Genomic DNA, 144,179 nt, shown 5'->3' on the forward strand with positions numbered 1-144,179 from the left:
AGGGGACGCTGTCTGCCGTAATGTGTAAAAAGGGGAACTGGCTGCTGTAATGTGTAAAAGCGGCTCTAAATGGCGAAGTGGCGCTACTGTGTGGCGTAATTTGAATAATGGAGACTACTGTGCACCATAATATGAATTGGTACTATGGAAAGAAAGGGGAACTGTCTGCTGTAATGTGGAAAATAGGGGACGCTGTCTGCCGTAATGTGTAAAAGGGACGCTGTCTGCCGTTATGTGTAAAAAGGGGGACGCTGTCTGCCGTAATGTGTAAAAAGGGGGACTGGCTGCTGTAATGTGTAAAAGCGGCTCTAAATGGCGAAGTGGCGCTACTGTGCGGCGTAATTTGAATAATGGAGACTACTGTGCACCATAATATGAATTGGTACTATGGAAAGAAAGGGGGACTGTCTGCTGTAATGTGGAAAAAAGGGGACGCTGTCTGCCGTAATGTGTAAAAGGGACGCTGTCTGCCGTTATGTGTAAAAAAGGGGTGAGCTGTCTGCCATAATGTGTAAAAAGGGGACGCTGTCTGTCGTAATGTGTAAAAAGGGGAATCTGTCAGAAACTGCACCGAGGAGCCTGACTGCCTGAGCCAGCGGAGATAGTATCATCTATTCTTTCTATGTATCTATGTATCTATCTATCTATCTATCTATCTATCTATCTATCTATCTATCTATCTATTCTGTCTGCCTGCCGTAATGTGTAAAAAGGGGATGCTGTCTGCCGTTATGTGTAAAAAAGGGGACGCTGTCTGCCGTAATGTGTAAAAAGGGGGACTGGCTGCTGTAATGTGTAAAAGCGGCTCTAAATGGCGAAGTGGCGCTACTGTGCGGCATAATTTGAATAATGGAGACTACTGTGCACTATAATATGAATTGGTACTATGGAAAGAAAGGAGGACTGTCTGCTGTAATGTGGAAAAAAGGGGACGCTGTCTGCCGTAATGTGTAAAAGGGACGCTGTCTGCCATTATGTGTAAAAAGGGGGACGCTGTCTGCCGTTATGTGTAAAAAAGGGGTGAGCTGTCTGCCGTAATGTGTAAAAAGGGGACGCTGTCTGTCGTAATGTGTAAAAAGGGGAATCTGTCAGAAACTACACCGAGGAGCCTGACTGCCTAAGCCAGCGGAGATAGTATCATCTATTCTTTCTATCTATCTATCTATCTATCTATCTATCTATCTATCTATCTATCTATCTATCTATTCTGTCTGCCTGCCGTAATGTGTAAAAAGGGGATGCTGTCTGCCGTTATGTGTAAAAAAGGGGACGCTGTCTGCCGTTATGTGTAAAAAAGGGGACGCTGTCTGCCGTTATGTGTAAAAAAAGGGGGATGCTGTCTGCCGTAATGTGTAAAAAAGGGGGACGCTGTCTGCCGTAATGTGTAAAAAGGGGACGCTGTCTGCCGTAAAGTGTAAAAAGGGGAATCTGTCCGCCGTAATGTGTAAAAGGGGCTCTACCTGGTGTAGTGCTGCTACTGTGCAGCGTAATTTGAATAATGGAGACTACTGTGCACCGTTATATGAATTGTTATTATTTTGTGTCCAGGTCCCTATATTTTTGCGGGCGCCTACGGCGCGCACTGCCCCTGTTTTGCATAGAGGAAGGGGGGGGGCTCCAATGCAGTTTCTTGCACACAGCACTAAAATGTCAGAGCAGGTCCCCCTTACCAGATCCTCTCCATGGGTGAGGGGGTGGACTTGGATGGGATGGGGGGCCCAAAGCATTTTGTCGCACCTGGGCCCACCGCTCGATAGTTCCGCCACTGTGGGGACTATATGGTCTCCCTGGACATACAGGATGCCTACCTGCATATTCCTAATGCAGTGTCTCATCAGCAGTATCTGAGGTTTGCGGTGGGCAACCTTCATTACCAATTTCGGGCGTTTCTTTTTTGGTTTGACAACGGCTCCGCGAGTTTTCACCAAAGTCATGGCGGTAATGGTGGCTGTACTCCACAGTCAAGGGGTCAGAATCCTACCGCACTTGGACGATTTGTTGATCCTGGCAAATTCCCCAGAACTTCTGTGTCAACTAGATCTGACGGTCCAGTTCATGAACAATCAACTGGTTCCTGCTCGGAGCATGGTACACCTGGGAGCATTATTGGACACTTACAACCAGCGGTTGTTCTTGTCTCAGAAGAAAGTTCTGAAGCTTCAGGACAGGATTTGCTGCTTCCTATCTCGTCCGCAAGTGTCGATACATTCGGCAATGCAAGGGCTAGGTCTCATGGTGTCGGCTTTCGACATGGTGGAGTATGCTCAGTTCCATTCTCGCCCTCTACAGAAGTTAATTCTGACCAAGTGGGATGGCCTGCCTCACCAGATCAGATCTCACATGATCTCCTTGTCTCCGGAGGTCCGCTTGTCACTGAGCTGGTGGCTACAGGACCATCGATTGAGCAGGGGCCGTCCCTTCTGGATATCCAACTGGGTCCTGCTGACGACGGATGCCAGTCTGAGAGGTTGGGGCGCGGTGTTGGAACAACACTCCCTTCAGGGTTGGTGGACCGATGAGGAGTCTCTTCTCCCGATAAACATTCTGCAACTGCGGCCAGTGTTCAATGCACTACACATGGCCCAGCATTTGATACAGAACAGACCTGTTCAAGTACAATTGGACAACGCCACCGTGGCGTACATCAATCATCAAGGCGGCACTCGAAGTCACATGGCAATGAGGGAAGTAACACGGATTCTTCAGTGGGCAGAACGCCATCTGCCGGCCATATCTGCAGTGTTCATTCTGGGGGTTCTAAACTGGGAAGCGGACTTTCTCAGTTGTCAGGACGTACACGCCGGATAATGGAGCCTTCATCCAGAGGTGTTTCATCTTCTCGTGGACATGTGGGGCCTTCCAGATGTGGACCTGATGGCGTCTCGACACAATCACAAGGTTCCAGTCTTCGGAGCAAGGACAAGGGATCCTCAAGCAGCGTTCGTGGATGCTCTGTCAATCCCGTGGAACTTTCGGCTGCCGTATGTGTTCCCTCTGGTGTCACTCCTGCCCAGAGTAATATGGAAGTTCAAGGAAGAAGAAGGAAACCTACTTCTAATTGCTCCAGCGTGGCCCAGACGGCACTGGTTCTTCGACCTACAGGGCCTCTCGCTAGATCATCCCCTTCTACTTCCACAATGACCAGACCTCCTCGTTCAGGGCCCTTGTGTTTACCAGGATTTGGCCCGTCTGGCTGTGACGGCATGGCTCTTGAAGCTTCCGTCCTGAGGGCCCAGGGTTTTTCTGAGGCGGTCGTTCAAACTATGTTGAAGGCCTGTAAGCCGGCTTCTGCTCGGATTTACCATAGGGTCTGGAATGCTTACTTTACTTGGTGTGTCTCACAATCATGACGTTTTCAAGTTTAGCACGGCCAAACTGTTGGCCTTCCTACAATAGGGCCTGGACTTAAGCCGTCATCTGGCCTCCCTCAAGGTTCACATTTCTGCCTTGTCGGTTTGGTTTCAGAGAAAGATTGCTGCCCTACCTGATGTTCATACATTCACTCAGGGCGCCTTGCGGATTCAGCCTTCTTATGTACCTCCGGTGGCCCCTTGGGATCTGTCGGTGGTTCTGGAGGCCTTGCAAGAGTTTCTGTTTGAGCCTCTTTCCTCTGCTGACCTTAAGTGGCTTTCCCTTAATGTGCTATTTTTGCTGGCTATTGCTTCAGCTAGAAGGGTCTCGGACTTGGGTGCCTTATCCTGTAAGTCTCCCCATTTGATTTTTCCCCCGTGACCGGGCGGTTCTTAGAACGCGACCGGGTTATTTACCCAAGGTGGTGTCTTCCTTCCACCTTAATCAGGAGATTGTGGTTCCGGCCTTTAATTCTCTTGAGTTGTCTTCCAAAGAGCGGTCTTTGGATGTGGTACGGGCTCTCCGTATCTATGTGAAGAGAACATCCTCCATTAGGAAATCTGATTCTCTTTTTGTACTGTTTGGTTTTCACAAACGAGGCTGACCTGCTTCCAAGCAGACCCTGGCCAGATGGATTAGAATTGTGATTGCACATGCTTATGTACAGGCTGGTCGTCCAGCTCCTGCTACCATCAAAGCCCATTCTACTCGGTCGGTTGGACCTTCTTAGGCGGCCCACCGTGGTCCGACCCTTGAACAATTGTGCAAGGCGGCTACGTGGTCCTCAGTGAACACGTTCATAAGGTTCTATGCCTTCGATACTTCCACCTCCCAGGATGCTTCATTTGGACGCCGGGTTCTTGTGCCTGCTAAAGTGCATCCCCTCCCATAAGGAACTGCTTTAGGACATCCCCGATGTTATTCCTTGTGGAGCCCAGTGTACCCCGCAGCAGAAAACAAGATTTATGGAAAGTACTTACCGTTGTTAAATCTCTTTCTGCGAGGTACACTGGGCTTCACAAGGCGCCCACCCTGACACACTTAGCTTCTTTGGGTTGGTGTAGCATTAGCCGCTGACACCATCTCCTGTGGTGAGTGTGTGGTGTAATTGGCTTCGAGCGATTGTCGTCTCTAGTACCTGCTACTGCATTGGGCTGGTTAACGAAACTGAGCTCCTGTGCATGGAGGCGGGGTTATAGAGGAGGCGGCGCTGTGCATCTTGGGAACAGTCAAAGCTTTGAGCCTGTTAGTGCTTCGGATCAAGATCCTACTCTACACCCCGATGTTATTCCTTGTGGAGCCCAGTGTACCTCGCAGAAAGAGATTTAACAACGGTAAGTTCTTACCATAAATCTCGTTTTTATACCAATGCGGTTAACCCCTGCATTACCACTGTGTTCCTGCATTAACCCTGTACCTGCTGTTCACCTAGATCCAGCATCCTGGACTCTGTCTGACCTGACAGTCCCTTTCTCATACGATCTGCACCTAGTATGACCACCATCCCAAAAGGCTATATCAATAGTTGTGCTATATAAATAAACAGTAATAATGTTTTTGTACATGGTGTGGATTGCCAGCTGTGCTTAGATAAGTCCAGTAAATGCTCTAAGATTCCACAGCTAAACTTATTCAGTACACTCATATTTATACATACAGTACAAAGGGTACAAATGATAAAAGGCTGTCAATTTGTCAATAGTTTCCTTCCACTCTTTTCCAGGATGTTTGGCCGGACTGGGTTTTGTATACACAATGCTTCACCACAGAGGAAACAATTGAAGTAACTGGCGACAGAAAGGCAAGCCACAAACCCTTTGTTGGGCTGAAAGCGAGTGAGAGGAGGTGTGCCCCAAGGAATATAAGGGGGGGGCTCATACAGCTTCCGTATCTAGCTGAACACTCACACACTGTCCAAGAGTGTCATGGCCCTTCAAACATGGCCTCCACCATCGTGAGAGACATTTTCCTTCTCATTTTCTTAACACGCACAGGTTCTGTCTGTAATTACAGGACTAAGTAGAGATGAGCGCCTGAAATTTTTCGGGTTTTGTGTTTGGGTTTTGGGTTCGGTTCCGCGGCCGTGTTTTGGGTTCGAACGCGTTTTGGCAAAACCTCACCGAATTTTTTTTGTCGGATTCGGGTGTGTTTTGGATTCGGGTGTTTTTTTCAAAAAACACTAAAAAACAGCTTAAATCATAGAATTTGGGGGTCATTTTGATCCCAAAGTATTATTAACCTCAAAAACCATAATTTACACTCATTTTCAGTCTATTCTGAATACCTCACACCTCACAATATTATTTTTAGTCCTAAAATTTGCACCGAGGTCGCTGTGTGAGTAAGATAAGCGACCCTAGTGGCCGACACAAACACCGGGCCCATCTAGGAGTGGCACTGCAGTGTCACGCAGGATGTCCCTTCCAAAAAACCCTCCCCAAACAGCACATGACGCAAAGAAAAAAAGAGGCGCAATGAGGTAGCTGTGTGAGTAAGATTAGCGACCCTAGTGGCCGACACAAACACCGGGCCCATCTAGGAGTGGCACTGCAGTGTCACGCAGGATGGCCCTTCCAAAAAACCCTCCCCAAACAGCACATGACGCAAAGAAAAAAAGAGGCGCAATGAGGTAGCTGTGTGAGTAAGATTAGCGACCCTAGTGGCCGACACAAACACCGGGCCCATCTAGGAGTGGCACTGCAGTGTCACGCAGGATGTCCCTTCCAAAAAACCCTCCCCAAACAGCACATGACGCAAAGAAAAAAAGAGGCGCAATGAGGTAGCTGTGTGAGTAAGATTAGCGACCCTAGTGGCCGACACAAACACCGGGCCCATCTAGGAGTGGCACTGCAGTGTCACGCAGGATGTCCCTTCCAAAAAACCCTCCCCAAACAGCACATGACGCAAAGAAAAAAAGAGGCGCAATGAGGTAGCTGTGTGAGTAAGATTAGCGACCCTAGTGGCCGACACAAACACCGGGCCCATCTAGGAGTGGCACTGCAGTGTCACGCAGGATGTCCCTTCCAAAAAACCCTCCCCAAACAGCACATGACGCAAAGAAAAAAAGAGGCGCAATGAGGTAGCTGACTGTGTGAGTAAGATTAGCGACCCTAGTGGCCGACACAAACACCGGGCCCATTTAGGAGTGGCACTGCAGTGTCACGCAGGATGTCCCTTCCAAAAAACCCTCCCCAATCAGCACATGATGCAAAGAAAAAGAAAAGAAAAAAGAGGTGCAAGATGGAATTGTCCTTGGGCCCTCCCACCCACCCTTATGTTGTATAAACAAAACAGGACATGCACACTTTAACCAACCCATCATTTCAGTGACAGGGTCTGCCACACGACTGTGACTGATATGACGGGTTGGTTTGGACCCCCCCCCAAAAAGAAGCAATTACCGTAATCTCTCCTTGCACAAACTGGCTCTACAGAGGCAAGATGTCCACCTCATCATCACCCTCCGATATATCACCGTGTACATCCCCCTCCTCACAGATTATCAATTCGTCCCCACTGGAATCCACCATCTCAGCTCCCTGTGTACTTTGTGGAGGCAATTGCTGCTGGTCAATGTCTCCGCGGAGGAATTGATTATAATTCATTTTAATGAACATCATCTTCTCCACATTTTCTGGATGTAACCTCGTACGCCGATTGCTGACAAGGTGAGCGGCGGCACTAAACACTCTTTCGGAGTACACACTTGTGGGAGGGCAACTTAGGTAGAATAAAGCCAGTTTGTGCAAGGGCCTCCAAATTGCCTCTTTTTCCTGCCAGTATAAGTACGGACTGTGTGACGTGCCTACTTGGATGCGGTCACTCATATAATCCTCCACCATTCTATCAATGTTGAGAGAATCATATGCAGTGACAGTAGACGACATGTCCGTAATCGTTGTCAGGTCCTTCAGTCCGGACCAGATGTCAGCATCAGCAGTCGCTCCAGACTGCCCTGCATCACCGCCAGCGGGTGGGCTCGGAATTCTGAGCCTTTTCCTCGCACCCCCAGTTGCGGGAGAATGTGAAGGAGGAGATGTTGACAGGTCGCGTTCCGCTTGACTTGACAATTTTGTCACCAGCAGGTCTTTCAACCCCAGCAGACTTGTGTCTGCCGGAAAGAGAGATCCAAGGTAGGCTTTAAATCTAGGATCGAGCACGGTGGCCAAAATGTAGTGCTCTGATTTCAACAGATTGACCACCCGTGAATCCTTGTTAAGCAAATTAAGGGCTCCATCCACAAGTCCCACATGCCTAGCGGAATCGCTCCGTGTTAGCTCCTCCTTCAATGTCTCCAGCTTCTTCTGCAAAAGCCTGATGAGGGGAATGACCTGACTCAGGCTGGCAGTGTCTGAACTGACTTCACGTGTGGCAAGTTCAAAGGGCATCAGAACCTTGCACAACGTTGAAATCATTCTCCACTGCGCTTGAGACAGGTGCATTCCACCTACTATATCGTGCTCAATTGTATAGGCTTGAATGGCCTTTTGCTGCTCCTCCAACCTCTGAAGCATATAGAGGGTTGAATTCCACCTCGTTACCACTTCTTGCTTCAGATGATGGCAGGGCAGGTTCAGTAGTTTTTGGTGGTGCTCCAGTCTTCTGTACGTGGTGCCTGTACGCCGAAAGTGTCCCGCAATTCTTCTGGCCACCGACAGCATCTCTTGCACGCCCCTGTCGTTTTTTAAAAAATTCTGCACCACCAAATTCAAGGTATGTGCAAAACATGGGACGTGCTGGAATTTGCCCATATTTAATGCACACACAATATTGCTGGCGTTGTCCGATGCCACAAATCCACAGGAGAGTCCAATTGGGGTAAGCCATTCCGCGATGATCTTCCTCAGTTGCCGTAAGAGGTTTTCAGCTGTGTGCGTATTCTGGAAAGCGGTGATACAAAGCATAGCCTGCCTAGGAAAGAGTTGGCGTTTGCGAGATGCTGCTACTGGTGCCGCCGCTGCTGTTCTTGCGGCGGGAGTCCATACATCTACCCAGTGGGCTGTCACAGTCATATAGTCCTGACCCTGCCCTGCTCCACTTGTCCACATGTCCGTGGTTAAGTGGACATTGGGTACAACTGCATTTTTTAGGACACTGGTGAGTCTTTTTCTGACGTCCGTGTACATTCTCGGTATCGCCTGCCTAGAGAAGTGGAACCTAGATGGTATTTGGTAACGGGGGCACACTGCCTCAATAAATTGTCTAGTTCCCTGTGAACTAACGGCGGATACCGGACGCACGTCTAACACCAACATAGTTGTCAAGGACTCAGTTATCCGCTTTGCAGTAGGATGACTGCTGTGATATTTCATCTTCCTCGCAAAGGACTGTTGAACAGTCAATTGCTTACTGGAAGTAGTACAAGTGGGCTTACGACTTCCCCTCTGGGATGACCATCGACTCCCAGCAGCAACAACAGCAGCGCCAGCAGCAGTAGGCGTTACACGCAAGGATGCATCGGAGGAATCCCAGGCAGGAGAGGACTCGTCAGAATTGCCAGTGACATGGCCTGCAGGACTATTGGCATTCCTGGGGAAGGAGGAAATTGACACTGAGGGAGTTGGTGGGGTGGTTTGCGTGAGCTTGGTTACAAGAGGAAGGGATTTACTGGTCAGTGGACTGCTTCCGCTGTCACCCAAAGTTTTTGAACTTGTCACTGACTTATTATGAATGCGCTGCAGGTGACGTATAAGGGAGGATGTTCCGAGGTGGTTAACGTCCTTACCCCTACTTATTACAGCTTGACAAAGGGAACACATGGCTTGACACCTGTTGTCCGCATTTCTGGTGAAATACCTCCACACCGAAGAGCTGATTTTTTTGGTATTTTCACCTGGCATGTCAACGGCCATATTCCTCCCACGGACAACAGGTGTCTCCCCGGGTGCCTGACTTAAACAAACCACCTCACCATCAGAATCCTCCTGGTCAATTTCCTCCCCAGCGCCAGCAACACCCATATCCTCCTCATCCTGGTGTACTTCAACACTGACATCTTCAATCTGACTATCAGGAACTGGACTGCGGGTGCTCCTTCCAGCACTTGCAGGGGGCGTGCAAATGGTGGAAGGCGCATGCTCTTCACGTCCAGTGTTGGGAAGGTCAGGCATCGCAACCGACACAATTGGACTCTCCTTGTGGATTTGGGATTTCGAAGAATGCACAGTTCTTTGCTGTGCTGCTTTTGCCAGCTTGAGTCTTTTCATTTTTCTAGCGAGAGGCTGAGTGCTTCCATCCTCATGTGAAGCTGAACCACTAGCCATGAACATAGGCCAGGGCCTCAGCCGTTCCTTGCCACTCCGTGTCGTAAATGGCATATTGGCAAGTTTACGCTTCTCCTCCGACAATTTTATTTTAGGTTTTGGAGTCCTTTTTTTTCTGATATTTGGTGTTTTGGATTTGACATGCTCTGTACTATGACATTGGGCATCGGCCTTGGCAGACGACGTTGCTGGCATTTCATCGTCTCGGCCATGACTAGTGGCAGCAGCTTCAGCACGAGGTGGAAGTGGATCTTGATCTTTCCCTAATTTTGGAACCTCAACATTTTTGTTCTCCATATTTTAATAGGCACAACTAAAAGGCACCTCAGGTAAACAATGGAGATGGATACTAGTATACAATTATGGACTGCCTGCCGAGTGCAGACACAGAGGTAGCCACAGCCGTGAACTACCGTACTGTACTGTGTCTGCTGCTAATATAGACTGGTTGATAAAGAGATGTCTATGTAACTATGTATGTATAAAGAAGAAAGAAAAAAAAACCACGGTTAGGTGGTATACAATTATGGACGGACTGCCTGCCGAGTGCAGACACAGAGGTAGCCACAGCCGTGAACTACCGTACTGTACTGTGTCTGCTGCTAATATAGACTGGTTGATAAAGAGATGTCTATGTAACTATGTATGTATAAAGAAGAAAGAAAAAAAAACCACGGTTAGGTGGTATACAATTATGGACGGACTGCCTGCCGAGTGCAGACACAGAGGTAGCCACAGCCGTGAACTACCGTACTGTACTGTGTCTGCTGCTAATATAGACTGGTTGATAAAGAGATGTCTATGTAACTATGTATGTATAAAGAAGAAAGAAAAAAAAACCACGGTTAGGTGGTATACAATTATGGACGGACTGCCTGCCGAGTGCAGACACAGAGGTAGCCACAGCCGTGAACTACCGTACTGTACTGTGTCTGCTGCTAATATAGACTGGTTGATAAAGAGATGTCTATGTAACTATGTATGTATAAAGAAGAAAGAAAAAAAAACCACGGTTAGGTGGTATACAATTATGGACGGACTGCCTGCCGAGTGCAGACACAGAGGTAGCCACAGCCGTGAACTACCGTACTGTACTGTGTCTGCTGCTAATATAGACTGGTTGATAAAGAGATGTCTATGTAACTATGTATGTATAAAGAAGAAAGAAAAAAAAACCACGGTTAGGTGGTATACAATTATGGACGGACTGCCTGCCGAGTGCAGACACAGAGGTAGCCACAGCCGTGAACTACCGTACTGTGTCTGCTGCGACTGGATGATAAATGATATAAAAAATATATATATATCACTACTGCAGCCGGACAGGTATATATTATATATTATATAATGACGGACCTGCTGGACACTGTCTGTCAGCAGAATGAGTTTTATTTTTATAGAATAAAAAAAAAAACAACACACAAGTGAAGTCACACGACGAGTGTTTAACTTTTTCAGGCAATCACAATATAAGTATACTACTAACTATACTGGTGGTCAGTGTGGTCAGGTCACTGGTCAGTCACACTGGCAGTGGCACTCCTGCAGCAAAAGTGTGCACTGTTTAATTTTAATATAATATTATGTACTCCTGGCTCCTGCTATAACCTATAACTGGCACTGCAGTGCTCCCCAGTCTCCCCCACAATTATAAGCTGTGTGAGCTGAGCAGTCAGACAGATATATAATATATATAGATGATGCAGCACACTGGGCTGAGCCTGAGCAGTGCACACAGATATGGTATGTGACTGAGTCACTGTGTGTATCGCTTTTTTCAGGCAGAGAACGGATATATTAAATAAACTGCACTGTCTGGTGGTCACTCACTATATAATATTATGTACTCCTGGCTCCTGCTATAACCTATAACTGGCACTGCAGTGCTCCCCAGTCTCCCCCACAATTATAAGCTGTGTGAGCTGAGCAGTCAGACAGATATATAATATATATAGATGATGCAGCACACTGGGCTGAGCCTGAGCAGTGCACACAGATATGGTATGTGACTGAGTCACTGTGTGTATCGCTTTTTTCAGGCAGAGAACGGATATATTAAATAAACTGCACTGTCTGGTGGTCACTCACTAGTAAACTCTCTGCACTCTCTACACTTCTACAGTACTCCTCCTAGTCCTAAGCTCCAGTAAATCTCTCTCTTTTATAATCTAAATGGAGAGGACGCCAGCCACGTCCTCTCCCTATCAATCTCAATGCACGTGTGAAAATGGCGGCGACGCGCGGCTCCTTATATAGAATCCGAGTCTCGCGATAGAATCCGAGCCTCGCGAGAATCCGACAGCGTCATGATGACGTTCGGGCGCGCTCGGGTTAACCGAGCAAGGCGGGAAGATCCGAGTCGCTCGGACCCGTGAAAAAAAACATGAAGTTCGGGCGGGTTCGGATTCAGAGAAACCGAACCCGCTCATCTCTAGGATTAAGGAGGAAGAAGTATTCATTCCTATCTGTCAGCACAGGAAGATGTTCTCACTATCACTGACTCCTTTACAATCCTTTATGTCAGTGATTTTCAACCTTTTTTCAATTCGTGGTACACTGAACAAGATTTAAATATTGCCAAGGCACACCATAATTTTTTTTACTTAAATATAATGATTATGCGTGGCGCAGCTACGTGCAATAGGATGTCATGTTGCAGCTTCTCCATAGGTCACAGCTTGAGCCACGTCTGAGAAAGCCAGAAGAGCCCAGCACTGCCCGGGTCCAAAATTAGAACTGGCTCTGCAACTGCTAGACCCACCAGTATTGATTGTTCAAGGGTCTCAGTAGCGGCAGCACACTGGCGAGCCTGGCTCTGCTTCTAAGGCGGCACACCTGGAGTTTTCTGGTCATATAAATATAGATTATATTATTGCTCTAGTACCTGGATTTAGGCTCTACTACAGGGCCGGATTAAGCCCTCGGGGGGCCCGTGGCACCAAAGACAGCAGGGCCCCCCAGTGGACCACCAGCCCCCACAGTCGTCCCCCCCCCTCCACCCCGCTGCTCACCTCCCGCGGTCACAGGCAACGGGAGCCGCGCTGCAGCAGGGGGAGAAGAGAAGACACCAGGCTGCCGGGGTATGAGGGATCCACACTGCCGGGGGAGGAGTGCGGCTGTGCATGCGGCTTCCTCCCCCCTGCTCTCGGGCAGCACGGTCGGGGACTGAGTCAAGCAATCTCCAGCGTCTGCCGCCAGCAGCATCTCTCCTGGCAGCAGCGAAGGCTGGAGATTGCTTGACTCAGTCCCCGACCGTGCTGCCCGAGAGGAGGGGGGAGGAAGCCGCATGCACAGCGTGGATCCCTCCTGCCCCGGCAACCTGTAGATCGGTGCAGAGCTTCGGCCGGGGGGCCCCTTAAAACAGGGGGGCCCGGGGTACTGACCCCCGGGGCACCCCCCTTAATCCGGCTCTGCTCTACTATTAGCTGTGCTATTATCTGTACTTTATCATTTTTTTTTATATTAAACACATAGGGCTTAATTCAGAGATGCAGAGAAGTCTACGGCCTGGAAGTGAATGTTGATCTTCGTCTGCATGCAGCCGCACCGCCACTATCCATACGCTTGTGGAAGTAGCCGTCACCAATATTAGCACATATATGCACCAGTCATAGACCTGGTACAAAATAACCATCTGCAGTCAGGAGGATCTCTACATACTCTGAACTCTGAAAAGCCTGTAATTCCGTCTACATGCCCACAACTCACCCTCGGAACCCTTAGCCTATGTACAAATGCCCTGTTGCTGTGCAGTTACATCCATTCAGTAGGGATGTAACCAGGGGCGTTTCTAGACAGGAGGAGGCCCATGTGCAGGCTTCATCTGGGCCCCCTCCTCTCTAGCTGGCAGTGCTGTATTTCTGGGCACTAGGGTCAAGAGGGGACCCTAGCGCTGTCCCAGAGTCTCGCAGATTGCAGAAAAAATGGCGCCGCAGCCATTTTCCCAGTGATTTTCCTACTGAACATGCGCGAAACACTGGGAAAATGGCGTCGCACCATTTTCCCAGTGATTTCTACAGTGCTGCTGCTGCGCCACAGGACTCCGGAGGGAATTAAAAAGACTGTGTGCGGTGTGGGCCCCCCTGGACCCTGGGGGCCCGTGTGCACCGCACACACTGCACCCATTATAAATATGCCAGTGGAACAACTGAAAGGCATACAAGTCTGGATTGCCCATAGTTGCTCAAAGTTGTGTATTCCCAGCTCAGGCGCATTCACAGTGCAAAAGATCACGTTCCATTTGCAAAACAGATTTACGTGCAACTCTGGATCGGGTGGTATTCAGTATACCGGTTGTTGGGATCCCAGCGTAGAGTATACCAGCGCCGGAATCCCCTCAACAGGCATATCGACACCCTTTCTCCCTCTTAGGGGTCCACATCCCCCTGAAGGGAGAATAGATAGCGTGGCACGTGTAGCGCGCTGCCGTGCCTGCAAGGGGCTCATTAGCGCTTGCCCAGCTGCCGGTATGCCGGCGATTGGGATCTCAGCGCCGGTATGCTGGCCGCAGGGGACCCGGCCGCCGGCAACTCATACTATACCTCTCTGAATCAGGCCCATAATGTACATAATTCAAGCAGGGAGGCGTATTATCTGAATGGATCCCACTTCGCAAACTGTACTTCTTCCCATAGGAAGGAGAAGACCTCCAGGAACTAACGCCATATGTGTCAGTTTCTGCTATCCAATTCAGAAAACTTTCACTTTAGATAAATGTAGGTCCTTATACTATTGTATGGGAATGGCGGGTCACATCAAGACTGTTCTGAATACAAAATATATCAGTATTATCTCTTGTGTTGCAGCAATGCCAAATCGGTCCGTTATTAAAAACATGTGGAAAGAAACTACTGTTTTTCTTATGTATAACAGACCTACTATATTTAGCTTCATGAATAGGTCCCTTGGTGATTGTTATTTATTAAAAGTCTAGTGATGTGCACGGGAAATTTTTCGCGTTTTGGTTTTGGGTTCGGTTTCGCGACCGTGTTTTGGATTCGGACGCGTTTTGGCAAAACCTCACCGAAATTTTTTTGTCGGATTCGGGTGTGTTTTGGATTTGGGTGTTTTTTTCAAAAAACCCTAAAAAACAGCTTAAATCATAGAATTTGGGGGTCATTTTGATCCTAAAGTATTATTAACCTCAATAACCATAATTTCCACTCATTTCCAGTCTATTCTGAACACCTCACACCTCACAATATTATTTTTAGTCCTAAAATTTGCACCGAGGTTGCTGGATGGCTAAGCTAAGCGACACAAGTGGCCGACACAAACACCTGGCCCATCTAGGAGTGGCACTGCAGTGTCAGGCAGGATGGCCCTTCCAAAAAATTGTCCCCAAACAGCACATGATGCAAAGAAAAAAAGAGGCGCACCAAGGTGGCTGTGTGACTAAGCTAAGCGACACAAGTGGCCGACACAAACACCTGGCCCATCTAGGAGTGGCACTGCAGTGTCAGGCAGGATGGCCCTTCCAAAAAATTGTCCCCAAACAGCACATGATGCAAAGAAAAAAAGAGGCGCACCAAGGTGGCTGTGTGACTAAGCTAAGCGACACAAGTGGCCGACACAAACACCTGGCCCATCTAGGAGTGGCACTGCAGTGTCAATCAAGACAGGATGGCCCTTCCAAAAAATTGTCCCCAAACAGCACATGATGCAAAGAAAAAAAGAGGCGCACCAAGGTGGCTGTGTGACTAAGCTAAGCGACACAAGTGGCCGACACAAACACCTGGCCCATCTAGGAGTGGCACTGCAGTGTCAATCAAGACAGGATGGCCCTTCCAAAAAATTGTCCCCAAACAGCACATGATGCAAAGAAAAAAAGAGGCGCACCAAGGTGGCTGTGTGACTAAGCTAAGCGACACAAGTGGCCGAAACAAACACCTGGCCCATCTAGGAGTGGCACTGCAGTGTCAATCAAGACAGGATGGCCCTTCCAAAAAATTGTCCCCAAAGAGCACATGATGCAAAAAAAAAAAGAGGCGCACCAAGGTGGCTGTGTGACTAAGCTAAGCGACTGTTAGGGTCTCCTGCTCTGTGCTGCCACGTCGTCATGGCAACCGGGAGACAAGTGCTAGCGGAGTAACCTGAGCGTAGCTGATACTCCGGTTCGGGTCTTTTGCTGTGCAGTGGTTACAGGCTCTGTGCACGGCAGGGGATCCGGTGCTGGTTTTTGTGCTCACAGTCTGTGAGATCTGAGTGGGGCGTGGACAGCACCTGCTATATAAACCCTCTTCTCAGGTTAGGCAGATGCTGCTGAATCTTTGTTGGTTAGTCAGTTCCTGAAAGCTAGCTAGTATTGTGTAAACTTTGTATTTGTTTGTTGCTTACTGCAAATAGGCCTTGGGATTTGGTATTACACTCTGCCAATCCAGACCTAGCAGTAAGACTGGAGTCAGTCGTTTAACCTGCTGGGGTTCTTTTGCTACTCTGTGAACCTAGCAAGTTTGCGGCTGTATTCTCAGACTTGCCTGCCAAAATCCTTTCTCACTGTGCAAGGTGTTCAGGTGTCAGTTTAGTGGCAGTAAGCTGAACCAGTGCACTGCAAGTGAGGACTAGGATTGTGGAGACTCTCCTTGTGTCTATTATTCCATCTCTGACCAAGGAGTTTACTGCCACACCCGCTGGTAACCCTTTAGGGTTTTGCTGTTGCCCTTAGCAACAGCATTTCGGGTTCTCTACGTATTAAATCACTACATCTCGCTTCTTTCCATCTGAGCATTCCTAATACTAGGGAGACACCCAGTTTCTTAGCCTTTGGGCTTCTCTGTGTTAGGCGCCGGGGTCCGCATGTCCGCGCTGCTCGGCGCCTAGCAACTAGGGACGCCGTGCGCGTTCAGCCGCCGGCTCCCTAGCAACGCTAGACGCCGGGCGCGCTGAGCCGCACGGACCCTAGCAACGGGGACGCCACGGGCGGACCGCGTTCCCCGTTGCAGGGCCTAATTAACAAGCACACACACTTGTCCTCTGGCCGTGCAGCAAGGCAGCTGCATGGCATTTATTCCCAATCAGGTTTTAAGCAGCTGATTGGAGGACTCCCTGTTAAATACCTTCCCAGTACTTCTCACAGACGCCGGTAATAGCTTCCTGCATGCTGCTTTGGTTTGCTGAGAGTCTGTTCCAGTCCTGCTGTATCCGGTCATTCCTGTCCTCAGAAGTCCTGTATCCGGGAGTTGTCATCTCATCCCAGGAAGTCGTTTGGTCCCCAGTTGTCCTGACTGATCACCTTTGTATATCGAGTGGTGTTCCGTGAGTTGCGGCTCTGCCGTGTGTTGCGTCTCAGCCGCTTTATCTTTATATATTCTGTTTTTGGAGCATTTGCGGAGGGTTCCGCTTCCACAAGTCCTCTCTGGAACTCGGCGGTGCTGGGTAGGAGAAGTGGACAAGTGGATATTTTGGTTGTCCTTTTCCCTGGCGGTGTTTCCGCACATATTCTAGTTTTAAGTTAGCTTGTAGCCCCTGGCCTGGTTGTTTAGTCAGAGGGCCCCTTGTTATCACCCTGTCTCGGATTTCCCTTTGTCTCTCATTAAGACCTGGGGGGGCATCGGAGTTGGGCAGACATAATCCGCCCTTCAAACGCGGCTGCCATGGGCTCAAGCAACCATAGTCTCGCAGGGGATTTCCGACAGCACGGGTGAGACAACGGAGTTAGGGCGCCAGGGGCTATTTTCCATTCCCGCTCCCTTCCCCAGCATATCGTTCCAGTGCTCCGGTCCTCGCAAAAAGATCTCCTCAGACCAGAGTGCTGGAATCATAACATTATTACCGGCCATACCAAAAAATTAAAATTAAACAGGGCTTTAATTTTTTCCTATCATTCAGTTTTTGTTAAAATTTTTTGGCCTCATGAATCCGACAGGTTTAGTGCCAAACCCTGGCCAGCTCTTAGTCAATCAGATTCAAGAACTTACTCAGATGGTTCAGGATCTTTCTCTTCGGGTGAGGTCGCAGGAAGATCTTTTGCGAGCCTCCCCAAAGGTAGTCCCTGAACCAAAGATGCATTTGCCTGACCGTTTTTCTGGCGATAGAAAAGAATTTTTTAGTTTTAAAGAATCCTGTAAACTTTATTTCCGTTTAAGACCTACTTCCTCTGGTTCTGAATCTCAGCGGGTTGGGATTATTATTTCTTTACTCCAGGGGGATCCTCAGACCTGGGCGTTCGGTTTAAGGGCAGAGGATCCTGCGTTGTTGTCAGTAGACGCTTTCTTTAAGTCTTTAGGGCTTTTGTATGATGACCCAGATAGAGAGGCGTCCGCTGAAAGTCAGCTGCGCGCTCTCAAACAAGGAAGAAATCCTGCAGAGGTTTATTGTACTGAGTTTCGCCGTTGGTCGAACGACTGTGGCTGGAATGACCCAGCCCTGCGCAGTCAGTTTCGCCTCGGCTTATCAGAGTCTATTAAAGACAGTCTCCTCCAGTACCCCGCTCCTGAGACTCTCGATAAACTCATGGAGCTTTCTATTAAGATTGATCGTCGTCTCAGAGAGCGGAGGGCTGAAAGAGGAACACCAGTAAGGTCAAGTCCTTGTGTTTATTCCATTCCAGAAGACGTAGAGGAGCCCATGCAGATGGGTCTCTCCCGGCTGTCTCCTGAGGAAAGGGCCAGAAGGCAAAATTCCGGTCTTTGTTTGTACTGTGGTGGTAAGGGACATTTTGCTCATAACTGTCCGAACAAGTCGGGAAACGCTTTGACCAGGTGAATTGTGAGGGGGTTCACCTAGGTCTGCAGCTTATCTCCTCGAATAACTCTCTTTTAGTCCCAGTTAAGGTTTCCTTTGGCAGCCTCAGTTCTTTGGTGTCGGCTTTTGTTGACAGTGGAGCTGCAGGAAACTTTATGGATTTAACTTGGGCTAAGGCCTTAGGCGTTCCTCAGTTACCATTGGGTAGGTGTGTCACCATGCATGGCTTAGATGGGAGTCCGCTTTCCAACAGGGTTATTACTCACCGTACACCTCCCGTAATACTTACAGTAGGAGCTTTACATTCCGAAAAGATCGAGTTCTATCTAACACATTGCCCAGCAGTTCCAGTTGTTCTGGGTCACCCTTGGCTGGCCTTTCATAATCCCACCATTGATTGGCGGTCCGGGGAGATTTCACAATGGGGTACTTTTTGTGCTAAGGAATGTATTTCGTTTCCAGTTAGAGTAGCAGCTATCATTCCAGAACTCATTCCTGTGGAATACCAGGAGTTTGCTGATGTATTCTCCAAAGGCAATGCGGACATTCTGCCTCCCCATCGGCCTAATGATTGTGCTATTGAGCTAATCCCTGGTGCCGCATTGCCAAAGGGGAGATTATATGCATTGTCCGGGCCAGAAACTTCGGCTATGAATGACTATGTTCAGGAGAGCTTACAGAAAGGTTTTATTAGACCATCAAAATCCCCTTTAAGTGATGTTTTTTTCTTTGTGGAGAAAAAGGATGGCTCGCTTAGACCATGCATAGATTTTAGAGCCTTGAATAAAATCTCAGTCAAAAACACCTATCCTTTGCCGTTGATTTCTGTACTCTTTGATCAGTTACGTTCTGCTGTGATTTTTTCTAAAATTTACCTGAGAGGAGCTTACAACCTCATCCGAATTAAATCTGGAGATGAGTGGAAGACAGCTTTCAGTACTCAGTCGGGCCACTACGAATACCTGGTGATGCCGTTCGGCCTGTCTAATGCTCCAGCAGTTTTTCAAGACCTCATTAACGATGTGCTCCGTGACTTCCTAGGGAAATTCGTGGTTGTTTATTTAGACGACATCTTGATTTTTTCCGAATCGATGGAACAACATATCACCCAGGTGCGTCTGGTTCTTCAAAAGTTACGTGAGAATCATTTATATGCCAAGCTGGAGAAGTGTGAATTTCACGTCACGAAAGTATCTTTTTTAGGGTACATAATTTCCCCTCAGGGATTTTCCATGGAACCTAAGAAGCTTCAGGCCATCCTTAATTGGGCGCAACCCACCAATTTAAAAGCAATTCAGCGCTTTTTAGGGTTTGCGAATTATTATAGGAGGTTCATTCATTCTTTTTCTGACCTGGTTGCTCCCATTGTGGCTCTGACAAAGAAAGGAGCGGATCCTACAAACTGGTCGCATGAAGCTGAGTTGTCCTTCCGGGCCCTGAAACAAGCCTTTGTCTCAGCTCCAGTCCTCAGACATCCTAATCCGGAATTGCCCTTTGTTGTGGAGGTTGATGCCTCAGAGGTTGGAGTGGGGGCTGTCCTTTCTCAAAAGGATCCGATGTCTTTGGACTTACATCCTTGTGCCTTTATGTCCAGGAAGTTCTCCTCCGCTGAATCCAATTATGACGTTGGTAATCGGGAGTTACTGGCGGTAAAGTGGGCTTTTGAGGAGTGGAGGCATTGGCTGGAAGGAGCAAAGCATACTATTTCGGTATTGACTGACCATAAGAACCTGCAATACATTGAATCAGCTAAACGGCTTAATGCCCGGCAGGCACGTTGGGCATTATTTTTTACTCGTTTCAAATTTATAATCCCTTTCAGGCCTGGTTCCAAGAATACTAAAGCTGATGCCCTGTCACGTAGTTTTCTTCCGGTTCACAATAACAATCCTGTTGTTACCCCAATACTTCCATCTTCGGTCATCCGGGCAGGCCTCACACAGGATTTATTTACCCAGTTAAACCAGCTTCAACACCAAGCTCCTAGATTTACTCCTGCTGGTCGTCTTTACGTTCCTGAATTTTTGAGAGCTACTGTTTTAACTGAATTCCATGACAACAAGGTTTCAGGGCATCCGGGAATCACTAAGACATTGGAGTTAGTCTCTCGCTCAGTATGGTGGCCTAGTATGTCTAAAGACGTTAGGGAATTTGTTTTTTCATGTCAGGTTTGTGCACAGCATAAGGTTCCCCGTTCCTTGCCTATCGGGCAACTTATGCCCTTAAGTGTCTCTCTCAGGCCATGGTCTCATATTTCCATGGATTTTGTGGTTGACCTTCCCCTTTCAGCCGGATTCCGAGTCATATGGATGGTAGTGGACCGTTTTAGTAAAATGGCTCATTTTATTGCTCTTCCCCGATTGCCTTCTGCTCAAGGGTTGGCAGTTTTGTTCCTCCGCCATGTGTTTAGGCTTCATGGGTTACCCACTGATATTGTTTCTGATCGGGGTCCACAATTCATCGCACAATTCTGGAGATGTTTTTGTGCTTCATTAAAGATGAAACTGTCATTAACATCCGGTTATCACCCACAATCCAACGGGCAAACCGAACGAGTTAACCAGTCATTAAAACAATATCTGCGCTTGTATTCAGCCAAACTCCAGAATGATTGGTCCGAGTTTCTTCCTTTGGCTGAATTTGCTTACAATAATTCCTGTCATTCCTCCACTAAAGAGTCTCCATTCTTTTCAGTTTTTGGTTTTCACCCCAGAGCTAATTCTTTTTTTCATCATTCTCCAGTCTCCTCGCTGGCATTGACCTCCCATCTCAGAGCAATTTGGAAAAAAGTGCACCTTGCTCTCAGAAAAGCGGCCTTTCGAGAAAAGAAATTTTCTGACAGGCTCCGACGTCCTTGCACTTTTAAGGTGGGAGACAAGGTGTGGTTGTCAACTCGCAACATCAGGCTTCGACAATCCTCGGCTAGACTGGGACCCAAATTTATTGGACCATTTCTTATTATTAAAAGAGTCAACCCAGTTGCCTTTCGGCTACGTTTACCAAGATCTCTCAAGATTGGAAATACGTTTCATTGTTCCCTGTTGAAACAATACGTTTCTTCCAGTAGATTTCCTCGAAGGATCTTTCAGGGCAGATCTCCAGTGGATGTACAGGGACAACAGGAGTTCTTGGTAGAGAAAGTTCTTAATTCCAAATTGTCCCGGGGTCGGCTTTATTTTTTAGTTCACTGGAAAGGCTATGGTCCGGAGGAAAGGTCTTGGGTCCTAGATAAGGATCTTCATGCCCCTAGGCTCAAGAGGGCATTTTTTTGGGAATTTCCTCAGAAGCCTGGCTTTAGGGGTTCCTTGACCCCTCCTCAAGGGGGGGGTACTGTTAGGCGCCGGGGTCCGCATGTCCGCGCGGCTCGGCGCCTAGCAACTAGGGACGCCGTGCGCGTTCAGCCGCCGGCTCCCTAGCAACGCTAGACGCCGGGCGCGCTGAGCCGCACGGACCCTAGCAACGGGGACGCCACGGGCGGACCGCGTTCCCCGTTGCAGGGCCTAATTAACAAGCACACACACTTGTCCTCTGGCCGTGCAGCAAGGCAGCTGCACGGCATTTATTCCCAATCAGGCTCTAAGCAGCTGATTGGAGGACTCCCTGTTAAATACCTTCCCAGTACTTCTCACAGACGCCGGTAATAGCTTCCTGCATGCTGCTTTGGTTTGCTGAGAGTCTGTTCCAGTCCTGCTGTATCCGGTCATTCCTGTCCTCAGAAGTCCTGTATTCGGGAGTTGTCATCTCATCCCAGGAAGTCGTTTGGTCCCCAGTTGTCCTGACTGATCACCTTTGTATATCGAGTGGTGTTCCGTGAGTTGCGGCTCTGCCGTGTGTTGCGGCTCAGCCACTTTATCTTTATATATTCTGTTTTTGGAGCATTTGCGGAGGGTCCCGCTTCCACAAGTCCTCTCTGGAACTCGGCGGTGCTGGGTAGGAGAAGTGGACAAGTGGATATTTTGGTTGTCCTTTTCCCTGGCGGTGTTTCCGCACATATTCTAGTTTTAAGTTAGCTTGTAGCCCCTGGCCTAGTTGTTTAGTCAGAGGGCCCCTTGTTATCACCCTGTCTCGGATTTCCCTTTGTCTCTCATTAAGACCTGGGGGGGCATCGGAGTTGGGCAGACATAATCCGCCCTTCAAACGCGGCTGCCATGGGCTCAAGCAACCATAGTCTCGCAGGGGATTTCCGACAGCACGGGTGAGACAACGGAGTTAGGGCGCCAGGGGCTATTTTCCATTCCCGCTCCCTTCCCCAGCATATCGTTCCAGTGCTCCGGTCCTCGCAAAAAGATCTCCTCAGACCAGAGTGCTGGAATCATAACACTCTGTTCACTTTGTGTTTATTTTGTTACCCTATCACCTTCTGTGTATGTAATGTCATATTCCCCAGTCTGTCTGTGAGTTCATTTGTTTTGCATCCCTCACCGTTCAGACACCAGTACATTCCTGCTGGCACTGGTGTGCATAACATATTCAGCAGCCTAATACTCCTGTTGAAATTTTGTGGGAATATGGAACATACCCCTCAAAATACTTTGCAACAGGTGGTCGATCAGGTGCAGGTCCTGACTCGACAATTTAATGATTTGTCCATTAAAATGCACACCTCGCAGGCCGCTGGCGGAGCTCCCGCAGCAGCAGTACCTTCAGGGGTTAAGGAGCCGAAAGTAAATCTCCCGGATCGTTTTTCTGGAGATCACTCGCAGTTCTTTTGTTTCAAGGAGAGCTGCAAGCTATATTTCCAGCTTAGGCCTCAGTCTTCTGGGTCGGAGATTCAGCGGGTGGGCATAGTGATTTCCTTGCTACAAGGAGACCCACAGGTCTGGGCATATGGGTTGCAGCCTGACTGTCCGTCGCTTAAAAGTGTTGATGCTTTTTTTACGGCACTGGGCATGTTATATGATGACCCTGACAAGACGGCCTCAGCCGAGGCTCAGATTTCGATCCTTAAGCAAGGGCGAAGGCCAGTTGAGGTTTATTGTACGGAGTTTCGGAGGTTGGCCCATGATACCCAGTGGAATGACCCAGCCCTGAGACACCAGTACCGAAGAGGTCTTTCTAACCAGTTAAAAGACCAACTGGTACAATATCCCTTGCCTGATAGCTTGGATCAGCTCATGCAGTTATCCATTCGGGTGGATAGACGGCTGAGAGAGCGCAGGCTTGAAAGGGAGACCGAGGTTTCCTTCTTTCCCAAGGGAACCTCAGACTCTGAGGAATTTTCCGAGGAGCCTATGCAGATTGGGGCTACCCGCCTCTCCTCGCGTGAGAAGATGCGGAGGAGACAGCAGGGGTTATGTTTGTACTGTGGGAATAAAGGTCATGTGGTAGTATCATGCCCAGAAAAGCCGGAAAACTTCAGGGCCTGAGGGTGATGGGAAATATCCTGTCAGGTCAGAAGTCGGAATTTCCCAAGAAGACTTTTATCATTCCGGTGACCTTGAAGATCCTCGGTCAAACTGTCAAGACTGAGGCCTTTGTGGACAGTGGGGCCGACTGGGTTTTTATGGACCGCCAATTCGCCCTGAAACACTCTGTTCCCTTAGTACCCTTGGCATCGGAAATTGAGATTTGTGGGTTAAACAGGGAACCATTATCCCAGGGTAAAATTACCTCTTGCACTAGCCAGATTTCTTTGTTTATTGGAGCCACACACTCTGAAAAATTGTCCTTTTATGTGACTGTCTGTACTTTTGCCCCATTGGTGTTGGGGTTACCCTGGTTAAGGGCCCACAATCCTCAATTTGACTGGGTCTCTGGGGAGATTCTTAGTTGGGGTACTGATTGTTTCAGGAGTTGCTTGAGCCTTCCAGTCAGGCTTTCGCAGCTAAGTTTGCCAGGATTGCCAGGATGTTATGCAGATTTTGCGGACGTGTTCTCCAAAAGAGTTGCAGAGGTACTACCTCCCCATCGCCCCTATGACTGTGCCATTGATTTGTTGCCAAATGCTAAGCTTCCCAAGAGCAGGTTGTACTCCCTGTCACGTCCTGAGACTCAGGCTATGGCAGAGTACATTCAGGAGAACTTGGCTAAGGGATTTATCAGACCTTCACAGTCTCCAGTTGGGTCGGGGTTCTTCTTCGTGGGTAAAAAGGACGGTTCGTTGCGACCCTGCATCGACTTCAGGGAATTGACCGTATCACGATTAAAAACTCATACCCACTGCCTCTCATTTCGGTCTTGTTTGACCAGTTTCGTACTGCCACCATTTTTTCTAAGATTGACCTACGCGGTGCGTACAATCTAATCCGAATAAGAGAGGGGGATGAATGGAAGACTGCCTTTAATACCTACTCAGGGCATTATGAATATTTGGTGATGCCTTTTGGGCTCTGTAATGCCCCGGCAGTCTTCCAGGACTTCATGAACGATGTGCTCAGGGAATATTTGGATAGATTCTTAGTTGTATACTTAGATGACATCCTAATCTTCTCCCATTCCCTGGAGGAACATCGGAAGCATGTACGCTTAGTCCTCCAGAAACTCAGAGACCACCGGCTTGGGGCGAAGCTGGAGAAGTGCGAATTTGAAGTTCAGCAAATCGCATTTCTAGGATATATTATCTCCCCAGAAGGTTTCCAAATGGAGGGTTCCAAGGTACAGGCAGTCCTGGATTGGGTGCAGCCCACTAGTTTGAAGGCGCTTCAGCGTTTTCTGGGCTTTGCGAATTTTTATAGACGATTTATCGCTGGATTTTCGTCTATAGTGGCGCCCTTGGTGGCACTCACTAAGAAAGGGGCGGATGTTGCTCACTGGTCTTGTGAGGCCAAAGCGGCTTTTGCCCGTCTCAAAAGGGCATTTGTCTCAGCCAAGGTGCTGCGACACCCAGATCCAGAGCGTCCTTTTGTGGTGGAGGTGGATGCCTCTGAGATGGGTATTGGGGCAGTGCTCTCTCAGATGGGGGTGTCTGATAATCGCCTTCATCCCTGTGCTTACTTTTCCCGTAAATTTTCGCCTGCCGAGATGAATTATGACGTGGGTAACCGGGAATTGTTGGCTATTAAGGATGCACTCGAGGAGTGGAGACACTGGCTTGAGGGGGCCAAGTTTGTGGTCTCAATTCTCACCGACCATAAGAATTTGGCATATTTAGAGTCAGCGAAGCGCCTCAATGCCAGGCAGGCACGATGGGCTTTGTTTTTTGCTTACTTTAATTTTTTGATAACATATCGCCCTGGGTCAAAAAACATCAAGGCTGATGCGCTCTCGCAGAGTTTTGCTCCAATCCAGGAGACCACCGAGGAGCCATTGCCCATTGTGTCCCCATCATGTATTAAAGTGGGCATTACCCAGGACCTCTTGTCATTAGTCCTTAGAGCACAGGAGCAGGCTCCTCCAGACCTTCCGGTAGGTCTTTTGTTTGTGCCTCCTAGGTTAAGACAGCGAGTGTTCCTGGAATTCCATGCCAAGAAGTCGGCAGGTCACCCGGGTATTGCCAGAACTCGGGAGTTGCTATCTAGGGCGGTGTGGTGGCCCTCGGTGGCTAGGGATGTGGATCAGTGGGTTCGGGCATGTGACATCTGTGCCCGAAATAAGACTCCTAGAGGGGTTCCTGTTGGCCCATTACATCCACTCTCTATTCCATCTAAGCCATGGACCCACATTTCAATGGATTTTGTGGTGGACTTGCCCAAATCCTCGGGGATGACAGCCATCTGGGTTGTCGTTGACAGGTTTTCGAAGATGGCGCACTTCGTTCCATTGGTTGGGCTGCCATCGGCCAGACGCCTGTCTGAATTATTTATGCTGCATGTTGTGCGCCTCCACGTTTTGCCACTTGATGTGGTCTCTGACCGCGGATCCCAGTTTGTGGCCAAATTCTGGAGGGCATTTTGTTCCGATCTCCAGATTTCTGTCAGCTTGTCGTCAGGCTACCATCCGCAGTCTAATGGGCAGACTGAAAGGGTGAACCAGTCCTTTGAGCAGTTCCTCAGGTGTTATGTCTCCAAGTGTCAGACTGACTGGGTGGCTCATCTGTCCATGGCGGAGTTTGCCTATAACAACGCGGCTCACTCTGCTACAGGGATCTCTCCCTTCCTTTGTGTGTATGGGCATCATCCTAAGGCCAATTCTTTTGACCCCCTGGATTCCACGCCTGGTGGTTCCTCTGTGGTTTCGGTCCTTAGAGGTATTTGGAGGAAAGTGAAGAAAGCCCTTGTGTCTGTGTCATTAGTGACCAAAAGGGTTTTTGATAAGCGGAAAAGACCCTGCAGCTTCAAATTAGGAGACTTCGTCTGGTTGTCTACCAAGAATTTGAAGTTGAGACAGCCATCTCATAAGTTAGGCCCCCGGTTCATCGGTCCTTATAAGATCACTAGGGTTATCAATCCGGTTGCATTTCAGTTAGATCTACCCCGTTCTTTGGGTATCAATAAAACATTTAATTGTTCCCTTTTAAAACGGGTGATTAGTAATCCTTCTTCCAGTGGAAGACCTTCCCCTCTTCTGATATGTGGCCAGAGGGAGTTTGTTGTTGAAAGGATTCTTGACTCCAAGATGGTTCGGGGTCGGCTGTCATTTTTGGTGCACTGGAAGGGGTATGGCCCGGAGGAGCGGTCGTGGGTGCGCAGTTGTGATCTTCATGCCCCCAGACTGTTACGCTCTTTCTTCTCGCAGTTCCCCGATAAACCCGGTGGTAGGGGTTCTTTGACCCCTCGTCAGAGGGGGGGTACTGTTAGGGTCTCCTGCTCTGTGCTGCCACGTCGTCATGGCAACCGGGAGACAAGTGCTAGCGGAGTAACCTGAGCGTAGCTGATACTCCGGTTCGGGTCTTTTGCTGTGCAGTGGTTACAGGCTCTGTGCACGGCAGGGGATCCGGTGCTGGTTTTTGTGCTCACAGTCTGTGAGGTCTGAGTGGGGCGTGGACAGCACCTGCTATATAAACCCTCTTCTCAGGTTAGGCAGATGCTGCTGAATCTTTGTTGGTTAGTCAGTTCCTGAAAGCTAGCTAGTATTGTGTAAACTTTGTATTTGTTTGTTGCTTACTGCAAATAGGCCTTGGGATTTGGTATTACACTCTGCCAATCCAGACCTAGCAGTAAGACTGGAGTCAGTCGTTTAACCTGCTGGGGTTCTTTTGCTACTCTGTGAACCTAGCAAGTTTGCGGCTGTATTCTCAGACTTGCCTGCCAAAATCCTTTCTCACTGTGCAAGGTGTTCAGGTGTCAGTTTAGTGGCAGTAAGCTGAACCAGTGCACTGCAAGTGAGGACTAGGATTGTGGAGACTCTCCTTGTGTCTATTATTCCATCTCTGACCAAGGAGTTTACTGCCACACCCGTTGGTAACCCTTTAGGGTTTTGCTGTTGCCCTTAGCAACAGCATTTCGGGTTCTCTACGTATTAAATCACTACATCTCGCTTCTTTCCATCTGAGCATTCCTAATACTAGGGAGACACCCAGTTTCTTAGCCTTTGGGCTTCTCTGTTCACTTTGTGTTTATTTTGTTACCCTATCACCTTCTGTGTATGTAATGTCATATTCCCCAGTCTGTCTGTGAGTTCATTTGTTTTGCATCCCTCACCGTTCAGACACCAGTACATTCCTGCTGGCACTGGTGTGCATAACAGCGACACAAGTGGCCAACACAAACACCTGGCCCATCTAGGAGTGGCACTGCAGTGTCAATCAAGACAGGATGACCCTTGAAAAAATTGTCCCCAAACAGCACATGATGCAAAGAAAAAAAGAGGTGCACCAAGGTGGCTGTGTGACTAAGCTAAGCGACACAAGTGGCCGACACAAACACCTGGCCCATCTAGGAGTGGCACTGCAGTGTCAATCAAGACAGGATGGCCCTTCCAAAAAATTGTCCCCAAACAGCACATGATGCAAAGAAAAAAAGAGGCGCACCAAGGTGGCTGTGTGACTAAGCTAAGCGACACAAGTGGCCGACACAAACACCTGGCCCATCTAGGAGTGGCACTGCAGTGTCAATCAAGACAGGATGGCCCTTCCAAAAAATTGTCCCCAAACAGCACATGATGCAAAGAAAAAAAGAGGCGCACCAAGGTGGCTGTGTGACTAAGCTAAGCGACACAAGTGGCCGACACAAACATCTGGCCCATCTAGGAGTGGCACTGCAGTGTCAATCAAGACAGGATGGCCCTTCCAAAAAATTGTCCCCAAACAGCACATGATGCAAAGAAAAAAAGAGGTGCACCAAGTTGGCTGTGTGACTAAGCTAAGCGACACAAGTGGCCGACACAAACACCTGGCCCATCTAGGAGTGGCACTGCAGTGTCAATCAAGACAGGATGGCCCTTGCAAAAAATTGTCCCCAAACAGCACATGATGCAAAGAAAAAAAGAGGCGCACCAAGGTGGCTGTGTGACTAAGCTAAGCGACACAAGTGGCCGACACAAACACCTGGCCCATTTAGGAGTGGCACTGCAGTGTCAATCAAGACAGGATGGCCCTTCCAAAAAATTGTCCTCAAACAGCACATGATGCAAAGAAAAAAAGAGGCGCACCAAGGTGGCTGTGTGACTAAGCTAAGCGACACAAGTGGCCGACACAAACACCTGGCCCATCTAGGAGTGGCACTGCAGTGTCAATCAAGACAGGATGGCCCTTCCAAAAAATTGTCCCCAAACAGCACATGATGCAAAGAAAAAAAGAGGCGCACCAAGGTGGCTGTGTGACTAAGCTAAGCGACACAAGTGGCCGACACAAACACCTGGCCCATCTAGGAGTGGCACTGCAGTGTCAATCAAGACAGGATGGCCCTTCCAAAAAATTGTCCCCAAACAGCACATGATGCAAAGAAAAAAAGAGGCGCACCAAGGTGGCTGTGTGACTAAGCTAAGCGACACCAGTGGCCGACACAAACACCTGGCCCATCTAGGAGTGGCACTGCAGTGTCAATCAAGACAGGATGGCCCTTCCAAAAAATTGTCCCCAAACAGCACATGATGCAAAGAAAAAAAGAGGCGCACCAAGGTGGCTGTGTAACTAAGCTAAGCGACACAAGTGGCCGACACAAACACCTGGCCCATCTAGGAGTGGCACTGCAGTGTCAATCAAGACAGGATGGCACTTCCAAAAAATTGTCCCCAAACAGCACATGATGCAAAGAAAAATGAAAGAAAAAAGAGGTGCAAGATGGAATTGTCCTTGGGCCCTCCCACCCACCCTTATGTTGTATAAACAGGACATGCACACTTTAACGAACCCATCATTTCAGCGACAGGGTCTGCCACACGACTGTGACTGAAATTACTGGTTGGTTTGTGCCCCCACCAAAAAAGAAGCAATCAATCTCTCCTTGCACAAACTGGCTCTACAGAGGCAAGATGTCCACCTCATCATCATCCTCCGATTCCTCACCCCTTTCACTGTGTACATCCCCCTCCTCACAGATTATTAATTCGTCCCCACTGGAATCCACCATCTCAGGTCCCCGTGTACTTTCTGGAGGCAGTTGCTGCTGGTGAATGTCTCCACGGAGGAATTGATTATAATTCATTTTGATGAACATCATCTTCTCCACATTTTCTGGAAGTAACCTCGTACGCCGATTGCTGACAAGGTGAGCGGCTGCACTAAACACTCTTTCGGAGTACACACTGGAGGGAGGGCAACTTAGGTAGAATAAAGCCAGTTTGTGCAAGGGCCTCCAAATTGCCTCTTTTTCCTGCCAGTATACGTACGGACTGTCTGACGTGCCTACTTGGATGCGGTCACTCATATAATCCTCCACCATTCTTTCCATGGTGAGAGAATCATATGCAGTGACAGTAGACGACATGTCAGTAATCATTGGCAGGTCCTTCAGTCCGGACCAGATGTCAGCACTCGCTCCAGACTGCCCTGCATCACCGCCAGCGGGTGGGCTAGGAATTCTTAGCCTTTTCCTCGCACCCCCAGTTGCGGGAGAATGTGAAGGAGGAGATGTTGACGGGTCACGTTCCGCTTGACTTGACAATTTTCTCACCAGCAGGTCTTTGAACCTCTGCAGACTTGTGTCTGCCGGAAAGAGAGATACAACGTAGGTTTTAAATCTTGGATCGAGCACGGTGGCCAAAATGTAGTGCTCTGATTTCAACAGATTGACCACCCGTGAATCCTGGTTAAGCGAATTAAGGGCTCCATCCACAAGTCCCACATGCCTAGCGGAATCGCTCTGTTTTAGCTCCTCCTTCAATGTCTCCAGCTTTTTCTGCATAAGCCTGATGAGGGGAATGACCTGACTCAGGCTGGCAGTGTCTGAACTGACTTCACGTGTGGCAAGTTCAAAGGGTTGCAGAACCTTGCACAACGTTGAAATCATTCTCCACTGCGCTTGAGTCAGGTGCATTCCCCCTCCTTTGCCTATATCGTGGGCAGATGTATAGGCTTGAATGGCCTTTTGCTGCTCCTCCATCCTCTGAAGCATATAGAGGGTTGAATTCCACCTCGTTACCACCTCTTGCTTCAGATGATGGCAGGGCAGGTTCAGGAATGTTTGGTGGTGCTCCAGTCTACTGTACGCGGTGCCTGAATGCCGAAAGTGGCTCGCAATTCTTCGGGCCACCGACAGCATCTCTTGCACGCCCGTCGTTTTTTAAATAATTCTGCACCACCAAATTCAATGTATGTGCAAAACATGGGACGTGCTGGAATTTGCCCAGATGTAATGCACGCACAATATTGATGGCGTTGTCCGATGTCACAAATCCCCAGGAGAGTCCAATTGGGGTAAGCCAAGATCTTCCTCAGTTGCCGTAAGAGGTTGTCAGCTGTGTGCCTATTCTGGAAAGCGGTGATACAAAGCGTAGGCTGCCTAGGAACGAGTTGGCATTTGCGAGATGCTGCCACTGGTGCCGCCGCTGCTGTTCTTGCTGCGGGAGGCAATACATCTACCCAGTGGGCTGTCACAGTCATATAGTCCTGAGTCTGCCCTGCTCCACTTGTCCACATGTCCGTGGTTAAGTGGACATTGGGTACAACTGCATTTTTTAGGACACTGGTGAGTCTTTTTCTGAGGTCTGTGTACATTTTCGGTATCGCCTGCCTAGAGAAATGGAACCTAAATGGTATTTGGTACCGGGGACACAGTATCTCAATCAAGTCTATAGTTGCCTCTGAATTAACGATGGAGACCGGAACCACGTTTCTCACCGCCCAGGCTGCCAAGGCCTGAGTTATCTGCTTTGCAGCAGGATGACTGCTGTGATATTTCATCTTCCTCGCAAAGGACTGTTGGACAGTCAATTGCTTACTGGAAGTAGTACAAGTGGTCTTCCGACTTCCCCTCTTGGATGACGATCGACTCCCAGCAGCAACAACAGCAGCGCCAGCAGCAGTAGGCGTTACACTCAAGGATGCATCGGAGGAATCCCAGGCAGGAGAGGACTCGTCAGACTTGACAGTGACATGGCCTGCAGGACTATTGGCTTTCCTGGGTAAGGAGGAAATTGACACTGAGGGAGTTGGTGGTGTGGTTTGCAGGAGCTTGGTTACAAGAGGAAGGGATTTAGTGGTCAGTGGACTGCTTCCGCTGTCACCCAAAGTTTTTGAACTTGTCACTGACTTCTGATGAATGCGCTGCAGGTGACGTATAAGGGAGGATGTTCCGAGGTGGTTAACGTCCTTACCCCTACTTATTACAGCTTGACAAAGGCAACACACGGCTTGACACCTGTTGTCCGCATTTGTGTTGAAATAATTCCACACCGAAGAGCTGATTTTTTTTTGTATTTTGACTAGGCATGTCAATGGCCATATTCCTCCCACGGACAACAGGTGTCTCCCTGGCTGCCTGACTTAAACAAACCACCTCACCATCAGAATCCTCCTTGTCAATTTCCTCCCCAGTGCCAGCAACACCCATATCCTCATCCTGGTGTACTTCAACAGTGACATCTTCAATTTGACTATCAGGAACTGGACTGCGGGTGCTCCTTCCAGCACTTGCAGGGGGCGTGCAAATGGTGGAAGGCGCAAGCTCTTCCCGTCCAGTGTTGGGAAGGTCAGGCATCGCAACCGACACAATTGGACTCTCCTTGGGGATTTGTGAATTTGAAGAACGCACAGTTCTTTGCTGTGCTTTTGCCAGCTTAAGTCTTTTCTTTTTTTCTAGCGAGAGGATGAGTGCTTCCATCCTCATGTGAATCTGAACCACTAGCCATGAACATAGGCCAGGGCCTCAGCCGTTCCTTGCCACTCCGTGTCGTAAATGGCATATTGGCAAGTTTACGCTTCTCCTCAGACGCTTTTAATTTTGATTTTTGGGTCATTTTACTGAAGTTTTGTGTTTTGGATTTTACATGCTCTCTACTATGACATTGGGCATCGGCCTTGGCAGACGACGTTGATGGCATTTCATCGTCTCGGCCATGACTAGTGGCAGCAGCTTCAGCACGAGGTGGAAGTGGATCTTGATCTTTCCCTTTAACCTCCACATTTTTGTTCTCCATTTTTTAATGTGTGGAATTATATGCCAGTATCAATAGCAATGGCCTACTACTATATTTACTGCGCAAAACTAAAATGCACCACAGGTATAGAATGTAGATGGATAGTATACTTAATGGATGACGAGTGACGACACAGAGGTAGGTACAGCAGTGGCCTACCGTACTGCTATAAGTGTATATATAATAAATAGGTGGACACTGTCAGCAAACTGCAAAACTGTCTAAAATGCACCACAGGTATAGAATGTAGATGGATAGTATACTTAATGGATGACGAGTGACAACACAGAGGTAGGTACAGCAGTGGCCTACCGTACTGCTATAAGTATATATATAGTATACTGGTGGACACTGTCAGCAAACTGCAAAACTGTCTAAAATGCACCACAGGTATAAAATGTAGATGGATAGTATACTTAATGGATGACGAGTGACAACACAGAGGTAGGTACAGCAGTGGCCTACCGTACTGCTATAAGTATATATATAGTATACTGGTGGACACTGTCAGCAAACTGCAAAACTGTCTAAAATGCACCACAGGTATAGAATGTAGATGGATAGTATAGTTAATGGATGACGAGTGACAACACAGAGGTAGGTACAGCAGTGGCCTACCGTACTGCTATAAGTATATATATAATAACCTGGTGGACACTGTCAGCAAACTGCAAAACTGTCTAAAATGCACCACAGGTATAGAATGTAGATGGATAGTATACTTAATGGATGACGAGTGACGACACAGAGGTAGGTACAGCAGTGGCCTACCGTACTGCTATAAGTATATATATAGTATACTGGTGGACACTGTCAGCAAACTGCAAAACTGTCTAAAATGCACCACAGGTATAGAATGTAGATGGATAGTATACTTAATGGATGACGAGTGACGACACAGAGGTAGGTACAGCAGTGGCCTACCGTACTGCTATAAGTATATATATAATAAACTGGTGGACACTGTCAGCAAACTGCAAAACTGTCTAAAATGCACCACAGGTATAGAATGTAGATGGATAGTATACTTAATGGATGACAAGTGACGACACAGAGGTAGCTACAGCAGTGGCCTACCGTACTGCTATAAGTATATATATAGTATACTGGTGGACACTGTCAGCAAACTGCAAAACTGTCTAAAATGCACCACAGGTATAGAATGTAGATGGATAGTATACTTAATGGATGACGAGTGACGACACAGAGGTAGGTACAGCAGTGGCCTACCGTACTGCTATAAGTATATATATAGTATACTGGTGGACACTGTCAGCAAACTGCAAAACTGTCTAAAATGCACCACAGGTATAGAATGTAGATGGATAGTATACTTAATGGATGACGAGTGACGACACAGAGGTAGGTACAGCAGTGGCCTACCGTACTGCTATAAGTATATATATAATAAACTGGTGGACACTGTCAGCAAACTGCAAAACTGTCTAAAATGCACCACAGGTATAGAATGTAGATGGATAGTATACTTAATGGATGACGAGTGACGACACAGAGGTAGGTACAGCAGTGGCCTACCGTACTGCTATAAGTATATATATAGCATACTGGTGGACACTGTCAGCAAACTGTAAAACTGTCTACAATGAACCACAGGTATAGAATGTAGATGGATAGTATACTTAATGGATGACGAGTGACGACACAGAGGTAGGTACAGCAGTGGCCTACCGTACTGCTATAAGTATATATATAATAAACTGGTGGACACTGTCAGCAAACTGCAAAACTGTCTAAAATGCACCACAGGTATAGAATGTAGATGGATAGTATACTTAATGGATGATGAGTGACGACACAGAGGTAGGTACAGCAGTGGCCTACCGTACTGCTATAAGTATATATATAGTATACTGGTGGACACTGTCAGCAAACTGTAAAACTGTCTACAATGCACCACAGGTATAGAATGTAGATGGATAGTATACTTAATGGATGACGAGTGACGACACAGAGGTAGGTACAGCAGTGGCCTACAGTACTGCTATAAGTATATATATAGTATACTGGTGGACACTGTCAGCAAACTGCAAAACTGTCTAAAATGCACCACAGGTATAGAATGTAGATGGATAGTATACTTAATGGATGACGAGTGACGACACAGAGGTAGGTACAGCAGTGGCCTACCGTACTGCTATAAGTATATATATAATAAACTGGTGGACACTGTCAGCAAACTGCAAAACTGTCTAAAATGCACCACAGGTATAGAATGTAGATGGATAGTATACTTAATGGATGACGAGTGACGACACAGAGGTAGGTACAGCAGTGGCCTACCGTACTGCTATAAGTATATATATATAGTATACTGGTGGATACTGTCAGCAAACTGCAAAACTGTCTAAAATGCACCACAGGTATAGCATGTCGATGGATAGTATACTTAATGGATGACGAGTGACGACACAGAGGTAGGTACAGCAGTGGCCTACCGTACTGCTATAAGTATATATATAATAAACTGGTGGACACTGTCAGCAAACTGCAAAACTGTCTAAAATGCACCTCAGGTATAGAATGTAGATGGATAGTATACTTAATGGATGACGAGTGACGACACAGAGGTAGGTACAGAAGTGGCCTACCATACTGCTATAAGTATATATATAATAAACTGGTGGACACTGTCAGCAAACTGCAAAACTGTCTAAAATGCACCACAGGTATAGAATGTAGATGGATAGTATACTTAATGGATGACGAGTGACGACACAGAAGTAGGTACAGCAGTGGCCTACCGTACTGCTATAAGTATATATATAATAAACTGGTGGACACTATCAGCAAACTGCAAAACTGTCTAAAATGCACCACAGGTATAGAATGTAGATGGATAGTATACTTAATGGATGACGAGTGACGACACAGAGGTAGGTACAGAAGTGGCCTACCATACTGCTATAAGTATATATATAATAAACTGGTGGACACTGTCAGCAAACTGCAAAACTGTCTAAAATGCACCACAGGTATAGAATGTAGATGGATAGTATACTTAATGGATGACGAGTGACGACACAGAAGTAGGTACAGCAGTGGCCTACCGTACTGCTATAAGTATATATATAATAAACTGGTGGACACTGTCAGCAAACTGCAAAACTGTCTAAAATGCACCACAGGTATAGAATGTAGATGGATAGTATACTTAATGGATGATGAGTGACGACACAGAGGTAGGTACAGCAGTGGCCTACCGTACTGCTATAAGTATATATATATAGTATACTGGTGGACACTGTCAGCAAACTGTAAAACTGTCTACAATGCACCACAGGTATAGAATGTAGATGGATAGTATACTTAATGGATGACGAGTGACGACACAGAGGTACGTACAGCAGTGGCCTACCGTACTGCTATAAGTATATATATAGTATACTGGTGGACACTGTCAGCAAACTGCAAAACTGTCTAAAATGCACCACAGGTATAGAATGTAGATGGATAGTATACTTAATGGATGACGAGTGACGACACAGAGGTAGGTACAGCAGTGGCCTACCGTACTGCTATAAGTATATATATAATAAACTGGTGGACACTGTCAGCAAACGGCAAAACTGTCTAAAATGCACCACAGGTATAGAATGTAGATGGATAGTATACTTAATGGATGACGAGTGACGACACAGAGGTAGGTACAGCAGTGGCCTACCGTACTGCTATAAGTATATATATAATAAACTGGTGGACACTGTCAGCAAACTGCAAAACTGTCTAAAATGCACCACAGGTATAGAATGTAGATGGATAGTATACTTAATGGATGACGAGTGATGACACAGAGGTAGGTACAGCAGTGGCCTACCATACTGCTATAAGTATATATATAATAAACTGGTGGACACTGTCAGCAAACTGCAAAACTGTCTAAAATGCACCACAGGTATAGAATGTAGATGGATAGTATACTTAATGGATGACGAGTGACGACACAGAGGTAGGTACAGCAGTGGCCTTCCGTACTGCTATAAGTATATATATAATAAACTGGTGGACACTGTCAGCAAACTGCAAAACTCTAAAATGCACCACAGGTATAGAATGTAGATGGATAGTATACTTAATGGATGACGAGTGACGACACAGAGGTAGGTACAGCAGTGGGCTACCGTACTGCTATAAGTATATATATAGTATACTGGTGGACACTGTCAGCAAACTGCAAAACTGTCTAAAATGCACCACAGGTATAGAATGTAGATGGATAGTATACTTAATGGATGATGAGTGACGACACAGAGGTAGGTACAGCAGTGGCCTACCGTACTGCTATAAGTATATATATAGTTTACTGGTGGACACTGTCAGCAAACTGTAAAACTGTCTACAATGCACCACAGGTATAGAATGTAGATGGATAGTATACTTAATGGATGACGAGTGACGACACAGAGGTAGGTACAGCAGTGGCCTACAGTACTGCTATAAGTATATATATAGTATACTGGTGGACACTGTCAGCAAACTGCAAAACTGTCTAAAATGCACCACAGGTATAGAATGTAGATGGATAGTATACTTAATGGATGACGAGTGACGACACAGAGGTAGGTACAGCAGTGGCCTACCGTACTGCTATAAGTATATATATAATAAACTGGTGGACACTGTCAGCAAACTGCAAAACTGTCTAAAATGCACCACAGGTATAGAATGTAGATGGATAGTATACTTAATGGATGACGAGTGACGATACAGAGGTAGGTACAGCAGTGGCCTACCGTACTGCTATAAGTATATATATATAATAAACTGGTGGACACTGTCAGCAAACTGCAAAACTGTCTAAAATGCACCACAGGTATAGAATGTAGATGGATAGTATACTTAATGGATGACGAGTGACGACACAGAGGTAGGTACAGCAGTGGCCTACCGTACTGCTATAAGTATATATATAATAAACTGGTGGACACTGTCAGCAAACTGCAAAACTGTCTAAAATGCACCACAGGTATAGAATGTAGATGGATAGTATACTTAATGGATGACGAGTGATGACACAGAGGTAGGTACAGCAGTGGCCTACCATACTGCTATAAGTATATATATAATAAACTGGTGGACACTGTCAGCAAACTGCAAAACTCTAAAATGCACCACAGGTATAGAATGTAGATGGATAGTATACTTAATGGATGACGAGTGACGACACAGAGGTAGGTACAGCAGTGGCCTACCGTACTGCTATAAGTATATATATAGTATACTGGTGGACACTGTCAGCAAACTGCAAAACTGTCTAAAATGCACCACAGGTATAGAATGTAGATGGATAGTATACTTAATGGATGATGAGTGACGACACAGAGGTAGGTACAGCAGTGGCCTACCGTACTGCTATAAGTATATATATAGTATACTGGTGGACACTGTCAGCAAACTGCAAAACTGTCTAAAATGCACCACAGGTATAGCATGTAGATGGATAGTATACTTAATGGATGACGAGTGACGACACAGAGGTAGGTACAGCAGTGGCCTACCGTACTGCTATAAGTATATATATAATAAACTGGTGGACACTGTCAGCAAACTGCAAAACTGTCTAAAATGCACCACAGGTATAGAATGTAGATGGATAGTATACTTAATGGATGACGAGTGACGACACAGAGGTAGGTACAGAAGTGGCCTACCATACTGCTATAAGTATATATATAATAAACTGGTGGACACTGTCAGCAAACTGCAAAACTGTCTAAAATGCACCACAGGTATAGAATGTAGATGGATAGTATACTTAATGGATGACGAGTGACGCCACAGAAGTAGGTACAGCAGTGGCCTACCGTACTGCTATAAGTATATATATAATAAACTGGTGGACACTGTCAGCAAACTGCAAAACTGTCTAAAATGCACCACAGGTATAGAATGTAGATGGATAGTATACTTAATGGATGACGAGTGACGACACAGAGGTAGGTACAGAAGTGGCCTACCATACTGCTATAAGTATATATATAATAAACTGGTGGACACTGTCAGCAAACTGCAAAACTGTCTAAAATGCACCACAGGTATAGAATGTAGATGGATAGTATACTTAATGGATGACGAGTGACGACACAGAAGTAGGTACAGCAGTGGCCTACCGTACTGCTATAAGTATATATATAATAAACTGGTGGACACTGTCAGCAAACTGCAAAACTGTCTAAAATGCACCACAGGTATAGAATGTAGATGGATAGTATACTTAATGGATGACGAGTGACGACACAGAAGTAGGTACAGCAGTGGCCTACCGTACTGCTATAAGTATATATATAATAAACTGGTGGACACTGTCAGCAAACTGCAAAACTGTCTAAAATGCACCACAGGTATAGAATGTAGATGGATAGTATACTTAATGGATGATGAGTGACGACACAGAGGTAGGTACAGCAGTGGCCTACCGTACTGCTATAAGTATATATATAGTATACTGGTGGACACTGTCAGCAAACTGTAAAACTGTCTACAATGCACCACAGGTATAGAATGTAGATGGATAGTATACTTAATGGATGACGAGTGACGACACAGAGGTAGGTACAGCAGTGGCCTACCGTACTGCTATAAGTATATATATAGTATACTGGTGGACACTGTCAGCAAACTGCAAAACTGTCTAAAATGCACCACAGGTATAGAATGTAGATGGATAGTATACTTAATGGATGACGAGTGACGACACAGAGGTAGGTACAGCAGTGGCCTACCGTACTGCTATAAGTATATATATAATAAACTGGTGGACACTGTCAGCAAACTGCAAAACTGTCTAAAATGCACCACAGGTATAGAATGTAGATGGATAGTATACTTAATGGATGACGAGTGACGACACAGAGGTAGGTACAGCAGTGGCCTACCGTACTGCTATAAGTATATATATAATAAACTGGTGGACACTGTCAGCAAACTGCAAAACTGTCTAAAATGCACAACAGGTATAGAATGTAGATGGATAGTATACTTAATGGATGACGAGTGATGACACAGAGGTAGGTACAGCAGTGGCCTACCATACTGCTATAAGTATATATATAATAAACTGGTGGACACTGTCAGCAAACTGCAAAACTGTCTAAAATGCACCACAGGTATAGAATGTAGATGGATAGTATACTTAATGGATGACGAGTGATGACACAGAGGTAGGTACAGCAGTGGCCTACCGTACTGCTATAAGTATATATATAATAAACTGGTGGACACTGTCAGCAAACTGCAAAACTGTCTAAAATGCACCACAGGTATAGAATGTAGATGGATAGTATACTTAATGGATGACGAGTGACGACACAGAGGTAGGTACAGCAGTGGCCTACCGTACTGCTATAAGTATATATATAGTATACTGGTGGACACTGTCAGCAAACTGCAAAACTGTCTAAAATGCACCACAGGTATAGAATGTAGATGGATAGTATACTTAATGGATGACGAGTGACGACACAGAGGTAGGTACAGCAGTGGCCTCCCGTATTGCTATAAGTATATATATAGTATACTGGTGGACACTGTCAGCAAACTGCAAAACTGTCTAAAATGCACCACAGGTATAGAATGTAGATGGATAGTATACTTAATGGATGACGAGTGACGACACAGAGGTAGGTACAGCAGTGGCCTACCGTATTGCTATAAGTATATATATAGTATACTGGTGGACACTGTCAGCAAACTGCAAAACTGTCTAAAATGCACCACAGGTATAGAATGTAGATGGATAGTATACTTAATGGATGACGAGTGACGACACAGAGGTAGGTACAGCAGTGGCCTACCGTACTGCTATATATAGTATACTGGTGGACACTGTCAGCAAACTGCAAAACTAAAATGCACCACAGGTATAGAATGTAGATGGATAGTATACTTAATGGATGACGACACAGAGGTAGGTACAGCAGTGCACTCTGCACTGTACTCCTCCTATATAATATTAATTATACTGGTGGTCCCCAGTCCCCACAATAAAGCAGCACACTGAGCACAGATATGGAGTGTTTTTCTTCAGGCAGACAACGTATACTGGCGGTAAGCCTAACCGCTCTGAACACAATAAGTGATTAAGGTAGAGAGCGGCAGACGGAGACGCTCTAGAGAGGCTGCAATATGAGATAAAGCCTGCTTTACAAACTGACTTTTAGCTACCTGAAGCATCAGTATATTTGCCACATTAACTGTTTCAATTCTTTCTTAAAAGAAACAATAACCATGATTATGGTATAAATACATGTATTATCACACAGGACGTGACTGGTGGATATAAATAAGGGTCTTTCACCATTCTTGGACTCTTTCTACATTGATTTCACTAAAGGACACCTGTGAAAATTATCTGGTAATCAGTAGGGTATTACTTGAGTGGAACCATAAGGATATTCGAGTGTTAGGGATCCTATGCTTGCTATGAAATATATTTTTAAAGTACTAAGTTGTTTTAAATCCAGTTGCCAATTGGTATAGTTTAAACTAATTTTGGTGTATGTGCAATTTTAGATATAATAAATATGGAATAATTCAAGTCTATTTGCGCTCTCTTTCCTTTTTTGCTTGTATACTGGTGGTCACTGTCAGCAAAACTCTGCACTGTACTCCTGCTATAGCTGCTCCCCAGTCCCCACAATTAAGCAGTGTGAGCACTCAGCACAGATATATTATGCAGCACACTAAGCACAGATATGGTATGGAGCGTTTTTTTTCAGGCAGAGAACGGATAAAAACTGGTGGTCACTTATCAGCAAAACTCTGCACTGTACTCCTCCTAACAGCTGCTCCCCAATCCTCCCCACAATTAAGCAAAAGCAATAAACCAATCAACTTCTAGTTCTACAATAAACGGAGAGGACGCCAGCCACGTCCTCTCCCTATCATCTCCAATGCACGAGTGAGAAAATGGCGATGACGCACGGCTGCTTATATAGAATCCGAATCTCGCGAGAATCCGACAGCAGGATGATGACGTTCGGGCGCGCTCGGGTTAGCCGAGCAAGGCGGGAAGGTTCTAACCTGCCTCGGACCCGTGTAAACAAGGTGAAGTTCGGGGGGGTTCGGTTTCAGAGAAACCGAACCCGCTCATCACTAATTAAAACTGAAGTTCTATGCAAATTTGCATCAAACCATAGCAATAAATCAGACATTTGGACCAGGATGTAATGATGGCTGAGTTTGGCGGTTGCACAGGATGCTCAGATGTTTTTTTAAAGGGGCAAACATTTACAAGGCATGGTTGCGCCCTGTAAATGATTGCCCCTTTAAAAAAAATCCGAGTTCGGCCAGCATCCCACATGGCCACCAAACTCGGACTTCATTACATACCGCCCTTGCTGTCATTGCTTATCTTGTAGACAGATAAAACAAATTGCTTTATGGTTGCTAAGGTATAGTACAGTGATTCACAAACTTTTTTGAGTCATGTCGCCCTAAAGTATCAGAATATTGTTCATGGCACCTCTAGGTCAAAAGTTTATTTTTTATAAATTCAGAAAAAAAGATTAAATTAAGTAAATTGTCTTTACTGTATATGTCATCCTTAGGTTCAGTTACGTGATGCGGGACAGAATTTGCTTCTGTTTATCCACATATTTTATGATTAGAAGCCACAAGCACTAGTTTTGCCTATTACATTGATAATAAAGAATTTGAATTGGTCCTGGACCACCAATCCAAGTTTGAGAACCACTGGTATAATATAAACTTGGAACTAGATGCAGTGCTAGTAAGTATCCCATAATAATGCCACTAGTGATTGGTGCATTGATAGATTGCATTTTATAAATGTTCATACAGCACATAACATGTACGCAGAATATTATATGCTTATAATATAATTGATTTAGAGTAAAGAAAACTTCCAAGCAACATTACTTTGCTGTAGTGATACAAGTTTTATTTTTCAAAAAAACCTTTGCATATGTTACTATAAAACAGCTGAGCGTTTAGCCTATTTTAAAGCCCTTCAGTCTAGTGGTTCTTGTCCAACATATAATTCCAATGAGTTGCATAAAAGTGAGCCATCCCTAGGCGCCACTGTTCTGGAATATCCAATTAGTACATATTAGTACATATTGCTTTATTTATTATGTAATATAGACACAATATTCCACCTGTCATAACAGTGAAATAAAAAATTCCTCTAAACATATGTGAAGTTTCGATTCACACTATCTATGCAACATCACACAATGGGGAAGTCTGCTATACACAACATATGTGGTAACTGAGGTAAACAGATAACGGTAGACCTTATAGAAAAAATGTACTCTTTACTGTTTACGATGTTAATATAGACCACACATGTTCTTCCAGAACATCTTGTTGTATCACATTTTCTTTATCACTCACACTTCAAGCTCTTATCAACATATTCATTGTTTACAGTAGTATCTATAGCACTCGGGGGAATGTACAAACAGTTGGCGGAGCCTCGGGCAAAATGTTTGAGCGTCGTTTTTGTTTTCAGAATTCCTTTTGGGTGGATGTTGCATGTGGTTCAGCAAGCTGAATGCATGAACTTTGTTTTCTAAAAAGATGTTTTACACATATGCACCTCTATAAAATACAGTTCATATACCGAGTAAAGAGCATTTACAGAATTTCCATTCAGTTATTATTATCCTTTAGTTCAATGAAAGGAGTCCTCAGGGCATGTAATGTTAGTCCGCATGGGGAAACCTATATATCAAGGAAGAGTACTGCGGATGTTACTATCACTATCGCCATCCCAGGATGGTGATAGAGGAGGCTCCAGCACTTTTACGTTATCAACTATATTGAAAACCTTTTTTTTTTTTCCTTCCGTATAAGTGCACCTGGAAGCCTAAGCCCAGTCTTTCTGCTTGTCTGAGCCAGCAAAGCCAGGTTGCATATGCACAGAGGAGATCACGGAGGAGATGGATCAAACATTCTAAAGCAGACAGGTGGCGAAGTTGCCCATAGCAACCCTTCAGCTTCTACCATTCATAGTATAGAATGTTCTTGATAAAGCAGGGCCGGTTCTGGGGTTTAGGAGCTCAGGGTGAAAGTTTCCTGTGGCGCCCTGAGCTTGGGGGTTGGAGTTTGTAGCATGTCCTGATTGGGGGATTGTGTCTATAGCTGCAGCGCCTCATAACACTCTGAACTGCTGCATTTTGTAAATGGCGGTGAGCAGTGAGAGCGAGCAGGCACTGGCAGGGTGACCTACGGCTGCGCCATCAGGCCACAGCAGCCCGGGCGATAGCACTGCTTGACTACCCCTTGAAATGCCACTGTGATAAATGATAGTTAGAAGCTGATTGGTTGCTATGGGCAACTCATCCTCTTTAGAAAGTTTCATACATCTCTCCCAACACTGGCCAGTGAAATGGTAAGATCCCTTTTACGAACGGGAGATCTTGCGATAGTAGTGAGATCTCGCTCATGCGCACTAGAGCCAGCGGAGTGGGGATGAGATTCAGCGCATAAACACTAGGCTGATGCGCTGTGGAGGCTGACAGGGATCACCAGAGGGGGGAGTTTTCACTTCAAACTAGATGATAGATGATCGTACATCTTGTCACTATTGCTTCCTGAAATATAGATGTGAAGCAGTAAGAGAAATGCTGTCATGATCAGTGCCTGGTAATACATTTATCCCAGACACTGGCACATACTGCATACTGCCATATTGCTGTGGCAGAAACTGGCAGATACTGCAGAGATAAGGCAGAGGGCAGATATACTAAGCCTTGGAAAGAGATATAAAGGGATCTATGAACTTAGCCTTGGAGAAAGATAAAGTGGAGGGAGGAAAAGTACTAGTCAGTCAGCTCCTAACTAGAGATGAGCGGGTTTGGTTCGTCGAGATCCGAACCCCCCTGAACTTCACCTATTTTACACGGGTCCGAGGCAGCCTTGATTCTTCCCGCCTTGCTCGGTTAACCCGAACGCGGCCGAATGTCATCATACCGCTGTCGGATTCTCGCGAGATTCGTATTCTATATAAAGAGCCGCGCGTCGCCGCCATTTTCACTCGTGCATTGGAGATTGAACGGAGAGGACGTGGCTACGTTCTCTGCCTGAAAAGCTCCATATCTGTGCTCAGTGTGCTGCAAATATCTGTGCTTAGTGTGCTGCATTTTGGTGACCAACAGTATATAGTTGTACAGTACAGTAGGCCATTGCTGTATCTTGCAGCTCCGTGTCACTGCAAGTATCCATTCCATATCTGTGCTGCATTTTTGTGAGCAGTATATATAGTAGTACAGTGCAGCATTTTGGTGACCAACAGTATATAGTTGTACAGTACAGTAGGCCATTGCTGTATCTTGCAGCTCTGTGTCACTGCAAGTATCCATTCCATATCTGTGCTGCATTTTTGTAAATAATATATATAGTAGTACAGTGCAGCATTTTGGTGACCAACAGTATATAGTTGTACAGTACAGTAGGCCATTGCTGTATCTTGCAGCTCCGTGTCACTGCAAGTATCCATTCCATATCTGTGCTGCATTTTTGTGAGCAGTATATATAGTAGTACAGTGCAGCATTTTGGTGACCAACAGTATATAGTTGTACAGTACAGTAGGCCATTGCTGTATCTTGCAGCTCCGTGTCACTGCAAGTATCCATTCCATATCTGTGCTACATTTTTGTGAGCAGTATATATAGTAGTACAGTGCAGCATTTTGGTGACCAACAGTATATAGTTGCACAGTACAGTAGGCCATTGCTATTGATATAATAATATTACTGGCATATAATTCCACACATTAAAAAATGGAGAACAAAATTGTGGAGGGTGAAATTGGGAAAGATCAAGATCCACTTCCACCTAGTGCTGAAGCTGCTGCCACTAGTCATGGCAGAGATGATTCAATGCCATCAACGTCACCTGCCAAGGCCGATGCCCAATGTCATAGTAGAGAGCACGTAAAATCCAAAAAACTAAAGTTCAGTAAAATGACCCAAAAATCTAAATTAAAAGAGTCTGAGTAGAAGCGTAAACTTGCCAATATGCCATTTACGACACGGAGTGGCATGGAACAGCTGAGGCCCTGGCCTATGTTCATGGCTAGTGGTTCAGCTTCACATGAGGATGGAAGCACTCATCCTCCCGCTAGAAAACTGAAAAGAGTTAAGATGGCAAAAGCACAGCAAAGAACTGTGCGTTCTTCTAAATCACAAATCCGCAAGGAGAGTCCAATTGTGTCGGTTGCGATGCCTGACCTTCCCAACACTGGACGGGAAGAGGTGGCTCCTTCCACCATTTGCACGCCCCATGGAAGTGCTGGAAGGAGCACCCACAGTCCAGTTCCTGATAGTCAAATTGAAGATTTCACTGTTGAAGTACACCAGGATGAGGATATGGGTGTTGCTGGCACTGAGCAGGAAATTGACAAGGAGGATTTGGATGGTGAGGTGGTTTGTTTAAGTCAGGCACCCGGGAGACACCTGTTGTCCGTGGGATGAATAAGGCCATTGACATGCCTTGTCAAAATACCAAAAAAATCATCTCTTCGGTGTGGAATTATTTCAACAGAAATGCGGACAACTGGTGTCAAGCCGTGTGTTGCCTTTGTCAAGCTGTCATAAGTAGGGGTAAGGACGTTAACCACCTAGGAACATCCTCACTTATACGTCACCTGGAGCGCATTCATCAGAAGTCATTGACAAGTTAAAAAACTTTGGGTGACAGTGGAAGCAGTCCACTGACAACTAAATCCCTTCTTCCTCTTGTACCCAAGCTCCCAGTGCAAACCACACCACCAACTCCCTCAGTGTCAATTTCCTCCTTAGACAGGAACGAGAGCAGATTAATACAATATCAGGATTTGCGCAGTGAAACAGAAAAAGCTGCCCAGACACACTGTTCAGGGGGGGGGGGGGGGGAGAAACACCAATTCCCAATGGTACAAAGGAGAGAAAAAATGGTGAACCGAGTGTCACTGGCGCTAAATCCGTACGGATGTATAAAGGACCCCAAAACGGGATCCTAACACCCCTGGAATGGGTCAATGCCCTAAGGGGTGGTGTACAAACTGGCTGAATAGCAATAGGTATAAAATCACAAATACATATTTATTAATAAAACATACAATACATGATGACTGCAAGTGCAATGTGAACTTATGAATTCCAAAGGTGACTTGTGCTTTTTTAAAACCGGCAAAGAAGCTCTCACCCTCTCTCTGTGTTGCGGTGGGCTAGCTTATAAATAAGCTGGTGTGGTCCTGGGCTGAAGTAGCCAAGCACCACCGCAGAAGGATTATCAGCATAAATTCACCTCCAGTTCACATGTGTTTGTCCTCAGTCCAAAGCAACGCGTTTCGGTTCCACAGAACCTTTCTCAAGAATTCTTGAGAAAGGTTCTGTGGAACCGAAACGCGTTGCTTTGGACTGAGGACAAACACATGTGAACTGGAGGTGAATTTATGCTGATAATCCTTCTGCGGTGGTGCTTGGCTACTTCAGCCCAGGACCACACCAGCTTATTTATAAGCTAGCTCACCGAAACACAGAGAGAGGGTGAGAGCTTCTTTGCCGGTTTTAAAAAAGCACAAGTCACCTTTGGAATTCATAAGTTCACATTGCACTTGCAGTCATCATGTATTGTATGTTTTATTAATAAATATGTATTTGTGATTTTATACCTATTGCTATTCAGCCAATTTGTACACCACCCCTTAGGGCATTGCCCCATTCCAGGGGTGTTAGGATCCCGTTTTTGGGTCCTTTACACATCCGTACGGATTTAGCACCAGTGACACTCGGTTCACCATTTTTTCTTTCCTTAGACAGGAACGCCAATAGTCCTGCAGGCCATATCACTGGCAAGTCTGACGAGTCCTCTCCTGACTGGGATTCCTCCGATGGATCCTTCAGTGTAACGCCTACTGCTGCTGGCGCTGCTGTTGTTGCTGCTGGGAGTTGATCATCATCCCAGAGGGGAAGTCGGTAGGCCACTTGTACTACTTCCAGTAAGCAACTGACTGTCCAACAGTCCTTTGCGAGGAAGATGAAATATCACAGCAGTCATCCTGTTGCAAAGCGGATAACTCAGGCCTTGGCAGCTGTGTTGGTGTTAGACGTGCGTCCGGTATCCAGCGTTAGTTCACAGGGACTTACAGAATTTCTTGAGGTAGTGTGTCCCCGGTACCAAATACCATCTAGGTTCCATTTCTCTAGGCAGGCGATACCGAGAATGTACACAGACCTCAGAAAAAACTCACCAGTGTCCTAAAAAATGCAGTTGTACCCAATGTCCACTTAACCACGGACATGTGGACAAGTGGAGCAGGGCAGACTCAGGACTATATGATTGTGACAGCCCACTGGGTAGATATATTGCCTCCCGCAGCAAGAACAGCAGCGGCGGCACCAGTAGCAGCATCTCGCAAACGCCAAATCGTTCCTAGGCAGACTACGCTTTGTATCACCGCTTTCCATAAGAGGCACACAGCTGACAACCTCTTACGGAAACTGAGGAACATCATCGCAGATTGGCTTACCCCAATTGGACTCTCCTGGGGATTTGTGGCATCGGACAACGCCACCAATATTGTGCGTGCATTACATGTGGGAAAATTCCAGCACGTCCCATGTTTTGCACATACATTGAATTTGGTGGTGCAGAATTTTTTTAAAAACGACAGGGGCGTGCAAGAGATGCTGTCGGTGGCCCAAAGAATTGCGGGCCACTTTCGGCATTCAGCCACCGCGTGCCGAAGACTGGAGCACCAGCAAACACTCCTGAACCTGCCCCGCCATCATCTGAAGCAAGAGGTGGTAACGAGGTGGAATTCAACCCTCTATATGCTTCAGAGGATGGAGGAGGAGCAAAAGGCCATTCAAGCCTATACATCTGCCTACGATATAGGCAAAGGAGGGGGAATGCACCTGACTCAAGCGCAGTGGGGAATGATTTCAACGTTGTGCAAGGTTCTGCAACCCTTTGAACTTGCCACACGTGAAGTCAGTTGAGGCACTGCCAGCCTGAGTCAGGTCATTCCCCTCATCAGGCTTTTGCAGAAGCAGCTGGAGAGATTGAAGGAGGAGCTAAAACGGAGCGATTCCGCTAGGCATGTGGGACTTGTGGATGGAGCCCTTAATTCGCTTAACCAGGATTCACGGGTGGTCAATCTGTTGAAATCAGAGCACTACATTTTGGCCACCGTGCTCGATCGTAGGTTTAAAGCCTACGTTGTATCTCTCTTTCCGGCAGACACAAGTCTGCAGAGGTTCAAAGACCTGCTGGTGAGACACTTGTCAACTCAAGCGGAACGTGACCCGTCAACAGCTCCTCCTTCACATTCTCCCGCAACTGGGTCTGCGAGGAAAAGGCTAAGAATTCCGAGCCCACCCGCTGGCGGTGATGCAGGGCAGTCTGGAGCGAGTGCTGACATCTGGTATGGACTGAAGGACCTGCCAACGATTACTGACATGTCGTCTACTGTCACTGCATATGATTCTGTCACCATTGAAAGAATGGTGGAGGATTATATGAGTGACCGCATCCAAGTAGGCATGTCAGACAGTCCGTACGTATACTGGCAGGAAAAAGAGGCAATTTGGAGGCCCTTGCACAAACTGGCTTTATTCTACCTAAGTTGCCCCCCCTCCAGTAGGTACTCCGAAAGAGTGTTTAGTGCAGCCGGTCACCTTGTCAGCGATCGGCGTACGAGGTTACTTCCACAAAATGTGGAGAAGATCAATTCCTCCGTGGAGACATTTACCAGCAATTGCCTCCAGAAAGTACACAGGGACCTGTGATGGTGGATTCCAGTGGGGACGAATTAATACTCTGTGAGGAGGGGGATGTACACAGTGAAAGGGGTGAGGAATTGGAGGATGATGATGAGGTGGACATCTTGCCTCTGTAGAGCCAGTTTGTGCAAGGAGAGATTGATTGCTTCTTTTTTGGTGGGGGCCCAAACCAACCAGTCATTTCAGCCACAGTCGTGTGGCAGACCCTGTCGCTGAAATTATGGGGTTGTTAAAGTGTGCATGTCCTGTTTATACAACATAAGGGTGGGTGGGAGGGCCCAAGGACAATTCCATCTTGCACCTCTTTTTTTTTATTATTTATCTTTGCATCATGTGCTGTTTGGGGCTAATTTTTTTAAGTGCCATCCTGTCTGACACTGCAGTGCCACTCCTAGATGGGCCAGGTGTTTGTGCCGCCCACTTGGGTCGCTTAGCTTAGTCATCCAGCGACCTTGGTGCAAATTTTAGGACTAAAAATAATATTGTGAGGTGTGAGGTGTTCAGAATAGACTGGAAATGAGTGGAAATTATGGTTATTGAGGTTAGTAATACTTTAGGATCAAAATGACCCCCAAATTCTATGATTTAAGCTGTTTTTGAGGTGTTTTTGGAAAAAACAACACCCGAATCCAAAACACACCCGAATCCGGAAAAAAAATTCAGGGAGGTTTTGTCAAAACGCGTCCGAATCCAAAACATGGCCGCGAAACCGAATCCAAAACACAAAACCCGAAAAATTTCCAGTGCACATCTCTACTCCTAACTGCCAAATTACAGGCTGTGGTTTAAAAGTAATAGGAGTTGGTTGGTTGGTAGTTTATTCTCTCTACTTTATCACTATCCAGGGCTTAGTACATCTGTCCCAGAGACTGAAAGATACTCCAGATATGTGGTAGAGACTGGCAGATGCTGCAGAGATTAGGCAGAGACTGGAAGAAGTGGCAGAGACAGAGAGTTACTGCAGAAATATGCCAGATATGTGGCAGAGACTGGCAAATACTGAAGAAATATGGCAGAGACTAGCAGGTATTGCCAAGATGTGGCAGACTACCTTGATGTGGTAGAGACTGGCAGATATTGCAGAGAGATCTGAAAAGACTACATTGGATCTTTCTGACATGCATGCAAAGATGTATGTGTGGCACAAACATGAGCCAGGTAACACCATCCCTCCTATGATTTTACACCAACGGGCGTACGGACGAGGGCAAAAAATGAAAACGCATCAGGTCGCACAACAGACGAGGCCAAAACGCAAGACAAGTGAAAAAAAGTTTCAAACAAGAAGACGTAGTGTTCAATCTATCATCTAGAGCTCTCACCACGGATGAAGTGAGAGTGCTTAACAAAGGACTATCCTTTGTACCCACCAATTTACCGGATACATTCAATAACAGTGTGGACTTGGTTAAATTTGATGGGAGAATTAAACTACGTGAATTTTTTAAAGATCCTGCTCCATCTCAGGACCCAATGCCAGTGTATAAGAAGTTCAAGTTTGACCCAGTTACAACCAATAAAAGCATTAAATCATTTGCTGGATGTGTGGAAACGTTCATTGAGGTTAAAGCCTTTAATACATTTAAGGGACAATTCAACTTAACTCAAGGGGAATTGAAAGCACTTAAATACCTTGGCTCCTATCAGGACATCACCATTAGACCAGCGGACAAGGGGGGAGGAGTCGTTGTACAGGACCTTCTGCAGTACAAAGCAGAAGCTTACAGACAACTTGAAAATATCAACACATATGAACAACTTCTTTCTGATCCTACAAAGAAATACAAAGATGAAGTTGATACATTATTACAAGCAATAGAGAATAATATCATCTCTTCCAAGATCAAGGATGCCCTCACGCAAGAATGGCCTGTTACACCAGTATTTTATACTATTCCCAAGCTCCACAAGGATCCAAGATCACCACCTGGACATCCTATTATAGCAGCTAGGGATTCCCTATTTTATGGGATCTCTAAATTTCTGGATCATTATCTGCAATCTATTATCCAGAAACAGCCAAGGTTTCTAAAAAATACCACTATGTTTATCAAGAGCCTCCAAGAACTTTCACCATTGCCACAAAGATATCTGTTATGCACAGTAGATGTATTAAATCTCTACATGAGCATCCCTCACCAGCAGGGCTTAGATGCCATGAAACAATTCCTCAGTGCAGAACCAGAATATGCGGGTCCAGACATAGATTTCTTCATTTCTTTGCTTCAACTTACACTGTCTAGAAATTATTTCTTGTTTGACAGAAAGATCTACCAGCAACGAACTGGTTGTGTGATGGGGTCATGTGTCGCACCCAGTTTCGCCAATATTTTTATGATGAAGGTGGAACAGGATCTTTTCACAAATCCGGCTATTGGCGATTGTATCAAATTATTTTTCCACTACATCGATGACATTTTCATCTTGTGGAGTGGAACAAAGGATTCCTTCTTAACAGCCATAGATTGGATTAATGATCAAGAGGAAGCAATCAAGTTCATACTTGAATGGGACATAGAAAAGATACACTACTTGGATGTGATGGTATCCATAGATGACAATCTGAAAGTGATTACTTCAATATATCATAAACCCACGGACAGAAACACCCTGCTTCAAGCTTCTAGTTTTCACCCTATGTCCACCAAATGGGACCTTCCCTACTCTCAGTTCACCAGAGTAGTATGAATTAGTAGTGAACCAGAGGATATGAAAGTTCAAATGGATGCAATGTTTTACAAGTTCTTGCAGGGGGGATATCAACCCAAATTATTGAGAGAGGCAAGACAAAAAGCCTTATCACTCACCCAGCAACAAGCATTGATGAGCTCATTGAAGAAACCTATACGAGATGCCATAATTTGGTCTCAAGAATATAATACGGCAAGTGTACAACTCAAAAAGCAAGCAAAACAGATTTGGCCCATAATTACGAGGGACAAGGAGTTGCCTACCATGGAATCTGTTTCTTTTCTAAACTCTTATAAAAGGGGAAGGAACATTAAGGACAGAGTGGTTCATAATGACATCTCAAATTTTTCAGCAAAAAAAGTTCAGCAGTTTCTTACAAGAAAACCTGGCAATTATCGATGCGTTGGCTGCACAACCTGTAGTTATTTGGAACGGTGATAAATTCTTTCATCCCAGATCAGGTAAATCGTATTCAATCAAATATCCGGTTACATGTACCACTACCCATATAGTTTACTACATCAAGTGCCCGTGTGGACTTCTATATGTAGGTAAAAGTATTAGACAGTTGAAGGAACGAATTGCTCTACATCGTTCCAGCATGCAGGATGCTCTGAAAGGAAGAGGATCGGAGCAACCGGTAGCAAGTCACTTTAGAGAAAATAATCATAGCCTTGCATCAATTCGATACAAGATCATCGACTGGATTCCGCCTAACACCAGAGGAGGAGACAGAAACAAAATACTCTTACAAAAAGAAGCTAGGTGGATACATAACTTACAAACAGTTCATCTCCATGGACGCAATGAAACTTTGAGTTTTAATTGTTTTCTATGATTAGAACATCCATTTATTCTTGCTTAATTATTGCCCTCTACCTTTTTTCGACATGGTCCGTAGATGATTTCCAATGTTCCTATATATAGCGATCCATAGTGTCTATCTCTATTATTGGTTTTACCTATAATTTCTTTATTAGTATGCTTATAGGCCGCCACAGTTGCTAGTGTATATTATGTGGCGTTATGCTAGAGTATAGTATATATGCTGGTGGACATTACATATAATACACAAGTTTCTTTTAGGAATATCTTTTATAGGTATCCTATTGAGTATACAAAAAAAAATTGTTGACACCTCAGCAGCAATTACTTTTAATTGTTTACTACGTATATATGCTTGTTCATATTATACATGGACTAGTTGGGGTCCGTCTAGACAATTATAGATCTGCCACATATATAAATATTGTGTATTTAGTAGCTCCATACAGATCTGTTTGTGTCAGTCTATGGCAGCTATGTCCGATTTCATATATACAACTGACAGTATGGTATTAATGATAGTTTTGATCCTAAGGGGATACCTGTATAATTCTTACTATTACATATATTGTCTTTCCTCTATAAGTTTGCTTGGTACTCAGGATCACTATTGTTTATTTTTTGTTGTTGATATCGTTGCTAGGTTACGGTGTACACAGCAGCTAGCCGTGCCTATCCAGTGGAGCGCGCCGCCGGTGACGTCATTGGACCCAGACGGGATCGAGCTGGTGGCAACAGCACGGGGTGGTGAGTCTATAAATGTCTGTATTTCTAAATTGTATGTTATGTCTTGAGAAAAGGGAGCACGGTCCCTGAAACGTCGGCTTAAACCTATACTGCTATTGCTGTTTGTTTACTACCCGGAGTGCCAACCACGTTTGTGTATATATATATATATATATTAGTGATGTACACCGGACATTTTTTGTGTTTTGGTTTTGGATTCGGTTCCGTGACCGTGTTTTGGATTCGGACGCGTTTTGGCAAAACCTCCCTGAAAATTTTTTGTCGGATTCGGGTGTGTTTTGGATTCGGGTGTTTTTTACAAAAACTCCTCAAAAACAACTTAAATCATAGAATTTGGGGGTCATTTTGATCCCATAGTATTATTAACCTCAATAACCATAATTTCCACTCATTTTCAGTCTATTCTGAACACCTCACAATATTATGTTTAATCCTACAATTTGCACCGAGGTCGCTGGATGACTAAGCTAAGCGACCCAAGTGGCCGACACAAACACCTGGCCCATCTAGGAGTGGCACTGCAGTGTCAGGCAGGATGGCACTTCAAAAAAAATAGTCCCCAAACAGCACATGATGCAAAGAAAAAAAGAGGTGCACCAAGGTCGCTGGATGGCTAAGCTAAGCGACACAAGTGGCCGACACAAACACCTGGCCCATCTAGGAGTGGCACTGCAGTGTCAGGCAGGATGGCACTTCAAAAAAATAGTCCCCAAACAGCACATGATGCAAAGAAAAATAAAAGAAAAAAGAGGTGCAAGATGGACTTGTCCTTGGGCTCTCCCACCCACCCTTATGTTGTATAAACAGGACATGCACACTTTAACAAACCCATCATTTCAGCGACAGGGTCTGCCACACAACTATGACTGAAATGACTGGTTGGTTTGGGCCCCCACCAAAAAAGAAGCAATCAATCTCTCCTTGCACAAACTGGCTCTGCAGAGGCAAGATGTCCACCTCCTCCTCATCATCCGATTCCTCACCCCTTTCACTGTGTACATCCCCCTCCTCACAGATTATTAATTCGTCCCCACTGGAATCCACCATCTCAGGTCCCTGAGATACTTTCTGGAGGCAATTGCTGGTGAATGTCTCCCGGAAGAATTGATTATAATTCATTTTGATGAACATCATCTTCTCCACATTTTCTGGAAGTAACCTCGTACGCCGATTGCTGACAAGGTGAGCGGCTGCACTAAACACTCTTTCGGAGTACACACTGGAGGGTGGGCAACTTAGGTAAAATAAAGCCAGTTTCTGCAAGGGCCTCCAAATTGCCTCTTTTTCCTGCCAGTATACGTACGGACTGTCTGACGTGCCTACTTGGATGCGGTCACTCATATAATCCCCCACCATTCTTTCAATGGTGAGAGAATCATATGCAGTGACAGTAGACGACATGTCAGTAATCGTTGGCAGGTCCTTCAGTCCGGACCAGATGTCAGCACTCGCTCCAGACTGCCCTGCATCACCGCCAGCGGGTGGGCTCGGAATTCTTAGCCTTTTCCTCGCAGACCCAGTTGCGGGAGAATGTGAAGGAGGAGCTGTTGACGGGTCACGTTCCACTTGACTTGACAATTTTCTCACCAGCAGGTCTTTGAACCTCTGCAGACTTGTGTCTGCCGGAAAGAGAGATACAACGTAGGTTTTAAATCTAGGATCGAGCACAGTGGCCAAAATGTAGTGCTCTGATTTTAACAGATTGACCACCCGTGAATCCTGGTTAAGCGAATTAAGGGCTCCATCCACAAGTCCCACATGCCTAGCGGAATCGCTCCGTTTTAGCTCCTCCTTCAATGTCTCCAGCTTCTTCTGCAAAAGCCTGATGAGGGGAATGACCTGACTCAGGCTGGCAGTGTCTGAACTGACTTCACGTGTGGCAAGTTCAAAGGGTTGCAGAACCTTGCACAACGTTGAAATCATTCTCCACTGCGCTTAAGTCAGGTGCATTCCCCCTCCTTTGCCTATATCGTAGGCAGATGTATAGGCTTGAATGGCCTTTTGCTGCTCCTCCATCCTCTGAAGCATATAGAGGGTTGAATTCCACCTCGTTACCACCTCTTGCTTCAGATGATGGCAGGGCAGGTTCAGGAGTGTTTGCTGGTGCTCCAGTCTTTGGCACGCGGTGGCTGAATGCCGAAAGTGGCCCGCAATTCTTCGGGCCACCGACAGCATCTCTTGCATGCCCCTGTCGTTTTTTAAATAATTCTGCACCACCAAATTCAATGTATGTGCAAAACATGGGACGTGCTGGAATTTGCCCAGATGTAATGCACGCACAATATTGCTGGCGTCCGATGTCACAAATCCCCAGGAGAGTCCATTTGGGGTAAGCCATTCTGCGATGATGTTCCTCAGTTTCCGTAAGAGGTTGTCAGCTGTGTGCTTCTTCTGGAAAGCGGTGATACAAAGCGTAGCCTGCCTAGGAACGAATTGGCGTTTGCGAGATGCTGCTACTGGTGCCGCCGCTGCTGTTCTTGCTGCGGGAGGCAATACATCTACCCAGTGGGCTGTCACAGTCATATAGTTCTGAGTCTGCCCTGCTCCACTTGTCCACATGTCCGTGGTTAAGTGGACATTGGGTACAACTGCATTTTTTAGGACACTGGTGACTCTTTTTCTGAGGTCTGTGTACATTTTTGGTATCGCCTGCCTAGAGAAATGGAACCTAGATGGTATTTGGTACCGGGGACACAGTATCTCAATCAAGTCTGTAGTTGCCTGTGAATTAACGGTGGATACCTGAAACACGTTTCTCACCTCCCAGGCTGCCAAGGCCTGAGTTATCCGCTTTGCAGCAGGATGACTGCTGTGATATTTCATCTTCCTCGCAAAAGACTGTTGGACAGTCAATTGCTTACTGGAAGTAGTACAAGTGGTCTTCCGACTTCCCCTCTGGGATGACGATCGACTCCCAGCAGCAACAACAGCAGCGCCAGCAGCAGTAGGGGTTACACTCAAGGATGCATCGGAGGAATCCTAGTCAGGAGAGGACTCGTCAGACTTGCCAGTGACATGGCCTGCAGGACAATTGGCTTTCCTGTGTAAGGAGGAAATTGACACTGAGGGAGTTGGTGGTGTGGTTTGCAGGAGCTTGGTTACAAGGGGAAGGGATTTAGTGGTCAGTGGACTGCTTCCTCTGTCACCCAAAGTTTTTGAACTTGTCACTGACTTCTGATGAATGCGCTGCAGGTGACGTATAAGGGAGGATGTTCCGAGGTGGTTAACGTCCTTATCCCTACTTATTACAGCTTGACAAAGGCAACACACGGCTTGACACCTGTTGTCCGCATTTGTGTTAAAATAATTCCACACCGAAGAGGTGATTTTTTTTGTAATTTGACCAGGCATGTCAATGGCCATATTCGTCCCACCGACAACAGGTGTCTCCCCGGGTGCCTGACTTAAACAAACCACCTCACCATCAGAATCCTCCTTGTCAATTTCCTCCTCAGCGCCAGCAACACCCATATCCTCATCCTGGTGTACTTCAACAGTGACATCTTCAATTTGACTATCAGGAACTGGACTGCGGGTGCTCCTTCCAGCACTTGCAGGGGGCGTGCAAATGGTGGAAGGCGCCACCTCTTCCCGTCCAGTGTTGGGAAGGTCAGGCATCGCAGCCGACACAATTGGACTCTCCTTGGGGATTTGTGATTTAGAAGAACGCACAGTTCTTTGCTGTGCTTTTGCCAACTTAAGTCTTTTCATTTTTCTAGCGCGGGGATGAGTGCTTCCATCCTCATGTGAAGCTGAACCACTAGCCAAGAACATAGGCCAGGGCCTCAGCCGTTCCTTGCCACTCCGTGTCGTAAATGGCATATTGGCAAGTTTACGCTTCTCCTCAGACGCTTTTATTTTGATTTTTGGGTCATTTTACTGAACTTTTGTGTTTTGGATTTTACATGCTCTCTACTATGACATTGGGCATCGGCCTTGGCAGACGACGTTGATGGCATTTCATCGTCTCGGCCATGACTAGTGGCAGCAGCTTCAGCACGAGATGGAAGTGGATCTTGGTCTTTCCCTATTTTACCCTCCACATTTTTGTTCTCCATTTTTTAATGTGTGGAATTATATGCCAGTATCAATAGCATGAGAAAATAATTCCTCTCTGGGCGCCGCAAATGAGCTGCAAAGGAAAGTACTAAATAGACCACCAATCTATACAAACTTGCAAAAAAGAAAAAAGTACGATCTCACTTTTGCGCTCAATGTCCAAGAAATCCGGTTTTGTCACAATAGACAGATGTAGTCCGTTCAATATGAAAAGGAAAAAAAAATGCAACATAGTGTAATACTGTAATGAGAACGGGTCTTTCACCACTGTGTGATGCAGGGAATGGAAGTGTAGGTATAGTCCCAAAAATGGAAAGTTCAAGCTTCCACCTCCTTTTCAAAGGCACCCAACGTGATATGCAGGATTTATGGTGACAAACGCTTACATGTGTGCATACTTCTGTAAGGCGTGATGAAAACTCATAAAGGTTTCTTTTGTAGGCCTTGAACTCTCCTCATATGGGTGGATGGACCCCAATATCCCATATGGGAAAAAGGCAGGATGATGTTATAGCCGATAGCAATGGATCCGGATACCAATAGCTATTTATTCCCCACTATGGATATGCAGATCTGTCACCCACAACAAAACACTGTGTCGACGCGTTTCGACGCTATGCAGCGTCTTTTTCAAGATTCACAGTGTATGATCACCCTGGAATGCAGCGTGTCTTGCCTGTTCAGGTAGAAAGCAGTGGCCTACTACTATATATACTGCGCACAACTGAAATGCACCACAGGTATGGATGGATAGTATACTTGACGACACAGAGGTACGTAGAGCAGTGGCCTACTGTACCGTACTGCTATATATTATATACTGGTGGTCAGCAAACTGTGCAAAACTGAAATGCACCACAGGTATGGATGGATAGTATACTTGACGACACAGAGGTAGGTAGAGCAGTGGCCTACTGTACCGTAATGCTATATATTATATACTGGTGGTCAGCAAACTGTGCAAAACTTAAATGCACCACAGGTATGGATGGATAGTATACTTGACGACACAGAGGTAGGTAGAGCAGTGGCCTACTGTACCGTACTGCTATATATTATATACTGGTGGTCAGCAAACTGTGCAAAACTGAAATGCACCACAGGTATGGATGGATAGTATACTTGACGACACAGAGGTAGGTAGAGCAGTGGCCTTCTGTACCGTACTCCTATATATTATATACTGGTGGTCAGCAAAATTATGCACTGTACTCCTACTATATACTACAATGCAGCACAGATATGGAGCGTTTTTCAGGCAGATAACGTATAATACTGGTGGTCACTGGTCAGCAAAACTCTGCACTGTACTCCTCCTATATAATACTGCTGGTCCCCAGTCCCCACAATAAAGCAGTGTGAGCACAGATATATGCAGCACACTGAGCACAGATATGGAGCGTTTTTCAGGCAGAGAACATATAATACTGGTGGTCACTGGTCAGCAAAACTCTGCACTGTACTCCTCCTATATAATACTGCTGGTCCCCAGTCCCCACAATAAAGCAGTGTGAGCACAGATATATGCAGCACACTGAGCACAGATATGGAGCGTTTTTCAGGCAGACAACGTATACTGGTGGTCACTGGTCAGCAAAACTCTGCACTGTACTCCTCCTATATAATACTGCTGGTTCTCAGTCCCCACAATAAAGCAGTGTGAGCACAGATATATGCAGCACACTGAGCACAGATATGGAGCGTTTTTCAGGCAGACAACGTATACTGGTGGTCACTATTCAGCAACACTCTGCACTGTACTCCTCCTATATAATACTGCTGGTCCCCAGTCCCCACAATAAAGCAGTGTGAGCACAGATATATGCAGCACACTGAGCACAGATATGGAGCGTTTTTCAAGCAGACAACGTATAATACTGGTGGTCACTGGTCAGCAAAACTCTGCACTGTACTCCTCCTATAATACTGCTGGTCCCCACAATAAAGATATGCAGCCCCCTGAAACAAAGTGAGAGGACCCCAGCCACGTCCTCTCACTATCATTTCCAATGCACGAGTGAAAAATGGCGGCGACGCGCGGCTCCTTATATAGAATCCGAATCTCGCGAGAATCCGACAGCGGGATGATGACGTTCGGGCGCGCTCGGGTTAACCGAGCCATACGGGAGAATCCAAGTATGCCTCGGACCCGTGTAAAATGGGTGAAGTTCGGGGGGGGTACGGATTCCGAGGAACCGAACCCGCTCATCTCTAATTTATATATATATATATATATATATATATAATATATATATATATATATGAAAAAACTATTTCCCAAGTGCGCTAAAATAGAATGTATTTACAACAATTCTTCCATCGTTATTTTCATAGGTGTGGGCTGTGTACTGGAGAATGTTTGAATCTGGGGACCTGTAACAGACACCCCTCACCAAATAGTCACCCAAACAAGAGGCCAAAGGCCAGTTAGTAAAAAATTATTTTATTAGCATACATTTGGACACATGAATCTTTACACATAATTTGTCATGTAGTGTTCACAGAAAATGTGTCTAAAATAATGTAAATAAAAATGTCAATAAAATACAACCAATACGTTTGTTATATTAACTCTAGATCAAGACTTTCAGATTCGGATGTTAGCTCATATAAAATATAACTCAAAGAATATATAGCTGGTTTGACAATCAAAAAGATGCAAATAATGTGACTTCCTCAATAAATCTCACAGAGTAGATCCTGAAGGATTTTTGGCTGTGTGTGATTGTCAAACCAGCTATATATTCTTTGAGTTATATTTTATATGAGCTAACATCCGAATCTGAAAGTCTTGATCACAAGATTTGGATATCATATTCAGGCAGTTTGCCAAGACATCAATATATGACTGCAAGTACTCCTAAGAGGATCAGTATATGACTGCCAGTGCTCCTAAGAGGATCTATAATCAATTACCCCCACTAGGGGCCCTGTAAGGGATTAATTAGAATTATTATTTAAGGTAGTTTGTAAGAACATCAATATATGACTGCCAGTATTCCTAAGAGGAACCATCAATAAAGCTTCTATCAGGAGCTTGATAAAGAAATCTAATTATTCTTATATCTACGATTCTCCATATATAAATCTACCGAAGGCAAATAAGTTTGTTCTTCATATTCGTTACCCCTGATGAAGTCGATAAGACGAAACGCGTTGGTTCTGTCAGTCAGAAGTTTATCAACCTAGTGTTAGGCGCCGTGGTCCGCGACGTCCTTGCGGCCCGGCGCCTAGCAACTAGTGACGCTAGGCGTGTGAGCCGCCGGGTCCCTAGCAACGCTGGGATGCCGTGCGCGCTTAGCCGCCGGCTCCCTAGTAACACTGAGCCGCCTGGACCCTAGCAACGGGGACGCCACGGGCGGACCGCGCTCCCCGTTGCAGGGTCAATCTAATCAGTTAAAACATTCACACATTTGTCTTCTGCTCGTGCAGCAAGCCAGCTGCACGGCATCTTGTTAATCAGGCTCCAAGCATCTGATTGGAGGACTCCCTGCTAAATACCTGCTCAGTGCTGCACACAGACGCCGGTAATAGCTTCCTGCATGCTGCTTTGGTTTGCTGAACGTCTGTTCCTGTCCTGCTGTATCCGGTCATTCCTGTCCTCAGAAGTTCTGTATCTTGGAGTTGTCATCTCATCCCAAGAAGTCGTTTGGTCCCCTGTTGTCCTCAACGATCACCAGAGAATATCGAGTGGTGTTCGTGAGTTGCGGCTCTGCCGTGTGTTGCGGCTCAGCTGCTTTATCTTTATATTCTGTTTCGGAGCATTTGCGGAGGGTTCCGCTTCCACAAGTCCTCTCCGGAACTCGGCGGTGCCGGGTAGGAGAGTGGACAAGTGGATATTTTGGTTGTCCTTTTCCCTGGCGGTTTTTCCGCACATATTCTAGTTTTTCGTTTCTTGTAACCCCTGGCCTGGTTGTTTAGTCAGAGGGCCCCTTGTTATCACCCTGTCTCGGATTTCCCTTTGTCTCCCATTAAGACCTGAGGGGGCATCGGAGTTTGGCAGACATAATCCGCCCTTCAAACGCGGCTGCCATGGGCTCAAGCAACCATAGTCTCGCAGGGGATTTCTGACAGCACGGGCGAGACAACGGAGTTAGGGCGCAAGGGGCTATTTTCCATTCCCGCTCCCTTCCCTAGCATTACGTTCCAGTGCTCCGGTCCTCGCAATAAGATCTCCTCAGACCAGAGTGCTGGAATCATAACATTATTACCGGCCATACCAAAAACTAAAATTAAACAGGGTTTAATTTTTTCTCATTCAGTTTTTGTTAAAGTTCTTTGGCCTCATGAATCCGACAGGTTTAGGGCCAAATCCTGGCCAGCTCTTAGTCAATCAGATTCAAGAACTTACTCAGATGGTTCAGGATCTTTCTCTTCGGGTGAGGTCGCAGGAAGATCTTTTGCGAGCCTCCCCAAAGGTAGTCCCTGAACCAAAGATGCATTTGCCCGACCGTTTTTCTGGTGATAGAAAACAATTTTTTAATTTTAAAGAGTCCTGTAAACTTTATTTTCGTTTAAGACCTACTTCCTCTGGTACTGAATCTCAGCGGGTTGGGATTATTATTTCTTTACTCCAGGGGGATCCTCAGACCTGGGCATTTGGTTTAAGAGCAGAGGATCCTGCGTTGTTGTCAGTAGACGCTTTCTTTAAGTCTTTAGGGCTCTTGTATGATGACCCAGATAGAGAGGCGTCCGCTGAAAGTCAGCTGCGTGCTCTCAAACAAGGTAGAAATCCTGCAGAGGTTTATTGTACCGAGTTTCGCCGTTGGTCGAACGACTGTGGCTGGAATGACCCAGCCCTGCGCAGTCAGTTTCGCCTCGGTTTATCAGAGTTTATTAAAGACAGTCTCCTCCAGTACCCCGCTCCTGAGACTCTCGATAAACTCATGGAGCTTTCTATTAAGATTGATCGTCGTCTCAGAGAGCGGAGGGCTGAAAGAGGAACAACTGTAAGGTCTAGTCCTTGTGTTTATTCCATTCCTGAGGACGTTGAAGAGCCCATGCAGATGGGTCTCTCCCGGCTGTCTCCTGAGGAAAAAACCAGAAGGCAAAATTCCGGTCTTTATTTGTACTGTGGTGGTAAGGGACATTTTGCTCGTAATTGTCCGAACAAGTCGGGAAACGCCTTGACCAGGTGAATTGTGAGGGGGTTCACCTAGGTCTGCAGCTTATCTCCTCGAATAACTCTCTTTTAGTTCCAGTTAAGGTTTCCTTTGGCAGCCTCAGTTCTTTTGTGTCGGCTTTTGTTGACAGTGGAGCTGCAGGAAACTTTATGGATTTAACTTGGGCTAAGCTAAGGCCTTAGGCATTCCACAGTTACCATTGGATAGGTGTATCACCATGCACGGCTTAGATGGGAGTCCGCTTTCCAATGGGGTTATTACTCACCGTACACCTCCCGTAGTACTTACAGTAGGAGCCTTACATTCCGAAAATATTGAATTCTACCTAACACATTGCCCAGCAGTTCCAGTTGTTCTGGGTCACCCTTGGCTGGCCTTTCATAATCCCACCATTGATTGGCGGTCCGGGGAGATTTCCCAATGGGGTACATTTTGTGCTAAGGAATGTATTTCGTATCCAGTCAGAGTAGCAGCTATCATTCCAGAGCTCATTCCTGTGGAATACCAGGAGTTTGCCGATGTATTCTCCAAAGGCAATGCGGACATTCTGCCTCCCCATCGGCCTTATGATTGTGCTATTGAGCTAGTTCCAGGTGCCGCATTGCCAAAGGGGAGATTATATGCATTGTCCGGGCCAGAAACATCGGCCATGAATGATTATGTTCAGGAGAGCTTAGAGAAAGGATTTATTAGACCATCAAAATCTCCTTTAAGTGCAGGTTTTTTCTTTGTGGAGAAAAAGGATGGCTCGCTTAGACCATGCATTGATTTTAGAGCCCTGAATAAGATCTCAGTAAAAAACACCTATCCTTTGCCGTTAATTTCTGTACTTTTTGATCAGTTACGTTCTGCTGTGATTTTTTCTAAAATTGACCTTAGAGGAGCTTACAACCTCATCCGAATTAAATCTGGAGATGAGTGGAAGACGGCTTTCAGCACTCAGTCGGGTCACTACGAATACCTGGTGATGCCGTTCGGCCTGTCTAATGCTCCAGCAGTTTTTCAAGACCTCATTAACGATGTGCTCCGTGACTTCCTAGGGAAATTCGTGGTCGTTTATTTAGACGACATCTTGATTTATTCTGAATCGATGGAACAACATGTTACCCAGGTTCGTCTGGTTCTTCAAAAGTTACGTGAGAATCATTTATATGCCAAGCTGGAGAAGTGTGATTTTCACGTCACAGAAGTATCTTTTTTAGGGTACATAATTTCCCCTCAGGGATTTTCCATGGAACCAAAGAAGCTCCAGGCCATCCTTAATTGGGCGCAACCCACCAATTTAAAAGCAATTCAGCGCTTTTTAGGGTTTGCGAATTATTATAGGAGGTTCATTCATTCTTTTTCTGACCTGGTTGCTCCTATAGTAGCTCTGACAAAGAAAGGAGCGGATCCTACCAACTGGTCGCATGAAGCTGAGTTGTCCTTCCGGGCCTTGAAACAAGCCTTTGTCTCGGCTCCAGTCCTCAGACATCCTAATCCGGAGTTGCCCTTTGTTGTGGAGGTTGATGCCTCAGAGGTTGGAGTGGGGGCTGTCCTTTCTCAAAAGGATCCGGAGTCTCTGGAGTTACATCCTTGTGCCTTTATGTCCAGGAAATTCTCCTCCGCTGAATCCAACTATGACGTTGGTAATCGGGAGTTACTGGCGGTAAAGTGGGCTTTCGAGGAGTGGAGGCATTGGCTGGAGGGAGCAAAACATACTATTTCGGTTTTGACTGACCATAAGAACCTGCAATACATTGAATCAGCTAAACGGCTTAATGCCCGGCAGGCACGTTGGGCATTATTTTTTACTCGTTTCAAATTTATAATCACTTTCAGGCCTGGTTCCAAGAATACTAAAGCTGATGCCCTGTCACGTAGTTTTCTTCCGGTTCACAATAACAATCCTGTTGTTACCCCCATACTTCCATCTTTGGTCATCCGGGCAGGCCTCACACAGGATTTCAAAAAACAGGGAAACGGTTGCGCAGTGTATCAGGGAAAAAATGAAAAGAGCCGACGTTTTGTTTAAAAATTAACACAATTTATTAACCATGAATACTGAATAAAAATATGCTTTTCATAAAACTAGTAATTTAAAAGTTAGTAGTATGTATAACTGTATAATGAAACACACCTTGATGAATATAGGTATCGTAGGAAATTTAGGAGAAGCTTATATAAGGAGACTTGTTGAAGATCCGTAATTACTCACAAGATTTTCACTTGTGGATTCATTTGTATAGATGATAAATGAAAAACGGTCCCAAATAGTGCACAGTGTGCCCTTCACAAAGCTGTGTTGCTGTAATGTATACCTCTTCTGTGGGCTGGTCCGAGACCGGGCGTCCCCGGTTCTTGATCCTGCGTTGCCCACTCGTGCTATGCAGCAAGGAGATGGTAAAAGCCGCCGGGCTGATGTAGTACGTGAGACGGATGTAGCTGATAGGAGCCGCGTGCTGGTATGTGACGAAACGCGTTAGGACCCGCCTCATCATCCACCTTGATCCAGGTATCTACAACTAGCAGCTCTCTGCCAAGATCCAACGGACTTTCATACCGGCACTTCGGTTCCCGCAAGCCGCACATACCAGCACGCGGCTCCTATCAGCTACATCCGTCTCACGTACTACATCAGCCCGGCGGCTTTTACCATCTCCTTGCTGCATAGCACGAGTGGGCAACGCAGGATCAAGAACCGGGGACGCCCGGTCTCGGACCAGCCCACAGGAGAGGTATACATTACAGCAACACAGCTTTGTGACGGGCACACTGTGCACTATTTGGGACCGTTTTTCATTTATCATCTATACAAATGAATCCACAAGTGAAAATCTTGTGAGTAATTACGGATCTTCAACAAGTCTCCTTATATAAGCTTCTCCTAAATTTCCTACGATACCTATATTCATCAAGGTGTGTTTCATTATACAGTTATACATACTACTAACTTTTAAATTACTAGTTTTATGAAAAGCATATTTTTATTCAGTATTCATGGTTAATAAATTGTGTTAATTTTTAAACAAAACGTCGGCTCTTTTCATTTTTTCCCTGATACACTGCGCAGCCGTTTCCCTGTTTTTTGCAATCTCTATATAACACACACCTAGTGTTGTCGGCTGCGCGCCATATCAGGGAAATTTTGGTATTTTATAGTCTATTACTTGGGCGCTTTCAAGCAGTTATTTAGTTTTTTTGTTTCTCACACAGGATTTATTTACCCAGTTAAACCAGCTTCAACACCAAGCTCCTAGATTTACTCCTGCTGGTCGTCTTTACGTCCCTGAATTTTTGAGAGCCACTGTTTTAACTGAATTTCATGACAACAAAGTTTCAGGGCATCCGGGAATCACTAAGACATTGGAGTTAGTATCTCGCTCAGTATGGTGGCCTAGTCTTTCTAAAGACGTTAAGGAATTTGTTTATTCATGTCAGGTTTGTGCACAGCATAAGGTTCCCAGTTCCTTGCCTATCGGGCAACTTATGCCGTTAACTGTTCCTCTCTGTTAGGGTCTCCTGCCCTGTGCTGCCACGTCGTCATGGCAACCGGGAGACAAGTGCTAGTGGTGTAACCTGAGCGCAGCTGATACTCCGGTTCGGGTCTTTTGCTGTGCAGTGGTTATAGGCTCTGTGCACGGCAGGGGATCCGGTGCTGGTTTTTGTGCTCACAGTCTGTGAGGTCTGAGTGGGGCGTGGACAGCACCTGCTTTATAAGGCCTCTTTTCAGGGTAAGCAGATGCTGCTGAATCTTTGTTGGTTAGTCAGTTCATGAAAGTTAGCCAGTACTGTGTAGCTTTGTATTTGTTTGTTGCTTACTGCAAATAGGCCTGGGGATTTGGTATTACACTCTGCCAATCCAGACCTAGCAGTAAGACTGGAGTCAGTCGTTTAGCTTGCTGGGGTTCTGTTACTACTCTGTGAACTTAGCAAGTTTGCGGCTGTATTCTAAGACTTGCCTGTCTAATCCTGTCTCACTGTGCTAGGTGTCAGGGGTCAGTTTAGTGGCAGTAAGCTAAAACCTGTGCACTGCAAGTGAGAATTAGGATTGTGGAGATTCTCCTTGTGTCTATCATTCCATCTCTGACCAAGGAGTTTACTGCCACACCCGTTGGTAACCCTTTAGGGTTTTGCTGTTGCCCTTAGCAACAGCATTTCGGGTTCTCTACGTATTAAAACACAACATCTTGCTTTTCCATCTGAGCAGTTCTAATACAAGGGAGATACCCAGTTCCTTAGCCTCTGGGCTTCTCTGTTCACTTTGTGTGTATTTTGTTACCCTATCACCTTCTGTGTACATTATGTCATATCCCCCAGTTTGTCTGTGAGTCCATCTGTTTTGCATAACAGTTCAAACACCAGTACATTCCTGCAGACACTGGAGTGCATAACAGTTCTGACACCAGTACTTTCCTGCAGGCACTGGTGTGCATAACATATTCAGCAGCCTAATACTCCTGTTGAAATTTTGTGGGAATATGGAGCATACCCCTCAAAATACGTTGCAACAGGTGGTCGATCAGGTGCAGGTCCTGACTCGACAATTTAATGATTTGTCCATTAAAATGCACACCTCCCAGGCTGCTGGCGGAGCTCCCGCAGCAGCAGCACCTGCAGGGGTTAAGGAGCCGAAAGTAAATCTCCCGGATCGTTTTTCTGGAGATCGCTCGCAGTTCTTTTGTTTCAAGGAGAGCTGCAAGCTATACTTCCGGCTTAGGCCTCAGTCTTCTGGGTCGGAGATTCAGCGGGTGGGCATAGTGATTTCCTTGCTACAAGGAGACCCACAGGTCTGGGCATATGGGTTGCAGCCTGACTGTCCGTCGCTTAAAAGTGTTGATGTTTTTTTTACGGCACTGGGCATGTTGTATGATGACCCTGACAAGACGGCCTCAGCCGAGGCTCAGATTTCGATCCTTAAGCAAGGGCGAAGGCCAGTTGAGGTTTACTGTACGGAGTTTCGGAGGTTGGCCCATGATACCCAGTGGAATGACCCAGCCCTGAGACACCAGTACCGAAGAGGTCTTTCTAACCAGATAAAGGACCAACTGGTACAATATCCCTTGCCTGATAGCTTGGATCAGCTCATGCAGTTATCCATCCGGGTGGATAGACGGCTGAGAGAGCGTAGGCTTGAAAGGGAGACTGAGATTTCCTTCCTTCCCAAGGGAACCTCAGACTCTGAGGAATTTTCTGAGGAGCCTATGCAGATTGGGGCTACCCGCCTCTCCTCGCGTGAGAAGACGCGGAGGAGACAGCAGGGGTTGTGTTTGTACTGTGGGAATAAAGGTCATGTGGTAGTATCATGCCCAGAAAAGCCGGAAAACTTCAGGGCCTGAGGGTGATGGGAAATATCCTGTCAGGCCAGAAGTCAGAATTTCCCAAGAAGACTTTTATCATTCCGGTGACCTTGAAGATCCTCGGTCAAACTGTCAAGACTGAGGCCTTTGTGGACAGTGGGGCCGACGGGGTTTTTATGGACCGCCAATTCGCCCTGAAACACTCTGTTCCCTTAGTACCCTTGGCATCGGAAATTGAGATTTGTGGGTTAAACGGGGAACCATTATCCCAAGGTAAAATTACCTCTTGCACTAGCCAGATTTCTTTGTTTATTGGAGCCACACACTCTGAAAAATTGTCCTTTTATGTGACTGTCTGTACTTTTGCCCCATTGGTGTTGGGGTTATCCTGGTTAAGGGCCCACAATCCTCAATTTGACTGGGAATTTTCTGAGGAGCCTATGCAGATTGGGGCTACCCGCCTCTCCTCGCGTGAGAAGACGCGGAGGAGACAGCAGGGGTTGTGTTTGTACTGTGGGAATAAAGGTCATGTGGTAGTATCATGCCCAGAAAAGCCGGAAAACTTCAGGGCCTGAGGGTGATGGGAAATATCCTGTCAGGCCAGAAGTCAGAATTTCCCAAGAAGACTTTTATCATTCCGGTGACCTTGAAGATCCTCGGTCAAACTGTCAAGACTGAGGCCTTTGTGGACAGTGGGGCCGACGGGGTTTTTATGGACCGCCAATTCGCCCTGAAACACTCTGTTCCCTTAGTACCCTTGGCATCGGAAATTGAGATTTGTGGGTTAAACGGGGAACCATTATCCCAAGGTAAAATTACCTCTTGCACTAGCCAGATTTCTTTGTTTATTGGAGCCACACACTCTGAAAAATTGTCCTTTTATGTGACTGTCTGTACTTTTGCCCCATTGGTGTTGGGGTTATCCTGGTTAAGGGCCCACAATCCTCAATTTGACTGGGTCTCTGGGGAGATTCTTAATTGGGGTACTGATTGTTTCAGGAGTTGCTTGAGCCTTCCAGTCAGGCTCTCGCAGCTAAGTTTGCCAGGATTGCCAGGGTGTTATGTAGATTTTGCGGACGTGTTCTCCAAAAAAGTTGCAGAGGTACTACCTCCCCATCGCCCCTATGACTGTGCCATTGATTTGTTGCCAAATGCTAAGCTTCCCAAGAGCAGGTTGTACTCCCTGTCACGTCCTGAGACTCAGGCTATGGCAGAGTACATTCAGGAGAACTTGGCTAAGGGATTTATCAGACCTTCACAGTCTCCAGTTGGGTCGGGGTTCTTCTTCGTGGGTAAAAAGGACGGTTCGTTGCGACCCTGCATCGACTTCAGGGAATTGAACCGTATCACGATTAAAAACTCATACCCACTGCCTCTCATTTCGGTCTTGTTTGACCAGCTTCGTACTGCCACCATTTTTTCTAAGATTGACCTACGCGGTGCGTACAATCTAATCCGAATAAGAGAGGGGGATGAATGGAAGACTGCCTTTAATACCCACTCAGGGCATTATGAATATTTGGTGATGCCTTTTGGGCTCTGTAATGCCCCGGCAGTCTTCCAGGATTTCATGAATGATGTGCTCAGGGAATATTTGGATAGATTCTTAGTTGTATACTTAGATGACATCCTAATCTTCTCCCATTCCCTGGAGGAACATCGGAAGCATGTACGCTTAGTCCTCCAGAAACTCAGAGACCACCGGCTTGGGGCGAAGCTGGAGAAGTGCGAATTTGAAGTTCAGCAAATCGCATTTCTAGGATATATTATCTCCCCAGAAGGTTTCCAAATGGAGGGTTCCAAGGTACAGGCAGTCCTGGATTGGGTGCAGCCCACTAGTTTGAAGGCGCTTCAGCGTTTCCTGGGCTTTGCGAATTTTTATAGACGATTTATCGCTGGATTTTCGTCTATAGTGGCGCCCTTGGTGGCACTCACTAAGAAAGGGGCGGATGTTGCTCACTGGTCTTGTGAGGCTAAAGCGGCTTTTGCCCGTCTCAAAAGGGCATTTGTTTCGGCCAAGGTGCTGCGACACCCAGATCCAGAGCGTCCTTTTGTGGTGGAGGTGGATGCCTCTGAGATGGGTATTGGGGCAGTGCTTTCTCAGATGGGAGTGTCTGATAATCGCCTTCATCCCTGTGCTTACTTTTCCCGTAAATTTTCGCCTGCCGAGATGAATTATGACGTGGGTAACCGGGAATTGTTGGCTATTAAGGATGCACTCGAGGAGTGGAGACACTGGCTTGAGGGGGCTAAGTTTGTGGTCTCAATTCTCACTGACCATAAGAATCTGGCATATTTAGAGTCAGCGAAGCGTCTCAATGCCAGGCAGGCACGATGGGCTTTGTTTTTTGCTCGCTTTAATTTTTTGATAACATATCGCCCTGGGTCAAAAAACATCAAGGCTGATGCGCTCTCGCGGAGTTTTGCTCCAATCCAGGAGACCACCGAGGAGCCGTTGCCCATTGTTTCCCCATCATGTATTAAAGTGGGCATTACCCAGGACCTCTTATCATTAGTCCTTAGAGCACAGGAGCAGGCTCCTCCAGACCTTCTGGTAGGTCTTTTGTTTGTGCCTCCTAGGTTAAGACAGCGAGTGTTCCTGGAATTCCATGCCAAGAAGTCGGCAGGTCACCCGTGTATTGCCAGAACTCGGGAGTTGCTATCTAGGGCGGTGTGGTGGCCCTCGGTGGCTAAGGATGTGGATCAGTGGGTTCGGGCATGTGACATCTGTGCCCGAAATAAGACTCCTAGAGGGGTTCCTGTTGGCCCATTACATCCACTCTCTATCCCATCTAAGCCATGGACCCACATTTCAATGGATTTTGTGGTGGACTTGCCCAAATCCTCGGGGATGACAGCCATCTGGGTTGTCGTTGACAGGTTTTCGAAGATGGCGCACTTCGTTCCACTGGTTGGGCTGCCATCAGCCAGACGCCTGTCTGAATTATTTATGCTGCATGTTGTGCGTCTCCACGGGTTGCCACTTGATGTGGTCTCTGACCGCGGATCCCAGTTTGTGGCCAAATTCTGGAGGGCATTTTGTTCCGATCTCCAGATTTCTGTCAGCTTGTCGTCAGGCTACCATCCGCAGTCTAATGGGCAGACTGAAAGGGTGAACCAGTCCTTGGAGCAGTTCCTCAGGTGTTATGTCTCCAAGTGTCAGACTGACTGGGTTGCTCATCTGTCCATGGCGGAGTTTGCCTATAACAACGCGGCTCACTCTGCTACAGGGATCTCTCCCTTCCTTTGTGTGTATGGGCATCATCCTAAGGCCAATTCTTTTGACCCCCTGGACTCCACGCCTGGTGGTTCCTCTGTGGTTTCGGTCCTTAGAGGTATTTGGCGGAAAGTGAAGAAAGCCCTTGTGTCTGTGTCATTAGTGACCAAAAGGGTTTTTGATAAGCGGAAAAGACCCTGCAGCTTCAAATTAGGAGACTTCGTCTGGTTGTCTACCAAGAATTTGAAGTTGAGACAGCCATCTCATAAGTTAGGGCCCCGGTTCATCGGCCCTTATAAGATCACCAGGGTTATCAATCCGGTGGCATTTCAGTTAGATCTGCCCCGTTCTTTGGGTATCAATAAAACATTTCATTGTTCCCTTTTAAAACGGGCGATTAGTAATCCTTCTTCCAGTGGAAGACCTTCCCCTCTTCTGATACGTGGCCAGAGGGAGTTTGTTGTTGAAAGGATTCTTGACTCCAAGGTGGTTCGGGGTCGGCTGTCATTTTTGGTGCACTGGAAGGGGTATGGCCCGGAGGAGCGGTCGTGGGTGCGCAGTTGTGATCTTCATGCCCCCAGACTGATACGCTCTTTCTTCTCGCAGTTCCCCGATAAACCCGGTGGTAGGGGTTCTTTGACCCCTCGTCAGAGGGGGGGTACTGTTAGGGTCTCCTGCCCTGTGCTGCCACGTCGTCATGGCAACCGGGAGACAAGTGCTAGTGGTGTAACCTGAGCGCAGCTGATACTCCGGTTCGGGTCTTTTGCTGTGCAGTGGTTATAGGCTCTGTGCACGGCAGGGGATCCGGTGCTGGTTTTTGTGCTCACAGTCTGTGAGGTCTGAGTGGGGCGTGGACAGCACCTGCTTTATAAGGCCTCTTTTCAGGGTAAGCAGATGCTGCTGAATCTTTGTTGGTTAGTCAGTTCATGAAAGTTAGCCAGTACTGTGTAGCTTTGTATTTGTTTGTTGCTTACTGCAAATAGGCCTGGGGATTTGGTATTACACTCTGCCAATCCAGACCTAGCAGTAAGACTGGAGTCAGTCGTTTAGCTTGCTGGGGTTCTGTTACTACTCTGTGAACTTAGCAAGTTTGCGGCTGTATTCTAAGACTTGCCTGTCTAATCCTGTCTCACTGTGCTAGGTGTCAGGGGTCAGTTTAGTGGCAGTAAGCTAAAACCTGTGCACTGCAAGTGAGAATTAGGATTGTGGAGATTCTCCTTGTGTCTATCATTCCATCTCTGACCAAGGAGTTTACTGCCACACCCGTTGGTAACCCTTTAGGGTTTTGCTGTTGCCCTTAGCAACAGCATTTCGGGTTCTCTACGTATTAAAACACAACATCTTGCTTTTCCATCTGAGCAGTTCTAATACAAGGGAGATACCCAGTTCCTTAGCCTCTGGGCTTCTCTGTTCACTTTGTGTGTATTTTGTTACCCTATCACCTTCTGTGTACATTATGTCATATCCCCCAGTTTGTCTGTGAGTCCATCTGTTTTGCATAACAGTTCAAACACCAGTACATTCCTGCAGACACTGGAGTGCATAACAGTTCTGACACCAGTACTTTCCTGCAGGCACTGGTGTGCATAACACTCTCAGGCCATGGTCTCATATTTCCATGGATTTTGTGGTTGACCTTCCCCTTTCAGCCGGATTCCGAGTCATATGGGTGGTAGTGGACCGTTTTAGTAAAATGGCTCATTTTATTGCTCTTCCTCGATTGCCTTCTGCTCAAGGGTTGGCAGTTTTGTTCCTCCGCCATGTGTTCAGGCTTCATGGGTTGCCCACTGATATTGTTTCTGATCGGGGTCCACAATTCATCGCACAATTCTGGAAATGTTTTTGTGCCTCATTAAAGATGAAACTGTCGTTAACATCCGGTTACCACCCACAATCCAACGGGCAAACCGAACGAGTCAACCAGTCATTAAAACAATATTTGCGCTTGTATTCAGCCAAACTCCAGAATGATTGGTCCGAGTTTCTCCCTTTGGCTGAATTTGCTTACAATAATTCTTGTCATTCCTCCACTAAAGAGTCTCCATTCTTTTCAGTTTTTGGTTTTCACCCCAGAGCCAATTCTTTTTTTCATCATTCTCCAGTCTCCTCGCTAACCTTAACCTCCCATCTCAGAGCAATTTGGAAAAAAGTGCACCTTGCTCTCAGAAAAGCAGCCTTCCGAGAGAAGAAATTTTCTGACAGGCTCCGACGTCCTTGCACTTTTAAGGTGGGGGATAAGGTGTGGTTGTCAACTCGCAACATCAGGCTTCGACAATGCTCGGCTAGACTGGGACCCAAATTTATTGGACCCTTTCTTATTATTAAGAAGGTCAACCCAGTTGCCTTTCGGCTACGTTTACCGAAATCCCTTAAGATTGGAAATACTTTTCACTGTTCCCTGTTGAAACGATTTGTTTCTTCCAGTAGATTTCCTCGGAAAATCTCTCAGGGTGGATCTCCAGTGGATGTGCAGGGACAACAGGAGTTCCTAGTAGAGAAAGTTCTTGATTCAAGAATATCCCGGGGCCGGCTTTATTTTTTGGTTCATTGGAGAGGCTACGGTCCGGAGGAAAAGTCTTGGGTCCTGGACAAGGATCTTCATGCCCCTAGACTCAAGAAAGCATTTTTTTGAGAATTTCCTCAGAAACCTGGCTCTAGGGGTTCATTGACCCCTCCTCAAGGGGGGGGGGGTACTGTTAGGAGCCGTGGTCCGCGACGTCCTTGCGGCCCGGCGCCTAGCAACTAGTGACGCCAGGCGTGTGAGACCCGCCGGGTCCCTAGCAACGCTGGGACGCCGTGCGCGCTTAGCCGCCGGCTCCCTAGTAACACTGAGCCGCCTGGACCCTAGCAACGGGGACGCCACGGGCGGACCGCGCTCCCCGTTGCAGGGTCAATCTAATCAGTTAAAACATTCACACATTTGTCTTCTGCTCGTGCAGCAAGCCAGCTGCACGGCATCTTGTTAATCAGGCTCCAAGCATCTGATTGGAGGACTCCCTGCTAAATACCTGCTCAGTGCTGCACACAGACGCCGGTAATAGCTTCCTGCATGCTGCTTTGGTTTGCTGAACGTCTGTTCCTGTCCTGCTGTATCCGGTCATTCCTGTCCTCAGAAGTTCTGTATCTTGGAGTTGTCATCTCATCCCAAGAAGTCGTTTGGTCCCCTGTTGTCCTCAACGATCACCAGAGAATATCGAGTGGTGTTCGTGAGTTGCGGCTCTGCCGTGTGTTGCGGCTCAGCTGCTTTATCTTTATATTCTGTTTCGGAGCATTTGCGGAGGGTTCCGCTTCCACAAGTCCTCTCCGGAACTCGGCGGTACCGGGTAGGAGAGTGGACAAGTGGATATTTTGGTTGTCCTTTTCCCTGGCGGTTTTTCCGCACATATTCTAGTTTTTCGTTTCTTGTAGCCCCTGGCCTGGTTGTTTAGTCAGAGGGCCCCTTGTTATCACCCTGTCTCGGATTTCCCTTTGTCTCCCATTAAGACCTGAGGGGGCATCGGAGTTGGGCAGACATAATCCGCCCTTCAAAGGCGGCTGCCATGGGCTCAAGCAACCATAGTCTCGCAGGGGATTTCTGACAGCACGGGCGAGACAACGGAGTTAGGGCGCAGGGGCTATTTTCCATTCCCGCTCCCTTCCCCAGCATTACGTTTCAGTGCTCCGGTCCTCGCAATAAGATCTCCTCAGACCAGAGTGCTGGAATCATAACACCTAGTTTGTGAAGATACTCCCTCTCGAGCTCGCACCTTTTAAAAGGTGAGGGAGTATCTAGAGTTAATATAACAAATGTATTGGTTGTATTTTATTGACATTTTTATTGACATTATTTTAGACACATTTTCTGTGAACACTACAAGACAAATTATGTGTAAAGTTTCATGTGTCCAAATTAGAGATGAGCGGGTTCAGTTCGTTGAGATCTGAACCCCCCCGAACTTCACGTGGTTTACACGGGTCCGAGGCAGCCTCGGTTCTTCCCGCCTAAGATGCAAAACCCGAACGGGGGAAAACGTCATCATCCCGCTGTCAGATTCTCGTGAGATTCGGATTCCATATAAAGAGCCGCGCGTCGCTGCCATTTGTGGGGACCACCAGTATATAGTAGTACAGTACAGTTGTCCATTGCTGTATCTTGCAGCTCCGTGCCAGACTCAGTTCTATTCTCCAGATCAGTGCTCAATATCTTTGCTGCATTGTGGGGACCAGTATATAGTAGTACAGTGCTGCATTGGGACCACCAGTATATAGTAGTACAGTACAGTTGTCCACTGCTGTATCTTGCAGCTCTGTGTCAGACTCAGTTCTATTCTCCGGATCAGTGCTCAATATCTTTGCTGCATTGTGGGGACCAGTATATAGTAGTACAATGCTGCATTGGGGGGACCACCAGTATATAGTAGTCCAGTACAGTTGTCCATTGCTGTATCTTGCAGCTCCGTATCAGACTCAGTTCTATTCTCTGGATCAGTACTCGATATCTTTGCTGCATTGTGGGGACCAGTATGTAGTAGTACAGTGCTGCATTGTGGGGACCACCAGTATATAGTAGAACAGTACAGTTGTCCATTGCTGTATCTTGCAGCCCCGTGTCAGACTCAGTTCTATTCTCCAGATCAGTGCTCAATATCTTTGCTGCATTGTGGGGACCAGTATATAGTAGTACAGTGCTGCATTGTGGGGACCACCAGTATATAGTAGTACAGTACAGTTGTCCATTGCTGTATCTTGCAGCTCCGTGTCAGACTCAGTTCTATTCTCTGGATCAGTGCTCAATATCTTTGCTGCATTGTGGGGACCGGTATATAGTAGTACAGTGCTGCATTGTGGGGACCACCAGTATATAATAGTACAGTACAGTTGTACATTGCTGTATCTTGCAGTTCCGTGTCAGACTCAGTTCTATTCTCCGGATCAGTGCTCAATAACTTTGCTGCATTGTGGGGACCAGTGTATAGTAGTACAGTGCTGCATTGTGGGGACCACCAGTATATAGTAATACAGTACAGTTGTCCATTGCTGTATCTTGCAGCTCTGTGTCAGACTCAGTTCTATTCTCTGGATCAGTGCTCAATATCTTTGCTGCATTGTGGGGACCAGTATATAGTAGTACAGTGCTGCATTGTGGGGACCACCAGTATATAGTAGTACAGTACAGTTGTCCATTGCTGTATCTTGTAGCTCCGTGTCAGACTCAATTCTATTCTCCGGATCAGTGCTAAATATCTGTGCTGCATTGTGGAGACCAGTATATAGTAGTACAGTGCTGCATTGTGGTGACCACCAGTATATAGTAGTATAGTACAGTTGTCCATTGCTGTATCTTGCAGCTGGCATATAATTCCACACATTAAAAAATGGAGAACAAAAATGTGGAGGGTAAAATAGGGAAAAATCAAGATCCACTTCCACCTAGTGCTGAAGCTGCTGCCACTAGTCATGGCACAGACGATGAAATGCCATCAACATCGTCTGCCAAGGCCGATGCCCAATGTCATAGTAGAGAGCATGTAAAATCCAAAAAACAAAAGTTCAGTAAAATGACCCAAAAATCTAAATTAAAAGCGTCTGAGGATAAGCGTAATCTTGCCAATATGCCATTTACGACACGGAGTGGCAAGGAACGGCTGAGGCCCTGGCCTATGTTCATGGCTAGTGGTTCAGCTTCACATGAGGATGGAATCACTCATCCTCCCGCTAGAAAAATGAAAAGAGTTAAGGTGGCAAAAGCACAGCAAAGAACTGTGCGTTCTTCTAAATCACAAATCCCCAAGGAGAGTCCAATTGTGTCGGTTGCGATGCCTGACCTTCCCAACACTGGACGGGAAGAGGTGGCTCCTTCCACCATTTGCACGCCCCATGCAAGTGCTGGAAGGAGCACCCACAGCCCAGTTCCTGATAGTCAAATTGAAGATGTCACTGTTGAAGTACACCAAGATAAGGATATGGGTGTTGCTGGCGCTGAGGGGGAAATTGACCAGGAGGATTTTGATGGAGAGGTGGTTTGTTTAAGTCAGGCACCCGGGGAGACACCTGTTGTCCGTGGGATGAATAAGGTCATTGACATGCCTGGTCAAAATACAAAAAAAAATCATCTCTTCGGTGTGGAATTATTTCAACAGAAATGCGGACAACTGGTGTCAAGCCGTGTGTTGCCTTTGTAAAGTTGTAATAAGTAGGGGTAAGGACGTTAACCACCTAGGAACATCCTCCCTTATACGTCACCTGGAGCGCATTCATCAGAAGTCATTGACAAGTTCAAAAACTTTGGGTGACAGCGGAAGCAGTCCACTGACAACTAAATCCCTTCTTCCTCTTGTACCCAAGCTCCTGCAAACCACACCACCAACTTTCTCAGTGTCAATTTCCTCCTTAGACAGGAATGCCAATAGTCTTGCAGGCCATGTCACTGGCAAGTCTGATGAGTCCTCTCCTGACTGGGATTCCTCCGATGGATCCTTGAGTGTAAAGCGGATAACTCAGGCCTTGGCAGCTGTGTTGGTGTTAGACGTGCGACCGGTATCCGGCGTTAGTTCACAGGGACTTAGAGAGGTAGTGTGTCCCCGGTACCAAACACCATCTTTGTTCCACTTCTCTAGGCAGGCGATACTGAGAATGTACACAGACGTCAGAAAAAGACTCACCAGTGTCCTAAAAAATGCAGTTGTACCCAATGTCCACTTAACCACGGACATGTGGACAAGTGGAGCAGGGCAGAATAAGGACTATACGACTGTGACGGCCCACTGGGTAGATGTATTGCCTCCCGCAGCAACAACAACAGTAGCGGTGGCACCAGTAGCAACATCTCACAAATGCCAACTCATTCTTAGGCAGGCTACGCTTTGTATCACCGCTTTCCATAAGAGGCACACAGCTGACAACCTCTTACGGAATCTGAGGAACATCATCGTAGATTGGCTTACCCCAGTTGGACTCTCCTGGGGATTTGTGACATCGGACAATGCCACCAATATTGTGCGTGCATTGCATGTGGGCAAATACCAGCACGTCCCATGTTTTGCACATACAATTAATTTGGTGGTGCAGAATTAAAAAAAAAACGACAGGGGCGTGCAAGAGATGCTGTCGGTGGCCCGAAGAATTGCGGGCCACTTTCGGCATTCAGCCACCGCATGCCGAAGACTGGAGCACCAGCAAACACTCCTGAACATTCCCCGCCATCAGCTGAAGCAAGAGGTGGTAATGAGGTGGAATTCAACCCTATATATGCTTCAGAGGATGGAGGAGCAGCAAAAGGCCATTCAAGCCTATACATCTGCCCACGATATAGGCAAAGGAGGGGGAATGCACCTGACTCAAGCGCAGTGGAGAATGATTTCAACGTTGTGCAAGGTTCTGCAACCCTTTGAACTTGCCACACGTGAAGTCAGTTCAGACACTGCCAGCCTGAGTCAGGTCATTCCCCTCATCAGGCTTTTGCAGAAGCAGCTGGAGAGATTGAAGGAGGAGTTAAAACGGAGCGATTCGCTAGGCATGTGGGACTTGTGGATGGAGCCCTTCATTCGATTAACCAGGATTCACGGGTGGTCAATCTGTTGAAATCAGAGCACTACATTTTGGCCACCGTGCTCGATCCTAGGTTTAAAGCCTACGTTGTATCTCTCTTTCCGGCAGATACAAGTCTGCAGATGTGCAAAGACCTGCTGGTGAGACACTTGTCAAGTCAAGCGGAACGTGACCCGCCAACAGCTCCCCCTTCATTTTCTACCGCCACAGGAGCTGCCAGGAAAAGGATAACATTTCTAAAACCACCCACTGGCGGTGATGCAGGGCAGTCAGGAGCGAAAACTGACATCTGGCCCGGACTGAAGGACCTGCCAATGATTACTGACATGTCGTCTACTGTCACTGCATATGATTCTATCACCATTGAAAGAATGGTGGAGGATTATATGAGTGACAGCATCCAAGTAGGCATGTCAGACTGTACATACACTGGCAGGAAAAAAGAGGCAATTTGGAGGCCCTTGCACAAACTGGCTTTATTTTACCTAAGTTGCCCCCCCTCCAGCGTGTACTCCGAAAGAGTGTTTAGTGCAGCCGGTCACCTTGTCAGCGATCGGCGTACGAGGTTACTTCCACAAAATGTGGAGAAGATCAATTCCTCCGTGGAGACATTTACCAGCAATTGCCTTCAGAAAGTACACAGGGACCTGTGATGGTGGATTCCAGTGGGGACGAATGAATACTCTGTGAGGAGGGGGATGTACACAGTGAAAGGGGTGAGGAATCGGAGGATGATGATGAGGTGGACATCTTGCCTCTGTAGAGCCAGTTTGTGCAAGGAGAGATTGATTGCTTCTTTTTTGGTGGGGGCCCAAACCAACCAGTCATTTCAGTCACAGTCGTGTGGCAGACCCTGTGGCTGAAATGATGGGTTTGTTAAAGTGTGCATGTCCTGTTTATACAACATAAGGGTGGGTGGGAGGGCCCAAGGGCAATTCCATCTTGCACCTCTTTTTTTTATTATTTATCTTTGCATCATGTGATGTTTGGGGCCAGTTTTTTTAAGTGCCATCCTGTCTGACACTGCAGTGCCACTCCTAGATGAGCCAGGTGTTTGTGCCGGCCACTTGGGTCGCTTAGCTTAGTCATCCAGCGACCTCAGCGCAAATTTTAGGACTAAAAATAATATTGTGAGGTGTTCAGAATAGACTGGAAATGAGTGGAAATTATGGTTATTGATGTTAATTATACTATGGGATCAAAATGACCCCCACATTCTATGATTTAAACTGTTTTTGAAGGGTTTTTGAGAAAAAAAAAACGAATCCAAAACACACCCGAATCCGACAAAAAATTTCAGGGAGGTTTTGCCAAAACGCGTCCGAATCCAAAACACGGCCGCGGAACCGAATCCAAACACAAAACCCAAAAAAATTCCAGTGCATATCACTAGTCCAAATGTATGCTATTAAAATAATTTTTTACTAATTGGCCTTTGGCCTCTTGTTTGGGTGACTATTTGGTGAGGGGTGTCTGTTACAGGTCCCCAGATTCAAACAGTCTCCAGTACACAGCCTACACCTATGAAGATAACGCTGGAAGAATTGTTGTAAATACATTCTATTTTAGCGCACTTGGGAAATTGTGTTTTTCTTGTATGTTATTGAGGTCTTTCAACAGGGATCTCTCCCGTTGTGCTGCTCCTAGTTTAGCGCAAGATAAAGATACTATTGTGCAATATATATATATATATATATATATATATATTTCTCCAACTCCGGCACTCCGCTGACATAAATCTCATACTGCACCCGGTGCCTTCCTCATGTAAACCTGCACGGCTCCACATAATATAGCCCTGCAATGGCGGCACTCCAGGGTTCAAGAAAAAATGACACAAGTCGGCTGTTTTAGGCAACGTTTCAGCGCCGTTCAGCGCTTTTATCAAGCCAGTTACAAATGTGATTAACACATACCGGTATTTAAGTGCATGGTGGTGGGAACACTTAAATACCGGTATGTGTTAATCACATTTGTAACTGGCTTGATAAAAGCGCTGAACGGCGCTGAAACATTGCCTAAAACAGCCGACTTGTGTCATTTTTTCTTGAACCCTGGAGTGCCGCCATTGGAGGGCTATATATATATATATATATATATATATATTGTAACACTGTAAGGGAACAAGGTGCCGTTTCGTGGGGTAAATGTTAGCAAGCAGCAGCTGAGGAATCACACAAGTCCAGTGTGTGGTGCAACTGGCCACGACCAGTTTTATTAAGCAGAAAATAAAAAAAACATCAAAAGAAAATACCTTGCCTGTCCGGCACTAACTAAACACAAGACGTTCCTAACTGTCTCTAAACAAAAAAACACAGAGTTTTCCAGTCAACACTGTATGGCTCACGTGTATAAGGAAGAGTATTTCTTTCACAGAGATCCTGCAGTCTTCCCAGGCAGTCTGCACACACTAATCAGGCTAGCAGCCCTATAACGCACTTACACAGCTGAAACCCTGATTAGCCCTCTGTGAGGCCAAAGACCCGAACTAAGCTCAACGTCTGGAACTTGCCCTATCTTTCTTTCAGGGCCCTTATCCAGCTTTTCCAATAAACTGAAAAGGTTCTGACAAAACAAAACATTTTCCTAATACAGGTAAGACAAGAACCTGGGACAAACATACCTGCCCTCAAACACTATTCCAGTGTTCTTGTCACATATCCCCCTCCCCTGTTTCGACCTAGGGGTCGGAACACTTGTAGCCCCTAAACATAAGATGCGGGACAATGCATCTGCGTAGGCCAATTGTGTACCCGGTCTATGTTCAACAGTAAACTTAAAATCCTGCAATGTTAGAAACCATCTAGTTACCCGAGCATTCTGACCTCTATTTACATACATCCATTTTAAAGGGGTGTGATCTGTCACTAGTCTGAATTGTCTACCCAAGAGGTAATATCTCAAGGTATCTAGTGCCCACGTAATGGCCAAAGCCTCCTTTTCCACAATGGCATACCTTTTTCCATGCTCATTAAGTTTCCTACTCAAATAAATGATAGGGTGTTCGTCCCCATCTCTGGTTTGGGACAACACAGCCCCTATCCCTACGTCTGAGGCATCTGTCTGTACAACAAATTCTTTCGAGAAATCTGGTGTCATCAATACCGGTTGTGAACACAAAGCCACTTTTAATGTTTGGAATGCTTTTTCTGCCTCAGGGTTCCATTTCACCATATTTGACTGCTTCCCTTTGGTAAGGTCTGACAACGGCACTGCTGTGGTCGCAAAATTGGGAATAAACTGTCTATAGTACCCAGTTATTCCCAAAAAGCCCTTACCTGTTTTTTATTCACTGGACGAGGCCAGTTTTGAATAGCATCAATTTTATTCAATTGGGGCCTAATCAGACCTCTGCTTATGGTGAAGCCCAAGTATTTGACCTCCTCCATTGCGAGGCAGCACTTCTTTGGGTTAGCAGTTAACCCTGCCTCTCTGATTGAGTCCAGTACTGCTTGCACTTTAACCAAATGGGACCCCCAGTCTGTACTGTGAATTACCACATCATCCAAATAGGCAGCTACATATTTTCTATGGGGCCTCAAAATTTTATCCATCGCCCGTTGAAAGCCCCATGCAACTCAAAGGGTAACATCTTATACTGGTATAGCCCCTCCGGAATCGAAAAGGCTGTTTTTTCTTTTGCGCTATCAGTTAAAGGTATTTGCCAGTACCCTTTGGTCAGGTCCAACGTGGTGAGAAACCTGGCTGTTCCCAGCCTTTCTATAAGCTCATCCACACGGGGCATGGGGTATGCGTCAAATTTGGACACCTCATTTAACTTACGAAAGTCATTACAGAAGCGTATGCTACCATCTGGCTTCGGGATGAGAACTATGGGACTGGACCACTCACTTTTAGATTCCTCTGTGACTCCAAGTTCTAACATGGTTTTAACTTCTTTAGAAACAGCTTCTCGCTGAGCTTCAGGAATCCTATATGGCTTTAAATGGACCCTGACACCTGGTTCTGTGACAATGTCATGTTTTATTATGGTCGTTCGGCCAGGCAGCTCTGAAAATATCTCCCTATTTTGGATGATAAATTCTTTAATTTGATTGTTCTGATCAGCTGATAACGTCTCTGACACCTTTACTGCGGGAAGCAACCGAGGTGAAGATACCGAAGGGCAAGGCTCCGCTGACAGAGACAACCTATCTATCCAGGATTTGATTAAGTTAACATGGTAGATTTGTTCAGGTTTTCTCTTTCCCGGTTGGTATACTTTGTAATTAACCTCATTCACTTTTTCCCTAATCTCAAATGGACCCTGCCATTTAGCTAGGAATTTGCTTTCCACAGTGGGTACCAAAACAAGAACTCTATCTCCGGGAGCAAATTCCCGTATCTTGGCACTCCGGTTATATACCCTCTGTTGAGCACTTTGGGCCTGTTCCATTTGCTCTCTGACAATAGGTACCACGGCTGCAATCCTATCCTGCATTTGTGTTACATGGTCAATAACGCTTCTATAAGGAGTGGGCTGTCCTTCTCACGTCTCTTTGGCAATGTCCAACAGCCCTCTGGGGTGTCTACCATACAACAAATCAAATGGAGAAAACCCCGTAGAGCACTGAGGAACTTCTCTGATTGCCATTAACAAGTAGGGCAACAAACAATCCCAGTTTTTCTCATCTCTATCAACAACCTTTTTTAACATACTTTTTAATGTTTTATTGAACCTTTCCACCAACCCATCAGTTTGGGGATGGTAGATGGATGTCCTGAGGTGAGTGACCTTAAATAATTTGCCCAATTCTTTCATGACCCTTGACATAAATGGAGTACCTTGGTCAGTCAAAATTTCTTTTGGTATTCTCACTCTACTAAAAACCTGCACCAGCTCCCTAGCTATCGCCTTGGTTGTGATAGTGCGTAAAGGGACAGCCTCAGGATATCGAGTGGCATAGTCCATAATTACCAGGATATACTGATGGCCCCGAGTGGACTTTAACAAGGGCCCCACGAGATCCATGGCTATTCTGTCAAACGGGACCTCTATAATAGGCATGGGAACTAGTGGGCTCCTGAAATGGGGTCTAGGGGCATGGTACTGGCATTCAGGACAGGAAGAACAATATTCAGACACTTCTTTATAAACCCCTGGCCAAAAGAACCTTTGTAAAACTCTTTCAGTGGTTTTTTCTGCCCCTAAATGTCCTGCTGTAACGTGACTATGAGCTAAATCTAGTACCGTTCTCCGATAAGGCTGGGGAACTACCAGCTGTTCCACCACATCCTCACCCTTTTTAACAATGTGGTACAAGAGCTCATTACAGATGGCCATGTGGGGATACGTAACCCTGTCACCTGGTACCACAGGTTCCCCATTAACGATCTTAACATTCTCTCTAGCCTTTATCAAGGTAGGATCCTTTAACTGTTCAGATGCAAACAGATCCTTGTTTACCTCCAGGTCAGGCACTCTTTCAGTTCTAACTACTATGTCTCTGTTCCCAGCAAGAGGGTCCTCACTGGACTCCCCATCTGTCACTCCAAACTAGCAAAAGGCAAAGGGTCAGAAAGTTCCGTAGACACACGTACATCCATGAAATCACTGGTATTATCAACTGGCTCTTTACTTCTCACATCTGTTGATAAACGTGATTCCCACAGTTTCCAAAAATGAGGAAAATCCCTCCCTATTATGGCCTTATGCACCAAGGTGGGGACCAGTCCTACTTTAACCATTGCTGACTCACAACAAGTTTCTATATTCACTTCAGCAGTGACATAATGTTGGGTATCCCCATGTATGCAAGTTACCCCAATAGGTATTTGCTGGACCTTTAAGGGGTTCACTAACCCAGCTTTCACGAGGGTAACTAAACTTCCTGAATCTAGCAAGGCCTCTACCCGGTTACCCTCTAAGAACACATCACACATTTGTTTTTCCAGCTCAGGTGAAGGTACCACAGTACAGGCTAACCTAGCAAAGAAAGACATTCTGCGACATTCAAAGGCAGCATCACCTTGTATGGGTTCTTGTGTGACTGGGCAATTGGCAATAACATGACCTGGCATACCACACCTAAAACATTTAACCACACGATTATCAACCCATTTGGGCAGCATAGACCATTCTAGCCCCATTGGCCTGTCTCTAGGGCCAGTGTTTACAGTCTCTCCAGCCTTGTGTTCTCTTAACCGCACAGCAACGTCTTCCCATGGAACAGTCTTACCGGTCTTTACTTAAGGGCGTTGTCGTGGATCTATGGGTTGCTGGGTGGTCATCAGTAGTTCCTCTGCTGCCAAATACCTCTGTACCATGTCCACTAATTGGTCAGCAGTACCCGGGTTTCCATGGCTCACCCACTTGCGCAGGACCATGGGCAAAGATCTCAAATAGCGGTCCATGACGACTCTTTCAACCACCTGGGGACCAGTTAATGTCTCTGGCTGTAACCATTTTTTTGTTAGCTGAATAAGGTTGTGCATCTGGGAGCGAGGAGGCTTCTCCATGGCGTACACCCAACAGTGCACCCGTTGTGCTCGTACTGACAGCGTGACTCCAAGGCGGGTCAGGATCTCAGTCTTTAGTTTATCATAGTCCCGAGCCTCAGCAGGGCTAAAATCAAAGTACGCTTTTTGGGGCTCACCTGACAGAAAAGGTGCCAGCAGACTGGCCCACTGTGCTTTCGGCCAGTTCTCACGCTCAGCAGTCCTTTCAAATGTGGTCAGGTAGGCCTCCACATCATCAGCCTCTGTCATTTTCTGCAGGAAGTGACTGGCCCGTATAGAACTAGAGCTGGTCGGAGCACTGACGGCCACATCTCCAATCCGGGCTGCAAGGCTCTGCACCACTTCTGTTAAGGCCTCTCTATCCTGACGCTGTTGCCTGTAAAGTTCGTCAACAGCCACCTGCTGCTGTCTCCTATTTTCCTCCATTGCCACCTGCTGCTGTCTGTTGGCCTCCTGCTGTAGTCTCCAATTTTATACCATTGCCACCTGCTGCTGTCTCCTATTTTCCTCCATTGCCACCTGCTGCTGTCTGTTGGCCTCCTGCTGAGCCGCTGTAGCTTGCAGCAAGGCTTTAAGCAGTTCCTCCATGTCGACAGATTTTTCAGGCGGCTTTGTAGCTGCTTTCACCCAGGACATATATCAAACCCTCAGGGGTGAGTCTCAGCAACTTCACACTGGGCTGTATCTGCATAAACCACCGTTTTCTGCAGGCCTCATAAAGCTGCTGCTTTCACTTATGCGCAGAACGGAATGCTCGCATTCTCCACCAAGTTGTAACACTGTAAGGGAACAAGGTGCCGTTTCGTGGGGTAAATGTTAGCAAGCAGCAGCTGAGGAATCACACAAGTCCGGTGTGTGGTGCAACTGGCCACGACCAGTTTTATTAAGCAGAAAACAAAACAAACATCAAAAGAAAATACCTTGCCTGTCCGGCACTAACTAAACACAAGACGTTCCTAACTGTCTCTAAACAAAAAAACACAGAGTTTTCCAGTCAACACTGTATGGCTCACATGTATAAGGAAGTGTATTTCTTTCACAGAGATCCTGCAGTCTTCCCAGGCAGTCTGCACACACTAATCAGGCTAGCAGCCCTATAACCCACTTACACAGCTGAAACCCTGATTAGCCCTCTGTGAGGCCAAAGATCCGAACTGGGCCCAACGTCTGGAACTTGCCCTATCTTTCTTTCAGGGCCCTTATCCAGCTTTTCCAATAAACTGAAAAGGTTCTGACAAAACAAAACATTTTCCTAATACAGGTAAGACAATGTTAGGGTCTCCTGCTCTGTGCTGCCACGTCGTCATGGCAACCGGGAGACAAGTGCTAGCGGAGTAACCTGAGCGTAGCTGATACTCCGGTTCGGGTCTTTTGCTGTGCAGTGGTTACAGGCTCTGTGCACGGCAGGGGATCCGGTGCTGGTTTTTGTGCTCACAGTCTGTGAGGTCTGAGTGGGGCGTGGACAGCACCTGCTATATAAACCCTCTTCTCAGGTTAGGCAGATGCTGCTGAATCTTTGTTGGTTAGTCAGTTCTTGAAAGCTAGCTAGTACTGTGTAAACTTTGTATTTGTTTGTTGCTTACTGCAAATAGGCCTTGGGATTTGGTATTACACTCTGCCAATCCAGACCTAGCAGTAAGACTGGAGTCAGTCGTTTAACCTGCTGGGGTTCTTTTGCTACACTGTGAACCTGATACAAAATGATTTGGTGGGTGTGGAAGAGCCCACATCTTACCAAACAGAAGAAATTCCTATATTTGGAGCACTCTTTTGATGATTAGATATGTGAAAAAGATGAAAACTGTCTATAATTAAAACTTAGCTTTTATTTATCCAATACTTAACTAAAATGAAATAACAGGGGTATACTAGACGTATCAATTGATTATTCCCCTTTTAAACAGTGGTAAAAATATGAATAAATCAAGAAGAGCAAATGTTATCATCTTGAAATTATTTATATATTTTGCTCAAAAATGGGTGATAAGAGAAATGATAGTAATCTATCAAACTTATCCAATAAGCAGCAGTAATCACAGAAATTAATGACAAAAAATGATAGTAATCTATCAAAAATATCCTGTGAGCAGCAGAGATGATATTGGTGATATAAAGTCTATGCAATCAGAAAGTTTATAGATAAATTCTAATTCAATATCTCATATAAGATCACATCTGATAATAGATTCATTCATTTAATACAATTAGTCTGGTGCAGGGTAAACCAAGTTTTGCCATACACTGTGAACCTATCAAGTTTGCGGCTGTATTCTCAGACTTGCCTGCCAAAATCCTTTCTCACTGTGCAAGGTGTTCAGGTGTCAGTTTAGTGGCAGTAAGCTGAACCAGTGCACTGCAAGTGAGGACTAGGATTGTGGAGACTCTCCTTGTGTCTATTATTCCATCTCTGACCAAGGAGTTTACTGCCATACCCGTTGGTAACCCTTTAGGGTTTTGCTGTTGCCCTTAGCAACAGCATTTCGGGTTCTCTACGTATTAAATCACAACACCTCGCTTCTTTCCATCTGAGCATTCCTAATACTAGGGAGACACCCAGTTTCTTAGCCTTTGGTCTTCTCTGTTCACTTTGTGTTTATTTTGTTACCCTATCACCTTCTGTGTATGTAATGTCATATTCCCCAGTCTGTCTGTGAGTTCATTTGTTTTGCATCCCTCTCCGTTCAGACACCAGTACATTCCTGCTGGCACTGGTGTGCATAACATATTCAGCAGCCCAATACTCCATTAAAATGCACACCTCGCAGGCCGCTGGCGGAGCTCCCGCAGCAGCAGTACCTTCAGGGGTTAAGGAGCCGAAAGTAAATCTCCCGGATCGTTATCTGGAGATCGCTCGCAGTTCTTTTGTTTCAAGGAGAGCTGCAAGCTATATTTCCAGCTTAGGCCTCAGTCTTCTGGGTCGGAGATTCAGCGGGTGGACATAGTGATTTCCTTGATACAAGGAGACCCACAGGTCTGGGCATATGGGTTGCAGCCTGACTGTCCGTCGCTTAAAAGTGTTGATGCTTTTTTTTACGGCACTGGGCATGTTGTATGATGACCCTGACAAGACGGCCTCAGCCGAGGCTCAGATTTCGATCCTTAAGCAAGGGCGAAGGCCAGTTGAGGTTTATTGTACGGAGTTTCGGAGGTTGGCCTATGATACCCAGTGGAATGACCCAGCCCTGAGACACCAGTACCGAAGAGGTCTTTCTAACCAGTTAAAAGACCAACTGGTACAATATCCCTTGCCTGATAGCTTGGATCAGCTCATGCAGTTATCCATTCGGGTGGATAGACGGCTGAGAGAGCGCAGGCTTGAAAGGGAGACCGAGGTTTCCTTCTTTCCCAAGGTAACCTCAGACTCTGAGGAATTTTCCGAGGAGCCTATGCAGATTGGGGCTACCCGCCTCTCCTCGCGTGAGAAGACGCGGAGGAGACAGCAGGGGTTATGTTTGTACTGTGGGAATAAAGGTCATGTGGTAGTATCATGCCCAGAAAAGCCGAAAAACTTCAGGGCCTGAGGGTGATGGGAAATATCCTGTCAGGCCAGAAGTCAGAATTTCCCAAGAAGACTTTTATCATTCCGGTGACCTTGAAGATCCTCGGTCAAACTGTCAAGACTGAGGCCTTTGTGGACAGTGGGGCCGACGGGGTTTTTATGGACCGCCAATTCGCCCTGAAACACTTTGTTCCCTTAGTACCCTTGGCATCGGAAATTGAGATTTGTGGGTTAAACGGGGAACCATTATCCCAGGGTAAGATTACCTCTTGCACTAGCCAGATTTCTTTGTTTATTGGAGCCACACACTCTGAAAAATTGTCCTTTTATGTGACTGTCTGTACTTTTGCCCCATTGGTGTTGGGGTTACCCTGGTTAAGGGCCCACAATCCTCAATTTGACTGGGTCTCTGGGGAGATTCTTAGTTGGGGTACTGATTGTTTCAGGAGTTGCTTGAGCCTTCCAGTCAGGCTTTCGCAGCTAAGTTTGCCAGGATTGCCAGGATGTTATGCAGATTTTGCGGACATGTTCTCCAAAAGAGTTGCAGAGGTACTACCTCCCCATCGCCCCTATGACTGTGCCATTAATTTGTTGCCGAATGCTAAGCTTCCCAAGAGCAGGTTGTACTCCCTGTCTCGTCCTGAGACTCAGGCTATGGCAGAGTACATTCAGGAGAACTTGGCTAAGGGATTTATCAGACCTTCACAGTCTCCAGTTGGGTCGGGGTTCTTCTTCGTGGGTAAAAAGGACGGTTCGTTGCGACCCTGCATCGACTTCAGGGAATTGAACCGTATCACGATTAAAAACTCATACCCACTGCCTCTCATTTCGGTCTTGTTTGACCAGCTTCGTACTGCCACCATTTTTTCTAAGATTGACCTACGCGGTGCGTACAATCTAATCCGAATAAGAGAGGGGGATGAATGGAAGACTGCCTTTAATACCCACTCAGGGCATTATGAATATTTGGTGATGCCTTTTGGGCTCTGTAATGCCCCGGCAGTCTTCCAGGACTTCATGAACGATGTGCTCAGGGAATATTTGGATAGATTCTTAGTTGTATACTTAGATGACATCCTAATCTTCTCCCATTCCCTGGAGGAACATCGGAAGCATGTACGCTTAGTCCTCCAGAAACTCAGAGACCACCGGCTTGGGGCGAAGCTGGAGAAGTGCGAATTTGAAGTTCAGCAAATCGCATTTCTAGGATATATTATCTCCCCAGAAGGTTTCCAAATGGAGGGTTCCAAGGTACAGGCAGTCCTGGATTGGGTGCAGCCCACTAGTTTGAAGGCGCTTCAGCGTTTTCTGGGCTTTGCAAATTTTTATAGACGATTTATCGCTGGATTTTCGTCTATAGTGGCGCCCTTGGTGGCACTCACTAAGAAAGGGGCGGATGTTGCTCACTGGTCTTGTGAGGCCAAAGCGGCTTTTGCCCGTCTCAAAAGGGCATTTGTCTCGGCCAAGGTGCTGCGACACCCAGATCCAGAGCGTCCTTTTGTGGTGGAGGTGGATGCCTCTGAGATGGGTATTGGGGCAGTGCTCTCTCAGATGGGGGTGTCTGATAATCGCCTTCATCCCTGTGCTTACTTTTCCCGTAAATTTTCGCCTACCGAGATGAATTATGACGTGGGTAACCGGGAATTGTTGGCTATTAAGGATGCACTCGAGGAGTGAAGACACTGGCTTGAGGGGGCTAAGTTTGTGGTCTCAATTCTCACCGACCATAAGAATTTGGCATATTTAGAGTCAGCGAAGCGCCTCAATGCCAGGCAGGCATGATGGGCTTTGTTTTTTGCTTGCTTTAATTTTTTTAATAACATATCGCCCTGGGTCAAAAAACATCAAGGCTGATGCGCTCTCGCGGAGTTTTGCTCCAATCCAGGAGACCACCGAGGAGCCATTGCCCATTGTGTCCCCATCATGTATTAAAGTGGGCATTACCCAGGACCTCTTGTCATTAGTCCTTAGAGCACAGGAGCAGGCTCCTCCAGACCTTCCGGTAGGTCTTTTGTTTGTGCCTCCTAGGTTAAGACAGCGAGTGTTCCTGGAATTCCATGCCAAGAAGTCGGCAGGTCACCCGGGTATTGCCAGAACTTGGGAGTTGCTATCTAGGGCGGTGTGGTGGCCCTCGGTGGCTAGGGATGTGGATCAGTGGGTTCGGGCATGTGACATCTGTGCCCGAAATAAGACTCCTAGAGGGGTTCCTGTTGGCCCATTACATCCACTCTCTATTCCATCTAAGCCATGGACCCACATTTCAATGGATTTTGTGGTGGACTTGCCCAAATCCTCGGGGATGACAGCCATCTGGGTTGTCGTTGACAGGTTTTCGAAGATGGCGCACTTCGTTCCATTGGTTGGGCTGCCATCGGCCAGACGCCTGTCTGAATTATTTATGCTGCATGTTGTGCGCCTCCACGGGTTGCCACTTGATGTGGTCTCTGACCGCGGATCCCAGTTTGTGGCCAAATTCTGGAGGGCATTTTGTTCCGATCTCCAGATTTCTGTCAGCTTGTCGTCAGGCTACCATCCGCAGTCTAATGGGCAGACTGAAAGGGTGAACCAGTCCTTGGAGCAGTTCCTCAGGTGTTATGTCTCCAAGTGTCAGACTGACTGGGTTGCTCATCTGTCCATGGCGGAGTTTGCCTATAACAACGCGGCTCACTCTGCTACAGGGATCTCTCCCTTCCTTTGTGTGTATGGGCATCATCCTAAGGCCAATGCTTTTGACCCCCTGAACTGCACGCCTGGTGGTTCCTCTGTGGTTTCGGTCCTTAGAGGTATTTGGAGGAAAGTGAAGAAAGCCCTTGTGTCTGTTAGAGATGTGCACCGGAAATTTTTCGGGTTTTGTGTTTTGGTTTTGGGTTCGGTTCCGCGGCCGTGTTTTGGGTTCGAACGCGTTTTGGCAAAACCTCACCGAATTTTTTTTGTCGGATTCGGGTGTGTTTTGGATACGGGTGTTTTTTTCAAAAAACCCTAAAAAACAGCTTAAATCATAGAATTTGGGGGTCATTTTGATCCCAAAGTATTATTAACCTCAATAACCATAATTTCCACTCATTTTCAGTCTATTCTGAACACCTCACACCTCACAATATTATTTTTAGTCCTAAAATTTGCACCGAGGTCGCTGGATGACTAAGCTCAGCGACCCAAGTGGCCGACACAAACACCTGGCCCATCTAGGAGTGGCACTGCAGTGTCACGCAGAATGGCCCTTCCAAAAAACACTCCCCAAACAGCACATGACGCAAAGAAAAAAAGAGGCGCAATGAGGTAGCTGTGTGACTAAGCTCAGCGACCCAAGTGGCCGACACAAACACCTGGCCCATCTAGGAGAGGCACTGCAGTGTCAGGCAGGATGGCCCTTCCAAAAAATACTCCCCAAACAGCACATGACGCAAAGAAGAAAAAAAAGAGGCGCAATGAGGTAGCTGTGTGACTAAGCTCAGCGACCCTAGTGGCCGACACAAACACCTGGCCCATCTAGGAGTGGCACTGCAGTGTCAGGCAGGATGGCCCTTCCAAAAAACACTCCCCAAACAGCACATGACGCAAAGAAAAAAAGAGGCGCAATGAGGTAGCTGTGTGAGTAAGCTCAGCGACCCTAGTGGCCGACACAAACACCTGGCCCATCTAGGAGTGGCACTGCAGTGTCAGGCAGGATGGCCCTTCCAAAAAATACTCCCCAAACAGCACATGACGCAAAGAAGAAAAAAAAGAGGCGCAATGAGGTAGCTGTGTGACTAAGCTCAGCGACCCTAGTGGCCGACACAAACACCTGGCCCATCTAGCAGTGGCACTGCAGTGTCAGGCAGGATGGCCCTTCCAAAAAACACTCCCCAAACAGCACATGACGCAAAGAAAAAAAGAGGCGCAATGAGGTAGCTGTGTGAGTAAGCTCAGCGACCCTAGTGGCCGACACAAACACCTGGCCCATCTAGGAGTGGCACTGCAGTGTCACGCAGGATGGCCCTTCAAAAAAACACTCCCCAAACAGCACATAACGCAAAGAAAAAAAGAGGCGCAATGAGGTAGCTGTGTGAGTAAGCTAAGCGACCCTAGTGGCCGACACAAACACCTGGCCCATCTAGGAGTGTCACTGCAGTGTCACGCAGGATGGCCCTTCAAAAAAACACTCCCCAAACAGCACATGACGCAAAGAAAAAAAGAGGCGCAATGAGGTAGCTGTGTGACTAAGCTCAGCGACCCAAGTGGCCGACACAAACACCTGGCCCATCTAGGAGTGGCACTGCAGTGTCAGGCAGGATGGCCCTTCCAAAAAATACTCCCCAAACAGCACATGACGCAAAGAAAAAAAGAGGCGCAATGAGGTAGCTGTGTGAGTAAGCTAAGCGACCCTAGTGGCCGACACAAAAACCTGGCCCATCTAGGAGTGGCACTGCAGTGTCACGCAGGCTGGCCCTTCCAAAAAACACTCCCCAAACAGCACATGACGCAAAGAAAAATGAAAGAAAAAAGAGGTGCAAGATGGAATTGTCCTTGGGCCCTCCCACCCACCCTTATGTTGTATAAACAGGACATGCACACTTTAACCAACCCATCATTTCAGTGACAGGGTCTGCCACACGACTGTGACTGAAATGACGGGTTGGTTTGGACCCCCACCAAAAAAAGAAGCAATTAATCTCTCCTTGCACAAACTGGCTCTACAGAGGCAAGATGTCCACCTCATCATCATCCTCCGATTCATCACCGTGTACATCCCCCTCCTCACAGATTATCAATTCGTCCCCACTGGAATCCACCATCACAGCTCCCTGTGTACTTTGTGGAGGCAATTGCTGCTGGTGAATGTCTCCATGGAGGAATTGATTATAATTCATTTTAATGAACATCATCTTCTCCACATTTTCTGGAAGTAACCTCATACGCCGATTGCTGACAAGGTGAGCGGCGGCACTAAACACTCTTTCGGAGTACACACTTGTGGGAGGGCAACTTAGGTAGAATAAAGCCAGTTTGTGCAAGGGCCTCCAAATTGCCTCTTTTTCCTGCCAGTATACGTACGGACTGTCTGACGTGCCTACTTGGATGCGGTCACTCATATAATCCTCCACCATTCTTTCAATGGGGAGAGAATCATATGCAGTGACAGTAGACGACATGTCCGTAATCGTTGGCAGGTCCTTCCTTCCAGATGTCAGCATCAGCAGTCGCTCCAGACTGCCCTGCATCACCGCCAGCGGGTGGGCTCGGAATTCTGAGCCTTTTCCTCGCACCCCCAGTTGCGGGAGAATGTGAAGGAGGAGATGTTGACAGGTCGCGTTCCGCTTGACTTGACAATTTTCTCACCAGCAGTTCTTTGAACCCCTGCAGACTTGTGTCTGCCGGAAAGAGAGATCCAAGGTAGGTTTTAAATCTAGGATCGAGCACGGTGGCCAAAATGTAGTGCTCTGATTTCAACAGATTGACCACCCGTGAATCCTTGTTAAGCGAATTAAGGGCTCCATCCACAAGTCCCACATGCCTAGCGGAATCGCTCTGTGTTAGCTCCTCCTTCAATGTCTCCAGCTTCTTCTGCAAAAGCCTGATGAGGGGAATGACCTGACTCAGGCTGGCAGTGTCTGAACTGACTTCACGTGTGGCAAGTTCAAAAGGTTGCAGAACCTTGCACAACGTTGAAATCATTCTCCACTGCGCTTGAGACAGGTGCATTCCACCTCCTATATCGTGCTCAGTTGTATAGGCTTGAATGGCCTTTTGCTGCTCCTCCAACCTCTGAAGCATATATAGGGTTGAATTCCACCTCGTTACCACTTCTTGCTTCAGATGATGGCAGGGCAGGTTCAGGCGTTTTTGGTGTTGCTCCAGTCTTCTGTACGTGGTGCCTGTACGCCGAAAGTGTTCCGCAATTCTTCTGGCCACCGACAGCATCTCTTGCACGCCCCTCTCGTTTTTTAAATAATTCTGCACCACCAAATTCAAGGTATGTGCAAAACATGGGACGTGCTGGAATTTGCCCATATTTAATGCACACACAATATTGCTGGCGTTGTCCGATGCCACAAATCCACAGGAGAGTCCAATTGGGGTAAGCCATTCTGCGATGATCTTCCTCAGTTGCCGTAAGAGGTTTTTAGCTGTGTGCGTATTCTGGAAAGCGGTGATACAAAGCGTAGCCTGCCTAGGAAAGAGTTGGCGTTTGCGAGATGCTGCTACTGGTGCCGCCGCTGCTGTTCTTGCGGCGGGAGTCCATACATCTACCCAGTGGGCTTAGATTTTTGAGTCCTTTTTTTACTGATATTTGGTGTTTTGGATTTTACATGCTCTGTACTATGACATTGGGCATCGGCCTTGGCAGACGACGTTGATGGCATTTCATCGTCTCGGCCATGACTAGTGGCAGCAGCTTCAGCACGAGGTGGAAGTCGATCTTGATCTTTCCCTATTTTTGGAACCTCAACATTTTTGTTCTCCATATTTTAATAGGCACAACTAAAAGGCACCTCAGGTAAACAATGGAGATGGATGGATACTAGTATACTTATGGATGACGAGTGACTGCCGACACAGAGGTAGCTACAGCCGTGGACTACCGTACTGCGTCTGCTAGTATAGACTGGATGATAATGATATAAAAAATATATATATATCACTACTGCAGGACAGGTATATATTATATAATGACGGACCTGCTGGACACTGTCAGCAGCAGACTCCTAAACTACTAGTATGAAGAAGATAGAAAAAAAAAAACCACCACAGGTAGGTATACAATTATGGACGAGCACTGCCGACACAGAGGTAGCTACAGCCGTGGACTACCGTACTGCGTCTGCTAGTATAGACTGGATGATAATGATATAAAAATATATATATATATCACTACTGCAGGACAGGTATATATTATATAATGACGGACCTGCTGGACACTGTCAGCAGCAGACTCCTAAACTACTAGTATGAAGAAGATAGAAAAAAAAACCCACCACAGGTAGGTATACAATTATGGACGAGCACTGCCGACACAGAGGTAGCTACAGCCGTGGACTACCGTACTGCGTCTGCTAGTATAGACTGGATGATAATGATATAAAAAATATATATATATCACTACTGCAGGACAGGTATATATTATATAATGACGGACCTGCTGGACACTGTCAGCAGCAGACTCCTAAACTACTAGTATGAAGAAGATAGAAAAAAAAACCCACCACAGGTAGGTATACAATTATGGACGAGCACTGCCGACACAGAGGTAGCTACAGCCGTGGACTACCGTACTGCATCTGCTAGTATAGACTGGATGATAATGATATAAAAAATATATATATATCACTACTGCAGGACAGGTATATATTATATAATGACGGACCTGCTGGACACTGTCAGCAGCAGACTCCTAAACTACTAGTATGAAGAAGATAGAAAAAAAAACCACCACAGGTAGGTATACAATTATGGACGAGCACTGCCGACACAGAGGTAGCTACAGCCGTGGACTACCGTACTGCGTCTGCTAGTATAGACTGGATTATAATGATATAAAAAATATATATATCACTACTGCAGGACAGGTATATATTATATAATGACGGACCTGCTGGACACTGTCAGCAGCAGACTCCTAAACTACTAGTATGAAGAAGATAGAAAAAAAAAACCCACCACAGGTAGGTATACAATTATGGACGAGCACTGCCGACACAGAGGTAGCTACAGCCGTGGACTACCGTACTGCGTCTGCTAGTATAGACTGGATGATAATGATATAAAAATATATATATATATATCACTACTGCAGGACAGGTATATATTATATAATTACGGACCTGCTGGACACTGTCAGCAGCAGACTCCTAAACTACTAGTATGAAGAAGATAGAAAAAAAAACCCCACCACAGGTAGGTATACAATTATGGACGAGCACTGCCGACACAGAGGTAGCTACAGCCGTGGACTACCGTACTGCGTCTGCTAGTATAGACTGGATGATAATGATATAAAAAATATATATATGTCACTACTGCAGGACAGGTATATATTATATAATGACGGACCTGCTGGACACTGTCAGCAGCAGACTCCTAAACTACTAGTATGAAGAAGATAGAAAAAAAAAACCCACCACAGGTAGGTATACAATTATGGACGAGCACTGCCGACACAGAGGTAGCTACAGCCGTGGACTACCGTACTGCGTCTGCTAGTATAGACTGGATGATAATGATATAAAAAATATATATATATCACTACTGCAGGACAGGTATATATTATATAATGACGGACCTGCTGGACACTGTCAGCAGCAGACTCCTAAACTACTAGTATGAAGAAGATAGAAAAAAAAACCCACCACAGGTAGGTATACAATTATGGACGAGCACTGCCGACACAGAGGTAGCTACAGCCGTGGACTACTGTACTACGTCTGCTAGTATAGACTGGATGATAATGATATAAAAAATATATATATATCACTACTGCAGGACAGGTATATATTATATAATGACGGACCTGCTGGACACTGTCAGCAGCAGACTCCTAAACTACTAGTATGAAGAAGATAGAAAAAAAAAAACCACCACAGGTAGGTATACAATTATGGACGAGCACTGCCGACACAGAGGTAGCTACAGCCGTGGACTACCGTACTGCGTCTGCTAGTATAGACTGGATGATAATGATATAAAAAATATATATATATCACTACTGCAGGACAGGTATATATTATATAATGACGGACCTGCTGGACACTGTCAGCAGCAGACTCCTAAACTACTAGTATGAAGAAGATAGAAAAAAAAAACCCACCACAGGTAGGTATACAATTATGGACGAGCACTGCCGACACAGAGGTAGCTACAGCCGTGGACTACCGTACTGCATCTGCTAGTATAGACTGGATGATAATGATATAAAAAATATATATATATCACTACTGCAGGACAGATATATATTATATAATGACGGACCTGCTGGACACTGTCAGCAGCAGACTCCTAAACTACTAGTATGAAGAAGATAGAAAAAAAAAACCCACCACAGGTAGGTATACAATTATGGACGAGCACTGCCGACACAGAGGTAGCTACAGCCGTGGACTACCGTACTGCGTCTGCTAGTATAGACTGGATGATAATGATATAAAAAATATATATATATCACTACTGCAGGACAGGTATATATTATATAATGACGGACCTGCTGGACACTGTCAGCAGCAGACTCCTAAACTACTAGTATGAAGAAGATAGAAAAAAAAACCCCACCACAGGTAGGTATACAATTATGGACGAGCACTGCCGACACAGAGGTAGCTACAGCCGTGGACTACCGTACTGCGTCTGCTAGTATAGACTGGATGATAATGATATAAAAAATATATATATATCACTACTGCAGGACAGGTATATATTATATAATGACGGACCTGCTGGACACTGTCAGCAGCAGACTCCTAAACTACTAGTATGAAGAAGATAGAAAAAAAAACCCACCACAGGTAGGTATACAATTATGGATGAGCACTGCCGACACAGAGGTAGCTACAGCCGTGGACTACCGTACTGCATCTGCTAGTATAGACTGGATGATAATGATATAAAAAATATATATATATCACTACTGCAGGACAGGTATATATTATATAATGACGGACCTGCTGGACACTGTCAGCAGCAGACTCCTAAACTACTAGTATGAAGAAGATAGAAAAAACAACAACCCACCACAGGTAGGTATACAATTATGGACGAGCACTGCCGACACAGAGGTAGCTACAGCCGTGGACTACCGTACTGCGTCTGCTAGTATAGACTGGATGATAATGATATAAAAAAAATATATATATCACTACTGCAGGACAGGTATATAATATATAATGACGGACCTGCTGGACACTGTCAGCAGCAGACTCCTAAACTACTAGTATGAAGAAGATAGAAAAAAAAACCCACCACAGGTAGGTATACAATTATGGACGAGCGCTGCCGACACAGAGGTAGCTACAGCCGTGGACTACCGTACTGCGTCTGCTAGTATAGACTGGATGATAATGATATAAAAAATATATATATATCACTACTGCAGGACAGGTATATATTATATAATGACGGACCTGCTGGACACTGTCAGCAGCAGACTCCTAAACTACTAGTATGAAGAAGATAGAAAAAAAAACCCCACCACAGGTAGGTATACAATTATGGACGAGCACTGCCGACACAGAGGTAGCTACAGCCGTGGACTACCGTACTGCATCTGCTAGTATAGACTGGATGATAATGATATAAAAAATATATATATATATCACTACTGCAGGACAGGTATATATTATATAATGACGGACCTGCTGGACACTGTCAGCAGCAGACTCCTAAACTACTAGTATGAAGAAGATAGAAAAAAAAACCCACCACAGGTAGGTATACAATTATGGATGAGCACTGCCGACACAGAGGTAGCTACAGCCGTGGACTACCGTACTGCGTCTGCTAGTATAGACTGGATGATAATGATATAAAAAATATATATATCACTACTGCAGGACAGGTATATATTATATAATGACGGACCTGCTGGACACTGTCAGCAGCAGACTCCTAAACTACTAGTATGAAGAAGATAGAAAAAAAAAACCCACCACAGGTAGGTATACAATTATGGACGAGCACTGCCGACACAGAGGTAGCTACAGCCGTGGACTACCGTACTGCGTCTGCTAGTATAGACTGGATGATAATGATATAAAAAATATATATATATATCACTACTGCAGGACAGGTATATATTATATAATTACGGACCTGCTGGACACTGTGTGCAGCAGACTCCTAAACTACTAGTATGAAGAAGATAGAAAAAAAAAACCCACCACAGGTAGGTATACAATTATGGACGAGCACTGCCGACACAGAGGTAGCTACAGCCGTGGACTACCGTACTGCGTCTGCTAGTATAGACTGGATGATAATGATATAAAAAATATATATATATCACTACTGCAGGACAGGTATATATTATATAATGACGGACCTGCTGGACACTGTCAGCAGCAGACTCCTAAACTACTAGTATGAAGAAGATAGAAAAAAAAACCCACCACAGGTAGGTATACAATTATGGACGAGCACTGCCGACACAGAGGTAGCTACAGCCGTGGACTACCGTACTGCGTCTGCTAGTATAGACTGGATGATAATGATATAAAAAATATATATATATCACTACTGCAGGACAGGTATATATTATATAATGACGGACCTGCTGGACACTGTCAGCAGCAGACTCCTAAACTACTAGTATGAAGAAGATAGAAAAAAAAACCCACCACAGGTAGGTATACAATTATGGACGAGCACTGCCGACACAGAGGTAGCTACAGCCGTGGACTACCGTACTACGTCTGCTAGTATAGACTGGATGATAATGATATAAAAAATATATATATATCACTACTGCAGGACAGGTATATATTATATAATGACGGACCTGCTGGACACTGTCAGCAGCAGACTCCTAAACTACTAGTATGAAGAAGATAGAAAAAAAAAAAACACCACAGGTAGGTATACAATTATGGACGAGCACTGCCGACACAGAGGTAGCTACAGCCGTGGACTACCGTACTGCGTCTGCTAGTATAGACTGGATGATAATGATATAAAAAATATATATATATCACTACTGCAGGACAGATATATATTATATAATGACGGACCTGCTGGACACTGTCAGCAGCAGACTCCTAAACTACTAGTATGAAGAAGATAGAAAAAAAAAACCTACCACAGGTAGGTATACAATTATGGACGAGCACTGCCGACACAGAGGTAGCTACAGCCGTGGACTACCGTACTGCGTCTGCTAGTATAGACTGGATGATAATGATATAAAAAATATATATATATCACTACTGCAGGACAGGTATATATTATATAATGACGGACCTGCTGGACACTGTCAGCAGCAGACTCCTAAACTACTAGTATGAAGAAGATAGAAAAAAAAACCCCACCACAGGTAGGTATACAATTATGGACGAGCACTGCCGACACAGAGGTAGCTACAGCCGTGGACTACCGTACTGCGTCTGCTAGTATAGACTGGATGATAATGATATAAAAAATATATATATATCACTACTGCAGGACAGGTATATATTATATAATGACGGACCTGCTGGACACTGTCAGCAGCAGACTCCTAAACTACTAGTATGAAGAAGATAGAAAAAAAAAAAACCACCACAGGTAGGTATACAATTATGGACGAGCACTGCCGACACAGAGGTAGCTACAGCCGTGGACTACCGTACTACGTCTGCTAGTATAGACTGGATGATAATGATATAAAAAATATATATATATCACTACTGCAGGACAGGTATATATTATATAATGACGGACCTGCTGGACACTGTCAGCAGCAGACTCCTAAACTACTAGTATGAAGAAGATAGAAAAAAAAAACCCCACCACAGGTAGGTATACAATTATGGACGAGCACTGCCGACACAGAGGTAGCTACAGCCGTGGACTACCGTACTGCGTCTGCTAGTATAGACTGGATGATAATGATATAAAAAATATATATATATCACTACTGCAGGACAGGTATATATTATATAATGACGGACCTGCTGGACACTGTCAGCAGCAGACTCCTAAACTACTAGTATGAAGAAGATAGAAAAAAAAAACCACCACAGGTAGGTATACAATTATGGACGAGCACTGCCGACACAGAGGTAGCTACAGCCGTGGACTACCGTACTACGTCTGCTAGTATAGACTGGATGATAATGATATAAAAAATATATATATATCACTACTGCAGGACAGGTATATATTATATAATGACGGACCTGCTGGACACTGTCAGCAGCAGACTCCTAAACTACTAGTATGAAGAAGATAGAAAAAAAAACCCACCACAGGTAGGTATACAATTATGGACGAGCACTGCCGACACAGAGGTAGCTACAGCCGTGGACTACCGTACTGCGTCTGCTAGTATAGACTGGATGATAATGATATAAAAAATATATATATATCACTACTGCAGGACAGGTATATATTATATAATGACGGACCTGCTGGACACTGTCAGCAGCAGACTCCTAAACTACTAGTATGAAGAAGATAGAAAAAAAAAACCCACCACAGGTAGGTATACAATTATGGACGAGCACTGCCGACACAGAGGTAGCTACAGCCGTGGACTACCGTACTGCGTCTGCTAGTATAGACTGGATGATAATGATATAAAAAATATATATATATCACTACTGCAGGACAGGTATATATTATATAATGACGGACCTGCTGGACACTGTCAGCAGCAGACTCCTAAACTACTAGTATGAAGAAGATAGAAAAAAAAACCCACCACAGGTAGGTATACAATTATGGACGAGCACTGCCGACACAGAGGTAGCTACAGCCGTGGACTACCGTACTGCGTCTGCTAGTATAGACTGGATGATAATGATATAAAAAATATATATATATCACTACTGCAGGACAGGTATATATTATATAATGACGGACCTGCTGGACACTGTCAGCAGCAGACTCCTAAACTACTAGTATGAAGAAGATAGAAAAAAAAAACCACCACAGGTAGGTATACAATTATGGACGAGCACTGCCGACACAGAGGTAGCTACAGCCGTGGACTACCGTACTACGTCTGCTAGTATAGACTGGATGATAATGATATAAAAAATATATATATATCACTACTGCAGGACAGGTATATATTATATAATGACGGACCTGCTGGACACTGTCAGCAGCAGACTCCTAAACTACTAGTATGAAGAAGATAGAAAAAAAAAACCCACCACAGGTAGGTATACAATTATGGACGAGCACTGCCGACACAGAGGTAGCTACAGCCGTGGACTACCGTACTGCGTCTGCTAGTATAGACTGGATGATAATGATATAAAAAATATATATATATCACTACTGCAGGACAGGTATATATTATATAATGACGGACCTGCTGGACACTGTCAGCAGCAGACTCCTAAACTACTAGTATGAAGAAGATAGAAAAAAAACCCCCACCACAGGTAGGTATACAATTATGGACGAGCACTGCCGACACAGAGGTAGCTACAGCCGTGGACTACCGTACTGCGTCTGCTAGTATAGACTGGATGATAATGATATAAAAAATATATATATATCACTACTGCAGGACAGGTATATATTATATAATGACGGACCTGCTGGACACTGTCAGCAGCAGACTCCTAAACTACTAGTATGAAGAAGATAGAAAAAAAAACCCCACCACAGGTAGGTATACAATTATGGACGAGCACTGCCGACACAGAGGTAGCTACAGCCGTGGACTACCGTACTGCGTCTGCTAGTATAGACTGGATGATAATGATATAAAAAATATATATATATCACTACTGCAGGACAGGTATATATTATATAATGACGGACCTGCTGGACACTGTCAGCAGCAGACTCCTAAACTACTAGTATGAAGAAGATAGAAAAAAAAAACCCACCACAGGTAGGTATACAATTATGGACGAGCACTGCCGACACAGAGGTAGCTACAGCCGTGGACTACCGTACTGCGTCTGCTAGTATAGACTGGATGATAATGATATAAAAATATATATATATCACTACTGCAGGACAGGTATATATTATATAATGACGGACCTGCTGGACACTGTCAGCAGCAGACTCCTAAACTACTAGTATGAAGAAGATAGAAAAAAAAAAACCCACCACAGGTAGGTATACAATTATGGACGAGCACTGCCGACACAGAGGTAGCTACAGCCGTGGACTACCGTACTGCGTCTGCTAGTATAGACTGGATGATAATGATATAAAAAATATATATATATCACTACTGCAGGTATATATTATAATATAATGAATGACGGACCTGCTGGACACTGTCTGTCAGCAGAATGCGTTTATAGAATAAAAAAAAACAACACCACACGAGTGTTTAACTTTTTCAGGCAGACAATATACTGGTGGTCACTGGTCAGTCACACTGGCAGCAAAAGTGTGCACTGTTATGTACTCCTGCTATAACTGCTCCCCAGTCTCCCCCACAATTAAGCTGTGTGAGCAGTGAGCACTCAGCACAGTCAGATATACATAGATGATATTATCATGCAGCACACTGAGGCTGAGCACAGATATGGTATGTGACTGTGTATCGTTTTTTTTCAGGCAGAGAACAGATTTTAAATAATAAATAAAACTGGTGGTCACTAGTATAACTATCAGCAAAACTCTGCACTCTCTGAGTACTCCTAATGCTCCCCAAAATTACTAAAATTAAATTACTAGTAAATCAAGTGTCTCACTCTCTATCTAAATGGAGAGGACGCCAGCCACGTCCTCTCCCTATCAATCTCAATGCACGTGTGAAAATGGCGGCGACGCGCGGCTCCTTATATAGAATCCGAGTCTCGCGATAGAATCCGAGCCTCGCGAGAATCCGACAGCGGGATGATGACGTTCGGGCGCGCTCGGGTTAGCCGAGCAAGGCGGGAAGATCCGAGTCTGCCTCGGACCCGTGTAAAAAGGCTGAAGTTCGGGGGGGTTCGGATTCCGAGGAACCGAACCCGCTCATCTCTAGTGTCTGTGTCATTAGTGACCAAAAGGGTTTTTGATAAGCGGAAAAGACCCTGCAGCTTCAAATTAGGAGACTTCGTCTGGTTGTCTACCAAGAATTTGAAGTTGAGACAGCCATCTCATAAGTTAGGCCCCCGGTTCATCGGTCCTTATAAGATCACTAGGGTTATCAATCCGGTGGCATTTCAGTTAGATCTACCCCGTTCTTTGGGTATCAATAAAACATTTCATTGTTCCCTTTTAAAACGGGCGATTAGTAATCCTTCTTCCAGTGGAAGACCTTCCCCTCTTCTGATACGTGGCCAGAGGGAGTTTGTTGTTGAAAGGATTCTTGACTCCAAGATGGTTCGGGGTCGGCTGTCATTTTTGGTGCACTGGAAGGGGTATGGCCCGGAGGAGCGGTCGTGGGTGCGCAGTTGTGATCTTCATGCCCCCAGACTGTTACGCTCTTTCTTCTCGCAGTTCCCCGATAAACCCGGTGGTAGGGGTTCTTTGACCCCTCGTCAGAGGGGGGGTACTGTTAGGGTCTCCAGCTCTGTGCTGCCACGTCGTCATGGCAACCGGGAGACAAGTGCTAGCGGAGTAACCTGAGCGTAGCTAATACTCTGGTTCGGGTCTTTTGCTGTGCAGTGGTTACAGGCTCTGTGCACGGCAGGGGATCCGGTGCTGGTTTTTGTGCTCACAGTCTGTGAGGTCTGAGTGGGGCGTGGACAGCACCTGCTATATAAACCCTCTTCTCAGGTTAGGCAGATGCTGCTGAATCTTTGTTGGTTAGTCAGTTCTTGAAAGCTAGCTAGTACTGTGTAAACTTTGTATTTGTTTGTTGCTTACTGCAAATAGGCCTTGGGATTTGGTATTACACTCTGCCAATCCAGACTTAGCAGTAAGACTGGAGTCAGTCGTTTAACCTGCTGGGGTTCTTTTGCTACTCTGTGAACCTAACAAGTTTGCGGCTGTATTCTCAGACTTGCCTGCCAAAATCCTTTCTCACTGTGCAAGGTGTTCAGGTGTCAGTTCAGTGGCAGTAAGCTGAACCAGTGCACTGCAAGTGAGGACTAGGATTGTGGAGACTCTCCTTGTGTCTATTATTCCATCTCTGACCAAAGAGTTTACTGCCACACCCGTTGGTTACCCTTTAGGGTTTTGCTGTTGCCCTTAGCAACAGCATTTCGGGTTCTCTACGTATTAAATCACAACATCTCGCTTCTTTCCATCTGAGCATTCCTAATACTAGGGAGACACCCAGTTTCTTAGCCTTTGGGCTTCTCTGTTCACTTTGTGTTTATTTTGTTACCCTATCACCTTCTGTGTATGTAATGTCATATTCCCCAGTCTGTCTGTGAGTTCATTTGTTTTGCATCCCTCTCCGTTCAGACACCAGTACATTCCTGCTGGCACTGGTGTGCATAACAGACAAGAACCTGGGACAAACATACCTGCCCTCAAACACTATTCCAGTGTTCTTGTCACAATATATATATATATATATATATATATATATATCAGTGATAGCACTTGTTATAAGGAGGCTTCTCAGTAGCAGGGACTGGAAATATTGTCAGGCTGTATGGGCAAATAAATGATCCTCATTACAGAAAAATCCTCTAGAAAACCTGCTTCCCTCTGCCAGAAAGCTCATACTGGGGAGGAAGTTTGTCTTTCAGCAGGACAATGCTCCAAACCACACTGCAAGAGCAACTCTGAAGTGGCGTAATATGAAGTAAATAGATGTCCTTGAGTGGCCCAGACAGAGCCCTAACCTTAATCCCATTAACATTTTGTGGCAAGACCTCAAACTAGCTGCCCATTGCCGCTCCCCAACTAACCTGGCCCAGCTTGGGCATGTCTGGAATGGACTAATATTGTCATTGTTCAAAGATGAAAGAGACTGCTGGCTGCAATCGCTGGCAATAGGTGGTTATGCTAAGTATTCACCAAAAGGAGGATGAATATGTATTAAATGCTGATATTTTATGGTTACTTTTTTCATGTTATGGTTTAGTATAAGACAGAGTTACTTTTGTAGGGGGCTCTATAAAGATAAATGTGTCTCTTGAATAACATTCCCATCATGTTGCAACACACTGACTTCTGCACAACAGTTATTTTCTGTACTTGCAGTAACTATCTAGTAGGTCAAACAAACAGGTAACCCACTCATTTTTCAATCAGTGTATTTTTATAAACTGGCATAAGACAGAACCAAAATCATAATAATTAAATGTAACAAACTGAAAAATTCACACCCAGGAAACAGAAAATCTATTTTGATGGGAATTATGTAGACATTTATTTAAAATAATAGTGGGGGAATTGTCATTTGTCACCCAGTTTTGCAAGTTATGTATAGAGCATGGTCTACTGGGGGCCATACATCTACATTGCAATTCCCCAATTCCCAATGCCAATCTGATCATTGGCAGATTGATGATCGGTTATTACATGGGGATCAGCAAAATCTAACATGTGAAAAAATTCCTGACTCACCAATTCCGATCATTTTTGGGTCGGAATCAGTGGATCAAGGATTTTCAGTATATTGGATTTTGCCGATGACCAAACCCAGACTGGCAGAGTAGGGAATTGCCCCGATTCATGCCTGATGTATGGGCCCCTTAAGCATAACTGCATTTCTTATTATCACAAGATTTTGAGATACATTGGCCAGTTCACCCTGTTTAATAATCCCACAACAATCGTGGATTAGGGCAAAAAGTGTCTCTTGTTTTTCTTTAACATCTTTCTACCAGCAGAAGCTTGTGAGCTGTTATGCAGAGACAAATAGCTGCCACCAGAACTCAATTTAGATCCATTTAAAACCGTATCGCTTACACAGATTGTTCTAGACAGTATTGATATTGCAAACTAGTAAACTCTGAAGGTAAACTCATTACTTGTCTGCAGGTAAGAAATTAAAAGTGCTGCTTGCATATTATTCAACCCTTGCAGACTAGTACTTGGCAGAACCACCTTTTGCTGCAGTAACAGACTGTTGGGAAAGTCACTATCATGTTTGCCCACTGAGAGTGATTGTTGTCCATTCTTCCTTGCAGGTTGTTCCAGGTTGTTCAGGTTGGTTGGATGATGATTGTGGATAGCAGTTTTCAAGTAATGTCACAGATTCACGGTATTGGATTGAGATCTGCACTTTGACTTGGCCATTGTAGAGCATTCCCCATTTTGTGTTCAACTACACCATTGTACTACTGAGAGGTGACCTTTCTCCCAAAACGTATAATTTCTTGCAGACTAAAGCGGGTCGTCTTGCAGTATTACACCTGTACTGTGCATAATCCACCAATCCTTACATTTTTACAAGATGCCCAATCTCCAGTGAGGAAAAGCATCTCCACAAATGATCCTGACACCCCCCATACTTCACAGGTTGGAATAGTGATTGCTGTCACTGTGGAATGAGCAGTGTTACGTTTGTAGTGTACCACATAAAGCATTTTCAATTGAGGACAAAAAGCTCAAATTTTGACTCATCTGACCCCAAAACCTTACCCCACATTTTAATTGAATATTTCTAATGTTTTCTGTCAAAATACATAAGTGTATTGATATGTTGTTTTTTTAAATTTAATAAATGCTTCATTCTAGCCACTATCCCATACAGGCCAGTTATATGCAGAGCTGTTGATATGTGTGACTGGTGCACCTTCAACCAGTCTCAGCCCTGAACTCTGTAGCTCCTTCAAAGTGACAGCTGGTTTCTCATTGGCTTCCCTTCTAAATCTAGCCAAAACTGTCAGCATTGTGATCTGATGCTGAGTATTGAGAGACATCCTTATCTAGGCTGTGCCTGGGTGGTGTAAGCATCTTGCATTTCCTCACTAGTGATTCAACAGTGCTCACTTGGAAGCCAAACACTTGGATATTAGTATGTAGTCTTTTATTATCTTGTGTATAATTCTATCTTTCATTTTCTTAGAAAGCTTTCTGGTCTTAATCTTCACAGAATTTCTCAAGATTAACAGTATGAACAATGTTATTAGAATTAGATTGTGTTTTATCCAAATAAGCTACCTTTAGTGATTCACAGGTTAATGTTAATGTTAATTGAAAGCCATTTATAAGGGCAGTAACTTTCATCTGTGTATACTTGGAGCTTCCACAGCACAATGGTTGATTACTTATGCAAGCAGCATTTTTTAATGATTTTTTTTAATGTACAGACAAATAATGAATTGAAAATTTTCTTTCAGAGACTATTTGTCCATAATAAACAACACTGTATGTAACAATCTGTGTGAGTTTTTAGGGGGTTCAATACTAAGTCACTGTATTTGCTTATGTTTATCAATTGTCTGCTTTTATTTGAATATATATAGTAAAGTGGTCCATGCTGTTTTAATACTGCTTCCAAAGCAGGAAAATATCCTGGAAAGCTGTGAAATCCACAATTGGCTCAATGTGTATGACCCAGAACTATTTGCTATGAACCCATTAGATTACCAATTAGGGTTTCTTTGACTTCTCCATTCCTCTTTTCGTCTATCGTGTCATTTCCATACATTTCAGATACATTTTTCCCCTTCCTGCGGTGAGCCTCTAATGTTGCATTATCACCGGTTTCGTGTTCCTCTCTGACCGAGGGAGGCGTCTGCTATGACTTCCAAAACCAGTTTAGATTTCATTTTATTTTCTTCTGCCTCTGTCTCTGATTCATTTTTATAAACCAACTTCCCCACACAGAGCTATTTTTGTGTCTGTGGAGAGCTTAACTCGTTCACTGCAAGAATTAAATTAAATGTAACAAAACACTATGTTAAACATATTAATATTATGATTATGCTAAGGCAACTCAATACGTGTAACTGGAGGTCATACATAAACCTAAATGCACAATAATCATGGTTTTGCTCCGGTGCTCAACTATTCTCTGCTCAGCCCTCATCAATGCTCAACTCTTCTATTCGTCCTTCATAACTGCCTCTACATAAAAGTGTACGGACAAGTGGTGAAACCTTACAAGGCACAATTCACATAGGTATACACATCATATAAAAGTACCTCCCACTGCAATCAAATAACATTAAAGTGTTCATCTATAACAGTGCTCGGTTTACCGAGTTCGGTGTGTTATCCCGGTTGTCAGGATGCCGGAGTTCACATGACTGATACCGGCATCCCGACATTGAAGATTCCGACGTCGGAAGGGGTAAGTATTGTCACCCTCCCCACTCCACTAGTCTCACCCTCCGGGGGTGGCAGCTGGGACTAAACATTGGGAGATAGTGGCTACAGCTAACCCTAACCACCCCTAGTGCCTAGCCAACTCAATCCGCCCCCCCACTTGCCCCACCCAGGTCCTAGCTCTAACATTGTCCCCGATACTTACCTTGAGGATGTAGGCTGTTACTCTTCCAGCGATGGTCTCAGAGTGGTTCGGGATTCATATGACCGCCGGCATTCAGTCCTTCGGAATGATGAACGCATCCCAGTTTAGCATCTTATAGTAACCATACCTGTGTAGGTATATGGGGACTTCATTATAGTTGGTCATTTTGTGTTTTAATGCATTACATGGAGTGCACCTAAAGGTCTTGATTCATAGATGCACGCAATGCCGGTGTTCACAGAGTTGAGTGATTTTTATTATTTTTTTGTTGCTCCTATGCGTGCGCAAAATACCTTAAAACTTGAACAGCGCATAAGATACACATGGGTAAATGTATGAAGCAGTGATAAGAGTGGAGAAGTAAGCTGGTGGAGAAGTAGCCCATGGCAACCAATCAGAATTGAAGTAACATTTATAATTTGCATACTATAAAATTAGACAGAGCAGCTGATTGGTTGCCATGGGCAACTTCTCCAGTGGCTCACTTCTCCACTTTTATCACTGATTCATACATTTACCCCAGAGTATGTATGCACAAAGGTGCTGCTGCAAGTGAGACACGGTTTCAGAAATGACTGGGAAATGTGCTGGGCGTTCCTGGGCAGTCATTGGGAGCTGGCAAACAGATGCACAGAGATAATCTATCATATGGCATGTTATGGGAGTGTTACAGGCATGCCACTGAAGTGTTTGCATACACAGCTGTGCAATCATTCACATAGCAGGCCATGCTGAGATGGAAAATTTACACCGGGCAAGTTGCGATCGTGCGACTCATGACGGCATCGCAAAAAAGCACCAAGCGGTATTACAGTGTTACAGTTGCTCAAGGTGGGCGTTTCTTTCACAATCATAAGCACAGATCTACACCAGGCAAGGGCTATGTATCGCCAATTTCATAAAAACGCGAAGGGACAACCACTGTAAGACACAGTCTCATCAGCATCCACCGCTGCATCAGGCCCAAAGTGAAAGGCAACGTGCAGGTGTAAAACAAATCCCATGAAAATTTAGGGTCATACCCCATCTCCACTATTAAAGAGCTACGATGAGGAAAAATGTAAGTAATTTTGTTGAGTGGCAAAGTCTCCATTCCATCCATTTAATTTTAATAACTAAGTTTGGGAACTTCCTGTGGCCAGGCCAACGTAAATGATCGCAGAATTCCACAGCTCTGCTCTCCTCGCTGTGTAGCCTGTTGCCTGGAGACGCAGGAGGTGCTTCTTCACCACCCTGAGGCACTGTTTGTCATCTAGGCTGTTCCCTGGACTTCGGTAGTAGTCTGAGTTGCCATGTTGGGCAGTACATATTCTGCCAGAGACCAGCCACAGTGACCGCGGCTCCCTGCCACTGCCATTTTCTTGCAACCTTTGTGGTTTGCTGCTGGGGAAAATAAGAATTTACTCACCGGTAATTCTATGGGCACAACTAAAAGAAAGCTTTAGACTAACTGGTGTGCACTGGCTCCTCCCACTATGACCCTCCTCCAGACTTCAGTTAGGATACTGTGCCCGGAAGAGCTGACACAATAAGGAAGGATTTTGAATCCCGGGTAAGACTCATACCAGCCACACCAATCACACCGTATAACTCGTGATACAATACGCAGTTAACAGTATGATAACAACTGAGCCTCTCAACAGATGGCTCAATAACCCTTTAGTTAAACAATAACTATATACAAGTATTGCAGACAATCCGCACTTGGGATGGGCGCCCAGCATCCACTACGGACTACGAGAAATAGAATTACCGGTGAGTAAATTCTTATTTTCTCTGACGTCCTAAGTGGATGCTGGGACTCCGTAAGGACCATGGGGATTATACCAAAGCTCCCAAACGGGCGGGAGAGTGCAGATGACTCTGCAGCACCGAATGGGCAAACTCTAGGTCCTCCTCAGCCAGGGTGTCAAACTTGTAAAATTTAGCAAACGTGTTTGACCCCGACCAAGTAGCTGCTCGGCAAAGTTGAAGAGCCGAGACCCCTCGGGCAGCCGCCCAAGAAGAGCCCACCTTCCTCGTGGAATGGGCTTTCACTGATTTAGGATGCGGCAGTCCAGCCGCAGAATGTGCAAGCTGAATCGTACTACAGATCCAGCGAGCAATAGTCTGCTTTGAAGCATACAGGATAAATAGCGAGTCAGTCTTTCTGACTCCAGCTGTCCTGGAAACATAAATTTTCAGGGCCCTGACTACGTCCAACAACTTGGAAGCCTCCAAGTCTTTTGTAGCCGCAGGCACCACGGTAGGTTGGTTCAGATGAAAGACTGATACCACCTTAGGGAGAAATTGGGGACGAGTCCTCAATTCTGCCCTATCCATATGGAAAATCAGATAAAGGCTTTTACATGACAAAGCCGCCAATTCTGATACACGCCTGGCCGAAGCCAAGGCCAACAACATGACCACTTTCCACGTGAGATACTTCAATTCCACGGTTTTAAGTGGCTCAAACCAATGTGACTTTAGGAAATCCAACACCACGTTGAGATCCCAAGGTGCCACTGGAGGCACAAAAGGGGGCTGAATATGTAGCACTCCCTTAACAAAAGTCTGAACTTCAGGTAGTGAAGCCAGTTCTCTCTGGAAGAAAATCGATAGAGCCGAAATCTGGACCTTAATGGAACCCAATTATAGGCCCATAGTCTCCCCTGACTGTAGGAAGTGCAGGAAACGGCCCAGCTGAAATTCCTCCGTTGGGGCCTTCCTGGCCTCACACCACGCAACATATTTTCGCCATATGCGGTGATAATGGTTTGCGGTTACTTCTTTCCTAGCTTTAATCAGCGTAGGAATGACTTCCTCCGGAATGCCCTTTTCCTTCAGGATCCGGTGTTCAACCGCCATGCCGTCAAACGCAGCCGCGGTAAGTCTTGGAACAGACAGGGCCCCTGCTGCAGCAGGTCCTGTCTGAGCGGCAGAGGCCATGGGTCCTCTGAGATCATTTCTTGAAGTTCCGGGTACCAAGCTCTTCTTGGCCAATCCGGAACAATGAGTATAGTTCTTACTCCTCTTCTCCTTATTATCCTCAGTACCTTTGGTATGAGAGGAAGAGGAGGGAACACATAAACCGACCGGTACACCCACGGTGTCACTAGAGCGTCCACAGCTATCGCCTGCGGGTCTCTTGACCTGGTGCAATATCTTTCTAGCTTTTTGTTTAGGCGGGACGCCATCATGTCCACCTGTGGCCTTTCCCAACGGTTTACAATCAGTTGGAAGACTTCTGGATGAAGTCCCCACTCTCCCGGGTGAAGGTCGTGCCTGCTGAGGAAGTCTGCTTCCCAGTTGTCCACTCCCGGAATGAACACTGCTGACAGTGCTAACACGTGATTTTCCGCCCATCGGAGAATCCTTGTGGCTTCTGCCATCGCCGTCCTGCTTCTCGTGCCGCCCTGTCGGTTTACATGGGCGACCGCCGTGATGTTGTCTGACTGGATCAGTACCGGCTGGTTTTGAAGCAGGGGTTTTGCCTGACTTAGGGCATTGTAAATGGCCCTCAGTTCCAGAATATTTATGTGTAGGGAAGTCTCCTGACTTGACCATAGTCCTTGGAAGTTTCTTCCCTGTGTGACTGCCCCCCAGCCTCGAAGGCTGGCATCCGTGGTCACCAGGACCAAGTCCTGTATGCCGAATCTGCGGCCCTCTTGAAGATGAGCACTTTGCAGCCACCACAGAAGAGACACCCTGGTCCTTGGAGACAGGGTTATCAGCCGATGCATCTGAAGATGCGATCCGGACCACTTGTCCAACAGGTCCCACTGAAAGGTTCTTGCATGGAACCTGCCGAATGGAATTGCTTCGTAGGAAGCTACCATCTTTCCCAGGATCCGCGTGCAGTGATGCACCGACACCTGTTTTGGTTTTAGGAGGCCTCTGACTAGAGATGACAGCTCCTTGGCCTTCTCCTCCGGGATAAACACTTTTTTCTGTTCTGTGTCCAGAACCATCCCCAGGAACAGTAGACGTGTCGTAGGGACCAGCTGTGACTTTGGAATATTTAGAATCCAGCCGTGCTGTTGTAGCACCTCCCGAGATAGACTACCCCGACTAACAACTGCTCCCTGGACCTCGCCTTTATCAGGAGATCGTCCAAGTATGGGATACTTAAAACTCCCTTCTTTCGAAGGAGTATCATCATTTCGGCCATTACCTTGGTAAAGACCCTCGGAGCCGTGGAGAGACCGAACGGCAACGTCTGGAATTGGTAATGACAATCCTGTAACACAAATCTGAGGTACTCCTGGTGAGGATGGTAAATGGGGACATGCAGGTAAGCATCCTTGATGTCCAGTGATACCATGTAATCCCCCTCGTCCAGGCTTGCAATAACCGCCCTGAGCGATTCCATCTTGAACTTGAATTTTTTTATATATGTGTTCAAGGATTTCAAATTTAAAATGGGTCTCACCGAACCGTCCGGTTTCGGTACCACAAACATTGTGGAATAGTAACCCCGTCCTTGTTGAAGTAGGGGCACCTTTACTATCACCTGCTGGGAATACAGCTTGTGAATTGCCTCTATCACTGCCTCCCTGCCTGAGGGAGTTGTTGGCAAGGCAGATTTGAGGAAACGGCGGGGGGGAGACGTCTCGAATTCCAGCTTGTACCCCTGAGATACTACTTGAAAGATCCAGGGATCCACCCGTGAGCGAGCCCACTGATCGCTGAAATTTTTGAGACGGGCCCCCACCGTACCTGGCTCCGCCTGTGGAGCCCCAGCGTCATGCGGTGGACTTAGAGGAAGCGGGGGAGGACTTTTGCTCCTGGCAACTGGCTGTATGCTGCAGCTTTTTCCCTCTACCTCTGCCTCTGGGCAGAAAGGACGCGCCTCTAACCCGCTTGCCCTTATGGGGCCGAAAGGACTGTACCTGATAATACGGTGCTTTCTTTGGCTGTGAGGGAACATGGGGTAAAAATGCAGACTTCCCAGCTGTTGCTGTGGAAACTAGGTCCGAGAGACCATCCCCGAACAACTCCTCACCTTTATAAGGCAAAACTTCCATGTGTCTTTTAGAGTCTGCATCACCTGTCCACTGTTGAGTCCATAACCCTCTCCTGGCAGAAATGGACATTGCGTTTATTTTAGATGCCAGCCGGCAAATATCCCTCTGTGCATCTCTCATGTATAAGACTGCGTCTTTAATATGCTCTACGGTTAGCAATATAGTGTCCCTGTCTAGGGTATCAATATTTTCCGACAGGGAATCTGACCACGCAGCTGCAGCACTGCACATCCATGCTGAAGCAATAGCTGGTCTCAGTATAATACCTGTGTGTGTGTATATACAGACTTCAGGATAGCCTCCTTCTTTGACAAGCGTGTGAGCGCTTTATCCACCTTTTAGAAATTACTAGTTTCTTATCGGGGGAAGCCCACGCTTCTTCACACACTTCATTTAACTCCTCAGATGGAGGAAAAACTACTGGTAGTTTTTTCTCTCCAAACATAATACCCTTTTTTGTGGTACCTGGGGTAACATCAGAAATGTGCAACACATTTTTCATAGCCTCAATCATGTAACGTGTGGCCCTATTGGAAGTTACATTAGTCTCATCGTCGTCGACACTGGAGTCAGTATCCGTGTCGACATCTGTGTCTGCCATCTGAGGTAGCGGGCGTTTTAGAGCCCCTGATGGCTTTTGAGACGCCTGGGCAGGCACAGGCTGAGAAGCCAGCTGTCCCATATTCGGTATGTCGTCAAACCTTTTATGTAAGGAGTCGTCACATTTATAGGCATCTGCTCCGCCTCCACATAAGCCTCCTCATCAGACATGTCGACACAGCCATACCGACACACCGCACACACACCGGGAATGCTCTGACAGAGGACAGGACCCCACAAAGCCCTTTGGGGAGACAGAGAGAGAGTATGCCAGCACACACCAGAGCGCTATAATAATACAGGGATTAACTGAATTATTTCCCCTTATAGCTGCTATATAAGTTATACTGCGCCTAAATTTAGTGCCCCCCCTCTCTTTTTTACCCTTTGTAGCTTGATACTGCAGGGGAGAGCCAGGGAGCGATCCTTCCAGCGGAGCTGTGAGGGAAAAATGGCGCCAATGTGCTGAGGGAGTTAGCCCCGCCCCTTTTTCGGCGGACTTTTCAGGAATTCTGGCAGGGGTAATTTATCACATATATAGCCCTGGGACTATATACTGTGATGATTTGCCAGCCAAGGTGTTTATATTGCTGCTCAGGGCGCCCCCCCCCCCCCCCCCCAGCGCCCTGCACCCATCAGTGACCGGAGTGTGAGGTGTGCATGAGGAGCAATGGCGCACAGCTGAAGTGCTGTGCGCTACCTTGTTGAAGACCGAGGTCTTCTGCCGCCGATTTTCCTGACCACTTCTTGCTTCTGGCTCTGTAAGGGGGACGGCGGCGCGGCTCCGGGACCGAACGATCGAGGTCGGGTCCTGTGTTCGATCCCCCTGGAGCTAATGGTGTCCAGTAGCCTAAGAAGCCCAAACTATCTCCAGTCAGGTAGGTTCGCTTCTTCTCCTCTTAGTCCCTCGCTGCAGTAAGTCTGTTGCCAGCAGATCTCACTGTAAAATAAAAAACCTAAATATACTTTCTTTCTAGGAGCTCAGGAGAGCCCCTAGTGTGCATCCAGCTCAGCCGGGCACAAGATTCTAACTGAAGTCTGGAGGAGGGTCATAGTGGGAGGAGCCAGTGCACACCAGTTAGTCTAAAGCTTTCTTTTAGTTGTGCCCAGTCTCCTGCGGAGCCGCTATTCCCCATGGTCCTTACGGAGTCCCAGCATCCACTTAGGACGTCAGAGAAATGTTATTATCTCTACCTCTCCCATTGGCTTCACAGTCTTCTGTGGAAGCCTTGTTACAGTGGCTGCCTTCCCTGACTGACACAGGCTCAGTGAGGTATCCAGGGACAGGCAGCTAGGTGGGCCATGCTGTAAGTACGATGTGATTCTTCATCAGAGAAACACAGCTGCATCTCCCCTCCTCAGGTTGCCCCGTGGCAAGACTGCTTCCACTGCAATTGGAGTAAGTCCTGTGTGCATTTGTGCGTCCACTACAGACTCACATTGTAGTCACAGGTCCCCCTCAGTAGGCTACCTGCAAAACTGTGGTTACATCTTTTCCTACCCATGGTGTTTTTATTATTATTATTATTATTATTATTATTATTATTATCTTTTATTTATATGGCGCCTCAAGAGTACCACAGTGCCTAACAAAGTACATAAACACATGAACACACAAGAAAACAGTGAATTACATTACAAGACAAAGCAAAACAAGTTGTTTGTTTATAAACATTGCTAAATCAGTGGTCATAGCACTCAAATAAGCAGCATGGTGACATAAACCAATGGTTACGTGCCATTAATGGAGCATGAAACAGATGATAGTATCAGTAAGGAAGCTAAAGCACATGAGGAAAGAGGGCTCTGCTTCTGAGAGCTCACATATTAAAGGGGAGGGGCAGATGGACAGGGATGAGCAGTGTCGGACTGAGGCCTGATGGGCACACCGGGGGAATGCAGTGGAAGGGGCCCATGTTTAAGGGTGTGGCCAGCTGCCACAGAGGTTTGGGCCGGGGCCCTTGATAAAAATATATAAAAAATACTGCTAGTCCATGCATAATAATGTACCAGGTTAATAACAGCAATGCACTGTAAAAATAATCCACCTTAGTCGTGTGCAGTATAAGGTAACATATGTATAATGTATAATTTAAGTGCACACTCTGAAACTTAATACTTAAAGGAGGAGACGGGGCCCCAGGCAGTGGGGCCCACTGGGGGTTTCCCTGTCCCCCAGTGGGCCAGTCCACTGCACATGCTGAGGGCCACCCAGCAGAGGGCAAGGCCGGCCAGCATGTGTGGGGCCACCTCCCGATGCATCCGCAATTTAATTGCGAACGCATCAGATAGCAGCGCAGCATGGCCGGCCAGCATGTGTGGGGCCACCTCCCGATGCATCCGCAATTTAATTGCGAACGCATCAGATAGCAGCGCAGCATGGCTGCACTACCAGGTGGTATGCGGCTATTTTTATTTCAGAGTGACCGCATGTGATGTCATGCAGCTGCCCCGAAAACGGTCCCAGCCTGCCCCCATTTTTCCAGCACTGCCCCCACAACGATGAAACCCCACCCCCGCAACAGCCTTGCCTGGCAATCACATTGTGGTCGTATCCATCGGAGATATGACCGCAATGTGTATGGTCACGGCATTGCCTGTCATTTACATTGCGGTCGCATCCCTCACGGATGCGTCAGCAATGTGTATGGCCGCGCAGCAGCAGCTAGTACGGAGAGTGATGTTAACCTCCACTTTTGAGTAGGCTATGGACAAGTTTCTACACAAACTAAACATTTCTAAAATGAGGTGCACAAAACAAATATACCTAAACCTCATCTTACAGGGGTTTCTCTCCTGTCCAGGCCTTTCCAAGGATCGCAAACCCTCGGTTGCACCTGTGGCCCCAGCTCCACATTCTGCAGCCCAGGAACTTACTGAGGTGATTTCTTCACTGGAAAGGAGAATTGATGGGATTCAGTACTCCTTGACTCCCTTATTTCACACCTGGAATCTAATACCAATTGATTTGGGGAATTTAAACAGCACACCAGTGACACTGAGTACATGGTCCTGAGCATCCAAAATAGGCCAGAAGAGGACTTATTGTACATCGCTACAAGTGGAAATTGGATGACCTGGAGAATCGTAATTATGCAGCAACCTCTGGTTCATCAGGATTCCGGAAACTATTCAGGGCCCTGACCTTATGAACCATATTAGCATGGATATTATTAGGTACTCCAGGTTTCTATTCTGATGGACACAGTCACTATTGAGAGCACCCATAGGGTTCATCCTGACAGAGCTGATGCACCCCCCCCAAATATCTGGAATACCGTTTCTGGCCATACTTCTGCCTGCGAGAAGCCCAGAGATGAAAAGCAGCTTAGCACTTTGGGGGCAGGGCTGAGCTTCCACATCATTAGGCCCTGTCCCATCATGGTAAATCCTGCAAATCGCGGGTCCTTAAGGGAAGGGAATATCTAAAATGATGGCTATTTGCTTCATTTTAGCCCCGACCCTTCCATTGACCCACAATTTCCATCATTATCTCCCTTTCCTGCCCACCTCCGGTGATGTGGGGGACTACCTGAAAAATGGGGAGTCTCCCGCAACTATCAGGAGATTAGGTAAGTATGCCCTAATTTAGAGGTGTCCAGGTTTTTTTTTTGAGTGCCATATTAAGTAAACTACATTGAAAGGAGCGTCACAAGTTTTTGTCCTATAGTTAGTCTCCTAGCAGCTAGGGGGTCTCTTTACTAAGCCTTGGAAAAAGATACAGTGGAAAGAGATAAAGTACCAGCCAAACAGCTCCTAACTGCCATGTTACAGGCTGTGTTTGAAAAATGACAGGAGCTGGTTGGCTGGCACTTTATCTCGATCCAGCTTATCTCTCTCCAAGGCTTAGTAATTAGACCCATAGGTAAGGGTTATCTTATTCTATAAAACTCAAAACTAATAAAAATTAGAGGTTTGCGCAAGACCATTTTTGCCGGTTTTGGTTTTGGATATCGACCATCATTGATTTTGCTTTTCCCCAAAATTTACAAAAAAAGGTAAAATCAGATATTTTACCTCACAGCTCACAATATTGTTTTCATCCGCTTTAGGCCAAAGGCTGCATCCAAAATAGGCAAGAAGAGGACTTATTGTACATCGCTACAAGTGGAAATTGGACGACCTGGAGAATCGTAATAATGCAGCAACCTATGGTTCATCAGGATTCCGGAAACTATTCAGGGCCCTGACCTTATGGACCTTATTAGCATGGATATTATTCAGGTACTCCAGGTTTCTATTCTGACGGACACAGTCACTATTGAGAGCACCAATAGGGTTGATCCTGACAGAGTTGGTGCCAACCACCACCCCTCAAATATCTGAAATACCATTTATGGTCATAAGGAGAATGTCATTATGACCATAAAGTGAGGACTTTGACTGTTCAAGACTTCTCAGTTTTGGTTGTTCAGGATTTTTCTACCCTCCTAGTGCAGAGGAGAAAGGCCTTCACCCCGAATTGTAATTATCTTTTTGAGCACAATTTTAAATTTGCTCAGTAATTTTCTGCCAAACTTAAAGTTGTCCTCAACAGCAAACCTAATTTTTTTGATGACCCTGTAGCAGCCAGGTCTCACTATAATATTGATACTTCTAACACTCGGGGGAAACAGATATGCCAGATGAAAGTCCCATTTCACTGACAGGGCGTCCACAAAGATTGCATTGGGATCCTTTGTTCTTGACCCGTATGTGGGCACTTTGTTGTTCAGATGGGATGCCATGAGATCTATCTCTGGCAATCCCCACTTGTCTACTAGAGTCTGAAAGACCTCCGGGTGTAGAGCCCATTCGCTTGCCTGAATGGCGTGTCGACTGAGAAAGTCCGCTTCCCAGTTTAGGACTCCCGGAACGAATACTGCGGACAAGGCTGGGAGATGGAGTTCTGCCCACTTTAGAATGTGACTTACCTCCTTCATTGCTTTTTGACTGTGAGTTCCTCCCTGATGGTTGAGGTACGCTACTGCTGTCGCATTGTCCGAGCGGATCTGGACTGGTTTTCCTTGAAGAGTGTCCTTTGCCTGAATCAGTGCCATGTATATGGCCCAGAGTTCTAACAGGTTTATTGGCAGGCAACTTTCTTCTGTGGTCCATTGTCCCAGGAACCATAATTTCCGGACACTGCTCCCCAGCCCTGAAGACTGGCATCTGTTGTCAGGATCTCCCAATCTGATATCCAAAAGGGTCTCCCCTTGTCTAGATGGGATGTCTGTAGCCACCATGCTAATGACTTTCTTACCTTTACTGGAAGTACCGTCTGTTTCTTTATTGTCTGATGTACTCCATTCCATCTGGCCAGAATCAGATGCTGCAGAGGCCTCGAGTGGAATTGCACATACTCCACCATGTCGAATGTTGACACCATAAAACCCATCACTCGCATTGCTGCGTGAATTGATACTGTTTGACTTTGTAACAACTCCTGAATCTTTGACTGTACCTTGGATATCTTGTTCCGAGGTAAAATTACCTTCTGCAGACTTAAATCCAGTACAGCCCCCAAGTGAGTCATACGTTGTGCTAGAACCAGAGACGACTTTGCCCAATTTATGAGCCACCCATGCCTCTGCAGACATGTTATTGTCTGTTGGAGATGGCACAGGAGCAATTTCTGTGATTGTGCCAGGATTAAAAGGTCGCCGAGGTATGGAAAAATTGTTATCCCCTGATTGCGGAGATAAGCTGCCATAACAACCATGATTTTGGTAAAAACTGTGGGTGCTGTGGCTAACCCAAAAGGTAAGGCCTGGAACTGAATATGTTGCTGGAGGATGGCAAACCTGAGATAACACTGATGGGACAGTGCTATAGAAACATGTAGGTATGCATCCTGAATATCCAGGGATACCATATAATCCCCTGGCTCCATGATCAAAACTATGGAGCGTAAGGTATCCATGTGGAACTTCGGCACCCAAATATATTTGTTTAGCATTTTGAGATTGAGAATGGGCCGAAATGACCCATTTGGCTTCTGGACCAAAAATAGGTTGGCGTAAAAACCCTGCCCCCATTGTGCCGGGGGGTACTGGAATGACTACTCCTGACTGAAGCAATTTCTGAACTGCTTCTTGCAAAGCCCTGGCCTTTGTCTTTACCTGGGATGGGCTGGTGCAGAAGAACCTTCGAGGATGATGCTTCTTGAAGGGGAAAACATAACCTAGAGATACCGCTTCTTGCACCCAGGCATCTGTTGTAGACTGTTGCCAAATCTGTGCAAACTGAAGAAGCCAGACCCCTACCCTGGGATCCCCCAGGTGGAGTCCCGCACCATCAGGCTGATGGCTTATTGTCTGGTTTGGAAGCTGGCCCTCTGGAAGCTCAATGCTTTTTTGATTTATCAAACTTATTGTATTGGGTCTGTTTGTGATCACTTTTTCCCTTTGGTTTTCCTTGAGACCGAAAGGGTCGGAAGCTCGTACCCCTAGGTTTGGGGTTATATGTGGAAGGAAACTTGACCTTCTTGGAGTCTGCTTCTGACTCCAGAATATCTGTCAATTTTTTACCAAACAGAATATTTCCTGAAAAAGGCAAAGATTCCAAAACTTTCTTGGATTCTGAATCAGCTTTCCAAGTACGTAACCACACTGCTCTACGAGCAGCTATTGTTGAGGCTGATGCCCTAGAAGCAATAGTACCCATATCTAGTGTAGCTTCTTCCAAGAATACTGATGCTTAATTAATATAGGCTATATAAGACTTTTGCTCTCTAGAAGCTGATGAAAAATCACCTGAGAAAACATCCTCTTCCAGTGCCTCAGCCCAGGCAGCCACTGCCTTTGCTATCCAAGCAGAAGTCATGGCTGGCCTTATGACTGCTCCAGACAGGGAAAATATGTTTTTTAGAAAACCATCCACTCTCCTATCTGTGACATCATTTAAAGATGTTGATGGCAAAGGCAATATAGATTTTCGCACTAATCGAATCACTTGCATATCTACCTTAGGAGCTACCTCCCTTTTTAAACAATCCCCGGCTGGAAAAGGATAATTATTATCCCATTTTTTGGGAATTCTATATTTTTTGTTGGGTGTTGCCCAAGCCTCTTCCATAATTTCTGTCAGTTGGGCTGACCCTGGAAACTCAGTCTTAACTGTCTTGGGACGTTTAAACACAGGTGCCTTGGTTTTTAACACAGGCTCTGCTGAATCTTCTAAGGACAGAATGACCTTCATTGCTCTGATTAATTCAGCTACATCCACTGAGCTGAGAGCTTCTTCCTCCACTTCGTATACTGAAGTAGAGTAAATAGAGCTTTCATCATCCGATGAATCATCATGTGTAGCCTGTGAAGGTGAAGATTTACTTACCATCGGTTTATCAGCTTGTTTCATTTGAGAAGCTGCTGGGGGAAATGATATACTGTACCACTGTTAAGTTCAAATATATTTCTAATAAATATTTATAATGCCAGTGTTAATATATGCTGTGGACGCAAGGCGCATCTTATTACCATATACGATAAAAGTGCGCTGTACATCGCAAACACTACATCCCTTAAGAGAAAACAAGCACTCGCACACATTGTCTGAGTTCCAACGCTCAGTGATGTATATATTTGATATTAAAAGGATATGCATACAATATAACACATGTATAGTATATATGGTTACAGATTTACAATTACACAGGAAGCAGTTGTTACAAAAGAATCCATACAGCCAGCATACATACATTACCCTTTCCCATAGAACATTTCCTCCATTTCCTCCATCTCTCCTTCTCACCCTCTCTCTCATTGCTCAGTGAACAGTTGTCTCCATCTTTAGCTCTGCCTCAACACCAACAAACAGCAACTACCAGCAGCAGAAAAACAGCAAACAGAGCTTCTTGTGTGACTGGAATCGCCTATATACTGTGTATTTTGGGGGAGTACATGTCTGGGACTGAGTCTTCTGTTATTGGTCCAGGGGAGGGAACTTTCTCATTCATGATGTTTTATTGGTCAGTTCATATGCAAGCAACGTCCAGCCTTGAAGAAGACATCATAGGGGTTGGCCACTGGTTTCCTGCCCACATGCTTTCTTTCAGGAATGTCCTTTTGTTCTAATAAGAGTGACCTTAGCTTTCATACATTTAATCATAACTACTCATTGCAATGTGCTACAATCTAAACACAGGTATCAAATTGACACACTCATTCCCCTGATTATTTTGACACCAAGTATGAAGTGTTTATCTTGTTCCTTTCCATTAATACATATACATGATGTTATACTCTATTATATAATTTAATACATTATAATGTCTGGTGCTTGACATGTTTAATTTATGTGTGGTATGAAATATGTGTTGAATGAGTATGCTACCATATATCGCTGTGCACGCACAGCGACCCATATGATTGGAGTTTACATGTGGTGTGTATGTAATATTTTTGACTTTGACACCGTAGGTAAGGAGCTGCATGTATGGGTACCCTATACCTGGCACCGAAGCTGTAGGAATTATCCGTTCAGCTATACTGGACAAAGTCTGTGCAAACATAGCCCAAGGTGGATCCATCTGTACCTGATGTTGTACAGGGATCTGCCTTGTGTTCTGCTGAAAAGCAAAACAATTTGCACATAAACTATCCTGAACCAGTTCCTGAGAGGATAATACAGTTTTGCAAGACAAACATGATATGAGTGTTGCTATGAGTGTACCTTCGTCACCTTTGCTGCTCTTAGACATGATAATCAGCACTTTCACAGTGTACTACACAATTTGTGACTGTAATCACTTTAACCTTTTAAAGTGATATCAATCTGACCCTACCCATGCACCAGCATTGAGGATCAGAAGAAACCACCTGACAAACATATATTAAAGTCAGCAATCACTCTAGCAGTCAGTCACATGTTATATATTAGTCATATGAGCATATCATCAACTACAATCACTTTTTAAAGTATGTAGGCGAACATTTACTGAATCTGTATAAACAGATCTAACATATTCAGACGCAATGCGAAGAAAACCACAGTAACTGTACACAGACTCATATGCAATAGGCACTTAACGTAACTATTCGTACTTGACAAAGTAGATAGAAATTTAGTGCTGTATAGCCCGTACTCATTAGAGTGGGATACAGGGAGACTCACCTCGCTTCTAGTGATCGATCAATACGTTAGCGAATGCTGAGTGGATCCAGACGCTACTAGTGTACACTGCCGCTCCAGGAACCTCTAGCGGACACAGACGCTCAGTGAACACAGATGCACCGGTCTTATGGTAACGTTCAGTGAGCACAGACGCAGTGATTACACAGCCGCCTATGATGCGACCGGATCTCCCGTGGAAGCGCTTAGTGAACACTGACGCAGCAGCCTATGCTGCGACCGAGTCCCCTCTGGTAGCGCCTGAGACGGAAGCGAGGAAACAGTTCATAGCGGGAGACTCAACAGAAACTGGTCATGAACCGGGGGGAGGGGCGACCAGGAGAGCGTCTGACTCCCCACCGCTGACATCAACCCTAGGGATCGCAGCCTCACACTATTCCTGGTGCCTCTGATCCCTAAGGCCTAGCGCTGGAGCACCTGTGGTGGCGGCGCGTCAGCTACTGTATGGTAGTCTCCTCCCAAAACAGTGCGGCTGTGTCCGTATTCCATCTACTAAGCGGAATCGATGCCTTACCTTCCATCCATGCTCCGGCCACAGCCTGGTAACGTCTGATGGACCTGCTAGTATATCCGACACAGACGCCCGCCGAAACAGCACTGTACTCGTGGGTAAGCATTGTCGCTACCCGGCGGAGAGTTGTTGGAGCGACTCTTTCCAATATGCGTATAAGACGCTGTTTGGAAAGATCACTCAAAAAAAAACGTAGGACTATAAAAATAAAACAAGAAAGCTTGGGCTGCTCGTGAAACAGCAGCCCTCTGACCATGGTCCAGCTCCTGCCGCACCAAACAAAAAACTGATTTGCCTGAGCCAGTAGGCGGGGATAAATGGACGTTGCATCCCGGGAGGCCTGAAAGCTTTTGAGTGTTTGGTGTCAATCCGCTGTCGCTCCATCATATCCCATTGTTATCCTGTGGATAACCTGTGGACCCTGCCGGAGAAATATTTTGTGTTTGATAAGTCACTAATGCCTTATTTCTCTCTTTGTATGGATTGACTTAAGGAATTTTGCTGTCTCAACCATTGTTGATGGGCTTAATGTTTCTGAGATGAGGCCCTCACTTCTTCAAAAAACCATGAATGGTTGATTTAACTGAAATTGGATGACCTTGCCCATCCCTGACACTTCATCCTCGGCAGTGTCTACCTCATAAAAAATTGAATGTTATTTCATGAATGTGGCAAGTAACTTCATCCAGAATGTAATGCCACCTGAGTCCATGCGGCAGCCGGCGGCCATGCGGAATGCCATCCGAACTCGGATGTTTTTTTAAAGGGTCAATCTCTTGCAAGGCAAAACCATGCTTAAGAACCCTCATACTATTACTTATTCGAAGTCCCAATTGGATATAGCCAACCAATTCTATAATTACTGTACCTCACTGTATATTGCTTCCCCGTCCAACTCTTCTATAATTACTGTACCTCACTGTATATTGCTTCTCCATCCAACTCCTCCTTGTCCTATCTTTGCTTGAAGAAGCTGATCTTCTGATCCTGACTGCCCAGGGATCCGGACTATTGGTCGACATACATTACGTCGACAGTCATTAGGTTGACAAAAGGTAGACATATTAAATGTCGACACTGGAAAAGGTTGACAGTTTCAAAAGGTAAATAGGTTAATATGGTCGACGTGACAATGGTCAACACACGTTTTGGGGGTTTTCATATTTTTGGACTTTTTCCTTCTTTATCCATGTCACAGATTATAAACTTTAGTAACCTTGTGGCAAGCAAAGCGAGAATCCATGCTTGAAGCGTGGCAAGCAAATCGTTTCAACAATTAATGGCCCAGATGCTGAAACTATCCACACTAACCCAAAAATGCAAAAAAAGTGTGTTGACCATTTCTGTGTCTCTTGTCATGTCGACCTTTTGTACCTGTCAACCTCTTACAATGTTGACCTTTCATATGTCAACCTTTTGTCCATGTTGACCTAGTGCTTGTCGACCATATGGGGTTGACCTAATGACTGTAGACCTAATGCATGTAGATCTTCTATACTACACATGACTGCCCAACAGAGGGAAATTTTAAAGGAGGATATTTCAGAAAAGGAGATACTGTGCACTATTCATTCTTTCCTCTCTGGTAAGTCCCCAGGCCCTAATGGGCTGAGTGGAAACTATTAAAAGATATTGGGAGAATACATTTGGAGCAACAATTGTTCCCAACAATCTCTGTGATGTATTTTCTTCACCTTCATTGCCAAGAACTATCCCCCTCTATGACCGCTACCTCCTCGTTGATGTTGTCCTTTTTTTTATCCCCCTGCTGTACAATGTGGAAATCCAGAATGAGGAAGCTTGCTCTCCTTTTAAGGCCTGGGCACGTCAAAGTTTACAAACTACTGTTACTGTATGTTTATTTATTCACTTTCGGGTAAATTACTCCCTTTCTCTGAAGTGTACTCTAAATATGATTTTCATAGACAACATACATCTTCTTTTTTGTGCGTACAACATTATAAAGTGGGTAGTTCCGCGACAGGTTGAAACATCAGACTATAACCTTTGATGGATATTAGTCCCTAACCGACTGTATTACCAATTTACACATGGGCCAATATTTACTAAGAATTCAAGTTTGTCCGATTTGTGTTTTTTTTTCTAAGTCCCAATCCGGGAATTCACTAAGCACCAATCTCGGCAGTGTTTGGACTATTCGTAATGGTTTGATTTGCAAAGTTCCGAAATACGAATGAATAGACCATCGGTCAAACGCGGCTGATATTTCATACAATACGGGCATTCACTATTCATTCGTATTTGGGTGTTGGTTTCTGAGTGCTCAAGTGCGGGTCTGTTTTTTTTCGAATTGTTAAAAAAAGCAGCAAAAAAATAGACCTGCTTTTTCCAGTCGAGTTTGGATAACCATGCACGGATCAGTGAGATCTGTGCATGGTTATCTATGGGAAAGGGTCTGTTTAGTGTAAAATCTGAAAAAAAAATTGCGTGGGGTCCCCCCTCCTAAGCATAACCATCCTCGGGCTCTTTGAGCAGGTCCTGGTTGAAAAAATATGGAGAAAAAAATGACAGGTGTTCCCCCATATTTAATCAACCAGCACCGGGCTCTGCGCCTGGTCCTGGTTCCAAAAATACGGGGGACAAAAAGCGTAGGGGTCCCCCGTATTTTTGAAACCAGCACCGGGCTCCACTAGCTGGGGAGATAATGCCACAGCCGGGGGACACTTTGCTATCGGTCCCTGCGGCCGTGCCATTAAAACCCCAACTAGTCACCCCTGGTCGGGGTACCCTGGAGGAGTGGGGACCCCTTCAATCAAGGGGTCCCCCCCCTCCAGCCACCCAAGGGCCAGGGGTGAAGCCCGAGGCTGTCCCCCCCATCCAAGGGCGGCGGATGGGGGGCTGATAGCCTTGTGTGAAATTGTGAATATTGTTTTTAGTAGCAGTACTACAAGTCCCAGCAAGTCTCCCCGCAAGCTGGTACTTGGAGAACCACAAGTACCAGCATGTGGTGGAAAACCGGGCCCGCTGGTACCTGTAGTACTACTACTAAAAAAATACCCCAATAAAAACAGGACACACACACCGTGACAGTACAACTTTATTACATACATGCACACCAACATACACACATACTTACCTATGTTCCCACGAGGCTCGGTCCTCTTCTCCATGTAGAATCCTAGGGGTACCTGTGAAAAAAATTATACTCACATAATCCAGTGAAGAATCCGACCTTTGAATAATCCACGTACTTGGCAAAAAAATAAAATGGAAACCCAACCACGCACTGAAAGGGGTCCCATGTTTACACATGGGACCCCTTTCCCCGACTGCCAGGACCCCCCCTGACTCCTGTCAAAGAGGGTCCCTTCAGCCAATCAGGGAGCGCCACGTCGTGGCACCCTACTGATTGGCTGTGTGCTCCTGTAGTGTCTGTCAGGCAGCACACGGCAGTGATACAATGTAGCGCCTATGCGCTCCATTGTAGCCAATGGTGGGAACTTTTATGGTCAGCGGTTGACCGAAAGTTACCTCACCGCTGACCGCAAAGTTCCCACCATTGGCTACAATGGAGCGCATAGGCGCTACATTGTATCTTTGCCGTGTGCTGCCTGACAGACACTACAGGAGCACACAGCCAATCAGGAGGGTGCCACGACGTGGCGCTCCCTGATTGGCTGAAGGGACCCTCTTTGACAGGAGTCAGGGGGGGTCCTGGCAGTCGGGGAAAGGGGTCCCATGTGTAAACATGGGACCCCTTTCAGTGCGTGGTCGGGTTTCCGTTTTATTTTTTTGCCAAGTACGTGGATTATTCAAAGGTCGGATTCTTCACTGGATTATGTGAGTATAATTTTTTTCACAGGTACCCCTAGGATTCTACATGGAGAAGAGGACCGAGCCTCGTGGGAACATAGGTAAGTATGTGTGTATGTTGGTGTGCATGTATGTAATAAAGTTGTACTGTCACGGTGTGTGCCCTGTTTTTATTGGGGTATTTTTTTAGTAGTAGTACTACAGGTACCAGCGGGCCCGGTTTTCCACCGCATGCTGGCACTTGTGGTTCTCCAAGTACCAGCTTGTGGGGGAGGCTTGCTGGGACTTGTAGTATTGCTACTAAAAACAATATTCACAATTTCACACAAGGCTATCAGCCCCCCATCCGCCGCCCTTGGATGGGGGGGACAGCCTCGGGCTTCACCCCTGGCCCTTGGTGGCTGGAGGGGGGGGACCCCTTGATTGAAGGGGTCCCCACTCCTCCAGGGTACCCCGGCCAGGGGTGACTAGTTGGGGTTTTAATGGCACGGCCGCAGGGACCGATATCAAAGTGTCCCCCGGCTGTGGCATTATCTCCCCAGCTAGTGGAGCCCGGTGCTGGTTTCAAAAATACGGGGGACCCCTACGCTTTTTGTCCCCCGTATTTTTGGAACCAGGACCAGTCACAGAGCCCGGTGCTGGTTGATTAAATATGGGGGACCCCTGTCATTCCCCCCCCCATATTTTTCCAACCAGGACCGGCTCAAAGAGCCCGAGGCTGGTTGTGCTTAGGAGGGGGGACCCCACGCAATTTTTTTCTGAATTTTAAAGACTTTAATCAACTTTTTAAGGTACACAATGAAGCCCTGCACGGATCTCACAGATCCGGCCGGGATTCCTTGTATTTTGTCAGGCAGTGTTTTACTCATCACTCCCGTAAAACACTACCTGATATTACGAATCACATCGACATCGGAAAAAACGATTGTATAAAACTCGGCAGCTTAGTGAATGATCGTATCAGGATTCAAACAGTTGCAGTAAAATGCACCCGATACCATTCGAGTCCAAACACCCTTCAAAACGGCCAAAACACGAATCTTTGTAAATATACCCCATGGTGTGTTGATTTCAAATGTCGGTAGAATGCATAGCAAAAAAGAAAGAGAAAAAAGAAAGACTCTGTGTTGGGGCACTCTTATGATTGTAGTCAGACAATAAAACTTAACTTTTAATTCAATATTTAAATAATAAGATTAAGTAGCACACAACTTCAAAGAGTTATTTTATGTATATATGCAAATTACCAGTTTATTTTGCATAATTGACACCCCATAAATGGAGTTGTACTTGATAGTGAACAACTGCCTAGGTGAAAATATTTGACTTAATAAATTACTCGAATGTCACTGTCTATACTCAATATCACAAGACAAATTAATTATCCCCACAGGGTTCATCGTTCAGCGGTCTCTATAGTTGCAAAAAATGTCTTAATATCGTCACTCTCAAAGGTACAAGTCATAGATCTCAGTGAGTAAAAGTAAAAGTGTTGCCTCTATGGGTACTTAAACACCTGCTGCTCTACGTTGAGACAGTGGTGTTACCACAAGGCTTTTTAATTCAAAGGATTAGAACTTCCTTGAGGTCTAACCATCAAAAAGATATTGGTTACAAAGCCTGTATCTCTAAATGCCCCTTGCAGAAGGGGGGCTATTAGTATCTGGTATCCCCTTTGTTGTGGGGGATCATGATACCTAAAACGGATCCATATCACATACCCCTCGTATTTTTATAAAGAAGGTCTTACATAGAATGTCCAGGTAGGCTCTGAAAATTAAATCGAAAATAGATGGTAGGTGGGTAGTTTCCTTCTGCTGTTCAGCATATAGGTGTTATGATTCTGATACTCAGGTCAGGGGTGATCTTATACGGTAGGACCTGAATACCAGAACGTAATGCTGGGAAAGGGGAATGGAAAGGGAATAGCCCCTGGCACCCTATCTCCGTTGTCTCGCCCGTGCTATCAGTACACTCTTGTGAGACTATGGTTGCTTGGGCCCATGGCAGCCGCATTTGAAGGGCGGATTACGTCTGCCCAACTCCGATGCCCCCTCAGGTCTTAATGAGAGACAAAGAGTGAACCGAGACAGGGTGATAACAAGGGGCCCTGTAACTGAACAACAAAGCCAGGGGCTACTAACAAAGCTGAAACTAAAGTATGCGCGGATTTCCGCCAGGGAAAAGAACAACAAAGGAAATGCTGTCCACACGCCGACACAATACTTTGTGTATCGGCGGTGACAGCATAAGCAGAACCCTCCGCAAAACACCAGTGACAGATATAACCAAGGAATACAGCGGCCTAGGCCGACGGACGCGGCAGAGCCGCTACTCACGGAACCGGTACAAATACTGGCAAACGGACAGGAACCCCCAACGCTGCCGACACAGACTCTCAGAACTGGAGGACAGGCAGAATCCCAAACGACAGACCGGTGGACACCAAGAAGCCAGAAACTCGACCAGGCATAGGCAAAGCCACAGGACTTCTGGACAGGAACGCTTCACGGCAGGACACGGGATCAGACACAGGAATCGACACAGGGACTGACACAGGAATCGACACAGGAAGCAGCTAGACAGACAGGAACAAGCTCAGAACTCAAGCAGACTGGAAACCTAGAAATATCACCAGCGTCTGTGTATTGCACTCAGCCTGCATATAACAGAGAGGCCTAATTAATTATGTCATGCAGCTGCCTTTTGCATAACTCCAAACTGACAAGATGCAATTAGCAGCCAGGTGAGGCTGAACACATGGTAACAAGCTGCAATTACACAGACTCACCACTGGCAGCAAACAAGAGTATTCTTAAACAGAGCAACGGGAAATCCTGGCCTGCAAGACAACTTATAAACATAAAATACATAACCAAAATGCAAAATGGAAATGAGCCACAGCCGTGGCTCATAACATTACCCCCCCCCCCTTGAGGAGGGGTCAAAGGACCCCAAAATTCAGACTTTCCAAAACAAGGGATACAAAAAAAAACCTGACACACTGGTCTAACAGAAACAAGCTGTGACAACAGCTAGTAACGGTGCCCCCCCCCCCCTTGACGGTGGCCACTGGACACAAGACAAGGAGAGAAAAAAATCTTTTTTTTTTTTTAACAAGGCAAGAGTCAATAATCATTTCTTTTTCTTCTTCTTCTTATTTTTACAAAGTTCTTGAGGTCTGACCAGGGTAATTCCCCAAACATTGTCTGAACTGATGGTACCTCCCAGCAAGGCTAGGTTCAAATCAGAGATTGGTTTCTTAACCTTGGGAGCTGAACTTTCAGGCAAAGTACTACTATAAGAAGAAGACGACAGAAAAGCACATCCTGCAGTCAAAACAACGGGCTGCGACTCTTGTGCCGAGTTTACAGTATTTGGTGGACTCTCAGCAGACAAGACGGGTGACTTAGAGGAACCTGAACCAATTTCTTTGGAACCATATCTTTTAATAACTGCATCACTGAATGCTGGGGGATCCTGAAGAATGGGATCTTCAGCTTTCATTAGGCTGGTCGCCCACTCAAAAGGCTCTCCTTTAAAAGAATATATCAGATAGAGCACTAGGTTCTCTGAAGTGATGCCCAGAAATGGTCTAGACAACAAAATGGTGTAATAGTGTTTGTAAAGCGCCAGAAATTGGACTAAGTCCCCATCAAAGATTATAGATGTTGAGATATCAACAGAGTCAGGATCTGCTTCCTTCCCATCTGACTGACTAGAGTGCTTTGCTAGGACCTGGTCACTATTGACCTTACTTGAGGCTGAGACTTTCTGAACCCCACCTGGGGCAGTGACTTTCTGAACCCCACCTGGGGCAGTGACTTTCTGAACCCCACCTGGGGCAGTGACTTTCTGAACCCCACCCGGGGCAGTGACTTTCTGAACCCCACCCGGGGCAGTGACTTTCTGAACCCCACCCGGGGCAGTGACTTTCTGAACCCCACCCGGGGCAGTGACTTTCTGAACCCCGCTCGGGGCAGTGGCCTTCTGAACCCCACCCGGGGCAGTGACTTTCTGAACCCCACCTGGAGCAGTGACTTTCTGAACCCCACCCGGGGCAGTGGCCTCCGGGAACCCCGCTGGGGCAGTGGCCTCCGGGAACCCCGCTGGGGCAGTGGCCTCCGGGAACCCCGCTGGGGCAGTGGCCTCCGGGAACCCCGCTGGGGCAGTGGCCTCTGGGAACCCTGCTGAGGCAGTGGCCTCCGGGAACCCTGCTGGGGTTAGCACCTCGGATTCGTCGGCCTCCCCCACAGGGACCGAGCCATTGGCCTCCCTCACTGGGACCGAGCCATCGGCTTCCCTCACTGGGACTGAGCCATTGGCCTCCCTCTCTGAGACGATAATTATCGAAACTTCTCCCTGGACTATGACTTCCGGGACTTTTGCTGAAGCTATAACCTTCAGAACCTCCACAAATGCTATGCCTCTTAAGTTCTTTCCTGGGGAAGCGACCTCTAGACCCTTCTTTGAGGCTGCGTCTCTCGAGACCCCACTTGGGGATATTACTTCAAAGATCCCTTCTGGGGTTTTGCTTCTCGAGTTCCCTTCTAGAACTATGGTTTTAGACACCCTTTCTGGGGTTGCGCTTTTCAAGTCCCTACCTGGGGTAACAGCTTCTGAGACCCCTTCTGGTATGGAAACCTGAGCTATAATATTTGATGTCCCTCTATAAGCTAGAGCATCGGGTACCGTTCCAGCGCTCTGGGCATCGGGTACCATTCCAGCACTCTGGGCATCGGGTACCGCTCCAGCACTCTGGGCATCGGGTACGGCTCCAGCACTCTGGGCATCGGGTACCGCTCCAGCACTCTGGGCAACGGGCACCACTCCAGGATCCTGGGCAACGGGCACCACTCCAGGACCCTGGGCAACGGGCACCACTCCAGGACCCTGGGCAACGGGCACCACTCCAGGACCCTGGGCAATGGGCACCACTCCAGGAACCTGGGCATCAGGCACCACTCCAGGAACCTGGGCATCGGCACCACTCCAGGAACCTGGGCATCGAGCACCACTCCAGGAACCTGGGCATCGGGCACCACTCCAGGGGCTTGCAACTCTGCTTCAACAGGAACCTCAAGAGAGGAGAGAAATATTCTCTTTTGATTCCTGAATCTATAATGGGGCTCCCTTGCCCAAGGACCCCAATTATAGGACAGAGAGCTTTTTAGTGTGGGTTCTGTGACAAGTACCTCTGCCACAGTAGAGACAGGAGTAGGTCTTGTATCCTGACTCAACTTGGCCAGAGGGCAAGACTTGTCACCACACTTTGGCTTGCGCAACTCACAGGTCTGCAGATAGTGGCCTAAACCCCCACAATATAGGCATAAGTTTAAGTTTCTATGACGCAGACGCTCCTCTTCTGAGAGCCTGGGCCGCAGAAAACTTTTAAACCTTTTCTCTTCAATTAAACCAGAGGATTCTCTTGTCACTATACTGTGAACAAGAGTCTCTTTAGAGATAGATGTACTCTCAACGACTTCTGGCAAGATGAGCAAGATTTTAGTCAGAAGGTTTTGCAGTTGCTTTAAGGATTGCTGCAAAACTTCTAGTCGCTCAGGTTTCAAAGCACTGAAAGCAGAGTTCAGGGCTGAGAGAGATGCCTGCAGGGCTTGCATAGTAGACATAGGAGGATTTAAAACTAGACAAGACAAGACAAGGCAAGACTAGACAAGGCAAGACTAGACAAGGCAAGACTGAATTTTTAAACTAGACAAAACAAGACTGGATTTTAATGTTTTTTTTAAAAACCGGACTGGATTTTTTTAAACACCGGACTGGATTCTAAACACCGGACTGGATTCTAAACACCGGACTGGATTCTGCACACTGAATTCTAGACAGGACTGGATTCTAAACACCGGACTGGATTCTAGACTAGACACTGGACTGGGCCAAAAAAGAAAAAAAGTTTTATTTCTTTTTTGTGGTATGGCTGGTGATAATGTTATGATTCTGATACTCAGGTCAGGGGTGATCTTATACGGTAGGACCTGAATACCAGAACGTAATGCTGGGAAAGGGGAATGGAAAGGGAATAGCCCCTGGTACCCTATCTCCGTTGTCTCGCCCGTGCTGTCAGTACACTCTTGCGAGACTATGGTTGCTTGGGCCCATGGCAGCCGCGTTTGAAGGGCGGATTACGTCTGCCCAACTCCGATGCCCCCTCAGGTCTTAATGAGAGACAAAGAGTGAACCGAGACAGGGTGATAACAAGGGGCCCTCTAACTGAACAACAAAGCCAGGGGCTACTAACAAAGCTGAAACTAAAGTATGCGCGGATTTCCGCCAGGGAAAAGAACAACAAAGGAAATGCTGTCCACACGCCGACACAATACTTTTGTGTATCGGCGGTGACAGCATAAGCAGAACCCTCTGCAAAACACCAGTGACAGATATAACCAAGGAATACAGCGGCCTAGGCCGACGGACGCGGCAGAGCCGCTACTCACGGAACCGGTACAAATACTGGCAAATGGACAGGAACCCCCAACGCTGCCGACACAGACTCTCAGAACTGGAGGACAGGCAGAATCCCAAACGACAGACCGGTGGACACCAAGAAGCCAGAAACTCGACCAGGCATAGGCAAAGCCACAGGACTTCTGGACAGGAACGCTTCACGGCAGGACACGGGATCAGACACAGGAATCGACACAGGGACTGACACAGGAATCGACACAGGAAGCAGCTAGACAGACACTGCTAGACTAGAGCTCAGGAATTGGCAGGAACAAGCTCAGAACTCAAGCAGACTGGAAACCTAGAAATATTACCAGCGTCTGTGAATTGCACTCAGCCAGCATATAACAGAGAGGCCTAATTAATTATGTCATGCAGCTGCCCTATTACATGACTCCAAACTGACAAGATGCAATTAGCAGCCAGGTGAGGCTGAACACATGGGAACAAGCTGCAATTACACAGACTCACCACCGGCAGCAAACAAGAGTATTCTTAAACAGAGCAACGGGAAATCCTGGCCTGCAAGACAACTTATAAACATAAAATACATAACCAAAATGCAAAATGGAAATGAGCCACAGCTGTGGCTCATAACAATAGGTTTACTGCACCTGGTATTCATTGCGGGTCCCCCCATCAATTACTTACCAGGCCTACCAGAGATTGGCTTCCAAGATCGGATGAGATTGGACTTATCCTGTGAAGTATGGCAGTAATATTTGCTGAATGAGTGAGTACTCTTACCAAGCAGGAAAGAAGTGCTTCTGCTGTCCAACCGGATGAGAGAGAGCACGATTTAGAATAAAGAAAAGAGAAGAAAGAAGAGAAAGGAGAAAGAAGAATAGAGGAAATGACAAATGATAATGCAGCTAGCCAAGTTTTACAGGTAAAGATATGCGTAAGGTTGGCAATCCACGGTTACATAGTCTTATTCGCGGCAAAATGACCAAATTGTGACATGAATTAAGTTCAAGAATCATATGAGAAACTGTATGTTCAAAATCTGCACCAGGGATGCACCTGGTTGATAAATGAGACAGCTCCTATAATTAGGAGACCGATATATTAACTGAAAACAGAGGCTTATCCTGCTGCAGAGAAATTATGGTATATCACTCAAAAAACTAATCGTCTGAGTGCAAAAGAAGAAAACACTTATTTCTTACAACTGATTTGCTGTTTACCCGCAAGGGTTAAATAAGATTATAGGTGGATATTTGTCTTAGAGTATGTGATGTTCGGCTGTTGTATCACATGCCTGTTAGACCAGAGAGTGAATGGTAACCTGTGAGATACTAATCATACCCAAATAGAAACATTCACATTGTATGACTTCTCAGTATCTACTAATTACTCAAGTGTTAAATCAGCAACTTCAAAAATTACACTTAAAAGTAAGCATATAGAGTACAATCAAAATAAAGGCCCAAATGGGCGCTTACTGGACCGGGGAACCCATGGAGTGGGTATGGGCTGCGCAGTCCCAATACCCACGTGGACCAAACGGACCGTTTCACCTCAAGTGGGCTTGTTCACTGGTCAGTCACTTGAGTAATTAGTAGATACTGAGAAGTCATACAATGTGAATGTTTCTATTTGGGTATGATTAGTATCTCACAGGTTACCATTCACTCTCTGGTCTAACAGACATGTGATACAACAGCCGAACATCACATACTCTAGGACAGGGGTGGGGAACCTCCGGCCCGCGGGCCGTATAAGGCCCGCGAAGCCGTTTGCTCCGGCCCACCCGCTTCTCCCAGTGAGACACGCCGCCGCTCAGTCCGGCGGCAGCGTGTCTCAGCTGTCAGTGTCAGGACAGGGAGGAGAGCGCGGCGGCGGCGTGTAGAACTTGAAACCAGCCGATGAGCCAATCAGAGCTCGCGGACCGGCAGCCAATCAGGAGCCGCGGCTGCCGGTCCGCGAGCTCTGATTGGCTCTCGAAGCGGCGGCTGGTTTCAAGTCCTACACGCCGCCGCCCAACATAGCCGCGCTCTCCTCCGTGTCCCGCCGAAAGGAGCGGTAAGTAGCACGGAAGGGGGGGGGGGGCACTGTGGGGGCATCTGTATACCTGGCACTGTGGGGGGCATTTGTATACCTGGCACTGTGGGGGGCATTTGTATACCTGGCACTGTGGGGGTCATCTGTATACCTGGCACTGTGGGGGCATCTGTATACCTGGCACTGTGGGGGGCATTTGTATACCTGGCACTGTGGGGGGCATCTGTATACCTGGCACTGTGGGGGCATCTGTATACCTGGCACTGTGAGAGGCATCTGTATACCTGGCACTGTGGGGGCATCTGTATACCTGGCACTGTGGGGGGGCATTTGTACACCTGGCACTGTGAGGGGCATTTGTACACCTGGCACTGTGAGGGGCATTTGTATACTTGGCACTGTGAGGGGCATTTGTATACCTGGCACTGTGGGGGCATCTGTATAACTGGCACTGTGGGGGGCATTTGTATACCTGGCACTGTGGGGGGCATCTGTATACCTGGCACTGTGGGGGCCATCTGTATAACTGGCACTGTGGGGGCATCTGTATACCTGGCACTGTAAGGGGCATTTGTATACCTGGCACTGTGGGGGCATCTGTATACCTGGCACTGTGGGGGCATCTGTATACCTGGCACTGTGGGGGCATTTGTATACCTGGCACTGTGGGGGCATCTGTATACCTGGCACTGTGGGGACATCTGTATACCTGGCACTGTGAGGGGCATTTGTATACCTGGCACTGTGAGGGGCATCTGTATACCTGGCACTGTGAGGGGCATCTGTATACCTGGCACTGTGAGGGGCATCTGTATACCTGGCACTGTGGGGGCATCTGTATACCTGGCACTGTGAGGGGCATCTGTATACCTGGCACTGTGGGGGCATCTGTATACCTGGCACTGTGAGGGGCATCTGTATACCTGGCACTGTGGGGGCATCTGTATACCTGGCACTGTGGGGGGACATTTGTACACCTGGCACTGTGAGGGGCATTTGTACACCTGGCACTGTGAGGGGCATTTGTATACTTGGCACTGTGGGGGCATTTGTATACCTGGCACTGTGAGGGGCATTTGTATACCTGGCACTGTGGGGGCAATTGTCGATCTGGCACTGCACTATTGGGCATATGTGTATCACGTCCAATTTTAACTGGCCACACCCATTTTTTTGGCACGCGCGCCTCCGGCGCGCACACACAGTACCTCTATGGGGCAGACCTGCTAGGGAGCAGAGTAATTTTTTAAGTTGAGAATTTTTGTATGGCCTCCGAAGGATTTTATAAATATCCAAATGGCCCTCGGTAGAAAAAAGGTTCCCCACCCCTGCTCTAGGACAAATATCCACCTATAATCTTATTATTCTCACTTAACCCTTGCTGGTAAACAGCAAATCAGTTGTAAGAAATAAGTGTTTTCTTCTTCTGTACTCAGACGATTAGTTTTTTGAGTGATATACCTGAATTTCTCTGCAGCAGGATAAGCCTCTGTTTTCAGTTAATATATGTGATACAACAGCCGAACATCACATACTCTAGGACAGGGCAGGCCAAACCAGTCCTCGAGATCTACCAACAGTTCACATTTTCCAGACCACCTAGCTGGTGCACAGGTGTAGTCATTACTAATTAAGATGTGCTGCATTCATTCCTAACAGACAATTCTACAGATCTCCAGGAGGCCTGGAAAACATGAACTGTTGGTAGATCTCGAGGACCGGTTTGGCCAGCCCTGTTCTAGGACAAATATCCACCTGTAATCTTATTTAACCCTTGCTGGTAAACAGCAAATCAGTTGTAAGAAATAAGTGTTTTCTTCTTCTGCACTCAGACGATTAGTTTTTTGAGTGATATACCAGAATTTCTCTGCAGCAGGATAAGCCTCTGTTTTCAGTTAATATATCGGTCTGCTAATTATAGGAGCTGTCTCATTTATCAACCAGGTGTATCCCTGGTGCAGATTTTGAACATACAGTTTCTCATATGATTCTTGAACTTAATTCATGTCACAATTTGGTCATTTTGCCGCGAATAAGACTATGTAACCGTGGATTGCCAACCTTACGCATATCTTACCTGTAAAACTTGGCTAGCTGCATTATCATTTGTCATTTCCTCTATTCTTCTTTCTCTTCTTTCTTCTCTTTTCTTTATTCTAAATCGTGCTCTCTCTCATCCGGTTGGACAGCAGAAGCACTTCTTTCCTGCTTGGTAAGAGTACTCACTCATTCAGCAAAGATTACTGCCATACTCCACAGGATAAGCCCAATCTCATCCGATCTTGGAAGCCAATCTCTGGTAGGCCTGGTAAGTAATTGATGGGGGGACCCACAATGAATACCAGGTGCAGTTAACCTATATGCTGAACAGCAGAAGGAAACTACCCACCTACCATCTATTTTCGATCTAATTTTCAGTGCCTACCTGGACACTCTATGTAAGACCTTCTTTATAAAAATATGAGGGGTATGTGATATGGATCCATTTTAGGTATCATGATCCCTCACAACAAAGGGGATACCAGATACTAATAGCCCCCTTCTGCAAGGGGCATTTAGAGATACAGGCTTTGTAACCAATATCTTTTTGATGGTTAGACCTCAAGCCTTGTGGTAACATCACTGTCTCAACGTAGAGCAGCAGGTGTTTAAGTACCCATAGAGGCAACACTTTTACTCACTGAGATCTATGACTTGTACCTTTGAGAGTGACGATATTAAGAAATTATTTGCAACTATAGAGACCGCTGAACGATGAACCCTGTGGGGATAATTAATTTGTCTTGTGATATTGAGTATAGACAGTGACATTCGAGTAATTTATTAAGTCAAATATTTTCACCTAGGCAGTTGTTCACTATCAAGTACAACTCCATTTATGGGGTGTCAATTGTGCAAAATAAACTGGTAATTTGCATATATACATAAAATAACTCTTTGAAGTTGTGTGCTACTTAATCTTATTATTTAAATATTGAATTAAAAGTTAAGTTTTATTGTCTGACTACAATCATAAGAGTGCCCCAACACAGAGTCTTTCTTTTTTATCTTTCTTTTTTGCGTTCAACATTATACAAGTACAGTTTTGTCCCTTTTGTCACTGGTTGTTTCTAACAAACTAGACTTAGCCCCTCGCCAATCCTCAGATTCTTGTTTCTGCCATTACTCACTGGTACAAGTTGCTGTATGTTTCCCATTATGGTAGTGATAACCCCTCTAGTATGTCTACCTGGTTGGTTCATTTCCCTGAATGAACTTTGGAGTAATTGTCCACGGCTTTACGTTTTGTTAATAGAATTTTGTTGTCCACCATGAACCAATAAATGCAAGTGTACTACGAAAGCTACCTGTCTCTCTCTAGAGACTCTTATATTGGCCCCAGCAATCTCCCGTGTGTACCAAATGTTCCTGTGTTAACACATCTCTTTGCCACTGCTTATGGGGCTGTCCAGTGATCAAGAAATTCTGGCTCCAGGTTAAGACATTCGCTCTACGTGATCTTTTAAATGTTGTACCTTTGTCACCGGAATGGGCTATCTTTGCTGTTACTTTTGATGATGCAAAAATTACTAAAGCATGCAGGAAACTCTTGGGGCCAAATGTAATAGAGTGAGAGTTTCAAAAAGTGAGAGATTTGGTAAGGTTTTGCAGTTTTTTTAAAGTGGCAATCATTTACACAGCAAGATCAACCTGGTTTTGCAGTGTAAATGATTGCCACTTTACAAAAACCTGAAAAACCTTACCAAATCTCTCACTTTCTGAAACTCTCACTCTATTACTTTTGGCCCATAGTGCTCATTTCTACGGCATCAAAATAAATGTATTTTACAACAAGTCTTTCAACTCTACCACCCATCCATGACCCTTTATCTTTTTAGAATGGATTATAGTTGGAGCCTACACTGCACCACGAAGTGAACGTGACTGCTTTTTTTGAAGTCTGGGAGCGTTATATAGATGCTTTGCTGTACTCTATCAAACCGTTGATTCCACCAATGATTCCACTCCACGAGTTGGTTTGAATGGAGGAACTTGTTACAGGGCCCCCATATCTTTGTTTATTCATGAGTTATTTTTTTAAGGTCGATAACTGATGGTAGCACCCACTTGACCCCTCTTTCCCTCCTGAAGATGATATTAGAAATGTAGGTAAGTATGGTTCATTATGTAAATAAAAGTAACTTTTTTATTGGCTACATACACTCATGCCAAACTACAGTCCACAGGCCAAACACTGCCCACCTTCTGCTGGAATCTAGTCTACTGTCAGGATAACAATATGGACGTCAGAGATGTCCGCCCTCCCCAATGCCATTTTTATCTGCCTTTAATGTAACAGAGAAGTATCTGGCCTTGCTAATGGCAGGGTGTGACGCCGGCGTGCGTCCAGCACCTAACACATTCCCAGCACTTTGAGCATAAGCTCCATTTACAATGCAGAAAGGAATTCTAAAGAAGATATGACTGCGCTTGTTCCCAGCTCCCAAGATACTGTGTAGTAAAAAAGAAGAATGAAATGTTAACTGTTATTTAGTAGTAGTACTCAATGAGATGTACAAAGTGAGTATGGCAAATAACCCATTCATTTTATCAGTAATATGCTGTATTTAATTACAGTAATATGCAGTTGCCTCCAATCCAAAACCACAGCCCTCTTGCCAGTGCCGTAACTAGCCATTTTAGCGCTGTGTGCAAGAAACGACAGTGGCGCCCCCCCCATGTAAGACAGGGGCAGTGCGCACCGCAGGCGCGCGAAAAATTTATAGGGGCGTGGCTTCACGGGGAAGGGGCGTGGCCACAAAATAATAGCAATTCATACTACGGTGCACAGTAGTCTACATTATTCAAATTACGCTGCACAGTAGCGCCACTACACCAGGTAGAGCCCCTTTTTACACATTACGGCAGCCAGGGCGTCCCCCTTTTTTACACATTACGGCAGCCAGGGCGTCCCCCTTTTTTACACATTACGGCAGCCAGGGCGTCCCCCTTTTTTACACATTGTGGCAGCCAGGGCGTCCCCCTATTTTACACATTGCGGCAGCCAGGGCGTCCCCCTTTTTTACACATTGTGGCAGCCAGGGCGTCCCCCTATTTTACACATTGCGGCAGCCAGTGCGTCCCCCTATTTTACACATTGCGGCAGCCAGGGCGTCCCCCTATTTTACACATTGCGGCAGCCAGGGTGTCCCCCTATTTTACACATTGCGGCAGCCAGGACCCCCCCTATTTTACACATTGCGGCAGCCAGGACCCCCCCTATTTTACACATTGCGGCAGCCAGGACCCCCCCTATTTTACACATTGCGGCAGCCAGGACCCCCCTATTTTAGAGAGAGAGAGAGAGAGAGATACTTACCTTCTCCCGCTGACAGGCTCCTCGTGCTGGCAGGCATCTCCCTCTCTGTGCAGTGTGGCGTGTGCAGGCAGTTGAGAAGAAGGAGGAGGGAGGGGGATTGGAGCCGCAGCAGCGCTATTTGATTGGTAGTAAGCGCCGCTGCAGCATACCCCTCTCCTTCTGTATTGGCTGCCTGGCGCTGCTTTGGATGCTGGGATGGAGGAACCGCATCCCAGCATCCATAGCAGCGCCGGGCAGCCAATACAGAAGGAGAGGGGGATGCTGCAGCGGCGCTTATTACCAATCAAATAGCGCTGCTGCAGCTCCAATCCCCCTCCCTCCTCCTCCTTCTCTCCGCTGCTCGGCGCTGGTCTCTTCTACACAGTGTCACAGCGCGGCGCACACAGAGGCGGCATGTAATGAGTCAATTTGACTCATTACATGCCGCTGGCCGTTGCGCCCCCAGGGCAACTGCGCTGTGTGCCAAGCCCCCTTGGCACACACGTAGTTACGGCCCTGCCTCTTGCCTGACATCACCCACATCGTGCAGGCAGAGGGCCTGACACGGAGCTGCGTGCAATGCAGATGTTGAGAGGTTATTTGAATGCGTGGAAAGATCTGAGATCCCCTACGGCTCAGGGGTGCTGCTGCCATCGGGACATATGTAACGAGGGCAGTGGAAAGTGTGGCGGAACAGTGAAGGACGTTCCTGGGCAGTGACTGGGAGTTCACACACAAAATTGTCCATTCTGTGGTCGTATTAGCGTTGTTGACGTATAAGTGCCATGTGCCGTGTCCACAGATGCACAGACATAAGTATAAGAGGCCGCGGTCAGACAGTGACTGTGGACATGCCATAGGGCTGGTGCGAGCTTCGATCCTGCGACTGATGGTGGCATATGAAGACGCACCAATCAGTATTACAGCGTGTACAGTCGCTAAAAGTAGGCGTCTCCGTCCTTACATATATGGCTACATGAATTACACAAGGGAAGGAGTGTGTAGGCCATTTGCATAAAGTTGCAAACGGGTGACCACCAGTAGACGCTGCTTCATGTGCAGAATCAGGCCCAAAGCTACAGCTCCATTGTTCATATCAGTACAATATGTCAGCAGTGAGTTATAGTGCATCTAAAATCATTCTAACATATGTTTCAAAATCTTTTTATTAGAAATGAGTGGCTTGGAGTTTAGGAAATCCGAGCGCACCCAAACTTCCGAGATTTCCCCCCAGGCTCAGATTCCAAATGAAGGCAAAATGTTATCCTCCTGGCGTTGGATTCTCTCGGGTTTTGTATTCAATATAAGGGGGCCACGGCCGGGACTCTGCATCATTTCACTCCAGTCCGGGCACACTGCTGCATGTTGTGCTCTGCTTTAAATGGCTGTGCGGAGTCTATATCAGTGGAAATGCGGTGTCCATCCACAAGTGTCTGTTCAGTGTCCATCCACAAGTGTCTGTTCAGTGTCCATCTCAGTGGCTGCAATGTGTCCATCTCAGTAGCTGTGCTATGGCCATCTCAGCAGTAACGTGCAGTGAGGTCATAGGCTGGGG

The sequence above is a fragment of the Pseudophryne corroboree genome, chromosome 2 (assembly GCF_028390025.1).
Source record: "Pseudophryne corroboree isolate aPseCor3 chromosome 2, aPseCor3.hap2, whole genome shotgun sequence".
In the NCBI taxonomy this organism is placed as follows: domain Eukaryota; kingdom Metazoa; phylum Chordata; class Amphibia; order Anura; family Myobatrachidae; genus Pseudophryne; species Pseudophryne corroboree.